The sequence below is a fragment of the Mustela nivalis genome (assembly GCF_964662115.1).
Source record: "Mustela nivalis genome assembly, chromosome: 3".
Lineage (NCBI taxonomy): Eukaryota > Metazoa > Chordata > Mammalia > Carnivora > Mustelidae > Mustela > Mustela nivalis.
The window spans coordinates 118,768,652-118,912,830 of record NC_139022.1 but is presented as its reverse complement, the minus strand read 5'-3'; the positions used below and the strand labels follow the sequence as shown (position 1 = coordinate 118,912,830).

At 39.5% G+C, this 144,179-nt stretch overlaps 2 protein-coding genes and 2 long non-coding RNA genes across 10 annotated transcripts; 3 read left to right on the top strand and 1 right to left on the bottom strand.

Annotated features, from left to right (window-relative positions):
* The first annotated feature begins 37,219 nt into the window (after window positions 1–37,219).
* CPEB4 (cytoplasmic polyadenylation element binding protein 4) lies at window positions 37,220–100,634 on the top strand. 6 transcript variants are annotated; one of them, XM_082726078.1, is made up of 10 exons: window positions 37,220–39,761; window positions 56,282–56,363; window positions 75,453–75,503; window positions 84,601–84,624; window positions 86,359–86,532; window positions 89,827–89,916; window positions 90,282–90,400; window positions 92,201–92,315; window positions 93,573–93,754; window positions 96,175–100,634. In XM_082726078.1, the coding sequence occupies exons 1-10, from the start codon at window positions 38,637–38,639 to the stop codon at window positions 96,400–96,402; spliced, it is 2,190 nt and encodes a 729-aa protein (XP_082582204.1). In that variant the 5' UTR covers window positions 37,220–38,636; the 3' UTR covers window positions 96,403–100,634. The 6 variants fall into 6 exon arrangements, with proteins under 6 accessions (XP_082582204.1, XP_082582206.1, XP_082582205.1 ...); XM_082726080.1 differs by lacking the exon at window positions 75,453–75,503; XM_082726079.1 differs by lacking the exon at window positions 84,601–84,624.
* On the bottom strand, window positions 39,784–63,338 carry LOC309862339. 2 transcript variants are annotated; one of them, XR_014310473.1, is made up of 4 exons: window positions 62,910–63,338; window positions 60,880–61,030; window positions 46,480–46,564; window positions 39,784–40,642 (listed from the first exon to the last, which is right to left on the bottom strand). It is a non-coding gene; the product is annotated as an uncharacterized lncRNA (long non-coding RNA). The 2 variants fall into 2 exon arrangements; XR_014310474.1 differs by having other exon boundaries at window positions 60,880–61,128; window positions 62,926–63,336.
* Window positions 63,995–71,859, top strand: LOC309862341. The gene is made up of 2 exons (XR_014310476.1): window positions 63,995–64,055; window positions 64,216–71,859. It is a non-coding gene; the product is annotated as an uncharacterized lncRNA (long non-coding RNA).
* A 17,891-nt stretch (window positions 100,635–118,525) lies between the features above and the next one.
* Window positions 118,526–133,373, top strand: LOC309862327 (uncharacterized protein C5orf47). Its single transcript, XM_082726074.1, has 5 exons — window positions 118,526–118,869; window positions 127,042–127,127; window positions 128,497–128,596; window positions 130,013–130,046; window positions 132,888–133,373. The coding sequence occupies exons 1-4, from the start codon at window positions 118,593–118,595 to the stop codon at window positions 130,030–130,032; spliced, it is 483 nt and encodes a 160-aa protein (XP_082582200.1). The 5' UTR covers window positions 118,526–118,592; the 3' UTR covers window positions 130,033–130,046; window positions 132,888–133,373.
* Window positions 133,374–144,179: the final 10,806 nt, after the last annotated feature.

Sequence of the window (144,179 nt, the reverse complement as noted above, 5' to 3'; positions counted from 1 at the left end):
AGAAAGAGAGAGAGCGTGCATGCAGGGGGAGGGGCAGAGGGAGGGAGAGAAAGAGAATCTCAACCAGACTCCCCACTAAGTGTGGAGCCAGACAGGACATGAGGCTTGATCCCAGGACACTGAGATCATGACCTTAGCCAAAGTCAAGAGTCAGACACTTAACCAACTGAGCCACCCAGGTGCCCCTGTGCAAGGAAATTCTGGATCACAAGCCCTTACACTGCAAAATCAGGGCTATGTCTCAACAGGTTAAATTTGCCAATGGTTTGAATTGACATTTTGTCCTGAAGGTAGAAGCCAGTCCCATCATGTACTTTTCATGGAGGTTTCTCAAACGTGCTGGAGGTGAGAGGTTCCATTAGAAGCTACGTAGTAGAAATGTAATTGTCTTTGCTTTTAGCATAATGGATATTTTTTTTGGAGAAATGCATCCTTGGTGCATTTTCAGAGTGCTAGTTCAAGCTGGACCTGTATCAGGTTGGTGTGGGAGGAGAACCCGTGGAATGAAAATGAAAGACAATGAAAGAAACGAAAGTCTACCAGCACTATGGCTTTGCTGGCCACATATGGGGTCCCCATGAATGGCCAAATGCTTCTCTCAAGTAAGTGTCATTTTACTTGTTGGGGGTTTTCATAGCAAGTAATAGGATATGCAGTTGATAGTGGCTTTAAGAGTTGCTCTCAAGATGTGGTTCACCAGCATCATCAGTGTCACAGGAACTTGCCAGAAATGCACATTCTTGGGCCCACTGCAGACCTACTGAATCAGAAACTCAGGGATAAGGCCAGCAATCTGTGTTTTAATATGGCCTCCAGGTGATTCCAATGCATGCTCAATTTTGAAAAAAAAAAAAAAATAGCTTAAGCCATAAGGACATTTATTATTTCTTAATAAAATGTCTGGAAGCAGATGCCACACTGCCAGGACTATGGAGCAGCATTTCTGGGATTCTCTTAACCTTTCCCCTCATGGTCACAAAATGGCTGCCATAGTTTTAAGCATCACGTACTGTACTCACCTTGCAGTGTCCCAAACAAGGACAAGGTGATGGCAGAAAGGGGGCTCCTCTTCCTTAACATCTTCTCTTTATCAGGGAGAGAAACACATCTCAGGAACCTCCTTAGCAGACTTCCTTTCTCAATTTGTTGCCCAGACCTGGGTCTCATGCCTGTCCCTAGGCAAATCATTGGCAAAGTGGGATAGAGTCTGACAAAGACTTAAACTAGCACAGCTCATCCCTTGAGTTTACTTCTGCTCCTCCAGTGCCTGAATAAAATCATTCTCTATTTTCAAGAATGAATCAGGGGTTGGGGGTAGGGGAATACTGCATGCAGGTAACAGTGTCTGTCACAATTATTGTCCCCATTTTATAGATGTGGAAAGTAAAAGCTCAGAGAATACCACAAACCTAGGAAATAGTGGAGCTGAGATTCAAACTCACTTTTTTCTGACTCCCCAGGTGTTTCCATTGCCTCATTCCACGTATGGATTTACGATTACCCAGAACTGGTGAGGCAGAAAAGATTGATTCTGTGATTTTCTGCAGTGGCAAACGTTCAGATATGGATTATCACAGGATGTTAGTAGATGAGGTTACCAGCTGGACACCTGTGGGCCTGTGTGTCATTTGACAAGAAATTTTTTTAAATTTTAGAAATTCACATTTAATATTTGACACTGGGAAAATTCACGTTCAAATTCCAGCTCCTAGGAAGCTCTTGCCACTGACCCAACATCCTCTCGTGGCAAGAATCGGTAGGAGCTGAATGGCCTAGATTATCTCATCCTTCACTATTCTCTACCACCTTGTCCTTGACACAGTTCACCTATTTGTATCACTGAACGACTTGTCCCACTTGGCATTTTGTACACTGTCCACCCAGGCCTGCCCCCACAGAGCAATGCCTACAACACTGATGGTAAGATCCGACAACATCTCTTTTTCAACAAAGCCCCCCAAATCTGCAGCCAAGAGTCCTTGGGGAAGGGTAGGGATGGGATGCTGGAAGCACTTGGAGGGAAATCTGAGTATTTCCATGGGACCGTCATCATTGGAACTCCATAGGACTTTTCTGTGGTTCCTGCTCTTCTGGCTGTGACATGACCCTGGAAGGGAGACTCCCCCCACCCCCAGGTGTATGGCATGAAAGTAGACCCCCTAGGCTGCAAGCAGTTTGGGTAAGGGGTCTGAAATCAAAGCAATAGGGACTAGCTGGACTGCTTTTCCTCCCAGAAGCTGGTTTCCACTAAAGCTCCCCAATGTTCCTGTACAATGTCCTACTCCTCAGGGTCACCGATATGTCCTCTAGGACTTGTTTTGGTTGTAAACATTACCTGGGGACTAATTGTTCTCTCGCTTAAAACACTACCAGAAGAGATTGTACATAAACTTTGGGCCTATTACTTTATTTTGTTTTTCAATTCTGAAATACTCTTTGTTTGCTTTTTCTTCAGTACACTTAGGGCTTTTTTTGGACAGTGTTGTCCCAGGAGCACTCTGTTACAAAAGGAGAAGCCACAGCAATAATAAAAATGCTGATGATAATAGTGTAGCTAAGAAATGAGGTAATGCATGGGGAAAGCCCTAGCTCAGCTCTGTTCCAGCCCTGAGGACACAAATACTCAGGGAATTCTCCGTCTGTCCAGTGGGAGAGCCAGACGCATAAACAGGCCATTACAATGGAATCTGATCAGGGCGGCTCCAAGAGTAAACAGAGGGTGTTCTCAGATCTGGGAGGATCAGCACCTGCGCTGAGATGGGAAAGCTTCTGGAGGGGACAACTGAATCTTAACATAAGAATCAGCCAAGGGAAGAAGAGGAGAAGGATGATCAGGCAAAAGGAAATGCGGGAGAAAAGGCCTAGAAATAGGTAAGAACGTGGCATATGGTGGCACCTGCATCTTCCTAGAACTTACAGGGAAATGTTAGGAGAGAAGGCAGGGGAGGAGGCTAGTAGAGTCATGAGCAAGTCATGAGGTCCGTGGATTTCTCCCAGGAGACTGGAGATGCCATGAAGGGTCTTAAGTAGAGACGTAACTAATCATGCTTGTTGGAATGGACGCCCAGATTTCCTGAGAGTAGATTTCCTGAGAGTAGAAGGCAGAGGGCAGTGGATGTGAACCCAGCAAAAGAGGGAGTTGGTATTTGCCCTCTATCTCCAAGGTTCTCCATCTCTGTATTCCAGAGGTGTGAAAGTGGAAGTTGCAGTGGAACCCAGCCTTGGGTTCCACAGCTCACCTCTGCTGGTTCTATTCATCAAAGTGAAACACAGACCAACCCAGATCCTAAATAGACTCCACCTCTTCATGGGAGCAGAGGCAAACATTAGCAGCCATCTTCGTATGCACCATCCCTTACTTGCTTATCCTTTGAAATCATCTGCTACGGAATAGGATGCGAAATAACTGTTAGGGATTGATTGATCAACTAGTCAAGTCATTTACTTATTAATTTAGGTGGGAATCACTGACCATAAAATAGATCAGTAGTCTTGGAATAAGGGAGAAGGCAGATGTACGAAGAGAGCAGCCAGACCCATGGTCAGACCTTGTTTGTTCCATGACCTCAGGGAAAGTCACTTGTCTTTCTGGAACTCAGTTTGCTCATCAGTGAAATGAGGATAAGTATACCTACAGAGGATTGTTGCAGCACCCATCTCACAAGGTATGTCTGGGTATCATTGGTCGTGCATCTTAGCCCTCCCGGTTAGCCTTAAGGTAGTAGGACTGAGTAGAAGAGAAGAGTAGTTGGTCCCTAGAATAACAAGTTTTATTTTGAGGAGGAAAATAATTTCTTGAATTTCTTTAGAGCACTTTCATTTGGACTAAATAGTTAGAACACTACCAGCAAAGAAGACATTGACCTTTTGATTTACAAAGATAATTGAAAAAAACCCATAACAGAGGTTGCCTCTGGGGGGACCAAGAATTAGAAATGGAAGGGAAATACATGTTTTACTGTTTACTTTTTGGCATCGTCTGAATATTTTTCTCCCATACATGTATTCTTTTTTTTCTAGTAAAGTAACTCAAATATGAGAAATTCAAACACCATTGAAACAATGTCTTCCCATCACAAGGACTTTGGCGAGCACAGAGTTGGTCATTAATGTAATTCACAGCTTTAGAAAGTGTCAATTCCATTTTTCCTATAACAGGAAGTCTGGACAAGAACAGGGAAACACTCCCAGGATCTTTCTTCTTGCTCCCCTGACTCAGTTTCCTTCTGGATGCTCTACTCTTGGAATACTCCTGCATTTGTTCATTAAATGCCTGATCAGGTTGGAGATGGCTCAGGCGATGTCCTGTCTTCACCACACATGACACGCTACACACTCACGGCCTCTTCCTTGCCACATACCTGCCTCAGCCACCCCTGCTGCTACTTGGCTTAATCGTTTGATTTGTGATTTCCAGGCGGCCTCATGTCTGTGCTTCTTTTTAAAGCAAGATCATGATATGGGAGCCAGTCAAGGAGGAGAGAGGAAGCCTGAAAGAGGAAGAGACAGAAGAAAGGGAGGAAGGATGGACAAAAGGAAGGGAGGGAGGGAGAAGTGCTGATTCTTGCAGCTGTGTATAATGCCTCTCCAAAGCCTTTCTTCCTCCTGACCCTTCCCTACTTGCCTCAAGTTTCTCTTATTCTTCTACTCTGGCCATCTCCTGCTCTTGTATATTGCAGTAGACTAGCACAGATCAATAAATATTACTGTGAAAGACAAAAATAAGGGGTTTTAAGTCTTCCACAACCTCCAGTCACTGCACATGTATGGACATGCTAAATGCACCTGTGGGAGCTGTGAGCTCTGAGAATGGTGATGAGTCCCACCATCCACTTCTCTAAGTCCCTACCATGACCGTCCTTGTCAATCTAAACGGGACTATGAATTGATGTGAGCTGCTGTGTGAAGATATCACCAGTGGTCATTTAAGAAGAAAGAAGGAAGGAAAGAAGGGAGGGAGCGGGGCAGGAAGACCTGCCCTTCAGGGTCTGCCGTAGTTCTCTATCTTTTCCTTTTCTTAGATGTTTTTGCCAAGCCTGTCTCCAAGTGGGATCCCTACCAGATGGATCCCCAGACTTCAGTGAGAGCTCTGCTCTCGGTTAACCTGTGTCCCTCAAAAAGATATGTTGAAGTCCTGAACCCCAGTACCTTGGAAAATGACCTTATTTGGAAATAGGGCTGTTGACAGTGTAATCAGCTGAGGCCAGACTGGAGGTGGGTGGCCCTTGCTCCACTAGGGCTCGGTGCCTTACAAGGAGAGAAGACACACAGACACATGGGGTGAATGCCAGGTGCGTACAGAGGCACCTGGAGCCATGGAGCAATGGAGCGGCAAGCCAAGGAAGTAGAGAGTACCGCCGGCCCCCAAAGCTGGGAAGAGGCACCAACGGATCCAACCCAGAGTCTCAGAGGGAACACAGCCTTGCACACCCTGTGACTTCGGACTTGTGGCTTCCAGAACTGGGGGAGAACCCCAATCTGCTGTTTTAAGTACCCAGGGGGAAGGGCAGGCTTGGGCTCCCCACAGCTGTCTTTGAATCTTCCGTAGGACAAGGTCTCAAAAGAAATCAGGTGATGGATTTCAACTGGGTCAACTGGAATGGAATTTTGGAAGTGAAACACACACACACTCATTGGGTTCTAAAAAAGGCCCACTCCCTTCTGCTAAAAATGCAGAGACATTTGAAGATACAATGTGGCTCCCTTTTTCTTTTCCCAAACAAACAAACAAACAAACAAACAATAAACAAAGGAACAAGTTCTCAGGATAACAGGGGCTGGAAGGACAGAATGACAGAGTAGACAGAGAATGTGGTCTCTCAGAGCTGCCACTTCATTATCAGCTGGAGGCCACTTCCCAGGTGGGTCCATTAGAGTCCCGGGGGAAGGCCACGCCCTGCACGTGGTTCCGATGAGGACATCTGCAGGAAAGGGTACAAAGAGAGCGAAGGGACAAACCAGAGGGGAGCTGGGACCCGCCATCAGGCCCAGGGGACAGAGGGAGGAAACCGTGTTATTGGGAACCGCAGTCATGGAGGGTAGACATGTATCCAAGCAGGTAGGGGTGAGGATAAAAGACATCAGCCTTTGTTTTTTCTGTTTTTGTTTTTGGTTTTTTTCCCCATCCTTCTCTTCTTTCTGAATTTAGTTTCTTGTTTTGTTTTTTTTTTTCTCTACCAAATGGCAACAAGACCACTGACCTGATAGGCTTGCGAGAAGTTAACCTGAATTATAAGGGACCCAGTGCAATGCTTTGGCACAGAGGTGTGTCCTCAATAAACATCTTGTGAGTAAACAATGGCGGGCTGAATGAATACTTTTATAAGGCATACACAATAATTTTCTTTTTGCAAAAAAAAAAAAAAAAAGCCTCAAATGATAGACTTGGATAAATTATGCCTCCACTCCATGTCATAAAAGGTACAGAGGGAATTGTAGAGCATATTAGAGATAATTAACTCCAAGTTGAATCAGGGCTGCCTGAATTCAGGAAGGATTCCTCTAGTCAATCTTGCCCTAAAAAGGCACCGAGGCACATGCACAGGAAGGAAAATAGAAGCCAATTAATTCAAAACATTTGGTACCTTGTAGCCTCAAGAGGTTTAGTTGGGAGCACTTAGTGACCGTGACTGAAAGAGCAAAGTGCTTGGGCCACATGGCAGGGTGGACCGAGCTGACTCAGCCACCATCTGGACCAGTCCACTTCTAGGGACGGTTGACTCGAAGGCAAAAGGCAAGATGGGCTTTCCTTAGGGTCATTGGGTTGGAAAGAGGATTTGAAACCAAAGGAAGCTATGTTCAAGTTTTTCCCCAGTTGCCAGAGAGAAACAAGGGCACTGCTGGGCCCCTCCAGACGTGCTAAGTGGTGGGCTAGAAGGTTCCTGCCCATGGCCTCTGCGGATCCTCCCGGCACCCAGCACAACAGAAGAGGAAGCAGACGCAGGGAGGGCAGGGGTCTCATCCAAGGTCCCATCGCCGCTGAGTGGCCCAAAACATACGCGAACTTAGGTTGTTTTCACTCTATACCGAATGTTTCAAACATGTCCGCTCTGCTTTTAAGGACTGACAGAGCAGTGACCCATGAAAGGACCCTGGGCCCTGATGACACGGTTGAGCCCTGCCTTGTCCTCCCCCACATGAGAGTCCCTTCTATTTGAGAACTCCCAGCTCAGGGAGGACTGAAGTGTTCTTATCATCTTAGCCACCTTGCATCTGGGTTTTCGGTTACTTTTAGCTGAAGTCATCCCACCGTACGCACACAACCTTTTATTCTTGCTGACCTTCTCTTCCCAGCTCATTCCATCTCATCCTCAGGTCCTGCTCTGAAGTCACTCCCAGTCACCTCCCTGCTGGACATGCCTCCTGTCAGTCCCTCCATTCCACCCTGTTCAATTTCCCGCAGAACCCTGGGGACCCCTTAAACTGCTCTTTTTTAGGGATAGCATGTCCCTCCCCCACTAGGATGTAGACCTAGAGAGGGCCGTGTCTGTCTTGCTCATCTTGTGTTCCCAGGACCTCGCTCAGTGCCTGGCATATAGTAGGCATGCACTGAATCACTTCTGGACGAGTGGGAAGTGGAGCGCTGGCGTTCTAAAGTGAGCCACCTTCCACCTGGCTGGACCCCACCTTTCAGAACCCTTCCTTCACTCTTTTTGGATTCAAGTTCATGTTTCGTGTTCATGTTTCCCTAGCAGCACAGACCCATGGCCCACAGAGGCACCATCCAGACGATTGGCCTCCCAGGCATCTCCCCCTAACCATCAGCATTCTCTCTTTGCATTTGAACTCTTAAAAAACAGCCAAGAGGGGCACCTTGGAGGCTCAATCCCTTGAACGTCTGCCTTTGGCTCAGGTCATGATCCCAGGGTCCTGTGATAGAGTACCCCATCAGGTTCCTTGCTTCTCCCTCTGCCTGATGCTCCCCCTGCTTGTGCTCTCTCTCAAATAAATAAATAAAGTCTTTAAAAAGAAAAAAACAACAACAAAAATCCCACAAAAACAACCAAAACACAAGCAGCTTCCTGGTGGGCAGTTCATTTCTCTGCCCAAGACTGACGACCATGTCCTTTGATTGGGGATCTCGGGAACAGAATTAGAATGGCCTTTCCATCTCCTGGTTCCCTCCCTGCCTTCTCTGCCATACCTCCCACCTTACCTGCTGTTGGGGAAAAAGCCATGTTAGTGATGATATCACAGAGCCCAAGAATGCCTCGTTAGATGGAATTGCAGCTCACAGGGGGAAAGCAATCTGGTCATAGGCAAGTGTGTGGAAAACATGGCAACAGAACCTAGTTTCTTTTCTTTCTCCATATCCCAACACCTCTTCCACAATAAGTCACTTCTCTTAGATGGAGTCAGAGAGAACTGAGATCAGATCCCAGAGTTGCCATTACCTCCAGGATAACCCAGAGCATGTCATTTAAATTCTGAGAGCTGTGGTTTGCCCATCTGCATATTGGGGTGCTCAACCAGCCTTCTCTAGGGTGTGTGTGTTTCAGGGCTCATATAAGGGTTATAAAAAATGTTAAAGCAGCTTGTCCTTTAAGTCCTGGATTGAGGGACTCCCTAAATCAAGTATTTAAAAATTTGACCTCTTACAAACTTGCAGCCCTCTGCTTAGCAAGATGCTTAACTCGAAGCATCACTGTTTGGTTGCCTTCTCTGATGCGCCATCTATCCTTGCCCCTGGACATCTGGGGCCTGTGGCTGATCCATTAGCCACCTCACCTGCCCCCAGAGCTGAGCGATCTGTCCTCTACCACCACCCAGGCAGCCATGAAATATTCAAGCATCCCTGAGAGCAGAGAACTTACTTTGGGTCGCAGGTTGAGTTACAGATGAGAAGTCTCACCAACTACAAGAAGTCAGAGGTCTGGAGCTGGGCTGTTTGCCAAATGAGGAATAAACCCTCATACATAAATCACAAGTCAGGATGCCCCTTTTTGAACCATGCAAACTTGGCGAGCTAAAACTTGCTGCAGGCTCCTAAAGAAGTAGCCGGGGCCTGAGAACTGATTCCAGAGAGTGGAGGACAGCAGTCTTCAGAGTCATAAAGATCTAGGTTCAAATCCAACATGGCTGCTTTCTAGCTCTATTCCTTTGGTAAGTTCCTGAATTGTATTTTGACTTGGTTTTTCTATACCTTAGTAGGGGAAAAATAAGTCCTGCTTGCCTTGAATATGACAAGGTATTTGGAGGGACCTGGTAGATATCTACATTATGCCAGTTTCCTCCTCTTTTCCAAGCAGGGGCTTCTTTTTTATCTAGGTCAGCTTTGGGAGTGAGAGACAGTCAGGCATCCTTTGATGGTGCTAAGGTGACTGCATTAAGGGTCATCCAACACCAGAACAAAATTCATTCTATCCTGGACCTTAGAACATACTCCCTGTTCCCAGAATTTCTTCGCCCTTCACACCATTCTCCCAAAAAAGGATCTGAGGTTGTTGACTATGAAGTGTGTTTATATGTTCTCCCGCTAATAAAACGGGTAGGAATGATAACAGCCAATGTTTACAGAGTGTGTGCTGTATACCAGGTGCGGAATTCAGTGACTTACCCACGTTAATGTTTTTTCAAAGATAAGGAAAAGAAAGCAACACCCCGGCAAACAGGTGGGAGCAAATCTGCTAAGCCTTGATGGCCCTTTCTGGCTTTAACACCAGCACAACCCCAAGTTCTGGGTCATAATTGTGAAAGAAATGGTTTCAGTGGGAGCCAAAACAAAAAAAGGAGGGGGGCTTTGGACTAGAGATCTTTAGAGTCACAATAATAAAAATCTTTTCTCCTACAGGAGTTCCAGTAGTCAAGCTGTTCTATAGCTGGAGTTCATGCTGTAAAATTTAAATGTCAGTCACTCTAGGCCCGTTGGAGGAAGGGCCATCCCCCTTATGCCAGCAGCGCTCACTTCAGTGCAAAGCATCTTACATTTTTTTTTTTTTTTTTACCTTGTCGATCCTTTTTTCCAGCCAGTGATAAAATCTCAAAGCAAATGTGAACCCTTCAGAGCCGTTCACCTATGTCGGTTCCCCTGGGGACCCTGTGAAGCTGGTAAATAATCTTCTGGGTTAAAGCCGATTTGCATCATGGACACTCACAGTGCAGGAGAACAGCCTGTGGCTGAGGGTCTGAGGTGTCTCTGAGCCCCCTGGCAGCCCCTTCCCAAAGGGAAACTTAGGAAGCAGACATTGCGGGGCGGGGGGGGGGCTGTTGTTTTGGCTTGGTTCCTTGCAAGTGGGATGCCATCTGAGAGGATTCAGGCTGTAAGGTTGCCTCTTGCTTCTCCAGCTGTAGCTTCTGTAGGGTAAATGCAAGATCTGTCTTCCCGCTCAGTGCAGGATCCGGCAGGCCCGAGGTTCCCCCCCACCTCACCCACAGAACATCCCAGACTCTGTCTCCATGCATGGATTCCATACACCCCATCTCCACACCCTCCATTCACACATTCCACTGACAACCTTCCTGTGAGGTACACAGTACCACCCTCATTTGACAGCAGAGGAAACGGAGGCCCTGGGGGATAAGGGGAGCTGCCTGAGCTCACACAGTCCTCAAGCGGCAGAGCCCTGGCTAGACCCCAGGGCTCCTGACTCCAGCTGCAGCTAAGGATATGCTTGATCACACATGGTGAGCAGGTCACAGAGCTGGGACTCAAACTCAGAACTCTAGACTCCAAGTTCAGTGCTCCCTCTGCAACTCTCCACTGACCTCCCAGCTTCCAGCCATCCATTTAATAAATAGTTACTGCCCACCTCCCAGGCATCAGGAGCTATTGGATACAGCTGTGAGAAAGACAGACAGGATCTGTGTCCACATGGGCTCCCCTTGTGGTGGGGGAGACAGACTACTAAGAAGGAAGCCAACAGGTTGACAGAATCATTCTGGTTGAGATGAGTCTCATGGTAGAAATGTTCAGGGGCTGAAGAGGGGAGAAGGGTGTGGGGTCACTTGACTTAGACAAGGAGGTCAGGAGAGGCTTTTCTGAGGAGGTGACGTTATCTGAGGGCTAAGTAGGAGGCAGTCACAGAAGAAGAACAGACGGGTGAGGGCCTGGAGCCGTGAAGTCTCTGCAACAGGGACAGATATGGGGGTGTAGTGGGAAGGTCATGGAGGAAGACGTGAAGAGCTTCTGGTGAAGCTGGACAGAGGCTCGCCAAAGGCCTTGAGGACATGTGGAGGGTTGATATTTTCCTAAGAGCATCACAGAAGCACTGAAAGTTTTAGGTATGGAAGTGACAGGACCCGAATTTGCATTTTAAAAAGATTACTCTTAGCTGTCGTGTGCACGCATGCGTGCACGTCTCTGTGTGTGTTTGTGTGTGTGCGTGCCTCTGTGTGTGTGCCTGTGCATGTGTGTGCACAAGCTCGCATGCACCCTGGGGGTGGGGGTGGGGTTGCAAGTGTGAGTCAGATAAGCTGGAAAGAAGCTGCTGTGGGGTCCCCAGCAGGCCTGGACCAGGGTAGTGGTGATGAGAGTGGAGGAAGGGAGCCGATTTGGGTCCTGTTTAAAAACAAAGTCATCAGGGCCTGTGGATGGTTTGGAAGTGAGCAGCGGTGGGGGTTGGTGTTCAGAATGACTTCCAGGTCCCAGGATCCCTTGAGCATACCAGGTGAAGACTAGGACCATCTCTTTGAGGCTGCTGGAACAGGACTGTGAGAGCAAGGCCTGGGGGCAAATGGAGGGACCTGCGATGAGCCCTGAATCTCAAGCCCCATCCTGTAGCAGGAGCCCTTCCAGCAGCAAGCAGACCCCTCTGCCTGCAAAGCAGGCAGATAACAATCTCCACTGTGCCCAGAACTTTCTGGGGGCCCCAGCCAGCCAGTCCCCGCTGCAGCCAGGGCACTGCACTCTCTAGATTGGGTTCCTGGAAAAACTGTTCAATTATTGATAAGGAGCCCTCCTGACATCACTAAAGACGATGAGGCTCCCTCCTCGCTTAAGCAATGGCTCTCTGCCCTTCAGATCTGGTCCTCCAGCTCAGCGGCAGGGATATAGGGGAGGTGAAGAAGAGGATGCAACAGTTGGAATGCAGCCATAAGGAAAACACTCAGCACATAATAATGAAGATGCTAATACTATAATAATGAACGTTTTCTGAACACTTGCTCTGTGCCGGGCAAGGTTCCCAGGGACCATACCCTTCTTGAAATGTCTAAGAAGGAAGTCCTATAATTATGCCCACTTTACAGGTGAGAAAACTGAGGCAAAAGGAGGTTAAGTTAGTTGCCCCAGGTCATCCAGCTTAGGCATGGCAAAGCCAGGTTTAAATGCCAACAGCCTGGCCTCAGACTCCATGGAAACCTAGGCTACTCTAAACTGTCTCCACATGCAATCGCAGGCAGGGGTGTTGGAGCTGGTAGCAAAGGAGGCTGCTTTCCTTTTCCTCATTTGAAGTGAATCAATTATATAGAACAATGCAGGAAACACTTCACTAAATCCCTGTTAGGGGATTCTATGTACTACTTCACTTAGATTTACTAACCCCTTGTGAAATGAAGACTCTGGTCAAGCGTATTTCCCAGACGAGAAAACCAAGGTTAAGAGAGAGAAGACGTTTTTACCTAAGGCTGGGCGGCTAGGGAAAAGACAGACTTAGAATGGGGACTTTGGTCAAGGGCAATGACCTCTCTAACTGCACTGTGTGTATTCATATATGTAAACCATATGTATGAATTGCTCAAGTTTGCTGAAAAAATATTGCCGATTCAACATGGGGTGCACGTGCGATGCTGTTCCTCCTGATGTGACAGAGCGCTGCCACAGCCCTAGAACGCCTGGTGAAAGATCCATCTGAAGCCAAAATTCCAGCTTCTTCTGTGTTTCTTTCTCTGATCTTGGCCGTGTGCCTTTTTCTCTTCTTTTTTTCATGACCTCATAAGAAAGGAAGTTAGACCTAGGCCCGTTTCTTTAATCTTCCACCAATTTACCGCTTTGAGACAGTCTCTTGTTTCTCTTTTATTTTGCTGTCTTTGAATTTTTTTCAATATTCCTCCTTCTTCTCCTCCCTCCCTTCCTTCTTTTGTCACTCAGGCAACATCTATTGAGCACTTGCTGTCTGCGATGCTGTGGGAAGATCACCGGTAGTGGGGCAAAACTGGCCAGTGCCCACTGCCCCTGACTGACTAGCTCTGGCTTTGGATTAGTTCTTTCGCCCCTCCAGCCTCAGTATCCCCATCTGTAAAATGGGCTAATCCTGCAATGTACTCCACATGGGTGGTCACTCGAAAGAAGCCATCGCAGCTATGGAAGTGTCTGATAGGGAACTTGGCATGGGATGGGTGCTTGGTACGTGTTGATGGACGCTGTGAGAGGAGCGGGTGTGAGAGGAGGCTGAGGATGGGTTGCAGACCTTACCTTTGGAGAGGCCCCTGCCTAGAGAGGGAGATAGAGCAGAGACAACGCAGGCTGTGACAGGGCCAGAGGAAGGGGAAGATAAAGTGTCCTGAGGATTAGCAGGAAGGAGAAAGGCTTGTCATGAAAATGCCTTCGGTCCTACAGAACAGCCTAGAAACACATTCCTCTCTCTTTCTCTATCTCTTTCTGTCTTTCTCTGAGGAGTCAGAATGATGTTTTTCTAGGCCAGATCTGAATCTGCCCTGAATCCTCAGTAAAATAGGGCAGAAGGTAATGAGAAGGAATTGAGGTGATCCTACCTGTGATTGAGGCCAGCGGGCTTAGACACTTGAGAAAGCTCCCTCAGGCTGCTCACATCCACAGCCAAGAGCCAGAAGTCCAAGTCTGCCCTGCGCCTGGCTCTGCCATTCCTAACTGTGTGACTTTGGACAAATACCCCATCATCCTAAAGCCTCAGACCCATCACCTACAAAATATGAAAAACAACAATTCCTATATTTAGGGATGTTATGAAGACAGAGAGAACTACATGCCAATTCAGGGCATATGGAATTTGTATAAGAATCAGCTTTTAACTTTCTTTCTCTTCCTGGTAAGTGTTGGGGGCTCTTCTGAGACAGGTGGGTTTTACTGGTCGATTGGAATTGTGGCAGCTTGGGGCACCTGGGTGGTTCAGTGGGTTAAAGCCTCTGCCTTCGGCTCAGGTCATGATCCCAGGGTCCTGGGATTGAGCCCCACATCGGGCTCTCTGCTCAGCAGGGAGCCTGTTTCCCAACCCCCCCCCCCGCCTGCTTGTCATCTCTGTCTGCCAAATAAGTAAATAAAATCTTAAAAAAAAAAAAAAATTGTGACAGCTCTACAACACCTAAAGGGTAAGCACTTGGTAATGTTATGTTTTCCATGTTCAGCAGAGGAACTCTCAGAAATAGGTGACTTTTGAATCAACGGGAGCAAGCTACTTAGGAGAGGGTCAGGATCCTGACTCCAAAAGCCAAGTTTAAGGGTAGCACCCATCTGACTTGCTCTTGAGTTCACCTTGCATGGTGGGTTTGCTCTGGACTTCACCTTGCATGGTGGGTTTAAGGTAGACGTGAAGGGGATGATATCCAGGGGCATTTTTTTGGGCTGCAACCATCAAAATGGGGCGAACCCTGCGTGAAGGTCAGCACCATCAATGATGTTCAGAGCTTCACAAAGCACGCGCGTGTGCACGTGCACACACACACACACACACAAACACACACACAGGCTCCACTGGACTATTCATGCAGTCAGCTCATGCATATGCATGAAGTAACTGTCCAATGACCAATTGGGGAACATCTTCCGATCAGGAAAGGAAAGGGTGTTCAATCAGGGAAGCCAAACTCTGTTCAAATCCAGGCTCTACCTCTTTCATCTCTTTGAGCCTCAGTTTCCTCATTTGTAAAGATGGGGATAATAGCAAGGGCTGTTCAGGTCTATTACGTTAGAGAATTGAGATGAAAATGACCTGACACAGTGCTTGGAAAATAGGGGCTTAATAAATGCTGGTTAAATTGGAATCTGTTGAGGACTACAGGGACAATCAGACTGAATCAATATTTTTTAGGATTCTAAGGTAGCCTTGTGTCAGGTTCTGGGCATACAGAGATGACTAAAACATGCCATCGTGGGGTTTTTATTTTAGACAATGGGAGGGACATACACAAACATCAGGAAAGAAGTCACAGAAGTAGTCAGATTTATGCCAGTTTTAAAGGACATGAATGGGTTTGCAGTCAGAGATGGTCCTGAACTTGCAAAGTCCTCTTTGGCCATTTCTGACTTGGAAGAGCATAACCATAAAGAAAAATGAAACTCAATATTCTGTTCAGTTTGAATTGGTAGAGATCCCATCCAGGGTGTAAGGGACTGAGGGGGATGTCAGGCTAATGGCTCAGCCTGCACAAGTCTGCCAAGGATATGAGTGCACCAGCCTATACTATTATCCCAGAAACAGGCCACCACCATTGCGATCCCAAACTTCCTCTTTGCCCGCAAATCTCCAGTCCCAGGGAAGCAATGGCCTCTCTACAGCTCCATTTGAGAAGCAGTGTTTCAGAAATCTTCCCTTTGTCCATGCAGTCCCACACTCCATCCTCTTCTACCACGCTCTGTGCCCTGGGGAGGCTGATCTGGGTGGATTGAATCAATGGAGCCCCTGCCCTCTGGTTCCTGTTTGGGCTCAAACAATGGGAAGCCTCAAACAGAGGGAGCCAGCAATGGGAAGGAGGGAGGAGACCAAGGTTTTTATTTATTTAGTCCCCTGCCTCTGCCTTGCTGGGCCACTGTAGGTTGGCTGGGTCCCTCTACCAAAAGCCACAGCTCCTGCCAGGTGGGCCTCTCCATATAGTACTGCCTCAGGGTTCAGGTCACTGCTCTGTCCCCTCTCTCTTCAGGCCTGGGGGAGGTGACAGCACTCAGTTATTACCGGCCCCAGCAAACTGCACTATCCCTGTGGTCTCCCCACATCTTTGTAAATAGCTCCTTTATGAAACTCTTCTCGAATCACTAATTTCAGTGTGGCATCTGTTTCCTGCCAGCCGCTGACTGACCCCTCCTGCTTCTCAGCCTGGATAGTGCTTTGCTCTGTGCATATATTTTTCCGGACCAGTGGAAAATAAGGCTGGAAATTTGGCCACGACAAGGTTGTCCTTCCAAATCTTTGCCCATCCTGTTTGCTGCTCCGCTTGGGCCAGTCGCAAGAGTCATTTTCCCTCCCAGTTGTAAGAAAAAGTGGTTCTTCAGGCCTAATCAGAGATCAGGAATCTCAGATGTATACGGGGACAGAATTCACATGAACCACTGAGGCACACTCCCCTACCATACAGGAAACTTCTCAGGATTAATATTCAATTACACACACCAAGCCCTCACAAAGCCATCCCGACACAAAGGATGCATACCCTTAACCTTAGTTGGTTTTATGTCATTGGCTTGATTTTATTCCCTAATGATTCGCATAGACAGTGTCCCTAACATCCTCTGTTCTGTAGTCTTGTCATTTATAGATCTGCAGCGTGGAGAAAGGTAGTTCACGTTTTTTTGAACTCCTACTGGCTTCCAGGCACTTTGGGGCCTGTGGTAGGAAGTGGGACTGACACAGCGAACCGACATAATTCCCTACCCATTTGCTGCCTTAACCACTGACCAGCTTCTAACCCTGAGCCAGCTACTTAAGGCCCCCATTAATGCTTCAGCCTCCCCATGTGTAAAACCCATGTAATAATTGTCCCTATCTCCTGGAGTTGCTGTGAGGATTAAAATAATACGATGTATAAAGCACTCACACATGTTTATTATGGTTATGGTCATGAGCTCCTCTAATCTTCACGACAACCCTAGAGTGTATGTGATTGTCTCAATTTTGCAGGTCTGTCTGACCTTCTTCTAGCACACTCTGTCTGTGGAGATGAGGTGTGGGAACAGAGATGGGGAGGAGATGTAAAGAATACATTAACAATGGCCGCCAGTGTGTTGGGTCATTACTATGTGCCAGGAACCCTGCTAAGCTCACGACAGACACTATCCCAATTCAAACTTAAAATTATGCAAGGAGGAAGCTATTACCAACCTTATTCTACACAAGGAAACCGGGGCATCAAGGGTTAAGTCATACTCGTGACTCTGGCTGGATGGAATTCTGGTGCCCCCCACCTAGACATTCAAGTCCATAACCATGAGGAGAAGACAAAGTGCCACACTTTTCAACCGACAAAACTTGGAGATCCCACAGAAACCCGTCTGGGTCAGGGGATCTGCGCTGTGAGCTCCATCCCAGTATAAACCAGGTCGGTGTCCTGGGCTGCAGCAGTGAGAAGCCAGCTTAGCGCTGAGGCTGGCAAACGCAGGATCTGATGTAATCTATTCCATTACTGAGTGCGCAGTAGCTCATGTTTGAAAAAAAAAAAAAAAAAAAAAAAAAGGCAAAGTAAAGAAAGAAGGAAAATGGCTGTAGAAATGGTCGGAAGGGGGGGGGGCAGAAGCCGGCCAATTGAAAAGCAGCAGCTGGCAGTACCGAAGCCCATCCCAGCGGCCATCAAACAGGAAGCAGGGGAGGACCCTAACCGTCCAAGTCATCATAATCCCCCACCTGCAGGACAATGAAAGAGATGAGGCCACTTTGACAAGGTCCCGTTCAGACAGGCTCCCACACAGCTAAGCTCAGTTGTACAAAGCAGTGTCACTGCTTCAGAGAAGACAGTGTGGGGGCACGAGAGCCCCAGGATAGAGTTCCTCCTCGGGGTGTGCTGTCTTCTCCAGCTCTGCCTCTGCCTGCCACCTGCATGAGCGCAGGGGGAGACTGCCCAGTTTCCCCACGACAGGCATTCACTCAGACAGGAGAAAGAAGAACAAAAAGCAACGGATAAGATCCGGATAAGATCCGGCTTCATCCACCACAAAAAGGGGTGGGATGAGGGACAATATGTGTCAAACCTGCCATGACAGAGATTGGGGACGAGGCTGATGAGGTGGGGACTCTCCTGAGAGAGACGGTCAGTGGTACCTAACAGTCAGCAGTTGTCACTATGTAGGGCTGAAACCTTGCTAGATAGAACTAGCTCAACCGTAGGTTGAAATCTGGCTCAGCTCAGATGGCTTCCCAGACAGGGAGCCCTGGATTCCACACCTAGCTCCGTCTCCTCTCTGGGCTTCCAGCCACCAGCCTGTACTCTGTGGCCCCGCCTCCGGACACGTTTGATTGGGCCAAGGGAAGAGGTCAGCTGACCCCCCCAGATAGACCAATCAGAATCTCACAAGAAGGGGACCCCTCCTCCTTCCCCTCTCTCCTTTCTACTCCCGCCACCGCCCCCCCCCCCCAGGTTTGTTTTGATGTGTTCTGTTTCTTTTTTCCCCTTATTTTGTGCACTGTTATATCCCAAATGCCTACGATAATGCCTGGCAATGTAGTAGGTACTGCGTGTATATTTAACCGAAACTGCCTCCTCACTTCGAATCAGGATTCTGCTGACTGGTCTCTGCAGAGCTGGCACTGAGGTGCCTGTCCTAACTTGGGATCTGAGGCAGCCACATTCTGCAAAATGGATTGAAGAATGTGCAGAGGGAAAAGGAGGAGTAAGAAACAGAAACCAAGGGGATGGAGGCAGGGAAAGTCCAGGCAGGCGACAGGAACATGTGCCTGTATCTTCTTGATGTCTCCTTTTCGCCCTAAGCTAACTTGAGTGGGTCTTGATATTTAAAACCAAATCATTCTAACCAAAACAGCATGTCTCCTTGGAGTCCCTCCCTAAAGGAATTGCTGAGAATTCCTATGCACTCTTGAAGTATTTTTAGCCGAGTGCACTTGGAGGCACGAAGGACAACTCTCACCCTTCACCAAATACCTTGTCTGATCTGCCTACTGAGACAGTGAGGTGGGAAGGTGGGAGGGTAATTCTAGAGCACGACTACCTGGCTCCCAGTCTGGCTCCCTCCCAGTGTCCTGCAACCCGTCGCAGGTGAACTAACTTTTCTGAGCCTTGGTTTCCTCCTTTGCAAAATGGACATGTTAATAGAATTTACCTCCATGGGTTATTTAAAAAAAAAAAAAAATCTAAAGTGCTTTGTATGATGTTTAGCACATGGTTAGTGCTAGATAATAATAATAATACATCCAAGACATTGACCAAGCAGGATTCCTATAAAAGCAATTTTATTTTGGCCTACCATTTCCCTTTATACCTATTCATTGTGTGCAATCTGTTCCTTGCTCTGGAATGAGAATATGGTCAATCCCATGAGTTTCCTAACCACTGTTAGGTAATAAAAGGTCCTGTAATCACTTTAACTCATGGACACTGCTCGAGATCAGTACTTACATCTTCTCCCCTCTTCCCCATAGGGCCTGCTGCCAGCATTTCTGCTCCCCCACTAGCTTGCTAACCTATTTTCTGGATCCTCCAAGGATCCTGTGGGCCTAGAGAAGAAAGGTAATGGGGATAGAAAGTTCTCAATTGCTTGTATACTGTCAAAGACAGCCTTTGCCCTTTCTAAGCGTGACAAATGTTTTATGTTGACAGTTTCACACAGATTTTCTGGAGATGTCCCTGCCTGACCATCTATGATGACAGCCTGTCACCTGCCCATCACAGGGTCATGTCACTACCTTCCCTCCTCTGCTGCCATCAGCCACTGTGGCTTCCCCGAGCATGCATCCCACCCAGGCCCACCGCATCCCCCACTGCAAAACAAGCTCTCTGGGAGTCCCTGAATGACGAAGGAGGAAGACTGAAGCACAAACTCTTTTTCCAAAGAAATTTTCACAAAACCTTCCCTAAATCTCAACCACCCAACCCCATTCTATCCTCCAAAGTGGTGAAGAGCTTCGAGAAGTGCAGCACTGGTTTGGGGATTTTTCTTTTATAAAGTCTTTACTTGGCAGTCCCTGCCCTGCCTACAGAATGCAGCAGCGTTGTACCTCGGTGCTTCTGTTAAAGGTCCCATTTTGATCTCCTGTGAATAATAAACCCGCGTGTGCATTTAACCTGTCCGTTCACAAAATGTGATGGGGCATTGTCTCAATAAATTCCTTACAGCAACTCTGTCAGGGTGACAATTCTGCTATCCCCATTTTATGGATAAGGCCCTGGGAGGTACGGAGAGGTGGAAAAGCCTAACCGAGATCACACAGCAGAAGATCTGGAAGCAGATGTGCGCCGTCTGCCTGACTCCTTTCCATAGCAGCATGTAGCTTCCCGAATGAGGAAGGCACGGAAGGGCTCTGTGCCCTTGCTCTGGGCGGCCTGGCGCTTGAGCTGTGAGCCTTCCATGGCCCAAGACACTCCTGACTCACACACGGGATGCCCTAGAGGCCAACTCGGCTAGGCAGCAGCCTCCTCAGTATAGAGCTCAAACACAGGCCGAGACTTCCTTGATGCGGATGGACACGGCCAGCCCTGTGACTGGCAGCTGGGTTCAGAGAACCAGCCAAAGAAAAGCCTTGCTTCCTTTGCACATAAAGCGCCCATTCTCAGCCACACACACTGGCACAGGCACTCACAGACCAGAGCCTCAAAGGGCTGGACAATAAAACAGACACAGGCGAGAGCAAGAGATTTTTTTTTTTTTTTCCTTTCCAAATGCAAAACCCAGATAATACTCAACACTTATATACAATTTGCATATGAGCTGAAATTTTTATAGGAAAGGCAGAGATTTCTTGTGCCAGAGTTTTGGGGGCAGATGGCTGGGGGAGGTGTCTATAAAGACAGCTTTATAGCCTGTGGCCACTTCCTCATGGTGATCAGCACATGGGCCCAAAATATACCAGCTCCCCCCCCACTCCCTATTGCTTGTCTTCTACCCATCTTCCTTTCTCCTAGGCCCTCTCTCTCTCTCCATTATTGATACCTTCTTTATGGGAGCCCTGGGCTAGCTACAAAGATGAGTGATATTCCACCTGGCCCTCTAGGGCCTTGCACTCAGATAGGGAGGCAGGAAAGGAAAAACCAACAATGAAAATCCAGGATAATAAAGACAGAGATACATGCAGAGTGCTGTGGGACCATAGAGTACGGAGGAAGGAGGAGGGATCCAGGGGATTTTCGAGACATTTTATGGCTGGTACAGACAGACAAGGCTGAGTGGTTGCCTAATGTGTCAGAACACATCCCAGCCTTTACACAGGATTGAGCGAATGTCAGCCTGTGGTGGACTGAGAGAGAGCTTCTTGGAGGAGGAGATGCTTGAGCTGAGTTGTGAGAGCACGTTGGTTAGGCCGACTGCGAGAGGGGGAACTCTAGGCCCAAGAAACATTCAAGGCAGAGAGGCAGAAGAGAGAGAGAGTCTAGTGTGTGATTTCAACACAACAAAGTTTCTAAACCCAAGCCTCTATTTCGTTGGAGGCTCAGTCAAAGAAATAGTGATCTGGTCCAACAATGGAAACTGTATGACACACATCGGATGGCCAAGTCAAGGAATTTTCAAGGGGCGGGGGTTTACAATATGCAATGCATGAGAAGTTGTGTGGGGTTTTGCTGGGTACAGTCTTCCAGGCTAGAAATGGTTCAGGTGATCTTCAGGTTAAAGACCTGTAGCCTGGTGGTCATCCTTATGCCCCTTTGTCCTTGGAGTGTTTGGAACCTTCTGATTCTCAGTGGCCCAAATACCTAGATTTTGTCCAAAACCCAGTACTTGTTTTCCCAGATGGAGGAACACAATGAAAATCTAATAGACCCCACTGCGGTCTTGGGATGCTAGCTTCTGGTTCTCAACTGTCCCAGTCTTTGTGTAATGAACCTCTTGACCCCAGAAAGGAAGGCTCTATAACAGAATGGAAAAGGTCTTCTCTAGGACAAGAAGGAACTTCAGAGCTGAGACCTTTTCTCTTTACTATCCGAATGTCAAGACTCTGTCGAATATACCAGCCATTGCTTGGATCCATAATTCTGAAGTGACCAGCCTGCCAGGCAGCAAATAACATCCAAATTTTCCACTAGGCAGTGAGAAAGAAAGAAAAATAAAATCAGGCTACTTCATCATTTTTCTCTCATGAAGGCATCTTATGAATATTTTGCTTTAAAAGACTAATGTGCTGAGGACTCGGGAAAAACGTATTTGTGTGCATTCATTAAGTCTCCCAACTCAGAAACACATTCTGGGACTAATTATTTTTTAACTAACTAATCAGCATGTTTCATTCATAAATTGGGATTTATCAGCATAGCACATGAAAGGAGAGAACATATTATTATTTTAATTTGGTTAATATGCAAAAACGCACTGTGTTTGTAATGACCTGCTTTCACTGAATAGAAGCAGCCTGGAAACAGTAGTGGCTTCCTCTAATGAGGGTGCTGGCTCCCGGCCCCCGCTGCTCGCCACTAGACATTCTGTTTGCTCCCTGACCTATCGTGCTTCTGTCTCTCCTGCCAAGAGGCAGGAGCGATTTCCTCGCAAGGGAAAATACTGAACACTGGTGTGTTTGCTCTGCTGATAGAACCAGTTACACCCGCTTTGTTAGTGGGAAGAGAAAAGCCTGGAGCACGAGGGTGGAGGGTGGTGGGAAAGAGTGTTCACTTTTGTTGGCTATAAAACACACACACACACACACACGCACACACACACACACACACACACACACACACGCACGCACCCCGTGAACCTGACAAGAATAGGGCCCAAACCCACTAATAAGAGATTCCTCTGTAATCTAGTGATTCTCATCTCCTCTCACCCTATTGTGCCTGCCCTTTCGCGTGCTGTTTGTCTGTCATGCAAATAAATCCTGTTCTGAAGTTCCCTGATAAAGGGATTTATTATCAGCCTGACCTGAGTATCCCATTTGTTCCTGCAAATGAGCGGCTCCTCCTTGCTCCCACGCACCCTGATTTAGAGCCACAGAACCAGGGCTGCAGGATCACCCAGTTTATCAGGAGCCTGGATTAACTCCCTGCCCCCTGCAACTGTCAGGTCCTGCTTTGAAGCAGAATCATCTAGGCCCTCTGGCCTGCAGAGTCACCCTGGCCTCACACAGAAGCGCAGTGTGGGGATGGGTCGGGGCAGAAGTCATCGCTGGCCTTTCTGGGACATACTGGAGCAAGGTCCAGCTGCATTCTTTCTGGCCAGCCCTGGTGCCAGTCTGCCTCGGTCTCCGCCCGGACATCCTGATGTGGCACATTCTAGAGCCGGGCGTTGCTTTTCTGTTTTAAAGGACATTTCCTCTTCCATTTTTGTTTTTGTTTTTGGTTGTTGGTTTTTTTGTTTGTTTGTTTGTTTAATTTTTACTCTAGGATCTATTTTTAAATTAAGAAAGAAATACACGTGTTCGTTGTCGAAAATTTAGGTAAAGCAGAAAATGTTCCATTAAAAAAGTCTATAATCCCACTACCAACAGACAACCAGCACGTACACTCCCACTTTCCTTGTGCCCCTTTGTGCCTGTGGCAGACCAGGCTCTCTCGGTGACTGAGAGCAGTCTGGGCTTCCTCTATTTGTGAGGCAATACTGTAAAGCAGGATGGGAGAAAAAAAAAGTGCTGTATTTTAAATGTTTACATGTGACAATCAGAGTCACATGATTGTTAAATGGCAAGAGTATGTCAGTGACTATGTGTAACTATTCAGAGTACCCCTGCGATTATTTATAAAACTGCATTTAGAGATGCCAAGAGGGTAAATTTGAGACCTCAAGGAAACACGAGACCCCAACCAATTGCTCTCCTGGGTCCCCCATCCCACCCCACTGGGTTTTGTATATGCGTGTTTGTGCTTGTAGTATATTAGCAATCATACTATTTTCACATTTTTCTATTCTGACTTAATCATACTTTGTGAACACTTTTACAAGTTAAAGTAAAATTCTTCTGCAAGCAAGTTTTGATGGCTTCCCAACAGTCCATATACAAACTTACCACCTAAGCTTTTACCCATTATTGAACAGTTCAGAGGATTCCTCACCTCCCCCAGCCATGATAATTAATAATGCATTGAACATCTTTATAGGAAAGCCTCTGTGACTCCCTCGGATGACTTCCTCTGGATGGATTTCTGAAAGGAAAATGACTGAGTCACAGAGTAGGAACATTGTAGTGTCTTGTTTCGTGTTGCTTAGTTTTTTCCCAAATCGGTGGTACTGATTAACTGTAAAAGTTAGAATATTTTCATTGTTTTAATTAATCTGTTGCAGAAGTAATTCACAGAATGCAGGCTCCCTGTAAAGGAATTTAAAAGTTAAAGCCATATTCTCTTCCAACTACCTCCTCTGATCTCTGAAGCCCTCAGTTAGCCACGATTTGCAGTTGGCAAATGTCCTCTGGTAATGCATTTAATTGATTATCTGAGTACTTATATGAAATGTGTACCTATGAACTAATAAAACCTGGTATATCTCTGTAACTATAGAAGACATGATATTTTTTGTGTCCACAACATGTAAAAATCTCCTTTTACACAAACGATATCATATTTTATGTGGGTTACTTGATTTCCTCCCCCACTTTGGCTGTCTTGAAATCTTTACTGGATACATATAAATCTATCTCATTCTAACTTTCCATATAGTTTTGGCAACCATTCATCTATGCACAAATATTTCAGGGGATTCCATTTTTTTCCATTTTTACAACTAGTGCTGCCCTTTTACATAAGCAAGTTATATTTGAACAAGTTATTTTTCTCTACAGCAGAAACAAAGAACTGGAATTCCTGGGTCATGGTCCAAGCAATTTTGGATAGACGCTGCCAAATGATAGAGGACATTTTAAATTACTTTTCTTATGGATTTCTAGAACACCTTGGACTTGGGCTTTATTATCGGTATATAGATCTGAAATGTTCCATTAGGTGGGGTATCACCCAAGGTCTGTTTGTGTATTCATTCATTAGCCCACCCATCTCTAGCTTGAGTACCCAGCATGGCCCTTTAATACAGAGTACACAGTCATCAATGAATGTGGGTTAGGTGTTCTCCTCTTCACCAGCCACACCCTTGAGGGGCCCCAACCTGACACCCAATTCCTTTCCACACCTGCCAACTCCTAGCTCATCTTTCCAGACAGTGCTCAAATTTCCCCTCTTCTTGGAAGCCCTCCCTGGAGCCCAGGCTGAGTAAGGCAACCTCTCTAACCATGTCCCCACGGCACCCTTATTTACTGACTTGTCATGCTTACTGCAGTTTGGTATATGTGCTGCCGAAGCAAGCACTTTACTGCAGTTTGGAATTTAGTCATCTCTCCCCTGTTGCACTGGAGAGTCTCAGGATCTCGATGGTGCCTGGCTTTGGGGCATCACCTGATACATGTGTGTGGACTAAAGGCTGAACCACAAGCATGTATTCATGGCAGTTTGTCAGCTTCCAAAGGGAATGGACCAAGTGTATGCAGCATTTTTCATATAGACCTTCACAGGAAAAGGTTGTAAACAATTAGATGGTTAATAGTTGACCCTTGATGGTGATCATGATGTTGATAAAAATGATGAACGATTGGTAAGTACAGTATATCATGAACTCTCTCACACACACAAATTTCGAACCGTGTCATTCACCTCTCTGGAAAGTGTTCATAACACTCCTCACTTCAATATTTCTCCACGAAATCGAGAAGTTTCTTAGGCAATTTATCTTTTAAAATGCATCGCAGGGATGACAAATGGCAGCAGAAAACCTGCTTAGATAGTTGGAGTGTGGCAGCTTCCTGTCATCAATCTCTGGGTAGGGTCTCCACTATGAAAAGAAATGGATGAAAAAAGACTGGAAATAAAGATATCAAAATGTGAATAATGGTGGCATTAGAGGAGTTAGGGCAACGTGTGAGGTTCTTTTTGCCTTTTAAAACCTTTTGGATTATTTTGCCACATACAAAAATTCATTTTGAATCAGAAAAATAGAAATCAGCAAAAAAAAAAAAAAGAAGTCTAGCAATTAATGGCATTTTATTTTATTTTTTGAAGATTTTATTTATTTATTTGACAGAGAGAGGGAGTGCACAAGCAGGGATAGCAGCAGAGGGAGAAGCAGGCTCCTCATTGAATAGGGAGTGCAATGTGGGGCTCCATCCCAGGACTCTGAGATCATGACCTGAGCCTAAGGCACACACTTAACCAACTGAGCCACGCAGGTGCCCCAATTAATGGCATTTAAAGAGAAAATTTTATATAATTGGGATGTGTATACATCCATGACAGAAGAAAATAATTCCAGCAGGACTAACCTGAGTTATAAGCTCTCAGCTTACCTAGTCATTCATTCAAAATTCACTGGGTATGGGGAGGACTGTGCTAGGGGCAGAGTGGAAATGCCACCCTCGCAACGCTCACATCTAGTGGGAGCCACAAACTCAAGTACTAATGGGGATCAGACAGCAAAGAGAAAGAAGTGAAATCCACCCACTGACCCACTCCTAAGATTTGCTAACATTTGCAGGCATAGGGAAAGAGTGTAAATGGACATCCATCTCCCATATGTCTAAATACTTATGTTATAAATAGAATTAACAAACTGAAGTATGGTCTAGTCTACTTGGATGGATACAACTTTACAATGACCTGGAAGGCCAAGTTCAAAGTTAGATTTCTCAGACTCTCAGACTTCCTTACCTGAAGATGATAATAGAGTCCCTGGCCCATGGTGCTCCCCTGCATCATACCATCCAGTCTTCTTTTCCTCCTTTGCTGGACTCCAGCTCACACAGCAAGTGGATGGGTACCTTGGCCTGCACATTCAAGCTTCATTCCCTTCCTTCCTCATGAGAACACCCCAGCTTTCTCTTGGCCACCCTTAAGGCCCAGAGTATGTATCCTAGCAGTGCTAGTCACGTTGGGAAGAGCTGAGAAAGAGGTCTCTACAGGCTCTGGAAGCAGGCAAGGGTCTCATGGGCAGAGATCTCCAGGGTCCCTTGGCACTAGCGGTATTGTCTAATAGAGGCAGCACAGGCATCCCTTGGCTCCTTGAACTCCTGGGGAAGGGCATCTTTGGAGAAGGGGCAGAGAAATGCCTCTAAGGCATGGAGCCAAAGGAAGGGCCCCACTTGCCTGGTTCCTAAGGCAGCACCATCAGCTGGATGGGTAGGGACTATGGTGAACTCAATGATGAACACCCCATCTTATGAGATCAGCAACTATTTAATTCCAGCCCCAAATCACCATATGTGGGAATCCAGATGGCCACATCTTCCATTTTTTTAAAAAAGATACAAATCTGGGTTTTCTTATAAAATTGCATAATTTCTACATGTTAGCAAGTAACAACTCGAAAAAAAAGTAAATTTTCCTGTAGGCCCAATCTAAAATATCTGTGAACCCCCTACCTGTGACCTCGACGGAAGGAAAGAAAACTAGATAGAATTCCATTTACATGTTGCTTTACCACTTATTTGGCTTTGACAATGATACTCACCAATTCATTAGTGTCACTTAAGCCCATAAGTAAATGATGATATGTCTCCATTGCTGTATATGTGTCTGGATGTCAGGCATCTTCTGTTCTCCAGCAGAAATCCAATTTACTTGGTACCTTTCAGTACAGATGAAGGCTCCCGTAACCCCGCAGGAAAGGCCTGATGCATGGATTTGCACCTTTTGCTTTCGTGATGCTGGCTTTCCTCATGTTCTCCTCTGGCCTGCCATAATAACGTGAGCACCTTCCTCTCGCTGCATTTCCCATACACTGCTGTCATTAGCTCATTATGGCTATCCCTTCGAGAATTATCTCCATGCCTGCAGGGCCTACCATGAAGCCTGTCACATGGTAGACACTTAATCTATTTTGTTTGTTCTGAACTGAATTTGTTGGTGGTTGGTGCTCTGTAATCACCCACATCTCCTCAGTCACAAATTAATAATAATCATAGCTGACATTTCTTGGACATCTGCTATTGTTTAGGTGCTGTGCCAAGACATTTACCTGCACTGCCTCATAGTATCCTCTCAACTAACTGCTTAATAATTTTTATTCCCATTTTCCAGATGCAGAAACTGAGGCTCAGAGAGACAAAGAGACCTGCTCATGAGTCCCTTGGCAAACGGCAAATGGCACTCTGGTAAATGGCAAAGATGGGATTTGAACCAATCCTGCCTGATTTAGAACATGTGTGTTCTTAACCAGTAAGCGAGCATTTCCCTAAAGGGGCCACTGACAGTCCTGGAAACTCTTCCAGGTGGCACACAGAGGAGCTCTGAATCACTAGGCATTTGTTTTGCGTATGTATTTACTTCGGTGTGTGTTAGGAAAAAAATGGCAGCATCTGTTTATGACATGACATTGATTTTTCTGCTCATATTAGTGGTATAAAATTTTCCTTGTAAACTTATTTAGTTAAGTTCTAAAAAATTCAGTCCATTTACAAATAACATTGGGTGAAAAGTAAGATAGGTAATTTAATAACACAGCAAAAAACATGTGCGTGGGCATATAAAAAAGACTAAAAAAAACTCTGAACTAGAAAACTAGAAAAACTCAGCTCCATAAACCATCACATACGGATTCAAAAGAAACACAGACACATGCACACGTGCACACACACACACAGACACACACACACACCGAAACAAATGTTTAAACTCTCACCATGCACTTACAAGTTTGTAGAACGTTGCTTAGAAAATGCATCCCAGGCCTTGCGTAACGAGGGATCCAAACCAGCCTCTAAACTTCTAAATTTGAAGCATGTTTATTTCTTTTTCCTTTTTCTATTTTTGGAACTTAAATGGCCGAATGGATTAAAAAAATTGCCTCTAAATAAAAAATGAGCTAGGGGCCTGGAGCTCTCCTCTGCCTCATTTCGACTCCAAGCAAATGGTGAATTACAACACCCCTGGACATAGTGGTTTCTAACTGCCAAGCTGCCAGGCTTTTAAATAACAGCCGCCCAGAAGTGTGGCCATAATGCTACCTATTTCCCTTGCTACATTATTTATGCATTTATTTTATTTTACATGGGCTGTTGAACCTGAAGGTACTTCTGTGGGGGCCAGGTCATTTCAAGAAACCCATTATTGAGAATCAACTCAGCTACATTAGAAACCGGCACTTGCAAGTGTATATGATACTGTTCATCAATATTATATAATTACAGCCCCTGCAGTTGTTTTGGGTGGTGATAACTTTACGTGTATGCATGTGTGTGTGTGTATGCTTGCACTCTCCAGTGGCTTCAAGGCAGTCTACTTCCTTAGGAAGCTATTTAACATTGAGGGTATATCAATATAGACCAGCTTAATGCAATCGTGGAACTGTACCTAAACGGACTCGACCAAAATGAAGCTATTACTGTGTATAATGTGTTTTACACAAGACTGAAGTGGTTTACTAAGTTTATAAACCACTCTCCAAGATTTGCAGTGACTGATTTGCCAGAAGATCAGCAGTGTGGTAGAAGTGTTATGCCGATAGTAATTTGATGTTACTAATAGGAGATTGCTGTATTTTTCATAGAACACAAAAGACCAACAGCAAGATCTAGAGTATTCTTTGTAAGATTTTCCAAAGTACGCTTATTGTTAAATTCAACCTAACATTTCTCACTTCGGATTTGCTTGTGACTTGTATATGTGAAGGGAAAGAAAATGGGTTAATTCAACCTTAATTCAACACGCACTCAGTAAAAGCCTACTGTGTGCTGGCATAATGCAGGGCCCAGAGGATATAAAGAAAAAAGAGTATCGGACCCAGAAGAACAGGTCTAGTGAGCGGGATCTAAATGGTCATTTATGTAAAAGTCAGTTATATGGTTTAGTGTCTCTGCCAACTTAGGAGAAGACCACCTGCCTTTGCTGGAAGGTCAAAGAAGACCAGTAAGGGTGCTTGAGTAGGAGCCCCCATGGTAAACAAAGTAGGTGTTCTTGGCAAACAGACCTGTATGAAAAGGCCTAAGGAAGTTGTGTGGTGAGCAAAGGACACACTCTTTGCCTTCTCTAAAGACTCTCCCTTTACCCTTGCTAACAGAATCCTGATTCCGGGTTATGTTTCATGTTGAGGGTTCTTTAGTCTCAAGGAAGGCGGAACCAGGTCTGGTCTAGAATGTGGCATGACCCAGTTCTGACCCAAAAGATGTAACAGGAAGTGTGCTGAAGGGCCCTTGGGAAAAAGCTACTCTTGATCCGAAGAAAGCTCGTGACTAGAAAGAAACTGAACTCTTTGAAGCCCTTGGTTTTTTGCCTCTGAAAGCCACAGTGTGATGACCAGATCTGTGGCAGACATCTTAAGTTGCTGAAGGGAAGGCCAAGAACATCTAGAGATTCCAACCCAGAGTCCTGACATTATTGACCAGCCAACATGAGCAGCCACCCACCTCGAGACTCCTTGATGTATAAGAAAAATAACCTCTTATTGGCTAGGTCATTCTTACTCTTGCCTTCTATTACTTGTAGCAAATGGTATTCATGACTGATGGCAAGTTCATGGAATCTCAAGTTTTTCAGGATGCTTGAAACAATGCTCTGGGAGAGTTGCACAAAATGATGCTGAAATGTCATCCAGTTTGTCAGGTGCATGGGATGACATGTTAAGGATTCTGGCAGTGTTTTTCAGACAGTAGGTCCTTTTCCAGTGGGGTACACGAGATGGGTGAAGGTGGCACCCAGAGAAGGCAGTGCATACTCTTTAATCGCTCAAAGAAAAACTTAGTTCCCTTTCCATTCTCTATCAGTCCCTCTAATTATGTAAATAAGACCTTTCAAGATTGGGCTAGTAAGTCTTTAGAACCTTCCTAACCTTATTAGTCTTCCTTTTTGGCAAAAAGGAAGAAGCCCTCAACATCAGAGCCTTTGAAAGGCATACAGGAGCTAGAGGAAATTCATACCATTGTTTTGTTTTCAATATTTAAACATGATAATTACTTCTTGGTTATAGTAAGTGATAACTGTTTTTCATTTCAAGCGGTAAATCACGTTACCTTAAACAAGCTTTTAAGTTCTGTTAGAAGTTAAGCCAATTTACAGAAACATTAAATGTGTGACAGTGCAGGAATTATACCCAGTATGGCAAAAATTGTGGTGCTGGAACGAAAATCACTGAAGTTTGAAAAATATAGTTGAAGGGCTCCTGGGTGCCACAGTAAGTTAAGAGTCTAACTCTTGGTTTGGCTCAGGTAGTGACCTCAGGGTCCTGAGATCAAGCCCCATGTTGGGCCCACCATCGTGTCTGCTTGAGTTTCTCTCTCCCTCTCTCTCTGCCCCTCCCCTCTCAATAAATTAATAAATCTTAAAAAAAAAAAGTCCAATTGAATATACCAGGAAGCCACTGAAGATGTTTGAACAATGGAGTAATTGTTAAGTAGACTCCCCATTTAGAAAGCTTCAGTGAGCAAGGCCAGGTATTAAGCCTGAAGATAGCACCTGCAAAAAAACCCAGGCAAGAAATGACCAGACTTGAACCAAAGCAGGAGATGGAGAGGAGGAGGAAGAGAGAAATGAAGAAAACCTGGGGACCAAAATATAAGAGAATGGAGGAGGAAAAGGAGGAATTAAGGATGACTCTTACATTTGGCTTAGCCAACTGCGATGAATCATGGCACCATTGAGTAAACCAGAGAAAAGGGAAGGAGGACTAAGGTTGGCCACAGTCAACTGAAGGCCCTTCTTAATCCCAGGTGGGGATGTTCTGTGGATCACAGGTTCTCAAAGCATATTCATCAAACCAGCGGCATTAGCATCTGAAAATTTGTTGGAAAACAGATTCTGGCTCTACCCCATATGTATTCAATCAGAAATTCTAGTTTGTTTTAACTCGTCCTCCAGGTAATTCTGAAGCATGTTAAAATTTGAGGACCACTGGGTAGAGGAAGAGTTCTGAGTCAAGATACCTGGGCAAAATAACTGAATTATTTTAGACAAGGTCCCTCCCTGGACCTGTTTCTTTAACTGCAAAATGAGGGCATTGACTTGGCTATAAGACTCAGGTCAGTCGCTAAACTTCTCTAGGCCAAAGTGTCTCGCCCATCAGTATCCATCTCCCCTTTTCTTCATTGGTAATAGAATGTCACTTTTTAACTATGTACATGAGTATGAAATAAAGGCCATACTTCCCAACCTCTTTTGGGAAGTATGTTGTACCCATATGGCCAAATTCCTGCCAGTGGGAGGAGAATGGAAGGATGTGTATGTCTTCTGAAAAGTTTCCTCTAAGAGAAGAGTCGTGTCCTTCTTCATCTTTCTCCTTCTTTCAATCTAAAACACACGTATGATGGCTGGAGCTCGACCAACTATCTTGGATCACAGGCAGAAGTTCCATTTTGAGGAGGGAAGCAATGGGAGAGAAGGAACCTGGCTTCTGGTGACTTCTTGAAACCACCCCACAAGCCCTATATTGACTCTCCCAAACCCTTTTTATGTAAGAAAGGAACTTTTCATTTTAGCCATTCTCATTTTGGTTTTTCTATGCTATTATATTATTTTGAGAGACTCTCTTGAAGTTTAGAATTTTATGAGAGGGGAGCCTAGGTGACTCAGTTGGTTAAGCATCTGCCTTCAGGTCAGATCATGATCCTGGGGTCCTGGGATCAAGCCGCATGTTGGGCTCCCTTCTCAGCCAGGAGCCTGTTCTTTCCTCTCCTTCTCCCCCTGCTTGTGCTCTCCTGCTCTCTCTCTCTCTTTGTCAAATAAATAATCTTCAAAAAAAAAAAAACGTATGAGAAAACTTAATCAGAATATCTTGGGGGCGGGGAAGGTCTGGATATGTGCATTTGATGGGCTCCTATGGGGACGGATGCACACTGAAGTGTGCGGTTGGATACTTATGAATCAACTCTTACAACTGTTCTTTTGGAATATATATACTCCAAGAATTGGGGACCAGGAAATTTGGACATAAAAGAAGAGGAGCATTTTTAGTAATTTTCTTAAATAGATGCCTTCCTTTGAACGTTTATTGCTTATGGGTTTCAAAGTGAAATTGTTTAGGTAGTAAAAACTCTGGCTGAAAGGAAATCATCAGACAAATTGAACTAGTCTCTAAGAGTTTATGTCTCTGTTGGGGCTAGAATTTTGGTCTCTGTCTCCTAGCTCTCTGAGCTCTGCCCCCTGAAGCTTTCCTGCAAACTCTGAAAAGCTATTCCTTTTTCCAGTATCACAGGTGAAAATCCTCTAGCCTATCCACAGGGTGTGAGATGGCAGCTGTTCAACAGCACGGCTGGCTGGGGGTGGGTTCAGGGAAGCGAAGTGTGTCCAATCAAAACAGCAAGGGGTAATCTAGGTCAGCAGCCCATCCACATAGGTGGCTGAGGCCACGAAAGAATCCAAGTCATCCCATGTGATGCATGTCACAGTCTGGAAGGTCAACCCCCTGTTCCTGCTCACCTAAATCTTTGCCAGGATAAGGCAATTTCAAGTGAAGCATGTCTGTGTCTTGGACCTTTCCAAGCCATTTATTCAGTAACAATGCATTGGAGGAACTGGTTTCACCACCCCCACCAAAATGGCTTGTTAACTATGGACTCTACGTGAATGATAATACCTTAAATGGGAAAGCAGGAGGAAAACAGTGTTTAAAATGCAGAGGGTTTGTGCAGATTATAAAACAACAAACAAGAAGGGAAAATATAACCCAGCAATTAACTGTAAAAGAAAACACAAAACACAGTGGTGTTTTCTAAGTAAATGTGCACACTTTTCAATAATAAAACAGGGTGAAGACCAGAGGTGGGGTTTAATAAAACCTGCTTTCAGGACTTGGCTTTGTTTCTGTCCAGCTTGCCTTTTGGGAGTGAGCATCCAGATACTTTTGGAAAAGAAGATATTCTGAAGGTAATTCCACTCTATTCTCTTCCTCTACCTTCATAGGACCAGCCTTTAAATATTATTGTTATTTTTTTTTTAATTTCAGTAAAATATATAGTCCACTACTACATGAGAAGGCTTATTAACAAAGCTAAGCAGAGTAACTGCTGGGTATTAATCTCTTAGGGGACAGGACCATGGACCTGCCCAGACTTGTCTTCTTGCTACAGCTTACTACTCAACACCACCAAGGACAGTGTGTCCTTCAATTCCATCACAGAAAGCTCCTGGGCCAACAACTCTAAAATAAAAATGGATGAACTGTTTTAAATATTTCTGCATGCAATGAGCATGTACTCATGTAATTTATGCTAGTATCTAGTTGCTTTCTTGTACAGGTGTCATATTTCCATAAGGTGCCTTTGTTTCACTCCGATGAACTGAAGCAGGGCTGCCACATTGTACAACTCTAGGGGGTGGCATTCACATAATAGTCTAAGGTGCCCTATGGAGTTGTACAGTGCACAACATGAGCGGCCTGGGGTGGCAACCCTGGTTACTAAAGTCACCAGGCAGGCCCCTGGGGAGCTGAGTGTGTGCTCTTGGGAGAAGGCTGACAGATGCTTCAAGGACAGAGGTAAAGGACCTCAGAATTGGAAAGGGGCAGAGTTCATCTTGTGTGATTATAAGGGGAGATTCATATCATCTCCCAGACTTTAAAAAGAGGCTGGTGAAGGAGATATTAGGACCATGTTTCCTAGGAGACTTGGGTTTGGGGGTGTGGTGGACTTCAAACCCCAGAGGGGGCTGGGCAGTGTCCAACAGGGTACATGCATTCACTAGGTGAATGTGTGTCATGAAGGTGTGTCAACCTTTTGCTGGACAGGGAGGGAAGTTTTGTTTTGTTTTGTTTTTAGCTGTTGTTTTTATCTGGTAGCAACTTAATGTTTGGACAGAGCTTGTTTTCTCTTAAAGGTCTTAGTGAACATGCTTCTTGGAGGAGCTCTCTTTTGCCAGCAGAGTGTTCCAGCCAGCACTTATCTGCAACTGCAGATCCCTTTGGAGATCCTAAATGGAGCTGCTGAATTGTTGTCATGGTTACCTCGGCCAGTTTCTGAGGCCAGAATATTTTTAAGGAGGGCAGCCCTGAGTTGGGTATCCTGGGTTTCTGAGCAGACAGTTGACCCAAGAGAATTGTTTCCCCTTTCCCTCTCCCATGCTCCTAACCAGGAGCCTGACGTCTATGGTGATCATCTTAGTTTCAGTCCAGCCCAAACCTACTGCTCCCGTTTGATTTTTTAAAAGATCAGGCTGACCTAGTAGCATGCTGACTGTGGCTCGGGTGTGCCTCCTTGTCTACAAATCAACACAAGTTTCATGGATTCAGTCATGCACCACAGCTGCTTCTAGACAAAAGACACCTGTGAAGTAAAAGTTCTCTATACTTCATGTGTTAAGGAACTAATTTTTTTTTTTTTTTAAAACCTCGGCCCAGCACTTCACATATAGCTCATGTCACTCAGCAACTTGGTGAGAGAGGAAATATCATTCACATTTTTCCCATGAGGAACTAGGGCCTGGTTGAGGTAAAGCCCAGGGCAGTACAAGTAGGAAGTAGCAGAGGTAGGATTCAAATTACAATGTTGGGTTCCAAAGATAGTCCTTTTTCTTTCAAGTCCTGGCTGCCATTTTAGCCACTGAGAACTGGTAGCTGCAAAGGACTGACCCATCTACTGGATATTGAGCTTTCATTCATTCATTCACTCAATGATTTTCTGAGTCCGCTTTGTGCCAGACACTATGCCGGCCACTAGGGATACAAAGTTCAGTCAGATAAAAACCTCTGCCCTTTGGAAACCAGCCCACTGACAATTAGCAGTAATTTAAAGAGAGGAATCTGCAAGATTTTAGAGAGAGGGGTGGTGAGGGAAATCATTCTGGAGGAAATGACACCTAACCGAACCAGCAAGTCTCGAGGTATGTCCAGTTGTGGGGAATAGACAGCAGAGTAAGACCCAGTCCCTATGCTCAAAGAACTCGGAGTAGAGTTGTAGAAGGAAGACTCATGGTCATGATATAAGGAAGGACAGTAAAAATCACTTCTTAAGGCTCTAAACAGGTATTCTACATGGAAGTGTTGGCAGATTGAGAAACTGAGGCAGCAGAAACTAGGGCCAATCATGGAGGGCCATAGAAATGAAATGGAAGCCACCTTTGTTCATAAGATTCTTTTTAAAAGTCTTTGATCTTTCTTTGTTTTCCTACTTTTCTGGCTCTATTGTGATTCCTTCTCTTCATTTTTCACTTCTCATTTCCTACTAAAGGAAAACACTTATTCAAAGTCTTTAGAGCATATGCTGAGAGCAAGGCATTACCCTAGTCCTTGATGGTCGTGGTAAGTGGGAATGCACAGAGCAGCTAATGAAAACCCTGAAGGATGAAAGTTTGAGAGAGGTGAACTCCAAATCAAACAGCAGAAGAAATGAAATAATTCATAAACTTGGAAAAGGGACTGTCATTCACCGTAGATGGTTTGTTGACTCGTTTTTTCCAGCATTCATTCAGCAATGCTTTCAATCCACAAGATCCTCTCCTCAATGAGCCCATCGTGGAGCCCAGGTATGGCAGACATAAGCGGCCATAACGACAGTGTGATAAATGAGCATGAGAGACATACACAGGACTTACGAGCCATGTATGCTCGCAGGAGAGAATTCAGAAGGCAGAGCTGGTAGCTTTCGAACGGATTGCTAAAATGAAACAGGAGTCTACCAAGTGGAGAAGAAGGAAAGGACATGTTAAAAGGCACCGATAGCAGCTTGGTATGTTTGGAGCAGGTTGATGTGGGGCACTTGTTTGGAGATGAGGCGTTAAGGTGCACTGTCCACAGAGCGGAAAGGCCTTGAATACCAGACTAACGAGTTTGGCCTTTTTCATGGAAAGCGATCTGAACAGGTGAGGACCACGATTTTCGTGTTGGAAATGTCCCTCTAGTACAGCCTGTTCGGCAGACTAGAATAGGATGGAGAAGAGGGCTCAACTACGTACGCTTACAGCAACTGTATCTTTGTGCCTGAGAAACTGCACCAGACGGGTAACTAAGCCAAGCTGGGGAGTGGGGGTGGGGGAGTGGAAGGTGAAGGGAGAGTCCCGCGTGAAGGCTACAGGCAGGATAAGGACATACGCAGTTCTAGGCACGGCCCAGCGGCCGGGGGAGACCCGCCTCCCCTTCCAGATCCCTCTGGGGCGGAGCTCGGGCCAAAGCACGTGACGCCTGGGGACCCACCTTTACTGTGGGCAGATCTCCCGGTCATCCGCGTCGTCCCTTGGATCCCCAAGACTCTGACTCTTTTTCTTAGTGCTAGAGGGATCCGTTCTCTTCCGTGCATCCCTATATGCAACTCCTGCAAAGCGTGGTGAGGGGAGAGAAACAGCGAAGGAGACCTTTGCCCACACTAAAGATGGCAACCTGCTGCGTTCTCTCTGGGTAGGGGAGCGGGTTCCAGGCTCCAGGCCTCACTGGGCGAGGCTCAGACGGAAGAGGCGTCTCTCGAGGTATGCTTTCGACCTTCCTAGGAGGGGACCAGAGCCGGGGGCGTGGCCTCCTCTAAATTCTAACAGCTGATTGGTATTTCGACAGGTGGGCGGAGTGCCCTCGGTACCCCACCCCTCCCTCTTCGAACCGGAAGTGTCTCTCGGTCTTTCCAGCTGGTTGTCATTTCACTCGGCTCGGTCCTGAGGAGAAGGACTCAGCCGCGGCTGCGGGACCCGGGCACCGGGAGGCGGTGGCGGCGGCGGCGGCGGCGGCGGCATCGGCGACAGCAGAGGAGGAAGAGGAGGAAGAAGGAGAGAAGCAGCAGAGCCAGGCGGAGTCCGCAACAACGACCCCGGGGACTGCGGGACTGGGGTAAAGCGACGGCGGCGGCGGCGACGACGACGGCCCAGCAACCGTGAGGAGAAACAAAAGCCTTCTAAATTATAGATTTTTCTAAAATCTGGGGGAAAAAAGAGAGAGAGCACAAAGGGGGGAGGCCCTTCTCTTTTAGAATAACTACACTAGTGGGTTTTCCCTTTTTTTCCTCTTTTTTTCCCCCCTGCGGAGAATCGAACTGAGAGAACTGAACAAACCGCCCCTGGGTCCCATGAGGGAAAAAAACCCCGGAGCCGCAGAGAGGGGAAGAGGCCGAAACCGCAGGACCTTCCAGGTCGCCCCGTTGGTCCCTGCACCCCCGGGCCGCCAGCTCACCCTCCTCGAGTCTCGCTAATCCTTCCTGATCGCGATCCCCTCAAGAGGGAGAAACGGGTGTTTTCAACCCATTTCATGGGGGAGAGGAGGCCGGGGGGAGCCCAAGAACAGCGACCTCAGCAAGATCTGCACCCAAAGCCTCAGGAACAGCCCCAGAGGCCAAAACTGCACCCCGTGAAAGAGCAGAAACAGGACCAGGAACAGCAGAAACCTCCCTGCAATCATCTTTCCATTAGTCAATGCTGATTTCCTCTCCCGCAACCAGGAATTCACCTCCCACCCCAGATAACCTAATATAATCTATATATATAAATATATAATATATAATGTTCTTAAATTATTCCTGATTTTTTTTAACCAAGCTGCCAAGAAAAGAACGTATTCTCCTCTTAGCCCTATTCTAATTTTTATGTGAGTGAATCTAAACTGCTGAGGAAGATCATATGTGATTGTTAAATTATATATATATATATATTTTTACTCCGCGCAATGCTTATTCTTCTACATCCATAGATGCTTGAGAAGCTGTGTTTTTGTCATTCATGTACATTTTCCTTTGGAAAAAGAAAGCGCCTATTTTACTAACCAAAGACTTGATTTTTACCCTCTTCGTTTTTATTCCCTCCTAGAAATAAGCCCAGTTGGATTTATGTCAATGTTTTAAGAGATTTTTTTTTAGTTTTTTTTTTTTTCTTTCAGAGACCAGAATTCCAAATCAGAACTATTTCAAGTGATAAGCTGCGATCTTTGAGCTAGCTATAAATAAGACATTTCAAACAAACAACTTAAATTTTGGGTAGAGGCTACAAAGACGTGAGACATTAGGTTGTCATTTTTTATCGTAAGAATCTGATCCTAAAAATAATAAATGGGGGATTACGGGTTTGGAGTGCTAGTGCAAAGCAATACTGGGAATAAATCTGCTTTTCCAGTCAGATTCCATCCACATCTGCAGCCTCCACACCATCACCAAAATGCCACCCCCAGCCCTGCTGCTTTTATAAATAATAACACAGCTGCCAATGGCAGCAGTGCCGGGTCAGCTTGGCTCTTTCCTGCTCCCGCTACCCATAACATTCAGGATGAGATCTTGGGGTCGGAAAAAGCAAAAAGTCAGCAACAGGAACAGCAAGACCCTTTAGAAAAGCAGCAGCTCTCACCCAGTCCAGGTCAGGAAGCTGGAATACTGCCTGAACCTGAGAAGGCAAAATCAGAAGAAAATCAAGGGGACAATTCTTCAGAAAATGGCAATGGCAAGGAGAAAATAAGAATCGAGTCACCAGTGTTGACAGGGTTTGATTATCAAGAAGCCACGGGGCTAGGTACTTCGACCCAACCCTTGACGTCTAGTGCTTCGTCTCTTACTGGTTTCAGTAACTGGTCAGCAGCGATAGCACCTTCTTCCTCTACAATCATCAATGAAGATGCAAGTTTCTTTCACCAGGGAGGGGTCCCGGCTGCTTCGGCTAATAACGGTGCTCTGTTGTTTCAAAATTTTCCCCATCATGTCAGCCCTGGCTTTGGAGGCAGCTTCTCCCCTCAGATCGGGCCTCTCTCACAGCACCACCCTCATCACCCTCATTTCCAGCATCATCACAGCCAGCATCAGCAGCAGAGGAGGTCTCCTGCCAGTCCCCATCCCCCACCTTTCACACATAGAAATGCTGCTTTTAACCAGCTGCCTCATTTGGCAAATAATCTTAACAAACCCCCCTCTCCATGGAGCAGCTACCAGAGTCCCTCTCCTACACCATCTTCTTCGTGGAGCCCGGGAGGTGGTGGATATGGGGGCTGGGGAGGTTCCCAAGGCCGAGATCACCGCAGAGGGCTGAATGGAGGAATAACGCCCCTGAATTCTATCTCGCCTCTGAAGAAAAATTTTGCAAGCAATCATATTCAGCTGCAGAAGTACGCTCGCCCCAGCTCTGCCTTTGCTCCTAAATCCTGGATGGAAGATAGCTTGAACAGGGCTGACAACATTTTTCCTTTTCCGGTAAGATTATGTTCCATTAATAGATTAAGATGAACAAGGAAGTTCCATGGTTTAATATCTATTTAACTAAGAGAGTTTGACTGGTCCATGTATATAGCAGAACTCTTCTTAGAAAATGAATTAATTATCAGATGTTATTTTGCCAGGACAGGAGTATGATTTGGAATAAAATATTCAGCTGTTTCTTTGATAAATTTCTAATTGTAATCTTCCCCACAGATAATAGTGTGAATTGGCATAATTATGAATACCAGGTAGCTAGAGATGTTGTAATTATTAACTATAATAGCTTTCTAGCCGGACAGGATCATCAGGGTTGGTTTTTCCCTACTTTTTTAGGTGAGAATAAATAATATATAGATATAAGTATACTTCATTGTGGAAACTGATGATCATTTTCTGCCCAGATAAAGTAACCGTATAACCAAAAAATTCATTTTTTTCCCTCCACTGTAGGCTAGCAATTATTCACTGAAAGCCAACTATTGAATTATAGTTTTCTCACTGGTTGCACTTTAAACCTGGAACCTCTCTGAACCTTGCAGTCTGAACAGTCTAAATTCATCAATTCAGCAATTCCACTTAAACCTCTTTGCAAATTCCAGCCTGCCCTGTGTCAGAAAGGACTGGTACAGAAATGATCTAAATGTTTTCTTCATCTCCTTTTATTTTCAAATACCATGGAACTGTTGATCTCAGAGTGACTCTTTTATGATGCCTTTCATCCATTTGTTTATTTTCCAGTGTTAACACTAGGGGTGTAGATAAGCCATTCCTAAAAATAGATCCAGGCAAAGATCACTTGTCTTTCTTGCCACCAGTGTTTCCTTATTCTGTAAGAGTCACATGGTTTGATGTTTTTGAATTAATGAGCAGCCATTCTAGTTGATAGAAATGAGATAAAGAGAATTTCATAGTTAATTGAACATCAGATGCCCCACTGAGTTTGTATATTTGAGGGTATGATTGTTTATATGTGTTTGGAAAATTTATATGGGATAATAAGTTAACATTGAATCAGTCCTCACAGTGACCCTTCAAGGTAAGTTCTGTTATTATCCCCATTCTGTGGATGAGAAAATTGAGTATCAGAAAACTATAACTTGCCCAAAAGTGCACAACTAATAAGAGTACAAACCCTAGGTTGAAAAAACATGTATACATGTGTATACAAATATACATGTACCACAGATAGAGGGTTATTTTAGAGATGTTTCTGCAAGGGCTAAGACACATTACAAAACAGTTTCAATGTCCCCAGATATGATGTCAGCACAAAGCAGAACTATATGTTTTGATTAATAATTTGCTTAGTGGGAGGGCAAGTTTGCTAAGAGAATCCTGTGTCATTCCAAGGAATTAAATGTCCCTTCCTTCAAGGTTTCAGGTGGAATAGTTAGGATGTATCATAAAATATTTGATTAAGTTTAGTTTTAGATATTTAAAAATAATTTTTTGCCTGAGTATTAGAAAGCTGTTGACTTTTTGTTTTAGAAAGGCCTTTACTCAAACTGAAGAGCAATTATCTTGTGTTAGTGGCTAGGTAAAAGGCTTTTAGACATTGGTGATTTCATGAAGTCTATTTTTTAAAAAGTTGCTTTTAATATTCTTTGAACATAAATTTAAAGAAAATTTAGTGCAAAGGTGACTATTTTGAATTAGTCATATGTTGCTAATTTTTAAATCTAAGGTGGCATTCTGTACATTTTAACTGGATTAAGATTGGCTTGGAATTGAATACACTTTATTTTGTTAGAGTACACTGACAGAACGAACTTATAGGACTGAACTTATATGACCTCATGGTTTATTTTCTGTGGTCAGTTTACCAACGTTTGAAAGTTTGCTTTGGGAAAAATAAAAATTTCAGGAAATGAATAAACTATATACATGCATATTACCAATATTTTGGGGGACTAATGAAATCTTTTGGATCAGTTGGAGATTAAGCTGATTTATGAAATAATAAAGTTAACTAAGCTTGACACTAAAAAATAGTGTTAGAAACTAAACTCTTCCCTTAGAATTGTTGTCTATCATGCTGAGGATGGAAAAGGATGAGTCCATATACCTGGCTGAAATATGGTAGGATGAAAAAGTAAATGGTTGATTTCTGCTCATCACTCCCTACCATTTTTAGGAATGGGAGGAGGGTTCAGGGGGCCAGGAACAAATGTGGGGGTGATTTGAAAGTCACAGTAGCATTTTGGGTTTTGAAAAAAAATACACAAGAAGTTAGTAAACTGATTACTGTATGCTTACTTAAATGAATGTAGTTCTCTCTGTGTGTGTGTCTTTGTGCGTTTTAACAGTTCTCTTTTGAATTGGTTTTTGGCAAAAAGAAGAAATACAATTTTGGATTGGTATGAATTCCTTGGTTAGATTTGATATGAATAACTTGAAGGAATATTTATTTGACTGGGAGCCTGGAGACCTAGGTGGCTCTTGGCATTTGGGGACCTCAGTTTCTCCATAAAATGTGGGGGGTGTGGGGTGACAGAGGTGATGTCTAAGTTCCTTATGGTCCTGATGTGAGCTGTTGTGGAATTGAAATTGCTGCAACCACAACCATACTCTTTCCAAACCGCTGCCATCTTATTTAAATGTATTACCCTAAGCACTATTAATTTTAGGAAAGAAATTTTACAGATATTAGTAATTCAGTTTTAATGGCTATTGTTAAGAATTCCTTAGGTGTTATAGAGAGCTCTGGAAATATATCACAGAAATAACAGAATCCAGCTTATGTGATTATATTATAATCTTAGTATTATTGAAAGGAAAGAGTTTACCTGCTATGTAACTAATATTGGACAATGTTTGTTTTATTTTAAAATTAATCAGAATGGTTTTTACATTTGTTTAATGCAGATTTGGGTACATATAGTGAATTAAAATTAATGATAACATTTTTAGTTTGTTTTGTTGTCCAGTCTTAACATTCTCTTTTATCTAAGCTTGTGGAGCAAAAACAGATTTCAAATATGTGACTAGTCCCCTTAATATTTGATATGGCAAGGCAATGTATTTTGGAAATATTTTTTATATTGAAAAAGGGTATTTTTCTAGTTTTTTTTTCTTTTTTGCTTGTTTAAAGCTCTCATTATATGAACTCAAATGACATGCCTCAAATCCTGTTTTCAGATAAAACTAAATGAATATACATTGACTAATAACTAACATGCTTACAGTTTCTAAATGTTTTACATTTATTAACTCATTTAATTTATCCAACAATCCTATGAGGTAAAAGTTATTATTACTATTCATATACAAGTCTTGGCTTTCAACCAATATACTACAGTGCCTCTTCACATAAACATAGTACAGGTGTGTAGTGGGGAGGAGGTAACACCTCCCAGAAACAAAATGAGAGGAAAAATTTTATGGTTTGAATGATTGATGCATGATAATCAAAAGATGATTACAGATTTGAAAATGGAAAAGAATAGAAAATAATAGAATATACCTATCAACTTTAAAATGCTAAACTTAGATAATACTCAAGTCAAAAAAATTTTCTTGTGTAGTTTTAGTATATACTAGGCACTGAACTAGGTGCTTTCACATGTTTGATTTTATTGTCCCAGTTTCAAAATGAAGAAACAAGGTCAATATTCATGTGACTAAAGGCATGATTTGACCCTTATATTAAGGAGAAAAAAATCCTCCTTGTCCTGCCAAACACATCCTGGAATTCCAATGTCTAAACCAAATAATACATTGGAGCACTTGCCAGTAATTTTATTTGACTACAGCACCTCTTTGGAGGGGTGCCTAGATCTTCTGTCCTTACAGGAAAGTAAAGGAGAAATGTGTAGCATATATTCTGATAGTCTCTTATCTTCAGCTCAGTTATGCTCACACCTCCATTAGGTAAAAACCAGGAAGTAGGCAAAAAAATAAAAAACGAAAAATAAAAAGGAAGAGAGTGGACAGAATCTTTCACAAAGACCATCCTAAAACTTAATAGGGAGACATTTTAGGATTTAGAGCCCATTTGCTCTTACTTTAGACACAGTCACCATGGATTTGTTGAGTTGCCTTAACCAGGCAAATAATTCATGTCACTTTAATAACTCTGCTTATGTTGTCAGTTTATTGATCCTTCAAATTATATATAGCATCTTGTATTTGAAAACAGTTACTGCATTGCTTCAGTTCTGAAAGTCATGGTGAATTATTACAATTGTCTTAACTGTAACCTTGTTACACTTTTTGTTTTTTAATAATAGTCCCAGGAGGGATCTTTGTATGGGAAACGTTTTCTTTGACTTTGTATTTATTTATATTAGAAGAACGGAGATTAATTTCTTCACAATAAAGTATGGGTTGGATGGTTTTGGCTCCAGAAGAACTGAGATATTGGAAAAGCTTTGGGAAAGCATACCAGCTATATTATGCCTTTTTGTAGAAAGCCTTTGAACTAGGTTTAATTGCTTTTCTGATGGAATCAAAACTTGGGCGGGGTAGAGTTTTTTGATTACTTTTTGTTGTCTTCACAGAAGCCATGGAGTATGATCAACACATTGTTCCACATCTTTCAGGAAAAACCTATTTATAGCAAGCTTAGTGAGCATGGTTGTTGCTAGTTGCAACTAGAAGGATGCTCTTAGTTCATGGGTTTATGTTTTTGAGAATAATCCTTATTGTATTCATGAGAAAGAAGTGGAAAAGTAATCTTAAAGTTAATGTATGCCTAGTTTAAATTTTATAGCCTATATTTATTTTTTTATGACTTTATCTTGCTATAAGGAAAATTAGCTTGAAGATCCATTATCACATTTTTTCAGCACTACATTGTATCTCAGTTTTTGGTTCCATCACAAATAAGATAATGTGTATAATGCATTTCTCTTTAAGGCAGGGAGCCCATAACATGAGTATTTGTTTTAATATTTTCTTTTTAAAAAAAAATATTTATTTGTTTGACAGACAGAGATCACAAGTAGGAAGAGAAGCAGGCAGAGAGAGAGGAGGAAGCAAGCTCCCCACTGAGCAGAGATCTTGGTGCGGGGCTCCATTCCAGGACCCTGGGATCATGACCTGAGCTGAAGGCAGAGGCTTTAACCCACTGAGCCACCCAGGCGCCCCTGTTTTAATATTTTCTGACAAACTCATTTTATATTTAATTGTACAAAGAAAATTCCTCTTGCAGAAATTAAAGTGTATTTTTACCATGATAAATCTATGGCAATATGTAATTTTTTTACTTCAAATTTAGTATAGTTTCTCATCACATTTTATATTATTGAAACAAAAGGAGTTCTACTTTCAGGTTTTCAGAAAATTCTTAGTAGGTAGAATAATAAAAATGTTATTTTTAATTAGTTTCTGAAGGTGAGACTTAAATAATTACTGAGATAGGCTATTTTATGAGGCCAAACATGTAGTAGAATGAAGCATAACCTCTGGATCCAAGTAGACTTGAGTTTGACTCTGCACTCTAATTAGCTGTGTGACCTCAAACAAATTGCTTAAGTTCAGGAAGAAAACCTCATCAACGTTTTAATACCCAGTAGTGAAGGCTTTTGTGAGTACCTTAAGGGCCATAGTAGGTAGCTTAATTTTTTTTTAAATTTAAAATATGGCTCTCTAAAATTTGTAAAATAATGAAATTAATTACAAATACAGTATTTTTGAACAGTTCTTTGTATTGCTTATCTTATTATACATGCTTTACTTCTTAGAGTACTCCTTTTGAATAAACTAGATGCAGCTTAAGACAGATAAAACATTTAGCCAAATTATCAGTTTTCTTGAGAAGTTTTATAATTGTATATATCTAAACTTTCATTAGTATTGGCAGACCACATCATTCAATATTTTGAAAGATTTTGCCTATGGTTATTTTAAGAAATTTAGAACATTTAATTTAGAACATTTGATTGTTTTTGCATTCTCCTTACATTAAAGGAGACTATTTCAAAGGAGAATTTGTGATTTTTTTTTTTTTTTTTTGGATAAGAGATAGGAAAGGGTACCATATATTTGAATTGAGTATATTTTATCTTTTATCCTGGATTTCAGTTTTGTTTTTTATATTTTAGTTAACTTATTTAGTACATTATTTATTAAACACCTCCTATGTTATGGACTAGGGACAAGGCTAGATATCTCATAAAAGTTGTTTTGGTTTGATTTATAATGTATTTCTGACCTGTGCTAACCCCTGAATGATACTAAACATACTTTTTTCTCATTATAAACAAATTAGCAACTGATAGTTTCATGTCATTTTAATCCAGGAGCTGTTACAAACTTTAAGACAAATTAGCAGATCCCACTTAAGGTATAACAAAAACAATGTGGTATTTTCAAATATTTTATTAATGGTCACATTTATAAATGTATTACTTGTACACTTATATGCAGCATGTGCTTATTTAAGTTTTGTGGCAAAATGGTAATACAAAAGGCAAACTTTAACCTATGGGAGTGGAGTTCGGGTCTCATTACATGTCAAGGAAGAAACTCCATCAGCCACTCACAAGTCCTCTCTCATGTTTGCAAACTGAATTATTAAAGTTCAAAGTCTTAAGCTATTCAAGTACTTTTCATATTGTAGAATATTTAGGTTGGGCAATTTTTGTTTGCTGAGTATTTACCAGAAATATCCTAATCATTATTTTTTTATACATCTAAACTAAATTATAGTTAATCCTCCAGGATTATACATTCTAAAGCCATATTTATATTTAAATATTATATAACATACTTTTCATAGTAGTCCTTCCAGGTGTTTTTGAGGGATGCATATAGTGCTAGTCAGTGAAGTAGTTGTCATCTTAATCTGTAAGAACCTTAAAAAAAAAAAAGTCAGCATAAGAATATTGCTGTTCAGAAAAATCTCCTAATTGTAGTATGGAAGTCAGATCTGGGTTCCAAATATGGTCCTCCACTTACTAACTATAAGACCTGGGGCAAGCAACCTTCCTGATCCTTCATTTTCTCCTTTGTTTTGACTGGTTATCAAATAGAAATATTAATTAAAAATCTTGAAAATAGCACATATTCTTAAAATACGAAATGTGAAATATGGTATAATTTGTGTGTGTTAATTTGAGCTTAATTTTAAAGAAGAATTTCATAAATCAAACTATGATTCCTTAAAATAAAGTCATTGTATGTAAATAATAGCGGGAATCAAGCTAGATGATGTCCTTATTTTCTTGAACACTGCTAAAAAATTTAGTGACCAACCGTTTTTTTTTTTTTTCTTTATATTCCCTGTCTCTATTTTGGTAAAGTGTTTAACCTCATGTCTTTTACATTTTTTATTAGGGAAAAATTTAAGCATATTCAATAATAGACAAAATAGTATAAAACCCCCCCATGTGCATGTCATCTGGCTTCAGTAATGACCGACTCCTGGACCAACTCCTCTGTCTTCTTCCTAACCTTCTCCCCTTGCATGTTATTTTCAAGCAGTTCCCAGATACTGTATCATTCCAGTGTAAGTGCTTTAGTATGTGTCTCTAAAAGATTAGGAGTCTCCCCCCCCACCCCCCCACCCCCGTAAAAACAACTACAAAGAAATTTTCTAGTGGTTTTTAAGAAAAGATAGTGAGAAACTGAAGCAAGGCCCACATTTCTGTTGCACTTGCTCAGCTTGTTTCCCCATTCAAGCTGGTACTAATCTCTAAGGAAATCGCTGCTGGCCTCATCTCCTCCCTTCTGGGCAGAGAAGTATGCTGGTGGTCACATGGCCATAAAAAAAATAAGGGAGGGGTGAGAGATCCATCAAAAGCGACAAAGCATCAATTGGTGGCTGAAAATTTGGGAGGAGATTCTCCAGTTTTCCTTTCTCCAGCTTATTCTTACCTTTTTAGCCCCATTTGGACTCCCAGGGACTTATGGGAAGGTTCTCTGAAAGGAGAGTGATTAAGACAGGACTGGGAGCTCTTTGGTTGTGTTTTTGTTTGTTCGTCTGCTTTTATTTTTAAAGAGGAATTTCGAGGTTTGGGGCCTTTTGCTGGCCTTTGCACTGCATCAAATTTTTTCACCTCTTGCTCACTTTCAATCTACAAATGTTTGATACTTTCAGTGGACCATATGCATGACCAAGGCGAGCATGCTCCTTCTTGTGACGTGTATAGTCTGGTGACCTCTTTGTACCTGAGTGTTTAGAAGTGCCTTCTATTCGGGGAAACTCTGGAGAGCTAAGGATATGGGGGTGGGAATTGTGAGAGCCCAGAATGGCTCTTTTTTCCTATAGGCTGCTTTTTGACTTTGGTCTCGGGCTCGCAAGAGAGATTTCATTGATTACAGGACACAGGCAAGCCTCAGTTTAGAAATAAAGATTGTGCTTTTGGATGACCATTTTCTTTGCTGATTCTTGACCCTGATCAGGCCCAGCAGACATGGAGCAGAGGAACTCTAAAAGCCAGTAAGCAGCCAAAGATGGAGAAAGGGTCAGAAGGGTCTAAATGACTTCATTCTTTAGGGTTGAGTGTTAGTAATATTTCAGTATTTTCCTGAAACTAGTGACTTCTTGGCCCTGAGTAGCTTATTAATATTTTTTCTATTTCATTTTCCTATGAAAACAGGCTATAGGAAATAGCACAGAACAGCTGAATTATTCAGATATAACAATATCTAATTTAATATGTTAATTTCAGGCTCTTTTGCCATTTCACCAGAAAGAAGGGGCAGAAGGAATGTTTATTGAATGGGTCTGCTAACTGCTGCACATTTTGTGCAATCTGTCAGATACCTTATCTCATTACTCCTCACCAGCTTTATAAGGTCTCCTCATTTTGTTGATGAAACCAAGGTTCAGAGATGCTGTGGTGTCAAGATCACTTGTCTAGTAAGTGGTAATTTAAACTCAGGTCTTGGAATAGAGTAGTTTTTTATTGTTGTTTTGCTTTGTTTTGTTTTTTTTAGAGAGAGAGCATGAGAGTCCATGTTGGGGAGGACAGAGGGAGAGGGTTGTATTCATTTATTCTACTGGGTGTAAGAGCTTGATGTGGGGCTTGATCTCATGACTGTGAGATCATAACCTGAGCTGTTATCAAGAGTTGGATGCTTAACCAACTGAGCCACCCAGGTATCATTTAGAATAGAATAGATTTTAATTATTTCTTTCTGCCAGGCAAGGTGAGAATCTACACACAGTCAAGAGAAGAAGTAGTCTGTTGATCCAGGAATTGACTGATCAAGTCTGGAATGGCAGTTTGTTTTTTAAATTCAGTTAAGTGGTGATAAGAAATGTTTACCATTTTAAGGATTTCTCATGCTCAAAATGAGTATGGTTTATTTAATAAAGGTGGAATTAAAGAAAGTTTCCTCAGAGGCTTTCTGAAGAAATCTGATTCATCAGTTCACATGGGAGCAAATGGACTTGTTGCTTCAAACAGGGTAATACACCAAAGACATTAATTTTTTAGTTATAGTTTTTTAAGGGAGCATCTGGTAGCCTGTAAGATTCTGCCTTCACTATTAAGCCATCATAATGAGAAAGTACTGACTGAAGGTGATTAGTGTAGATGATTACCTCTTTGACTTTAACCTCTGACCTCGTTCTCAACATTCAGGTTCTCTGCATAGTGAAGGATGTCATACCTGCCAGGTGTTTGTTTATACATTGAAATTTCTAGGTCCTAATGAGGCTTATGAAATGAGCCACTTTTCTGAGCTTCTGCTCTGAGGTCAGACTCCTCCACTTACTATATGACTTTGAGAGTTATTAGTTAACTTCTCATAGCATTATTTGCCTAAAATGGGGATGATACTTATATACACTTTACGTGATGGTTGTGAGGAATGAATGTATGTAATTCGTATATAATTCATATAAGATGCCCAACATGGAACCAGGAAGAACATGTTAGCCACTCTTTAATAATGGTGGTGTTGATGATGATGGACTACAGCATGCTACACCTATGCTACAGTCTGTGGCTATGGAGAGATTATGTGAGTGGTGCTTACAGCCTGCCGGGGGGATAGCTATAAGGGAACTTGTCAACATCCTATGGAATGGCATTATGCTAGTGGGGTGGGGGAAAAGGGACTTGGGCCTGCACTGGGATGTAAGGGTCATCTGGAAGTGGAATCATGAAGGTTGACTATGTAGTCAGTTTTTGATGCCTGTGGGCTTAAATGTTTAATCCAAGAAGAACATTTATATTTTGGCAAATCTCAGATTAAAACTCCCATAGTACCTTTGATTAATTATGGGCTCACTGGCACTTCAAACTTCCTGTTTATTTTGGCAGCTGACATACTGGCATATACTTTCCTTTCAAACCAAAATATTTTCTTTTCCCTTCTTCATTAGGGAAACTTTAAGCCAAGAAGAGAAACCTCATCGGCTGATACAGATACATAGTTGTCTGGGAAGTGACAATCATAGTAGTGTCTGTCTATATTATAGGGAGAGAGTGAGTAAAGGGAGTAGCTGACTTTTGGCTTTGGTTCTTAATAACGTGGTTACATTCAGTTAAGTACTTTTTGTGTTTTAGACCCAGTCAAGTGATGCAAAAACATACTAACTCAAATATAAAAAGACAAGACCAGTAATAGAATGGTCATGGTGGTTGATCTGTTGAAATTGAACTTGATTGTAATCTTTTTCCAAGTTAGGCATCTCAGAGCTTGGAGAAGGCTTTTTTTGGGGGGGTCGTTTTTTGGGGGTCTGAGAGCAAAGGCTGCCTCTTCATGCAGATACCTTAAAATGGTTGATGTAGAATATTTAAACTTGACTGTATCATGGCCAGTCTGCTACAAGTCACAATGCAACGTATCTAAGGAAGTTAACCTGTTGAATATAATTGCTTAACTCAGTGCTTCTCAAAGTGTGGTCCCTGTCATCACTTAGAAACTTATTAGAAGTGTGAATTCTTGGACCCTACCCAGAACTACTGATTGAGACACTTTATGGGTAATCTGTGATTTGACAAGATCTCCAGATGATTCTGATATGCTCCCAAGTATGAGAAACACTGGCTTAGAGTAGCCATCTGAGTGTCTTAAAAAAAAAAAAAAAAGCCACGAATGATGATTTTGGTTTGTGGTATAATTGCAGTGTAGTTGTTCTTCCTGTTGGTAATAGACCAACAGGTTCACGTGTTTATTTTGGCTACTTCTAGAATGTTATGCAAAGTCATATCATCAGTTATTTGCTGATGCAAGTCTTCCTATTTTGCCATGGCAGTCAGGATTACTCAGGTGTAAATTAAAAGGATGGGTCCTGATTTTTGAAATACTTGTTTTATAAGAACATTATTTTTTTTCCAACTTAGATTTTTATATTGATTTGTATGGTTTTTCCTTTGGAAATTGTCCTGTAGAGATGACAGAAACCAAAGCCAACCAGTTACTAACATACAAGTCAATATATTAAATACAACAATTAAGATTACAAAATAAAATGAGGTCTAAGTATGGTAATCAAGTTTGTTTTGCTGAGCCTTGAAGATAATTGGTGCTCTTCTATTTTCATTCATGATTTATAATCTCACATGTTGTAGAGTCAGAAGGTCTAGGTTCAAATTCTGCCTCTCCACTTACTTTGCATTGATAGAGTTGTCTAATCACTCTCAACCTCCATTTCTTCATCTGTGAAATGGGATAACTGCTGAACATACCTAATTGTGTAGGATTTTTGTGAAGAATTAATAAGATCCCACATGGAAAGCATTAGATCTTGATAAGGGTCAGCTGCTGTTATTATGATGATTATTACTGTTTCTACCACTTCTACTTCTGTGGTTAGTAGTAGATAACCACGAGAGGCATCTGTGGTAGCTTTCTAATTTGCGTACCACGTCTCTTTGTCACCTCAGTGGGAAGAAGGAAGATAAGGCTTCTTATCTTTTTAGTACGTCTGATATTATTCCTGTATTATTCTTATACATACATTTTGTTCTTCTTTTGATTTATTGAGAAATACTTGAGTGCCTCCTGTTTGCTGGGCACTTGCCAGCATGTTCCTGCTCCCGGAACCTTTACAGAAGAATGTCTTATTCATTCAAATGTATGCCTTAATTAGTGTGGTCCTTTGACTCCCATGATCATTACGTTATCCAAGGAATTATCTCCTGCTTTGGAGGGAGACTTAGGCTTGAATCCTGACTAAGCTGCTGAACTATGCAGTAACCTGTCTGTGCAGTAATTACAGAATTTTTCTTGGTCTTAGTTTTAATCATTAAAACAGGAATAATGCCATCTAACTTATAAAGAGGTATTAAGACAGTATTAATAAAGTACCTAAAATAATGTCAGATTTCTTAGTAGATGCTCAATAAAAGGTAGTTCTCTTTTTCTACCTTTTCTCCCTTTACGTTGCCAAGAGAAACTGGCTGGTGGTGGGCTGAAGCAGATTTGGTTGCTGGTGTTTTTTGTTTCATGGTAGATTCTTTGCCCTATTATCTTAAATCAGGACATCCCACATCAATCAATTGTTCTAAGTAAATTTTTTTTATTAAAAATCTTGTTATTTTGCATTGTGTATAGCGTAAGAAGATGCAGCAAATGTCCTAAGTTGCTAAGGGTTCATTTTCTTATTAACATTATTGATCCTCACCTGTTTGTGGGCACAAAGGGCACAAAGTGATGAGTTTTCATTAGCCATTTTCCTTTATGCTTTGCTTCCTGCCATACTCATCACCATAATTTAAGCCAAATCTTGGGAGAGCACAAGTTAAGGATGTCGGAAAGCTAGAATACAAATATATTTTGGACTTAGGAAAAGGACATTAGAGGTCTAATAAAACTCTTTCCTTTTTCAGATCAGTAAAGAGGTCTAGAAGATGAAAGGGTCCAAGCTCACATGACACACCAGTGGTGGAGTTGGGGCTTCCTAGTGTCTAATGCTCATTCTTCTGATTGACGCTGATATTCATATTTTGGTTATCAGCTCATAGTCAATCAAGAAGAGTTTTCACTTAGCAGGGTTTCTATTTTATAGTTAGTTTACTTTCTGGAAATGGATCCAAGAAAATAGATAAGTGGTTATGATATTTGACCCAATTAGCAATCAAAAGGGTAAAATCAAAGAATGAAATATGGAAACCAAAGCCCTCTTGATTTGATACTTTATCGGGTAAGAAAACCAACATTGTTTGTGCTACTGTTCTTATTCCTTGGGTTTATTTGTTTGGATCTACTTCCTTGGGTTTATTTGTTTGGACCTACTTCCACCTACTTCCTGATGGCATACTTACATTCTAGATTTTTGTTTTTGTTTTTAATTCGGGGTTAAAAGTAGATGGAGAAGATCAGTGAGAGGATAGTGAGAAGGATAACTTTAGACCCTCTCTGAGAATAGAATGTTTACTTGACAAAATATGTAGCTTTTGAACTCTTTGAATTGCAAAAGAATCATAAGAAGTAAAATGTTATACAAATGTAGTCATTTATAATAATTATAATAAGATTGGACTGTGGGAAAGAATACAGATTAGGCAAGGGTTGGCAAGAATGTGGTAACTGTGCTATTGGGTCCTGTACCTTGCACTTAAATCATTAGCAATCTGTCCAGACACTGTTCCCTTCTGAATCCATACCGAGCCTAAAAATCCTTCCCAACACATTGCATCTGAGGGGCGATACCAGTTGATGAGAGTTTGTATATTGGTGTTTATTTGTCACCCTTGTATTAAATCATGACAAAGTGTAAAAAGGATAGAGGGTTTGTTTTTAATCCCATAAAGCATTACTTGAAAATTTAAAAATTTCATTAAGGATTTTAATTTTAATGTATTCCACCAATTAGAAGTGAGGGGTTATCTTACAAAAAATCTTCTGTTTCAGGCAGTATGTGATAGCTGGGCAGGAGGTAACGAAGTTGCTTTGCTAAAATTCCAGTACATTTAGAAATGTACAGGTAAAAAAGTAATTTCTTTCTTTAATGGACACAGCTGTCATAAACCAAAACATACTGTGGATGTGTATGTCTTTATCAGTTGCTTCTCTTCAGTGTTCTTGTTATTTAGTGATTGGCAAAATGTAAGTTCTGGAAATTCACAAGGTTGCTTAATGCTTTAGTTGCATTTAAAAAAAAAAATAGCTGAGTACCCCCTACCCCACTACCCATTATAGTTATTTTGGCAGAAGAAAACCTATAACTCTACAGCAGGAAAGGGAAAATGTAAAAACAAACCTTAAAGAAGCAGAAGGAAAGAAACGTTTTAAACATTTAAAAATTACTTGAAGGAATTCATTTATTCATTGCTTTAGCAAACACCCTTCTACCTGTCAGGTCCTGTGTGAGGCACAGTGTTACAGAAATGTAGGACAAGGCTTCTCAACCTGTGTCACCTCATGGCACACCTAGAAAACATAATACGGAAGCAGAAATCATCTGCTAGAGAGTTCCTGCCCTAGCTGTCAGTCCTGTGGGCTTAGGAAATGGATATCTTGGCATATTGTCACCCTTTGGATTTGTATACATTGAGAACATTTGATGTAAGACATAACTTCCTACTCTTGGGAAACTGGCTAAAGATATAAGCAAATTACTAGATACTGAGAATTATTGCCTCCAAGATAGGTTTTGTACTGGAGATAGTAGAGACAGTGGCTGGTGGGGTTATGGGTGTGGTTCATAGATTTCAGAACAGAGGACAAATCTAGTAACTGTAGAATGAGATAGTGGAATTTTAAATTAACTTCTTTCTCAGATTTTGCCTCAAATCCACTTTGCTTCCAAAAGAATATGCAATACAATTTTTGAGTTAATTCAGTGCATAAGATGAAGAAGGATAAGAAAAACAGAACAGTGTTTTCCTTTTTGTGAACACTAACCTTTAAAAATTCTGATTCTGACCACGTGTCCTCCGGCTTCTCTATTGACCATGTTGAGTAGATGAAGATGATGAGGAAAGAATCAAGAAAAAAAAATGGGAAAGATGTTCTGGAGGGAGTCATACCAGTTCAGAGCAGAATAGCATGTTAAGGCACCTGCACCCCATCCCCATCTTCATCCTCTCCATACCACCTCTGCCCCAGGAAAAATCCTGTAATACTCTCTTTTAATTATTGGATTATATCCAAATATAACTATCTTTGGACTCCTAAAGTTGCAGAGTTGAAAAAAAAAAAACTGGTATCCTATAACAATTCATTCAGTGAACACTCTGATTATCTACACGGTGTGGTGGGGTCAGGAGACGTGATCCCTGATTCATGGGATAAGACAAATAGTGTTATTGAAGGACAGAAAAGAAATGTCAGGTTGATCACAAAGTGCTCTCCAGTGGAGAGCGTGCTCTGTCAGTCTCAAGGCTCTAGAAATTAGCTAGGAAAGAGGGAATGTGAGATTCAACAAGTTTAAAAAAAGGGGTGGGGGATAAAATCAGGTGAACTTTTTTAAAAAGCTGGGGCTTTGAGTTAAAAAATAATATAAAAGAAAGCTGAAAAGGAGATTATAGAATTCTGCTTGTCTAGTTCCTGTGGAAGCCCCTTTTCTTTCATATTCTTGTAGTTGTATCCATGTGTGTACCAGTTTTATTCTTCAGGTGGGTCAGGAATCTGTATTACTGCTTCCTTTCAGAGTTTAATTTTAAAATGTTTTCATCTATTTCTCACTTATCAGGCCACACTTTAATTTTAGTTATTACTGGTACTTTTCCTCCGGAAGAATGCCAGAGCAGTTGGGTGGTTGTATATTTTAAGATTCCTCACCCACTCTTGAAATGCATTTTGTTAAGCCATGGTTTAGATCAACATGTTGACACTCTGTCTTCCCTTTAATTTTAATGGCCACAAAATCAAGACTGCTTTGCCACTTAGTGGTCTTACAGACCTTGGATAACTATTTTCACACTTTGGTTTATGAGAAAATACAGCTATTTTGAATAACTGTTCTGAATATTGCCATTCGGTAGCAGTATCTGCTGAATGTCAGCAAAGTTCATAACTGCTGTAACAAGTTTGGAAACTTTTGCCATGTTACTGCAATCTTAAGTGGCAGACAAAGGTTATAAATTTTATTTTACATTTGTTTCATGTTGTTGGCTATATGGAAATTGGTTTTAGTTGCTTCTGCTTTGTTAGTAAAAATAATGCTTTTATTGAAATAATTATTAGAAATAGGATCACTCTTTGCTGAGCCCTGGTTACTTTTGTGGTTTGTTTTTTTTTTAAGTGTTAAAAAATAAAATGCAAGAATAAATGAAACAAGACTGGATCAGAAGGGAGACAAACCATTAGAGACTCTTAATCTCATAAAACAAACTGAGGGTTCCCGGGGAGAGGTGGGTAGGGAGAGGGGGGTGGGGTTATGGACATTGGGGAAGGTATGTGCTATGGTGAGTGCTGTGAAGTGTGTAAACCTGGCAATTCACAGACCTGTACCCCTGGAGCTAATAATACATTACATATAATGTAATAAAATAAAAAAATAAAATATTTAAAAAAATAAAAATAAAATGCAGTAATAATGTACCTCATACACAGGGGGAGTAAAATTGCCCCTTTTGATCTGTGTCCCATCGAATGCAGCTTATTATTATCTCCTTTTGTAAATAAAAGCTATTGTAAAAGTGACTTGTGGCTGTTTGTGTTTACAGGATCGCCCCAGAACGTTTGATATGCACTCACTGGAGAGTTCACTCATTGACATTATGAGAGCTGAAAATGATTCCATTAAAGGTAATTTAAAAAATCGATTTGATTTTTAGTGAAGTAGATAAAATGTTGTATTATTTATATATTCTCATGAACAGTATGGCAAATATTATGGATTCATACTTTGTATGTAGTCAGTTCCATCAATTTCATACATGTACCTCTCATTAAAAACTCAGACATATTTGATGGGCATCACTGTATGCCCATCAAAATACCAATTAAGAGAACTACAAGAGTACTGATTGCTAAGGGTGGGCAGTTAATGGGAAAGACATGAACCATATACCTCATTTTTTCAATATCTGAGGCAAAAAAGAATGCTCAGTGCCTCAAACCTCTTATGTCTCTCCACCCATGACAGTGACTATACACCCATATGAGTTCAAATATTGATAGAGTTTTGGTCTCGTTTCACATTTTTAAAGAAATGGCCAGTAGTTTCAAAGTTGAGATGAAGTTGTGTGCTTGAAATATTTTCTGTGGATCCTGTTAAGAAAAAATAGTGCTATTTCTACTTGGATTCTGGTCTCAATTCTAATACTAACTAGCTGTGTTATCTTGAATAAGACATTCATTTTGACTAGGCCTCAATTTCTTTCCTCTTGTCTTTCTTTCTCTCTCTCTCTCTCTCTTTTTTTTTTTTTTTAAGATTTTACTTATTTATTTTGAGTGAGAGAGAGAGTACAGGTGAACACACGTGCAGGGAGGGGCAGACAGAGAGGGAAAAGCAGACTCCACGCTGAGATCCCAGGACCCTGAGGTCAAGACCTGGGTGGAAAGCAGATGCTTAACCTACTGAGCCACCCAGGCCCCAAGGCCTCAGTTTCTAATCTTTATAATTACTGTTGCAGTAAGGGACTTATAATGGGGAGCTTTCAAAATAAAATATGGAGGGGCACCTTGGTGGCTCAGTGTGTTAAGCCTCTGCCTTGGGCTCAGGTCATGATCTCGGTGTCCTAGGATTGAGCCCTGCATCGGGCTCTCTGCTCAGCGGGAAGTCTGTTTCACCCTCTCTCTCTGCCTGCCTCTCTGCCGACTTGTGATCTTTGTTTGTCAAATAAATAAATAAAATCTTCTAAAAAAAAAATATAGATGTGTAGGCCATATTCCAGGTGTGGGGTAGGGCTTGCATGTTTGTTTTTAATGTCTCATGTGCTTGGGTAACCAGGATTGAGAATTACCAGAGGAGGTATTCTTTAAGGGCCTTTCTGGCTCTGATTTTGTGAAAACTACCGCACAGAATAAAATATTTTTCTGCACAAAAATCTTTCAATTAGAAAGGAGATTTCTTTTTTCTTTGCTTGTTTTTGTAAAGAAATTTGGAATGTTTGATGTATTTGGTCATCCCACTTGTTTATTTGTTCATTCATTTGTTCATTCATTCATTTGGTGTTTATGATCCTGCTTTGTGCCAGACATAGCTTTGCACTGGGGTCAAAGGTAGCAAAACAGCCTGTACTTTAAATGGTGACTAGCCTGGCCTGGTTTTCCTTTGAGTTTGGTTTATTACATTACTAATGGAGTGAAACTTTTAAGTGTTTTTCAACGGACCAACAATAGTAAATTTTTTAATGAGGGGAGCTGTTTGAAGTTTGGAGAGATGAAAAATAACATATGATAAAAGTATGCATCTAGCTGTTGAGATAACTTTGAAATAAAAATATTTTGAAGATCCTTACTGAATTCCTCATGGAATTCTGATGGGTGACTTTAATCCGAATACACAATCTGGTTCTGAGGAAAGATGATCTCTCATTCAGAGTGGGCTTTATTTTTGCCATTTCTTAGTACTCTGACTTTGAGTGGTATCTCAGCCTCTTTCACCCTTCTTTTCGTATTTTCATCAGAAAAGTGAGGAGAATGTAAGGCCCTTTCTAGCACCAGAAAAACTGTACACTCTTAAAAAGTAGCTAAAGGAGAAATTTGAATATGGTCTGTGCATTGATTGTACCAGTGTCAGTTTCCTGGTTTGTACTATAGTTATGTAAGATGTCACCACTTGAAGACACGGGGGTAAGGGGTATATAGGATCTCTCTGTACTGTTTTTTTGCAACTTGCTTTGAACCTGCAATTATTTCAAAATTAAAAGCTAAGTACTGAAAAAATAGTTAAAGGTAAAGGACATTTGTTTATTAATGTATTAGATGCCTTCAGCAACTAACTTTCTTTTCTTTTTTTTCCCTTTTCTTTTCTTTTCTTTCTTTCTTTCTTGGAGAGCCTCTTATGTACTTGATACTACAGATAATAAATAATTAGAACTCATTTTCATGATAAGTGCCTATTTCTTTTTATTTTATGATATTTTATTTTATTTCATGATAAGGGCCTTTCAGAGAAAACAGTTTACAAGCTGTAGCAGATATAAACTATCTATTATGTATTGCTTCTAAGAAGCAAGCCTCTACCTAGTACTTAGGTTAGATGTAAGAGTTGCACACATTATTCTAATAAAATTAACAGTAGCATTTCCTTGATTTATCAGATATAGCCAGGACATATCACAGGTTTATTTCTGTTTCTTCTTGTAGCTTGCTAAATCATTATGTAAAGTTCTGCTTTTATTCTGTATTCCCTTTTTAATTTCTTCTATCAACTTTTACTTAAATTAAGTTTCTTTAAGCTGATTCAGTAAGGATAATGAAAAGTTAAGTCTGATGACAGAAAACATTAAATCTGATTGGCCTAGTCTGGGAACATAAAAGTTTTGTAAAATACTTATTTATAAAAGGAAGTGTGGCAGAGTGAAAAGGCCATGGGTTTTGGAGTCAGATAGATCTGGTTTTAAATTGCCATTCTGCCACTACAGTTTGTGGTGGTTGTGAGGATTAATTGGTACGATGTATTTGTGAAATGCAGCATACCGCATTTCATAGAAAACACTCAGTAAATGGTATGGATTATTACTAAGTATCTATTAAGTCTATTTTTATGCTTATCAAATGAGAAAGTCAGTTTCCAGGTAAGTTTAAGTGCCAGAGTGACTTAAGTATATTAACCGACTGAGCCTCTCAGGCGCCCGAAAGTAACTTAAATGTATTAAATGAACTCTGTCCCTTTTTTCTTCAAAGAGCAGTAAAGAATTCATAGGTGAGTTCATGATCCTAAAATGCCAAATTATAGTTATGCGTATTTTTTTTGTAAACCACAGTGATGAACTTTATCACTGTAGGCTGTCACTACCAAAATGTAGTTTGGCATAAGGGAATACTTCATTTCTGGTCAAATTCTTCTTTTGATTGAGATAGCTATAGAAAGGCTGTGCTTGGTTTTAACAGTGATTCTATTGTGAGATTTTGTTTAAAGGTGATAACAAAAGTTGAATATCTTAAAAACAACAACTTGTTATCCTTTTAAAATAAGTATATAAAACTTGCCAATCCATTTTGAAAATAAAAACCCCTCCATATGCTCTGCTACCTTAGAAATGGAGGAAATAGAAAACGGACATATTTTCTGTGAGACTAGTAGAATATAATATGCCTCTCACACAAAAAAAAAACTATAAGAATTCAATTAAAAGAATTAATTTTAGAACTGTTTTTTAAAAAGGCCCATCACTGGGAGGCAAATTTTATATTTGGGTTTATTTTATATTAAAAAAATTTCATAAAGTATATTACAAATGACCTCTTACTTTTATCCTTCTTTTGCAGTTCCTCATAGAAATGTGATTTGTCATATGTGTTCAAATAATAAAGCCAAGAGTTGATACAGGAACTACATGTCGTATCAATTCTGATACAGCTGTATTATTTATTTAAGTTTAAAATACAAACCGAAAACTGAATTTTGTTCTTCCTTATGGGCAAAAAACAAAAACAAAAACAAAAACAATTAAAAAACACTGCCTTCCTGTAGTGCAGTTTAAAATTATATTTTTGCAGTCAACAGACAAAATGCTTAATATACCTAGGGACCCTCAAATATAGCTTTTGAGTTTCTTTATGAATGTGTTATTGATTCCAACTGGCTTTGAAAACCTTTCTTTTTTTTTATCATTTTAATCAATGTGAAAAAGGAGTATCTGGGTTTCATTTCATGATTTATATTACTATTGCTTCCTGTTTAAATAGTTTCTTGAAGAATTTTAAGGTTGCTATAATTTTCTCCATATACAGCTCTTTGGGATGAAAAGTATCCTCCCCCTACCTTATCTCCATGTTTTTTCTCTGATCAGCTGGCATGTCTGTATGTTATTTTTATCCCCGAAATTGTATATTGCCTTCTCCATAACCAATGCCGGTAACAGTCCACAGAAGCTCTTCCCCCGAGACTGATTTTATTTCTTTACTGCACACCCAATCTCATAAGCTAAGAGCCTAAGCTATAGACAGAGTTGGAATTTTGATATCCCAGGTGGCAGCTTGTTCATTGCTGCAAAATTATTAGGCTTATCAAGTATTTTCTTCACCTGGACAGAAGAATCTTCTACTATTATAGGTATACCTACTATTATAGGTAGTCAGCTGATCATTTGGGGAATATTGTATCTTACAGTTATTTGTGCCTTTGCTTACCTGTGAAATTGGTACTTACTGTTTAGAAATGGAGCAGCTGGAAATAACGTGAAAACCACATGCAAATACATCTGTTTTAAGCCTTCTGAAGTATAGGTTGGACACAGTGTAATAATGAAATGGTATTATATTCAGTGTATAGGAGGAAAGACCTTGGAAAATTAAGGAGCCTTTTTTTTTCTTTCTTTTCTGTGTGGGAAGGAAATAAAAGACTACAGACATAAACCAAGAAGTAGCACTTACGGAGTTGAAGCAGCGGGAGACCACACTGGAATAAAGAGAGGGAAAAAAAAAACAGCTCTTGAAAATTATCAGATGTCCGATGGAGTAGAATAATCTGGGATTTCATCCTGGTTGGGTTGGGTATTTTAAATCCAATATATGAAAACAATTTCGTATCTAGTTTGCTTCATTTCACTAGAACGCCAAATGAGACAGCAAAATTGAGAGAAAAAAGGCCATTTGTAAGTTGTCAAAACATTATAATTGTTCTTCAGATATTAATTAACTAAATTATGAGTCAGAATGTCATTTTTCCTCAGAATATTGTGAAATTGGAATCTTTTTCTCTTCATATTGTAATAGGATGTATCTTGCTTTCATCTTTTGGAAGAGGGAACTCAACATATCTACCCCATCCCCCTGAGTTTCAGGCATTTAAATACTTGATTTGAATGTAAGCAATAATGGTTGCATTCAGAAATGCAAGTAGTTTCGAGTGCCAGTCTTTTGCATATCCCATGGTGCCCAAGAAACCTATTGCATATGGAGAGTAAGTAGTGGGAGTATGTTGTACAGTTAGACATTACTGCCACACTTGTTTCATGCATTCATTTAATACAAATTTATTTTAAGAGCTGGATCTACTCCAAAGATACTATGTATTTAATTTCTGACTGCTGAAGGTATTGTGACCTTGCGTTATAATATTTTTGATATATACGTTTTTCCTTTTTTACTCACATTAAATTTGGGGGCCCTTCCCCCACTAGTTTTCATTGCTGTGGATTTGTTTGAAACAAATGCTTAAATGAGTAGGCAAGTGATGATTCCATCTGTGCCTCTTTTCTTTGTTGCTAAGCAAAAGAATTTATAATGATCTCTCTAGAAGAAAATCATGAAACTCTGTTGAAAGTTTAGTACACAAAGCCTGTTTCATTTATTTTGTATAAGATTTTTTTTTTTAATGTCACTATAAGAGAATGACCATTGGGATAATTTAAATTCTTTATCTTTACAGTAGGGTGAGGAGAAAGTTCTACTTAAAAAAAGATAAGGTAAAAAATAACCAGGAAACCTTAAATTTTCCTTTAAAAGAATTTTTAAAATATTTCTATATTCCAGATTGCAGGCACGCAATTCTCTGTTTAAGGAGCAGATGTTGCAGACTGATACAGATGTTTTAGAACATTTATCGCATACCGACTTTATGTAGACCAAGATAGCTCCAAAAACTTTGGATGAGAGTTGCTGAAAATAGGACTAACTTTAATACCATTGTCATAGATTTGAATTTTGGAGTAAATAAAAATATAAAAACAAAAGCTCTTACTAAAAGAAGTTTCATTGCTATAATATTAAAATGATTTATTTCAATTGGTGGTGAGGGTTATTATTTCTTAAAGTATTTAACCTTTTCCTAGTTGAATCAGTTTGCTTCTGGCAATTTGAGAAAAGACTGCTATGCATTACTCTGCACCCCAGTCCTCCATCACCTTTATACAGGACCAGATGGCCATTTTCCTTTAAGGGACATGTAATGGAGCAGGATACAAAGTATCATAAAGAAGAAATGGGTAATGGAAAACAGCTAATTTAACTTGTGATTCTCTCTCTCTCTCTCCTTTTTTTTTTTTTTTAAGATTTTATTTATTTATTTGACAGAGAGAGAGATCACAAATAGGCAGAGAAGCAGGCAGAGAGGGGGAAGCAAGCTTTCTGCTGGGCTTGATCCTATGACCTCGAGATCATGACCTGAGCGGAAGGCAGAGGCTTAACCCACTGAGCCACCCAGGCATCCCTTACTTGTGATTCTTAATCAAATTCCACCTTCCAAGTAAATTACCATTACTTGAAGTCAGATGTCTTCTGGTGAATTGGGGGATCTTTAAATATTACCCTTCCTGAGAATCCGCCAGGCTCTGAAAGCCCTGCTGGAGCCTTCCTGAACTCGGCTGGTTCCTTCTAGCTCTGTTTGGATGATACCAAGTAACTCAAAGCAGCATAGCAGGGGAGTGGGAGAGGCCTCCGTAGAGTAGACAGTTTCCTTATTTCTAGAAGCTTCATGAGTAATAGAGTAAGGTACATAACAAAGAAGACAGTTAAAACTCGGCTACTGTGAACTTCTTGTGTGGCTATTTAGAAACGAAGCGGTTTCTACTCCTTTAGCACTCTCCCTTTTATGACTGCTGAAATGGAACATCCTAAACAGTCTTTCTCTTTTGCTTGGCTTAGTTGTGCGGCAGGATGGGACCTGGGCTTCTGTGTTGAGGTAATTCTTTTGTGAGCAAGGAGAGGACAAAGTAGTGGGGCATGGTTTTCTTTGTATTACGGATGCAGGGTGTATTCTTAATTTTGAATCACCGTCTCCTTTCTGGTTTCCTGCTGGTCAGGATTTGTTGGATTCCTCACAGCTCTGCGTAGGCATAGCTTACAAAGGTGCGGATTTTGAACAGTGTGATTACACTTTTTTGGATTGGGGATTGCGGTTGTTTTTGGTTTTGTTGTTTTGTTTTAAGTGGGGGAGGGGAGTGCCTGGGAGAACAAAATGTGATATGTGTGTGAACACTGATGGGCTCGTAGCATTGGACTGAAGTCCTCACTGTGGCCTCCGAACTGAAAACAGCTCATTTTATACTAAACACTCCTTGTGTGGTGTCCAGGTCCTTCTCTGCCCAAGTTACTGACTTAACATGTACTGGTAAGTAGAAAGTAGTGATCCTTTGCTCTCTCTCCTCCCCACATTTCTGACAGAATATTGACCCTTGTTTTTATTTGTTCTGAAAGTTATATAAGCAGTTGTCACAAAGGGAGAGTTTGTCTTATGTCATCCATGATGTGGGTCCATAATTACTAAAGCAGTCCTCTTAATCCTGAACATGGGGCACAAAGAATCTCGTTTTGAGTCCATGAAATTTGAGTCCATGAAAATTGAGTGGTCCTCTTAAAACATTGTTAATCTCTGATTTTACCTGGGTGAGAGGTGAGGGTAAAGGGGGTGTGGGGGGGTGGGAGAGGGTGGGGTGGTAAGTGAGAGTGAACTTTTTGTGATACTAGAAGGTTCAGGATCCTAAACATTTCTTAAAAGAGGCTTTTAACTTAGTAACTTGTTTTTTCCTTTACAAATTGTGTTAAGGCCCGCATGTTTTAAGGCTGTTGTGACTTCATTTTGTTGGATACACATTCAGGACAGGGACTGGTAAAGGAATCAACTACATGTGATAACGCTTAGAAATAAGAAGAAAATAATAACTTAGAAAGCAAGCAGTAGTCGGGTAACAAATTGACAAATGCTTTTCCATAATGTTTTACCCTTTCACAGTGTTGTGTACAACTTAATAAGTAAACGTTTTACGATATAGATAGAAATTAATACTATTTTCTATTCAGAAATGAAATCAGGATGACATTTCAGTAGTAAGGTTTTCAGACTTTGTTAGGAGTTTGTCAGTGTTAAATATTTGTGCCCTCCCTACACCATAAAATTCGTAGAAAGAGGCCCAGAATATTTACAGAGGTCTCTTTTGCTTCTGCTCTGCATCCAATTTAATAATAGTATATGTGCACCTTTTGGTACCGTCACTTATTTTTCTGTTTTCCCCTTCTGTATTATAAAATTCTGTGGAGTGGTAACTTGCTCTCTCATTTTGTGACAGGTACTAAACCAGACCTGTATACTCTTATCTACATAAGGGAAGCTCTTTTGATAATGGAGTAATATAATAGTGGCTTCACAACAATAGTGAAGGTCTTAAGACTTCCCTTGATACTGTTATATAATCTTTGATTGTTATTTGCTGACTTTGAGGGAGGGAAGCAGTGCCACCTTTATGACATAGCTGTCATAAAAATATCCAAGATTCTCTCTGCATTCAGTTTAATAACAGGAAGGACAGAACCATTGCTCAATTGTGGCACAAAATTATTTCTTCCTTTATATGCCTGGAATTTCTACCTGAATATTCTATTTATCACCTGTGTATGCTTCATACAGTGACTTTCTCTACCCCAGCATTCCTTATTTTCTCCCCCCTCATGTTACCACTGTCCTTGCTACTAAAGTTAAAAGATGGAAAAGAGCTAAAACTCAGTGAATTTGTTGTTATTCAGCAGTAAAAATTATGCAAAAGGAATACTTTTTAACTAATTTGAACTAGTTACTACTTTTTCAATCAGGTATTGAGATGGCCAGGCTGCCTCTGGGCTTCGTTATTTTGTCTAATTGGCTGATTCTGAATTCAGTCCCATGCCAGTGCACTCTGTTCTAAAAGCAAGGCTTTGTTTTATTCCGGGTATTACCTGGTAACCAGTCAATTAAGAACATTAGTAGAACTCTGAAGGGAAAGCAGTTCTATAATCTCTTTGGAATCTAGTTGGGCTGGTGCCAGTTGCTATACATTGGGAAAGGGGAGGAATCAACCAATTAGAGGACCCTTTTTTAATTCTCAAGAAACCAACAATAAGTGCAAATCTGAATTCTGAAGAGCAGCCATGATTAATTGAAGTATAAAGAACTTAAAAAAAAAAAATCTAACTTCTACTGGCTCTAATATTCCAAATAATAAATGCCTGGTATGGTTAATTAAATACAGATATTTAAATTAGCCACGCAGCCTCTTTGTTGTAAGTGATCAGTAGTTGTTAGCTTATAACAGACTTTCCCAAATTGTAAGAGGTGAAAAGAAGCATTTAGGATTGTGTTTGAACCTGGCTCTGCCATTAGCGGTTAAATGGTCTTGGGTCCATCACTTCTCTCTAGATCTTGGTTTCCTCACCTAGAAATGGAAGGATTGAACTTATAAATTACTATTAGCAATTCTATACAGTCTCTTGACATGGTACTCCTGAGTGACAAAATTGAAGGTTTTTGTAGTTTAATGACAAAAAGTAGTGTATGAACTTCATTTGAGTTTGGGTGTGGCAGTATTTAATATTGAGTAGTTATAGAAAGGGTATATCAGGAATCAGTCAATGTAGTCAGTTGAATGAAGGCTTTGTTTTTAGATAGCATCTTTTCTTTTTGAGATACGCCTAAAAATATGTTTAAGAAGCAGTTGTTTAAACTTGGCCTCACGAAATGTTTTTGCTCTCAGTCTGTGGACCACAGGCCTCTTCATCCATGGGAATGATTTGATGGGGTCTGTGAATCCATTCTGAGGAAGCATTCCAGTTAGGTGATAGGTATGTCATTTACATATACAGGATTATTTTTCAAAAACATGTGGATGCTGACATAATGCAATTAAAATACATTTAACGGTGTTGCTAAATTCACAGAAGGCTTGTATTAAGGTTGTTTGTCGTTTTACTTGTAGTATTCACTGGAGTGGGGGTTGGGGACCTCAGTTTTAGCATGGTGGGGAGGCTGTCTGAAATATGTCGATTCAAGTCAATCTTAGTAATTACAGAAGTTTATGAAACTGCCCTAGAGATCTTATCTAATTGTTCTGCTTTAAACTGCCATTACAATGTAACCCCCCATTACCATCAAGAACATAGCGTAAGAAGGAATTTAGTAGAGGAAATGGTGAGGATGAAGACAGGGGAGAGGGGGTCACTTACCCTATCTCCACCAAACAGTGTTTTGGAACTTTGTCTCTGACATCTGGAACAGTCTATTTGCCCTATGAGGCAGGGCTAGGAGTGTGGGCTGTTTAGGCTGTATCTGGCACGATGCTGGGGCGCAGGGAGAGCCATATGACCAGAGGAATGCACCTTGGAGTTGGCTGTTAGGGACAGACAGTGTTCTTGAAGTCACATGGTTTGGAAGTATGTTACGTTTTAGCTTCTGCTTATATTCCAGTTCCACAAATATTTGAGCACGCTCTGCGTGCCAGGTAGTAGTAGATCAAAGGACACGTTTGGTGCCAGTCTACATTTTTCTTTCTTGAGATAGACCTGGACATTGTGAATAGGAAGCAGTGTTAACAACCACTTCCAAGTGAAAGAGCACTTACTTCTGATACTATTTCTCTGACTTTTACTTTGCACCCCTTCTAAGATTTATATAACTTAAATCCACAATAATCTTTTATGTGAGTTTTTAGATCTCCATCCTACAGCTGGAGAAATTGAAGTTCAGAGAGACACAACAGCTTCTGTAGTCAGTCAACTAACGGGTAGCTAGAGTATCAAGATAGGAACACACAGCTTCTGACTCCTGGTTCATTTACTTGGGTGTTTATTGGGTAGGGTTAAAGAACTAAAAGATTTTTTTTTTTTTTTTTTTTTTTTTGCTAGTATGCTTTAGACAGAGAGTAAGCATTCAAGTTTCCTAATTTCTACTTAGGAGACTGGGTGTAGAATTTAAGATCTGTGTATTATCATAGTCTGTAAAAGATTCAGCTCTCTCTTACATCTGCTGGCTTATTGAAGGGTACATTATTGGGGGTGGAGGTCAAAAGAGAATCACTGAAGGAACGGCTTATTCTTTTCCCTGATTCTGATTCACCAGGTCTGTCATGAGACTTAAGCATGGGTATTCTCCAAGTGACTCAAATATACTGTTCTTCTGCCCCACCCCCATCTTCACTCCCTTTGTGAACCACTTTGATATAAAGCCCTGGGAGGCCATTCATACAGCAAATACATATCAAGAATCAGGGGCGCCTGGGTGGCTCAGTGGGTTAAGCCGCTGCCTTCGGCTCAGGTCATGATCTCAGGGTCCTGGGATCGAGTCCCGCATCTGGCTCTCTGCTCAGCAGGGAGCCTGCTTCCTCCTCTCTCTCTCTCTGCTTGCCTCTCTGCCTACTTGTAATCTCTCTGTCAAATAAATAAATAAAATCTTAAAAAAAAAATTAAAAAAAAAAAAAAAAAGAATCAGCTGTGCCCGGCACTAGTTTAGACTGTTGGGATATATCAGGGAATAAAAACAAAGACTCCTGGCCTCATGCACCTTATCCTTCAAATAATTAGCAGGTATCTTTGAATGGCTTATTATTTAGTTTTGAAGGCTAATAAATAAGAGGAAAACTCTGTGCCTCGGATATAGACAGGAGAAAATAGAAACTAGGCCTTCTCAGAAATAACAAAAGGTGAAATTACAACAGGTATGAAATTCAAGCACATTCTTCATTAAGGTTCAGTAAAGTCACCAGAATTTATCTTAAATAAGTGATTAGAGTTGATGATAGGTATGTATGCAGAAAGCCAACTAGTGACTTTACTGATTGCTTTTTGGGGGTTGGACTTCAGTAACCAGTTTTAAGAGCAGTTTATCACTCTCTCTCAAGTTCTCAATCTTTTGCAAGTGTCTTGGCTTAGGTCCCTAGAGATTTTGTAACTTTGTCTTGATCTTTTATGTTCTGTCAGTACAGAGAGCCATTTCTCAAAATCATTTTTACCTTGAGGCCAGATCTACAACTCTTTCTTTATGTTTATTCACTGGTTCTTTTCAGATGTGTCTCTTGTAACACATGCCTTTTTTTATCAACCTTTTTTGCACAGTAGGAGAATTTTAACTTACTGCCTTGACTTTTTTCTAGATTACTTAAAAGTTTTCTACTACCTGTTGGTCTGTTTTCCCACTTTTCTTTCCATTATAGTACCTTTCTTTTTTAAACTGGCTTTTGTTAATTTAAATTTGGACAGAAAGTATGCCTCATTTTTTAAGCTTAAAAAATCGTCGTTAATCACTGGTATCATCACATCCTCTTAAGGCAAGTTATCTTGTTGCTCTGTCCTCTAAATGTAGCACCCAGAGTCAGAAGGCCTCTGGCAGGGATAAAAATAGCCTTCCTGCTTGCCGGCTTGTTGTTGGTTTACTGGCAGTAGGAAATCTTTTGAATTCCTTAACTGGGTCAGCTCTTTGCTGGTTTCTCTGTAGACATTCCCTTCTGCCTAAAATTCTTGGATGTTTTGAATCTTGCAACTTTGTACCTGCCCTGAGTTACAGTCAAAGCCATCCTTCTGTAATCTATAGAAATTTACCCATTGACTTTCCTTGTCTTATGGATAAATGTTATTTATTTATTTCTTTTGCCACTATTATAGTTTCTTATTACAATTGAAAAAGTAAATTTGAGCCATTGGTACAAAAAGAAGACCTCCTTAATTGTTGTTTTTTTTTTTTTTTTAAAGGAACATTGTTCAGTTGAATTTTCAGTTTTCATTTCCTAAGTACTTTTGCTACTCTGCCAATTTGGCTATTATAAAAGTAAGGAGTTCGATTTTTTTTTTTTTCCTCTTGCTTCCCCCAAAGAAGAATTACACGCATTTGTAAAGAACAGTAGCAAACTCTGATTTTTCTGAAGCTGAAAAATCCCCCAGATGGCCACTCCCTTCTCCCAAGTTTTCAGTTTGGATCTTATTTGGCTAAAATGAATCCTTCCTCTTTCTTTCACAAGTGGAAAATCATTGGTTATCTCTGGATTATATTCTGAGAGGGGAAAAGTTTTAATATTAATAACACACCTCTTCTATGCCAGGGGAATTTTCTGAGCATTCTGCAAAAATGGTCTCATGAATTTCTCAACAGCCTTGGGAAGTAAATAGAAATACTTATTTTACTGAGGTTCATAGAAACTAAGTAATTTGACCTGGCTTACAAGATGGGATTGGTCTGACTCTACCCTTTCCATGGCAGAGAGACCACCAGTTGCTGGCTTTATTTAATTTATTCATTCTACAGCTATTTATTGAACATCTTTGCTCAAAACTCTGGAACGCAAAGCCCAAAATTTATCCTTAAAGATTTTGTTGCCTTAGAAAAAGAGAGTTTAGAAATAGATAATTTAAATATAGTGTAGTAGGTATAAAAGATGTTCTGTGGAATGTATGAGGTCATCTGAACCAGAGAATAGGTGGTTTGGGGCTGGGAGGACTTCCCATAGGATGTGAGGCGAGAGATAGATGGTACCTGGGCAAAAGGATGGTGGCCTGAGTGGTGAAACATTGGGAACAGAGAGAGGAGGGCATTCCAGACCGAGGGAGGAACCCAGAAGTAAAAATTAATGGACAAGTAGTTCTGAATGTCTGGAGTAACTAATGAGGGAAGGGAAATGGCGGTGTGGAGAGATGAACCTGGAGAGATAGGCAAGTGGAGCCAAGAATTTTTAATAAGCCCTGGCTTTTAAAAAACTGAAAGCCAAGCTTTCTGAGAGAGTGGTTTTATTTAGCTTAAAATGTATATATCTTTGTGATTTAAATGGCTCTTTGAGTGGGTGAGAGGCAAGATTCTTCAGCTGATGTCAGTCCCAGCCAGCTCCTCCTTTGTTTGTGATTTTGCATGGAAACATCTTTACTGGAAGTTGGTTGTATCATACATAAGTAAAGTAAGGTACTGATTTTGATTTGGGGAGTTATTTTTAGGTCAATAGAATAAATTATTAAAAAATAATTATCTTTATATCATTAAGTGATAGAATATATTGAATATATTTTATTAGTTCATATTGATATGTGTTCTGCATCTGGAGAAGTATAAACCTAGTGTTCAGAAACTGAATTTATTACACATTTCTTGAGCCTTGCTCTGCATCGTCCGGGTCCCCACAGCGCCATCTTGCTGCAAGTCTCAGGCAGTGTTGGTAAGAACAGCAGATGGAGAAAGGCAGGTGGAACAGCACCTCCTTTAAACAATTATTTGTGGCGGTATAGGTTCAACATACTTAAATGTGAACTAAGGAAAATAAGCAGGAACAGAAGCAGGAGGAACATTCTAGCTAAACAACAACAAATGTGTGTGTGTGCTACGTATATATTTGTGTGGTGTGTGTAAATCTTGGCTCTACCTTAAAAATGGGCCTAAGCCCATACTTACACTTTTCTGTTAGAAATTTTTAATGGTGTCCACTGAAAATCCTTCCCTTTTCTTTGGAGTATCCAGGTTTTTATAGTGTAAGTCAATCAAAAAAACTAACTTAGAATTTCACATTACTGTCACTTTATAGGACTGCATGCTGTATTTTGGGTAACTTTGCAGTTATTCTGTATTATTATTCCTTAGCCTACACATATCACCAACAATTCTAGTATGACAGAAAAAGAGAAGGTCATACCATGAAATCTAATAGCTCTGTAGAACATTTGATATTTTTTGGTTTTTGTATATTTGAAGTAGCATTTATTATATCAATTCCTGCTGAATCATCAGTAGCCATAATATCTGGATTACATTTTAGAAAGTAACTTTCTCTAATTTTGACAAGAATACATACATTTATTCTCATACTCTAATGTATGAGAATATTTCCTTCTGGTCCTTTCTTCTTTTATCTCATTGACTAAGTTACTTTAGTTTCAGTCTTTAGAGAATTAGGATAGTACATAGTGTTCTTTTGGGCACTTACTCACCTGAGCAGTTCTTAGTCTGGTTGGTAAATATTGGTTCTCCAACTTGCAGATGCCTGGCATAGAATTGCCTAGTTGAAGTGCAAATCTTTTCTGGGCTGTAGAACTACCCCAGAGTATAGTTCCCCAGAGTCCCAATGTATCAGTTGCCTATATTTGGCTAGGTTGAGTCATATCACCAAATATAGCCTATGCCTTCTGCATGATGTATGCCAGGCTTCTGGCTCCAAATGCCACCGCTGGCCTCCAGAGACTCCTGCTTTCCTGTCATAAGATTAGGACTGCTGACCAGGCAGTATTTCTTCATATTTATAACACAATCAATACCAAGAGCCTTCAAAGGTTGAATTTTATCCACCAAATAGGGTTCACTTGCCTGAAATCCCAAAGCCCTCCTTCTCCCTTGAGAAATTCAGTTCTAGATGTACCAAAACCCAGTTATATTTATAGATAGTTGAGTTATCAAAAAAAAACCAAAAACAAAACAAAACCCACAAACACTGGATTATATTCAGCTTCAGATAGTAGTTTATTTTTATTTTACTTCATTTTATTCATTTGTGAAATGCTGGCATTTTAAGTTCAGTGGAATGAACTCATTGGGTGCTTTCCTGGTACTTAAGCAGTAAACTCAAGGTACCTAGGTAAAGAAAGCTCTAATTCTTAAAGGGGGCTATTATGGTAGAAGAGAGAAAAAATTAATAGCTATAATGATTTACCTAAGAAGGTTGACTCTTGCAACATAGCTAGAAAGAAAAGTTGGTGAATTAATCTAAAAAGGGGGTTTCCTTTTTGGGAAAGTTACCCCAGAAAGAGGTGAATCTGAAGGGGGAAAGAAAAAAGATTTGAAAAATACCCTCCAATGGGAACAAAGGAAGAGCTCACTGTCTCAGACAAGAGAGGGGACCATAAGTGATCTAGTTGTGGGATAGAAGATGCAGAAATGCCTATTTAAACTGGCATCTGTAAAACAGAGAGGATCTTAGAGCAGAAATGAAGGGTGTACAAGCAGAATGAAAAGGTGTACAGGAGAATGAAAGGAAAGCTTGAAAGTCCCACTACGTTTATGAGAGTTTACGGAAGATTTCCAGAAAGGAAGTAATACGGGTTATCCATAATAGATGTTATGAATGGATGACTCGAGATATTTTAGTTGTAGATAAAAATTTACAGAAAGAACTGGCAGGTTAAGAAAGCATCATGAAGTTAAAAGGTTTTTTTTAAAAATGTCATTGCTTATATTTTAAAAATTGAAATAGAAAGTATTACTGATCGGTCAACAAAATGTCACAGGTGTATTTGTTACCCAGAAGCCAAAATTGATTCCAGCCTGACAAGACTCAAATAACAAGACCAGGGTAGAAAATTAAAAACAAGTATCACTTTCAGAGTTAAACTATGAACTTTGCCAGTGATTCTTCAGTGCCCTGTTGTCTTACCTGAAGGGTAGAATTACTGCATTCAGAAGCCTGAAGTATCAAAGGTCACCTACCTTGGCAATAGAGGGTGGGCTTTTAAGGAGCTGTGCATTGAGGAAAATTCTGAGAACTGAGTTAAGGGACATTTTTGTGCCTGTCAAGTTGAAATATTCTTCTTATCTCTCTCTCTCCTTAAAACAGATAACCCAAAAGGTGAGTTTCTGATAAGGTAGAACTTGGTTTGTTTAAACTGGGCCAGCCGGTTTGGTAATTTGTCTTTTGTATTCTCATTGTTGATTATCCCTTCTTGGCATCAAATGAGAAGCATTTAGTTCATATGGAACAGTTCTGGTTTCAGCTGAAATGTTAGCATTAAAGAAATTTGAATATCTTCTTCGAAATAAAATATTTCCTCTTGAACTTTGTTTAATATAGTTAAATATTTTGTTTGTGTGTTGACCTACATCAACTTAAAAAAATGTTTTATGGTAAATAAAAATGGTACATGTGATGCTTTTGTTAGTTTATTTACTAGAGGGTTTTTACAGCTATAAAATGTACACGTGTTCCATTCCAGAAAATCAGCTGCTGCTTTGAGTTAACTGATTCGGAAACACTACTCACCCCCTCCAAACTTTTGTTAACAGTTAAGGTCATGTTCTTTTTCCAGTATCTCCAGTCTGTTCTTTAAAAAAAAAAAAATGTGCTTGTGACAGGTCATATGCTCCAGATTTATAGTTAAAAGCAGTTTCAGATGGACTTCACTGGATTTGGATACTTGGCTTTGTATATTAATTAGCCTTCAGTAACTGAGCCAATTTTTAGGAAGGAATTAAAATATCAAAATTAATTTTTGCCACCTCCTTCCCCATCTCCACCCGATCTTCACTCTAAATAGGAACAAGCTGAAATGGAAGTAAACTGTTTAACAACTTAGTAACCCTTGTATTTGATTTTAAATTATAGGAAAATTATTAAGTTCAGATTTTATTTCATATTAGATTCCCAAGCTTTGGATATGGGTTAATTAAAGCTATTAGCAGGGTGCCTGGGTGGCTCGGTGAGTTGGGCCGCTCGCTGCCTTCGGCTCAGGTCATGATTTCAGGGTCCTGGGATTGAGCCCCGCATCGGACTCTCTGCTCAGCGGGGAGCCTGCTTCCTCCTCTCTCTCTCTCTCTGCCTGCCTCTCTGCCTGCTTGTGGTCTCTCTCTGTCAAATAAATAAATAAAATCTTAAAAAAAAAAAAGCTATTAGCAATAGAGGACAAGTTTTTTCCTTGATGATATAAGTTCATTCCTTTAGAGACCATTTCAAAGAAACATAATTTTGACAAGTTGAAGGATAGTTAAGGCCTAAAGTTCTTTCTAAAGGGTTGTTAATATATGGCTGATGGATTGATAGGACCACGTATTAGCTCTGCTTCCCATAGTGTTTTTCAGTGAAACTAGATAGAAGTTTCCTGGCCTCTTGGAAGGCTTGCCTCAGCCTTAAGGCTGCTTCCTCACTTTTTCCATAGCTTTGGAGAGTCTGTTGTGATTCTGTGGGATTAGAGTTCAGGCTCCTGTTTTCCTAGTGGAATGTTTGTAATTATGAACCAATTCTAAATTCTCATAATACCTGATTTATAGAGTGCTGTCTTTGGTAGATAATTAACAATCACATTCTTCTATTCATTCTCTAAATGAGCAAGACTTGTAGAGGATTTTCCATCATTTTTATGAAGGTGGATATAGATGTCGAATATGGAGACTCAAAAATGTTGCCCTAATGATTTTTTTATAACAGCATAGAACTAGGTATATGGTATGGTACTCAGAAGTAGGTATATGGTGTATGGTCTGGATACCTCAACTCAGTATGTAGAAACTCTTCCAGAACAGAAATGTAATTCCTGTTAAAGGGAGAGATCCCAGTGCAATTTCCCCCCTTTATTTGAGGCTACCAATTTGGAAAGATGTTGCATCTTCCAAAAATTTTAGTACTGTCACAGATTCTTTTTTGATGGACATCTTGGGTGTCCATTTTAGGTTCAAAACTAGATTTTGAACTACTTCAAAATTAGAAGGAAACTAACCCAGCATTTTGTGAGTACCTACTGTGCTCTGGGCGTTGTGCTATGTGCTTTGATATTTTCTGTCACATGTAAGTACAATAATATGTTTTTCTTTACTCTCTCTACTCTTCCTCCAAAGTGAGAATTTAAAACCATTAGTGTGTCTGTACATGTAGGCATAAGTCTGGCACTTTTGTTATGAATTATATAGAGAAATCTTCCTGCTAATTACGTACTTTTAAAAAACAAACTACACACATGAAAACATTTTTATATTTATGGGGAAAAAAAACCCTATTATTATGAGTTTCTATTAGAATATAATGTTATAAAGAAAATTACTTTGGAAATTAGAGACCAAATAGTTAAATATGAGGGATATTTTATTTTCCCACTTTCAAACTTACGCTTCTTTTTGGATGTTTGTTAACATGCTGATTGATATGTCCTCTGACTCATTGTGTTCATCAGCACAGCAAAGTTTTATCCCATAATAAAGCTTTTTAAAAATACCTTACCTTAATTAAAGCTATTAATTCAGCTTTGTTACTGAATACATTTAAACCATCTATGAAAAAAATAAATTTAGTAACGGCCTTCTTTTACCTTCAGGTCGTCTAAACTATTCATATCCAGGATCCGATAGCTCTCTGCTTATTAATGGTAAGTGATAATTGATTTACCCTAGTGAAGTGCACAGAAAAGAAACAAGTTAGTTCTAGATGAGAAAATATAATAGGTATGCTTTGACAAGTGGAAAAATGACATTAGTTTGTTCTGTAATGATAATTGTAAGTTGCTATTAATTTGTTAGCTGTATAATGAATAATTATTTTCCTCCAAATTGTGACATTAACTTTTTTAAACGTTGAGAACTAACTTGTTCTCTGTCTTGAAATTGGTGACAGAATAAATGAGAATCTCTAATGATACATAAAGAACGGTTTAATCTACCATTAGATTCTGTAGAGTGACCTTTGAAATGTCAACATGAAAACCATTTCCATGTAGTTAGAAAAATGTTCCAGGAGAAAGGGAGGGTAATCAGAGATCTGAAACCAGAAAATGCAGCCTGAGACCACAGGTCTTGACATTGTAGAGGACAAGGTCATTCACTATTTGCTGTCTAATGAGAACAAGAAAAATGAAGTTTTATTGACCTTCACAGTGCCCTTGGTAAATTCTCCTTTCTGGTTCTAAATATTGCCAGTGGGCTGTTGAGTTCTCTTTTATGTGCATATGCTGCAGCAGATTAAATTTAAAAAGGAAGGGGCATCTCCTCCTAGAAGGAATTGAGTCAAAAAATGTCTGTTTTGTACTACTATAGTTTAATTAGGTGAAATACCAAAGTCTTATTTACTTCTTTTCTACTCATTCACTATTGAATATGGATTTTTAATTGTGCTCACAGTGCCTTCCATCTGTCAAAGCTCATTGTAAGTCCCACCATCTCAAAGACATGTTCTTGGCTGAATAGCTGTATTCTCATTATTCCAAAGATAAAACAAAACAAAACAAAAAAACAACAAATTTTGTACTCCATGTCTATGGTATATTGTGAATGGAGGATTAAAAATTAGTTTTAGGAAAAAATTATTTTTATGACTGAATCTACTTTTGGTTAATATTTAGTATCAGTATTCTGTAGAACATAAGATTGTCGAGCCAGTAAAAGTTAAAAGGAAATTTGATTTATAAGAGTTGCCATGGATGCATTAGATCCTCTGAAGACTGTATGATTTATAAAAGTCTCATTTATTCATCAGACTTTGGCCTTTTCATGCTACAGCTACCAGAAATAATACCAAAATATAATATTTCAGTATAAGTGTGGGTAGACCAAAAACCAAACCCAGTGGTGATAATGGCATCAAGATAAGCGGGAATAATGTAAGGGTTGCCATTCTAGCAAGACTTTAGCTCCTGTGGAACAAGTTTCTGAGTCTGCATGCTGGAAATGGCAGTGAACCCAGGATTTGAGATGCTGATGTGCGATCATGGGCAAAGTGGTCAACTCTTCTTTGTCTCAATTTCCTCATGCAGTTGCTAAATTAGATCCATTCCCTCTGGAGTCCATCTTTGTTGAGGTGAGACTCTCTGAACTCTCTAATGGGTTTTCCTTAAAGCTAAATTCACTTCATTTTTTGAGAGTCTATTATTGTGAGATTGCCTCCTCTGCCCTTGCCGTTAATATCCTTTCTTTTATGAATAGATTATTTTTTGTGACCCTTTCTTGGCAAAGAAAAATAAAGGTAAAAAATAATTACTTTTTGAAATGTTATTAGTCCATAGACTCTAGAAAGGGACTGGGTGGTTTTTGCTGTTGCATACATGGAAACTGTGTTTATTAGAAAGGTATACAGGCTGAGTTTAAAAATTGTCTCAAACTGAAAGATAGGAAGATAAAGAACAAAGAGTTGTCAAAGAGGGAGAACTTGCTGGTTCCTTAAGTATAATCCTAGCGGGTTTATGACTGCCATGGTCTCAGATCTAGTGTTTACCTCAGAAGGTCGTAGAACTTGATTTTATCAGATTTGTTCAAGTGTTAGTTCTTAATAATCAACCAACTAGGACCAGATGCCAGTTTATACATTCTCAATAAGGAATAAAACTAGGTAGACCAGATGCTGTAGGTGACTGACAGAGTTGTTTCTCCAATAGCAAAGTGCAGATTATAGCAGATTACTTTAAAATCATAAAATTAAAGCAAGGTGGGGGTGGAGGAAGGTTGAGACAATTTTTAATCATTTTGGTGTAGGTGTAGGCATTGCCCATTCTCTTCAGTCGGATTTATGAAACCTCTTCTATGGTGGATTGCTTCTATAGATAAATTAATCTCATTTGTGTGTTGATGTTTTAGTGACTTTGCTGACAATTTAGTTCATGTTTTGGGGGTACCCATCTTATAAATCTAGTGTAAAGCGCTATTTGTATTTAACGAAGATAAACTTTGGACTCATAACTACTATCCATTTCACAGAATTGTGATGAAGATGAAATACATGTAAATCATTTAGTATAGAGCTGCTAGGTAGTTAAAATAATAGAATGGTTAGGAATATTTGTGGCTAGGAATATTAGTGCTAATATACACATACATATTTTGGTTAGGAATATTAGCGCTAAAAATTTATAAGGAAAAAACAAAATGGGATTAAGATAAGTGTAAAAATCATCTATTGTTTAACATGCTTTTTTTGGCTGATTATTAAAATAGATAACATAAAAATTACTGTATTCGTTTTTAAATGCAGTCCTTTTGTATCTCATATCCATGCAGTCTCTCCTTAAAGCTGAAAATAAAAGCCTAGTACATTGTGTTGATTTACATTCATTATTCAACTTTAAGACTTTAAGGAACTGTAAGGAGCTCTTCTTCCCTCTCCACCATAAATTATCTATTCAGGCTTAAGAACCTTTAGAAAGGTGATTATTTATATAGCTACTCTACTTTGTCTCAACTGTAACTTTCAGAGCTTTTTCTTCCAAGCCGCTGTTGAGTTGAAAGCCATTTCTTTTTTGTTTAGATAAAAAGTGTGTGAGAACTATTTACTCTCTTCACTTGAACATCTGAATTTTGACTATGATTTTCTTTTTTTTTTTTTTTGACTATGATTTTCATTGTATAACTTGTTTTGAATTTTTCAAGTAATCTCAATGCTTTTTGGAAAAGAAGTAGGGTTTAAATCCTGAATAAATAAAAAGACAAAAAGATTCAGAGTAGTCTACCAGCTTCAGCAGTTTATATTGAAGTAATGTTGGGATTTGCATGTACAAAGATAAAAAGAGCTTACTCATCGAGTGGATCAAATTACTTTTTTTCCCCTTTGGCCATGCTCAATCGTCAGTTTTTATACTATGCAGTGACCTTCATATACCACTCATGACTTTTAAAAGACCCTGCCACCATAATGCAACAAATAATAATTGATAACTGTACTAAGAATGTTGTGGTGCACATTGTGGAAAAATTATTCAATCAATCTCTGTTATTAGTTGTAGAGATTTTTTTTTTTTTTTAAGAGGACATTCTTGGGCAAAATCCTTGGATGCTAAGTATATTAAAAAACCAAATTTCGTAGCTACTTTCTGCATACTGTATTAGTTTGCTAGAGCTACCTTAACAAGTACCACAGACTGGTGGCTTAATCAGAAATTTATTTCCTCAGAGCTTCTGGTTCTAGAGGTTACAAGTTTAAAATCAAAGTGCCAGCAAGGTTGATTTCTTCTGAGGCCTCCTTGGTTTGTAGATGGCTGTCTTCTCTCTGTGTTCACATGATTTTCCCTCTGTGCATGAATGGTGTCCTAATCTCTTCTTTTAAGGACATAAGTCATACTGGATTAGGGCCTACCTCAGTGACCTCATTCAACCTTAATTACCTCTTTAAAGGCCCTGTTGTCAAATACAGACCTACTCTGAGTTTCTGGAGGTTAGGACTTTAGCATATGAATTTTGAGGAGGGAACACAATTTATCCCAGAACAGATACATTTTCGTAGTAAATTTTATGTAATAGGTATATAGTTAGAACATCCATTTTATGGTTATGAAAAGCAAGCCTGAAACTGACTCAGTTTCTCAGCCAAGTCAGAAAGGAGTTCTAAATTTGGGCCAGACTTAACCTCACATTCCTGTGGTCTATCTTGGTGTAGCTTTGATACAGACACCAGATTGGAAGGTTAATTTTCCTTTTACCCATCTTGAAAACTTTTTTGCCTTAGACAACAAACATGCATTTGCAACCACCTCTTTATGAAAGTGCTTGTGCTTGGTGCTTTTTTTCTCCAACCTTCCATTCCATTCCATTAGTTCATAGGATTAACTGCTTCAGAAATGAAATTCTGGCAGGGAAAGTTAAAGAACAACTGTAAAATATATTAGATTTTAATAAATTCATGTATGTATTTCCTTTTCTTTGTGGATTTCTTTCACTTGGCAGCATCCACTAAAATATTTGCTTGTCCCAGAGGAGATTAGTTAAGAGATCTTTTTAAAAAAGGTTAGCATAGAACAATTCTTAATTATAGTTCTTTGGAATGAAAGGAGAAAGATTGTTTGCTTAAGGGGGGTATAGTACACAGAAATCCATGAAAGTGGGGAGGGTATAATTTACCCACAAGAAATGTAGATTATAGTTACTTACTGAAAATGTATATAATGTGGTTCTAGTTGCTACAATAAGAAGAATGTTGAAAGGTGCCTTGGTGAAAAAATATATTGTAAATTCTAAAGTGCTCTGCAATTGTTAGCCTTAGAATAGTAATGAAAAGCTTAGAGTAATTATTGAAGACAACCTCAGAATATAGACACGGTTTATTTTTGCAGAAAGGAAGAAATTACTACTTACTGAGGATCACGACTGTGTGGTCATCATGTGTATATAGGGTATCTTTTGTTATTCTCTCTTCAGCTCTCCATTTTTGTAGAAAACTGAGGGTTAGGGATGTAGAGAAACTAGAGTGCCATTCTCTACCCTTTTCTAAAATAGCTCTTTACAAATAATATCTTTGTCTCTTCTTTATTGTATCGTATCAGCATTCTTTGACTATTGTACGAACAAGTTAGTATAAACACAAGCCAATGTGACATGTGAAATTCCAACTACTAGGCATATATTTAAAATAATTTTGTGACAGGGAGTTAGTCCATTACATTAGGGGTTGATTTATAAGATCATTTAAAATAATTCTTTGCATCTTTGTTGGATTGTATGCCCTGGTCTTTATGATGATTGTCTGCTTTTTGGTTCTATCAACTTTATTCTTTTGTTAACAGATTAATTCCTTTTAGCTTCAAGCCTTTGACTTTTATCTTTTTTTTTTTTTTTAAAGATTTTATGTATTTATTTGACAGAGAGAAATCACAAGTAGATGGAGAGGCAGGCAGAGAAAGAGAGGGAAGCAGCTCCCTGCTGAGCAGAGAGCCCGATGCGGGACTCGACCCCAGGACCCTGAGATCATGACCTGAACCGAAGGCAGCGGCTTAACCCATGAGCCACCCAGGCGCCCCGACTTTTATCTTTTTTAAATGATTTACTAACTTAACTAATTTCCCTACATACTTTTTTTTTTCAGTCCTACTAAAAAAATCAGTTATATAACATCTTTGAATCTGAGTCCTCTACGCCTGTTTTTTCTAAATAGAATTGCTATCTGTTTCTCACCTTGGGGGCAATGAGAGGTAGATGGTAGAGGTAGAAGGTGGGCCAGATTAGCCTGAGTATGAGCAGTCTTTCATTGCCTACTAAAATCTAGTAATATTTTATCCTTCATCTTCTTTATAAAAATGTTTAGGTCTTCTCATGGAGGAAAGGATGTTTTTCTTTAATATAGAATTTGTTTGTTTTTAACATAAGTACCAAGAAGAAAACAAAAAAGGGGTATGTCCACAAGCATAGTAACATAGTTAATAAATGTAAATAGTACAGAAAAGGATAAATCAAGAAGTGAAATCCTTCTTTCCTTCCCCATGCCAGTTTTTCTCTCTAAGGTTCTTGTGGTTGTTTTTAGAAAAAAGATTTCATCATATCTCCACATACCTGCTTATGTTTTCTTTATTTTTACACGTACACAATAAGAATCGTGCAGTACACACGGAAGTACAGTACTCATGGAAACTACGTCTTAGAGAGCTTTAGATATCAGCACATGACTATGTGCCAGTCTGAAAATGGCTGCATGCTAAAGTCTTTCTGTACCTTCTTTGCAAATCTAGTGTCCCAGAGTAGTAAAATGTTTTGCTTGAGGGAATTTAATGATGAATATAGGGCATTTGTAAGCAATCCTTTAAAGATATTTTGGAAATAAAGTGCTTTTCAATAGATCTAATAACAACATGCATCCAGAAATTATAAAATTTATAGCTAGAATGTTTCTAGCCCATTTAGAACCTTCTTGAATCATACTAGTACTAATCATGAAGTTATTCAGGACTTATAAGTAAAAACCAAGAAATAAAAATAAAAATAGATAAAGGTATAAATAGTCGTTTAAAACCCTATGGGTACCAGAAGATTTGTATTCAATAATAGCATGCATTTTTTGGAAATATTTTTAACAGTATACTCTTTGGTAATTAAAGGGAAAATATGGGCAGGGTTTATTTCAGCAACTTAGCTAGAAGTTTTCCAAAATGTGATTTCTTAAAACATATTTAAAGGGAATTATTTTTTTAACTTTCTACTTCTTTGGATGTTTGAGAACTATCAAATAATAATGTGACAGTTGATAATCATGAGATTGGAAATCTGTCTGACATTTTCCTCAGTAAAGTGGTAAAGATCTGTGTTACAGGTACGGCATCATAATAATCTTAAGCCAAATATAATTTGAAACAGTTGGGAAAAAGGTGGTTAGTACATTTTTCACGGGTAGGATGAAGGGGCACCATTTACTATTTTGTTACTGTCTGGGTTCTGGTTACATAGGCAGCTTCATGTTATCGGAAATTCATTGAATTCTATACTTATGGTTTGTGCACTTTTCTGTATGCATGTCATGTCAAAATCTATGTTAAAAATAATATATAATTATTAACAGCATTATAATAAGTAGAAGTAAAAAAAATTAAGCATTCTTTTCTGTGTTCCAGAATATTACTGTTTTTTTTTTTTTAAAGATTTTATTTATTTATTTGACAGGCAGAGATCACAAGTAGGCAGAGAGAGAGGAATGGAAGCAGGCTCCCTGCTGAGCAGAGAGCCTGATGTGGGGCTCAATCCCAGGACTCTGGGATCATAACCTGAGCCAAAGGCAGAGGCTTTAACCCACTGAGCCACCCCAGTGCCCCTAATTTCCCTTTCTGATTCGGCAATTTTTATGTTGTAAGCATTGTACACCTGTAACTTATTTTCTCTTAATGTGGGAAAACATTTCTAGGTAGTTTTCAGAATTTAACCATGAATTCTTTTATATTAACCAGCTTAATTTTGTGGTACAAGATCAAAGATTGAAAGTACACATTTAAAGATTTTGAGATTTATTTGATTTTTGCCTTTAATCTGTAGCACTTACCCTTCCTGAAACTATATTTATTTTTGATAAATGGAAGCTATGAGAATTTTATGTTAATTTTGTAGATTTTAGAAGTCTGCTCTCTTCAAATATCTCTTTTCTTGGAAATCTAAGCAGCATCAATCAACTTTTTAAGATTGACAGAACCAAGATTTTCAAATCATTAATTTTCCCAAACTCCATTATCATTGAAGCAGTCATAGTAATAGAATGTTCTTAAGCATCTGCTTTTATGATATCTTTGTCTTTTTAGCCTATGTCAGGTTGACTGAGAAAATACCTCCCCCCACCCCCAAATTTAAGACCTCTAGCAAAGTGAAATCCTAGCTGAAGGAAATTTTGTGTGGTTTTAATCCATTTGTTCAAGTACTTTGGTGAAATCCAATGTTTCTAGTAATGGGAGAAATGTATTTTGGTATGAGACAATTTCATTTTGGAAAATACCCATATGATATTTCTAAGTTATAAATTCAGTTGTAACTGAGTTGCACATATTGAGCATTTATCTAGTGGGCTAAGAATTAAAACCCTGAGCAATCTGTATAATGACTTCTTAAAGGTGCTACACCTTCTAACTCAGGAATCTATCCCAGCTTCCTGTTAGAACACACTGGCCAAGCCCTCACTTGTCCCATGTGCTTCTTTTCTAGGCATCTTTCCCTGAACATTACAGCACCCCAATTTGCTACATTGCCAGGCCTGCAATGCCCTTTCCTCTGGTTTTTCCTTAAAGTCTTAAATGCCATCTGATCTTCTCCTCAAATGCCACACCCCCCTCTCTGATTCTTTTATCTGAGCCAGTTTCTTCTCCTCTGTTCTTGTTGTACCTAACACCAATAGCAGTAGGTATGCTGCATTGTCATTGTTTGCTTATGTGGCTGTCTGGCGTTTCAGGTTGCTAGTTCCATGTAGTCAGGGCCCTGTACTGTTCATCCATAGTCCCTAGCAAGATCAGGCATTTAAGCAATGTTTATTGAATAGGGTCGAGGTAATTGGACAAGCTGGGCTTTTAAGTGCCAGTTTGTTTCGGGGAAGACATTTTCTCAAAAGTTTCTTGATTTCAAGTTTGTGCTGCCACTTGTCAAGTATCGAGGGAAATACATATAAGTACATTATATACTTCTCTTCTTAGCTGTAACCTACTTGGCAATAAAATGCCAAACTTTTACTTTTCAGCATTTGGGATGTGGTGGAAAATTTGGCAAGGAATAAGAAACTTTCTCTGGCTAAAAGGAAATTGATAAATTGCCTAAAGATTTCATTTGTTATGATTTCTTTTGTTAGGTATTAATCATAAAGCCATGGTATAAAATTGCTGTTTATCTTGTAGTGTTGAAAGAGTCATGAATTAAGTATTGAAATATTTACTGAAATGCTAGTTGGCAGGGAATTCTGGGAGCATTTAAGATCGGGATGATAGGAATTGGTTTAGATCATATTACATATTACCTTAGTATCATACTAGTCTGGATCCTGGGTGACAGTTACAGGCAACTACTTCTCTTACCACAAGTAAAATTCAGTACAGCTTTACAGTGTCCTCGAAGAACTTAAAAAAAAAAAAAAAGTGTGTTAAATTGACCTCTCACCATCCAAATTCCTTGTTTTTGAGACATTTACTAGGAAATGAGGAATATAGTCAATTATTTTTTTTCAGTTTCAAAAACTGGTAGATGAAAGATCACAGTTGATTCTTCTGACAATGTTTGAAAGGTTGTTTTTTTTTTTTTTTCTCATTTGACATGCAGCAAGGACATATGGGCGAAGGAGAGGTAACATTACTGTTTCTAACTTTTGAATGTACCAGTTGTATTTGGAGAGGACCCAAGATTGCTCAATTTCTTACCCTTGTGGGGAAGAAGGGGAGGGGGGAATGCAATGTAGCTTTGATCCATACATACTTTATATGTCATAGTTAAGATTATAGACTTTCTAAGTTGAAGGAGTAAGAATGGTAGGATTTGAATTTGAATTGATAATGTCCCTGTATTATAAACTCAAACTCAGCTTAATTATATCTGAAGATTTATTTTACCTTTTTCTTTCTGAAAGGAATTTCTTGGAAGAAAAAAAAATTAAGGATCTTTAAAAGGGAAAATACAGTGTGACTAGTCTCAAATACTTGATTATATTAGAAGCTCAATTATACTTGAATACCTTATGTCTATTTTTTTCTACTAAGTCAGCATAATACATTTGGTTTAAAATGAGATTAGCTAAACAAATGACTACTCCTATAAATTTCAAACACTGGCGGGGGGAGCTCTAGAAATTTTAGAGAATTTTAAAGAATCATTTCTTAGAGGTTCCTGAATAAACCTGATTTTTACCAACTGTGATAGCTTTGCCTTTTTACAGGCAAGTCAGCTAGATAGTCAAATAGCTTAACTTTCAAATGCAAGTGATTTTTAAACATTATTTCGGGAATAACTTCTAATTTTGTAGGTATTTTTTATCTTCATTTTATAACTCTTGAGTGTAGTTTTGTAGGGTAAATTCATAACAAATATATTGTTATTATTTGTGTTTAGTTCGGAAAGTTGAAAGGAAAACAAGTGTGGCACCAAAGGATATTGGAGTATTTCAGTAAAGGAAGAGCACTGAAGCTCTATTTCTATAGGAGCCATTAACAAACTCCTTATGTAGTACCTAGAAGTAAATTGGCCGTCTGAAAAGTGACAAAACAGTGCTTGAGAAATTCTAGTTATTTGTAGCTCAGTGTTTTGCTTATGATTTCCAAAGTTCATGTTTTGTTGTTAGGTAAATACAGGAATAATATGAACCACATTGGCATCTCTGGTCTTTTTCGCTTATATATTTTGTATGATAGGATTTTCAGACAGCAAACTTAATGTCTCATTTTTAGAATTAGATAGCACCAGTGGCAGCTGTTAATTACTCAACTAAAAGAAAATATATCTTTGCCATGCCTAAAAATCTTAAATTCTGTTAAGACTAGATTGTGAAGTTGGATAACAGCATTAAATGGGTTTTGATTATATTCCATTAAGGTAGACCAAGATGAGTGCTCACTTTAAAAATTGACTTGTTTATTTTAAGGACAGTCTTAGAGTAAATTGGGTAGACTATATTATTTTGTGTTTTAAAAAAAATTAAGTGATCTAACATCTGATCGCCGAATTTAATGCTTAGTGTACATGTCTAGGTTGCCCCTTGGCCAGGGGGCCCTGCCAAGGCAATGGAGTCTCCTGCCAGCTGCTTTCCAGAGAATGCTCCCTCCTCCTATACTTCCATTTCACCTCACTGAAGTGTCTGGATCCCAGGGGGATAGTTGAGCAGCCTTCTATTTAACCATGCACTTTCTCTCTGACTCCACGGAGACTTTAAAGTGATGGGAATTCAAGAGCATATCTAAGTGATTTGTTATTCAGTGAGAAAAATAAAAGCAGTCTTATTGAACCTGCCGTTTTCCTTGTTTCTTGTGTCTGCTCAGCAGTGGCAAGGAACATTTGCTGTTAGCTTTTTTTTTCTGCTTTCTATTCCAGGTCAGTCTTCACTGTTTCCAATGGAAGATGGATTCTTGGATGATGGCCGTGGGGATCAACCTCTTCATAGTGGCCTGGGTTCACCTCACTGCTTCACTCACCAGAATGGAGAAAGAGTGGAACGATATTCTCGAAAGGTGTTTGTGGGCGGATTACCTCCTGACATCGATGAAGGTATATTTACAAAGACCTAATAATTACATAACGCCTGGACTATGGCGCACAGTCCTAACTCATAGATGGTGGTTGCTGTTAAAATAACAATCTGATCTGACTCCAAGTATCCAGTTTTGATGGCATTGTTAGCTTGTCTTATCTTTCTATTCCAGCAGGTAAGATTAGTTTACGATGGGGCGCAGGATTTTGGGATTTGGGGAACCTGCTGTAGCTAGTGATTAGACTAAATGAAAAGAGTAACTGTCCTTGGGAAACCGTCTCAAGGGACCTGTTGTGGGCAAACACGTAGTGCTTACTGTGGTTTTGTCTGTGGGTGCTGCCTTAGCCAGATTCAGTATGTTTTCTTGTTTCCTACCTGCTCCAGAAATGTAGTTAATTGAATTTTGAAATCTTAAAGATGAACTTTGGAAAAATAAACCCTTAAGTTGTACCACAAGAAAGGAAATCTTAAGAGTTTTATCATTTTCTGAGTATGTTTTCACTTGTCAAATATTTACAGGCTTTTAAAAAGTCACACACTGTTCTTAGGCTTGTTTACAGTATAACCAAGATAGAAAGTATTTGTGTGCATAGAGTTTCAATTCTAGTAGGGGAAGGCAGATAAAAAGTATGTAATCATGCAAGAAAATATCAGAGAGTAAGTATTGAAAAGAAAATAGTGTGATATTGCACTATTTTGTGATATAACAAATATAACGATTCAGGGTATCTTCTCAGATAAGGTGATTAAGGAAAGCCTCTTTTTTTTTTTTTTATAAAGTAGGCTTCATGCCAAGTATGGAGCCCAGTTTGGGGCTTGAGGTCATTACCCTGAAATCAGGACCTGAGCTGATACCAAGAGTTGGATGTCTAACTGAGCCACCCAGGTGTCCCAAGGATATCCTCTTTAAGGAAGTAGTATTTGAGCTGAGGCCTGCATTAGGAGCCAGCCAGAGATTTAGAGGATTAGTTGTTCAGCAATATTTTCTTCATCTGTGGGTCTAAGTGACCCCAGTTCAAGTTCAGACTAAAATTCAAGTAGCAGACCGTATAGGAACCATATATCCTTACTGTTGGTGGTAATGGTTGTTTTCCTAATCTCTTCTGCCTTGGTTTCCTAAATGGAAATGACAATAAACCAGTTAATGTTACGGAGAATAGAATAGTTTTCTCTAAAAATCTATAAGGTCTAATAATAATGTTTAATAAGCTCCAATTTAGATTAAATGTATTGAGTCACTTCATTTTCCTTAAAAGGGTCAATCTTTTGGAAGGTTAATTCAAAAAAAGGTTTCAAAAATCAAAGATTGAACTAAACACAGCTCTCTTTTGTCTAATCTATGAAAAATTGTCTTGGGTGGAAGTTGTATTGGGATTTCAGGCTAGACTGAATCAGTCTTCATCCTGTTCTCAGAAGATCTAGCTTTCCAAAGTGTTCATGCTAGGCTGACCATGTGATCACAGTATTGGCCTCTCTAATAAGCTCCTGTGTCCGGCCTATTCTTTTCTTTGCCTGGAATCCTCATTTTCCTTAGTGCTATGGATTCTTGGGTCTTTGACCCTTGAAAGTCAAATCTTTAGCACAGATGGTGTTTAGTGAATGAATTATATGCTTACACACAAAAAGAGAGCAAAGACTGAATTTTATCTGACCTTGCCTGGAGTAAAGTCCTTCTCTGGCCCAGATAGTCTCTATCTTTTTGGAAAATTACTGAGCAATCTTAAATGTGCAATTTCTAAAATTTTTAGAGGCACAGGTAAATATGACTAGTCTGGCAAAGAAGATGGTTTAAACAGCAAAATTAATGGGAAAAATGATAATCATCAAGCATATTGATAAGTCAGTAGCAATTTAAGTAGACAGATCTTTCTACTATAATGTGCAAGATGTATTCCTGGAGAATGTTGTGTTCTGAAGAATTATACACTAAAGATTATAAGGTTTCTGGAGAAATAGGGTAGGAAGCAAATAATTCAGAACCCAATTACCTTTGTACTGGAAGCATTAACAAAAAGAATTAATACCTTGGAAATGACTTGGGCAATTTAAGCAAATGGCTCAGTGTGGTTAGAGGCTGCCTTAAGGAATACTGAAAATACACAAAACCAACAGATCAGAAATGCTGGCTTACAGGTTTGGAGGCAGTGCAGATATAACCGGACCTCGGAGCATGTGAGGAAGTGCACATTCCCAGGAGATGAGAGCCCTGCACAGGTGGGATTGTGCCTCTCTAGTGTGGGAGCCCTGGTTGTTGTGCTCATTTTTCATTTTCTTTTAAGAGAGTAGGAGCATGGCTGCCTGCATATCAGACAAGCCTAGGGGCTTTTTCTTTTCCTGATGAATGTTAAAATTCTACTCCCACTAGTTCACCTTCCCCAGGAACAGTGATTTGCAAACCAGTACAACTTCCAGATTATGGTGATTTCATTCCACTATTTACCAGTCTCTCTTACATGAGCCAGATGATATTACAGAAATGGGCAGCAGAGCAGAGCAGACTGTACTGTTTCACAATCTGGAGGAGAGACAAACAGTTCTACCAGCTTGGGACTTGAACACATTACGATCTCTTCTTTTCCTCTGTCCTTCCCTCCTCCCAGGTCCTATCTATACATGCTTACCTACTCCTTCCAGAAGTTCTTCGGAAATTTATTTTTCCTATAGCCTACTCATGAATCTGGTCATGAGGAAATGGTACAGGCTGGGAGTTGTCCTACGGAATGAATGGTCTCTATACTTTTAGGACTGTCAAAGATACAAAAGATAGGAAAAAATGAGAGGCTGTTCCAAAACTGAAGAATACGGATACCTTAGGGACAGAACATCTAAGTGTATCATGTGTTCTGGATAGGATTCTGATTGAGAAAGGAGAAAGAGATACTGTTGGGATAGTTTGAAATTTGGATAGAGTCTGTGAATTGGGGGGTAATAGTGTATGAATACTGGTTTCCTGATTGGGAGGGTTACATGATAGTGTATGAGGAAGTGATCTTGCTTTGAGCAGGTGCCAGTGGTTGTATTTCTGGATTATAGAGTGTCATGTAAGAAAAAAAAATGATAGGTAGATAGGTAGGTTGATTCATGCATGCATAGAGATAGAAAGAAAGGCAAGAAAGAAGGAAGAAGGGGAAGGCCGGCCAGTGTGTAAAATAGTAATAGTTGGGGGATCTCGGTGAAAGGGATTTAGGAGTTCTTTATATTACTCTTGTAAATAGTGGTTTTGAAACTGTTTTTTCTAAACTACTTTACAAAATGATTATAAAAATATTTAAATTTATTTATTTTTTTTGCTTTGCTTTGTTGTTCGTTAGATGAGATCACAGCTAGTTTTCGTCGCTTTGGCCCTTTGATTGTGGATTGGCCTCATAAAGCAGAGAGCAAATCCTATTTTCCTCCTAAAGGTAATCCTCATGATTCAATATACATGTACAGTGTATCCTGATATTGTTTAGTGTTTAGCCTTTTCATAAATGTTTACTTTTGCTGTAAGATTTTCCATAGTTAAACTTATATTTTCCCAAATGTGCCCTTGAAATTTATACCTAATACATACTTTCGGTTCAAATTTAATTTGACTTTAAAAGATGTTCCAAGATACCAAACTGAACTTAATGTTGATCCTATCAGACTTCGGGTAGGAAGATGTAAGTTTTCTTAACTTTTTTTTACTCTTTCCCTTAGTTTCAGCTTATATACTTCCTTTCTGTTGAAGAATTAAAAAAAAAAATTAGGGAACAAATAAGCCTTTTTTTCTCCTTTTTATCAGGCTATGCATTCCTGCTCTTTCAAGATGAAAGCTCTGTTCAGGCTCTGATTGATGCATGTATTGAAGAAGATGGAAAACTCTACCTGTGTGTGTCAAGTCCCACTATCAAAGATAAGCCAGTGAGTGCTGTCTAACATGAAAATAGCTTTTTGTTTTTTGCTGTCATCTCTGCTTTGTTTGAAAACCCACAGACATCTTGATGTATCTTTTAATTGACATGTTCGTAACCTACTTACAAACTGCTATTGTTGTCAACCTAACATTGACATTCTATGTTATTTACACACATTATCTTACATTGAATTTTTTGGTTAATTAAGATATTGGTAAGTCTTTACCATTAAAAAATTTAACTTGATAACGCATTTGATAAAGTAGCTGAATTTCCTTGAATAATAGAACCCCCAAATCACAAATAGATATTTGTCTGTCTTCTTCTTCTCTTTGATCAAGATCTTACCCAATAACTATCCTTAACTTTTTGCACTTGGTACTCTCCCAAAATAAAATGAACTATGCATATACAGAAATGTACATGGCATACTCTTTTTTATTCTTGAAAAAGTTTTTTTTTTTTAAAGATTTTATTTATTTGACAGAGATCACAAGTAGGCAGAGAGGCAAGCAGAGAGAGAGAGGAGGAAGCAGGCTCCCTGCTGAACAGTGAGCCCAGTGCGGGGCTCGATCCCAGGACCCTGGGATCATGACCTGAGCCAAAGGCTACTGAGCCACCCAGGCGCCCCAAAAATGTTTTTCTTTATCATAAAATTTAGTCTTTAGGAATAGTAGCAACCAGCCTGTTTTTTCAAATCTGACAAATCAACAATTTATTATCACTCAGCCAGATCTAGTAATGGGGTACAGTTCAGAATGGAGGTGCCTGTGGGTTCAGCTCACACAATAATTAATGGAGTTCCTCTTGGTGTTTTGGGATTGTCTAAGTCTGGAATGCTTTTCCCAGAGTTCCCATGGCCTAGATGGTAATTATATTTGACCTGTTTATGTTCCCTTGCAGTCGCCATAGGTATTTGAGTGTGGGACCTCTGGCTTAGGATTTTGTTGTTGTGCATATTGAGAATATCCTACTACGAGCCCATCTGTAGCCTTCGGTTTGGGCATTTGTAATAGTAAATGCAAACAATTAAAATAAGGTACACGATTCTTGGTTGACTAAAGCAGTGGACACATTGAAGTGTTTTATCATAAGTTTAGTGTAGATATCAAAATTTTTACTTTGAAATGCTTTTTGAAATAATGCAGCAGATTTATTAGTATCAGGAGTAGTTTGCACTTGTAGGATTGGGCACATAATCCTAGCACTGTATTCTGATCAGCATTAAATACGGTGATATCTTAAATTCTGTGGATATTGGAGGATTGAGTAGGATAGAAGCCCAAATAATTTGAGAAACAGCTAATTAACTTATTAGTAATTAAGGACATATTAGTGATTTAGCTTATAATAGATAATAAAAATTGAATTTTCAACTTTCATTCACTTAAAAATGGTTCATTTAAAAAAATCACTTGCTCTTAAAAATGAGATGAAGGGGGACGCCTGGGTGGCTCAGTTGGTTGGACGACTGCCTTTGGCTCAGGTCATGGTCCCAGAGTCCTGGGATCGAGTCCTACATCGGGCTCCCAGCTCCATGGGGAGTCTGCTTCTCCCTCTGACCTTCTCCTTGCTCCTCGCTCATGCTATCACTGTCTCTCTCTCAAATAAATAAATAAAATCTTTAAAATAAAAAATGAGATGAAGGGTTAGGCTATGCTATATGTAAGTCTTCTAATTTTATTGATTTATAATGGTGTGGATTATTGTTGCTCTTAAAATAAAATACTCTGCAATAATTTTTAACTTATTTCCTCATAAACTGTCTGCATTAAGAATGAGACATTCAGGTTTATCTGCTCCCTAGGTACAGATTCGGCCTTGGAATCTCAGTGACAGTGACTTCGTGATGGATGGTTCACAGCCTCTTGACCCACGAAAAACTATATTTGTCGGTGGTGTTCCTCGACCATTACGAGCTGGTAAGAAACAAACAGAACTACCCTCTTCACCTTTTAGCATAAGAAATACCTTATAAAGGTTTTTAAGAAAAATTCTCCACAAGCATTTGAGTTAATGTCCAAGAGCGAGAGTTCTAGAATCAAAGTATCTGGGTTTGAATTCATGTGCTCTGCTCCCAGTTAAAAGTTGAGTGATGTTGGACAAATTATTTCCTCTAATTTTCAATTTCCTCATCAGTCAAATGGAGTAGTAAGTGTATCTGCTTCATATAGAGTTGTTCTGAGGATTAAGTGGGAAAAAGTGGTGCCAAGTGCTTTGTGTGGTGTTAGAGAGCACCACTCTCATCATCGTCTGGAAAAACCCTTCAAGAATAGATTTTATGTCAAGAATTTTAGGGTTTGTTTCCCATGGCCTCATTTGCTTACCAGTTCTTTACTGAGCTCTGGAATATAGTAGGATTTTCTAGCAGCAGTATATCGTGTTTTTTAGAGTAGTATTTACAGGTGAAATTTCATCCCAAACTTAAAGTAAAATGAGGCTTATTGGTTGGTATAAGTGAGAAAAAGAACATAAAATGAACAAGAATGCAGTTTAAAATTGTAACATTTCTGGAGAACATGATACATTCATTATTTCAGGTTTTAACATAAAAAATTGGTGAATAGCTAGACTCTAGGGAAAGGTAACAAAGGTTTGAAGGAAATCAACTAGAAGGACCTCCAGACAAGGTCTGTAAATCCATTTTCTAGCGTTCACATGATTGTTTATATTAAGTAATATATTATTAACCATAAATATATGGTGGCAACATGGTATAAAGCAGACAGACCAGGGTGCCAAGCCCAGCGCTATCACTTAACCATCTGTGGCTCGATTTCCCCAGGAAATTACTACCTACTTCCTAGGGTTGTTGTGAAAATTAAAAGAGAACATATGTGAGGGTTGCTGGAGGGGCGTGGTGGGACGGATGGGGTGGGTGGGTGATGGACACTGGGGAGGGTATGTGCTATGGGGAGTGCTGGGAGTTGTGTAAGACTGTTGAATCAGAGACCTATACCCTGGAAACAAATAATACATCATATGTTAATAAAAAAAAAAAGAACATATGTGAAACATCCAGTAGAGCTCCTGTCCTTACTTAAAAGATTAATGATTGATTTATTAATTATTATAAGGTCGTGAGTTCAGAATACAGATGAACTGCTTTAGATGAAACCTTTGGTGAACTAGATGGATTTTCCTGATTTCAGTAACCTCTTTGCTCCTATCTCATTTAGTGGAGCTTGCCATGATAATGGATCGTCTGTATGGAGGTGTGTGCTATGCTGGGATTGATACCGACCCTGAGTTGAAATACCCAAAAGGAGCTGGGCGAGTCGCATTCTCTAATCAACAGAGTTACATAGCTGCTATCAGTGCCCGCTTTGTTCAGCTGCAGCATGGAGAGATAGATAAACGGGTAAGTCCTAGATTATATTTTGGAGAGTTCTAGGAATGGCCCTCAGTGTGTCATTACCAAGATTGGAATGGGGGGGATTTTATATGACAGTAAAATTAGCAGCTGACAGTATGTCTCTATGACCAATTAGGTGTGTGCTTTGTAATACATCTAAGGATTCCTACAAATTTTTTCTATCCCTTAGTGTTTTGTGTAGCCTAACACAACACTGTATCAGTTTACTCGGGGCAATTTAATCTCCTAAACTAGCACCTCTATTCATTAATTTATTCGGTTAGTCAATCATTCAGTAAATATCATCATATCAAGTACAAACATCAATGCCCTTGAGATCTCCTGACTTTTTTTTTAAAAATCATGAATACCTCAATAAGCCCTATTTTTCCAGTGCACTAGGTAACAAATCACTGAATGAATTCACTTGTAGGGCTGCATATCTTTGAAATATTTCATTATAACAGTTTAAATAGAAGAAATCATCTTTTTATTTGTAGTGTATTCTACCACCTGAAATTAGGTAGTAATTAGCATTATTTTTAGCACTTTAAATTCCTCTTTGTTGGTTAAGCTTCTGAATTAAAAAGCTGGAGAAAACCTCAGAGATAGTATCCTCCTCTGTTTTCTAAGGTACTGTTTTTGAAACTCTGTATTCATCTTATTTCTTTGCATTCATAGATTATTTCTTATCTTCGCGTTTCATGCATTCAGCAAATGTTTTAGCCCCTAGGACAAGAAGTCTCTGTCCTCAGTTTATGTTCTGATAGATAGAACTGTATCCTATACCAAAACTACTCAAAGTGTGCCAGCAGCAAATGGTTACTAGCTTGTGGTAAGATAGGAATTTACACCAGAATGTGAATCAGCTACATTAGTAAGCATAATGTTTAGTTCAGCTGACTTTTTTTTTTCCCTCCCCGTAGAAAGACCCTCTTGATGAAAGAAGCAATACATTGATTTATATTCTGGTGTCATCTTCCTATTTCATGGGAGACTGGCACTTTCATTAGGACTGACTGATATCAACACTCTGAGGCATTGTGCTCAAAAAAGTCTTTTTTGATTGATTTTACTGTGCTTTTCTCAATTCATTATGTAGAAACTATCAAGTCAATAGTGGTTTACATTTATTGCTTATGTTTCATTTCATGTATATTCTACTTCAGTGTCAGTGTAAAATATAAGATGATAGTGGATATCATAGTATATTGTGAATCTTTAAACAGAAAGGTCTAGATTCTATTATAAACACAGGAAGAGGGCGAGACAAGTTGCAGAATACATTAGCAAGCCCACTTGTTTTTTGTTCACACTAAAAAATATCTACATCCACGTGTGCAGTGTCTTCTGCCTTGCTGCTTCATCCCAACAAAGGTGTCAGAAGTGTAAGGTTAGTTATTGGAAATGCAGACTTCATTTGTATTCCTCTGCGATCAGATCTTTGACCAGTGTTCTTGCCACTCCTTCCATGTTAGAAAATGGCCTCGGGGCCAGAAGGCTGATGCTCTAGTTTCCTCTGCTCTTCCTGTCTTCATGTCACTCATCTTCTTTAGTTCACGGCTAACCTTTGTCAGGATTCCTTGACAAGAGCTGGATGGCACCAGAGGTAGTGATGACCTGGTATAAGGGAATTTAACCATGAGCCTCTCCAAGACTAAAAATAGCCAACTCTTTTCTCACTGGTGAATTAATAGCCAGGTTATTTTTAATGCTTGAGAGACTCCATTGACAGGTTGGCCTACTGAACACTGGAACAGACCCAGTTTTATAAATCCACTTCTCACTTTTAGATAAAAGTCAACCATTCTCACTGACAAACAACTGAACAGGGTTTTATATTGTGAATACTATGGCTGCATCTTGTTTTCTCAGAGTTTTGAGTTTGTGATTATAACCCAAGATATGTACACTGTAAATAGAAACCCTGACCCAGGCTTTATTACAACTTAGAAGTTTCTGACGCAGAAGCCGGAGATCTTCCCTCTGATGTGAATATTGAAGTGCTGTTTTGTGGAACTGGGAAGCTCTTAGTTGGTTTGTTTAAATTATATTTCCACGTATGACAAAAATCCAGATCCACTAGTTAAAGTGACAGTTTGTGTCTATAAATAATCACATGTGGGTTTAATCTCATAATGTTCTAAACAGTTGGCTTCTCTTTTTTATTTCTGGTAGAATCCCACTGTCCTTTGAAAAGTGGCTGTTTAATTAGACAGAAATGTAAAATGATGGGCATGAAAGCCTTGCCAGGTTCGTAGAAGATGGATTATCTTAATTTCAATAAAAGAATTATTGACTCTTGTTTTGCAGCACCCTGGCATACATTCACTCAGACAGTAGATGGAAATGTACACACCATAGTCAGAGTTGCCTGGGCCATTCACTAAAAAATGTAAACTTGTTTCTTTTCTTTTTGATTGCAGGTGGAAGTTAAGCCATATGTCTTGGATGATCAGCTGTGTGATGAATGTCAGGGGGCCCGTTGTGGGGGAAAATTTGCTCCATTTTTCTGTGCTAATGTTACCTGTCTGCAGTATTACTGTGAATATTGCTGGGCTGCTATTCATTCTCGTGCTGGCAGGGAATTCCACAAGCCCCTGGTGAAGGAAGGCGGTGACCGTCCGCGACATATTTCATTCCGCTGGAACTAAAGGGTAACTACAGTGCTCATTTTCAGGCCTCAGAATAAGTGCACTCTTCTGTTAATTCTGACCCCTTCCTCAACCTCTTCATGCTGGCATGTCCTTTTGTAGCAGCCCGTAACTTAACAATAGTATAATGAAAAGAATGACCTATAATATAGGTGTTTTGTAGATTCTTGTGTCACTGAAAACAATATGTAAGAACTCCTTTTTCATATTGCCATCGTGTTGCATGGAAGTTTTGTTCTCTTGTTTTGCTGGAGACCAAGAGGATCCAAACTTCCTGTAACATTTTCTTAGAGGAGAAAGAGAAATATTAAAAGAGAAATGAAACAATAGAGTATTTTGGGTTTTTAATTAAATTATTGTTAATAATATAACATATAAGAATACTTTTATTAAAATTAACCATGCACCAATAACACTATCAGTCTGTCCTGACAGTTTTTCCCCCAGAGAAGTGCTTTTGCCCCTCCCTCCCTCCCTTCCTTCCTTCCTTCCTTCCTTCCTTCTTTCCTTCCTTTCCTCTCTTTTTTCCATCCCCCTTTTTTATTCATTTAACAGCAGTGGAGGAAGTTAACAATTATTAACAGGAAAGAGCATGTTAAAGCAAACACAAATGCATGAGCAAGATTGAAGCAGCATTAGAACAAATTGTAAGGGTTTAGAGGCTGAATAGAATTTCATGACGCCTCAGAGTTACTACCGCATCAGAAAAAAAATAGTAAAGTAGGCAGAGCTAGGTTTATTTTCTTTTCAACCATTTTAAAAACTTTAGAATGTAAAAATTGAGTAAATTTACTACTGAGGGGAGTGCACTTACTTATTTTTAAACTTCTTTATCTGGTCACAGCCCCAGGAAACCTACCAAAGCTAGAATTAACGACAACTGGTGGGAAAACTAGCATTTCCTCTCCTGAAGAACAAATGTATAAATTTTATTTTTGATGTTATATATGAACTCTATATCCTAATTTACTAACACTCATCAGGTGTCAGCCTTTGCTCTCCATTTTGACGTTAAAAAACGAGACAAAACAGAACAGATCTAGAGATACCTCAAGGATATCATTTTTGATTTTGTGTTAGAGTACAATTGTAGCCAAAACTGGAAAATGAAAACCAATATTACAAATTGGCTGCTGATTGGCTTACTTTTCGATTTAAAGTTACTTTGGGTATCCTGTAATTTAGTTGTAACATAGAAAATGAAAAAAAAAAGTTAAAAAAAAGTTAAGTAGTTGCAAAGTGTTTTGCACTGTTGAACTAAGTAACTGTGTAAATCTGTGCAAAGGTACGTATGTTTATCTTACTCTTCCTATAAAATAAAATAACATTACCGTTTCAGAACTTAGCATGGGACATAGTCAGTGTTTGAAGTGCCAACTTCATCAAGTAATGCATGCTTTATTATAAATAAAATTCTAGCTTTGAAAGGCGTTATTATGTGTTGAACAGTATGCTTCAGGGGTAAATTTAAAATAGTCTCTTGAAGCCCTGGTCATGGAAGTAACTTTTATTTTAATCGACATTCTCTTATCAAATGCCCTACCCACCATTAAAAGGATTATTACCAGTGTGCAAAACGTTAAAAACACAAAAATCAAAATCTAATGTCAGTCTTGCTAGTTGTGCTACCTAACAGTACCATCTTGGATCCTTCAAAACCAAAGACTTGCCCCAGCACTACGGTGGAACCACCTGGCTGATGACCCCTACCGATTATCGTTAGGAAAAGCAGTCCTTTATTTTTAATACAGGCTTTAATGAAGTATATACCTGTTAAGTTCCAAAGGTCAAAATGGAGGCATATGCTGTCTAATGGTCAAACATAGAAAGGGAGCTGCTTTTAAAGAATTCCCTGCAAATATTGAAAGCAGTCATGCGAATGGAGGGTGCTCTTGTGTAGCTGGTCAGGGACTTTTTTTTCTTTTCTCCTGAACTACATAATTCTAATTGAAATGTTCATTTGCCTCTTTTTATTCTTTTAAATGCTTGTAGGTGGCTTGGGGTGTGCTATTGTGCTGTTCCTACTCAGTAAACAGGTGTGATGAGTTAACAAGAAATAACACTGTTTGAGAACTAGCTTTGAATAATAATTTTTCCCTTTGTACATGACCTGCTGAATTTCGGTACAGTGTTTTTGTAGCTAACTTATTTTGTCATGCACATAATGTATATTTGTTATGCACTACTTTTGTATATCTTGTTTTTCCAACAGTGAACATTTTTAGGCACACTTTTCACTGACGGGATATCTCTTTATGCAATACCTCAATTTTTCATATTGCAAAGAGTAGCTTTTTGTACTTTTATTACTGAGAGATCTTCATATACTTCATTTTTTAATATAAATAATTTTAATAAATTTTATTTTCTTATATTCTGCTTTTTATACATTTCAGTGCTCTGCATACATTTTAAATTATGAATGTTGTGCACTGGCAATGCTATTTTAGAGTCTGCAGAGAAGAGAAAGCATGTTGCTTAAACATCCTTCCCCAGCACCAGCTATTGGTGTACCTATAATTTAAGAAATAGTTTATGTAAAGTCACAAATTAATGAAAAAAATTCGCATGAAAATGACAGATAACACTGTAGTTCCTAAAAAGAAAAAAAAAATTAAATGCATAAGCATAGGGTAGAAATTTAAAATAACAAAATTGTCTACAGCTTCTTACTGAGTTTTTCAAATTATTCATAATGCAGACATTCTTGGTGAATGTTTAGCCATTTTTAATATTAATAAATTGATGTTAAGTGTTTGATTCAGAGATGTCTGCTCTTTTAATTATATATAAAGAAAAAAAATAGCCTGCCGTGGGACAGGTGTGTAATGTTAGTATGCATGACTAATGTAAGAAATTGTTATTCTACTAATATTTACTTGTGATTGTGTGACAAGCGTGTTTACAGATTATTTGGTTACACTTCAATTTACAGGGCATAAACAATTATTATCTATTACTCTGAACTTTATTGATTACATGTCCTTCAGATTACATGGGATTGTAGTTGGGAGTTACCATGTAACTCAAAACATAATTAACATGTAATTAGTTTACAGACTTTAGAGTATCACTGCAATTTACCAAGCATGTAGTTCTAGCGCACTAGCATGGCACCAGCCATGTACTTACAATGTAGTTACAGAGTAATTACATGGTTATTTTTGCAATGTAAAATAAAGTGTTTCTGATTATTTTCTATGTAAAGGAACCCTCTCCCTTCCCCTTCTGGTCCCCACGCTTTGGTATAATATATATACTTCTCCATACACAGACCTCTGCAGAATGCAAAATAAAACTTGCAGTGAATGAATTTAGCATTTTATGAGAGTGCTGTTGGAAAGACTTGATAATTCACCCCTTTTGTTTTGAAGAGTTGAATCTTCTGTTAAAAGGTGATTTAAAACTTGAATGTGATGAATTGTGGCAAGTTAACTTCAAGTTATGTGCAATACTTATTTCAAACTTTTGAAAGATCTTTGCAGTGTAATTCTTTGTTTTTAATTGCAGACATTTAAAAATGTCATTTTCTACTGTTAAGAGTAATCCTCTTTCTTGCTGGTGTTTCTAAAGAAAAGAATCAGAAATCAATCTTTCTACTAATGTAAATTTGAGATTATTTTTAAAAATGGAATAAAAGAGGTTTTGGTCATTTGCTTTATTTTATTATCTTATTTTAAAGCTACTGTGATTGATAGCATTGTAAGAATTGGGACAATATTGTATTCAACTGTTTTATTTTTTATATTTTTAAAATTTAAAGTATAATTAGTTTTTATAATTTTCATCAGATTTTTGTTATATTTTTTGGAAGTGAAACTTTTAGCAAGTGGGTGTCTAGTTTTTACTAATCCCTAATGTTTTTTTTCCCAGTGTATTGCTCATATTATCAGAAGGAAAAGTTATTTAAGTATGTCAGTTAATTGTACTACTTGGCTGAATTTCCATATAGTTTTTACTGTGTATGGGGAGGTTGTAGTATTTATTATAGCATTTTAAATAAGGGTAATTCATTTTTTATTAAAGTCATTTTCACGTTAAGTTCCTATTTTTGTATGTTCTACTCTTAAGTTATATAACACAGTTCCTTTTTTAAAAGAGTTCATTTGTTGAAGTGCTAGTGGAAAATTAATGTTATTAAATAGTTTGCAAATGACTATTTATACCAGTATGCATATAATTTTTAAATATTTGTAATGTGAGATGTTGAATGAATAAAACTTTTAACTCAGCTTTCTTTTAATATACTTCTTTATTGTGAACATAAATAGATTATGCTTCCATGATTAGGAATGTATCATTTAAAAAGTACTAGGTGTATACTCTTGGGCCAAGGCAGAACGAATTGACATGAAAAGGTGTCCAGTCATTTAAGTACTAGTGGCAAGTGTGCATTGCTTACGTAAGTTTGTAAGTATTGGTGGGTTGTTGTCTTTGATCTGCACTATTCAGTCACATACTGCCCTGCAGAATCTTTTTTCTTTCTTTTTCTTTTTTATCTTTTCTTTTCTTTCTTTCTTTCTTTCTTTTTTTTTTTTTTTTGTAGCCTTCAGTACATGTGTGTGAGGCCTCAGTCAGGATCTAAGCTAAAGGCCAAGTCACCTGCTTAAGTCCAGATGTCCAGCAAAAGTAAGGGAACATGCATCTTCATAGAGAAGGTCACTATCTGGAGGTTTAGTTTGTGGTCTTTGCTAATGAAGAGCCTTGATTTTGGGCCATTGTATAAGAGGATCACGGTTAGCAAGTCTTGACTTTCAACCCTTGATTTTTGGCCATCGTATAAGAGGATCATGGTTAGCAAGCCTTGATTTTCAACCCATTGACTTTCAGTGCTTAACTGACTTGAGCCAGTTGCTAACATAGGGTATGGCCTCTGGGATAATAATCTCTATAGCCCAAGAATTGAAAGTGTTTTCTTTGATTTGGTCCATTTATTATGTGGACTACCGGGTCTGTGATGTATTATTATTTACATTTTAAACTGCATTTTCAAACTTTAACTTAATGATTTATTATGACATAAAGTATGACATGGAGGATATTCTGTTTTGTCAGATTTGATTTCTGTTCTTTCATACCTTGAGTATAGTATTCTTAAGCCTGGAAGAAGCAGTTCTCCTGAGACCAATGGAGAACCAATGGTCTTTTGCTTCTAAATTGTTTTTTCCTTAATATAGCTCTGTAAACTGTAGGGAGTACCTGAGGGCTGAACCAGCAGCCCATGAATTCAGTGGAGGGACCCTAAGGAAGCCCCGGGGACATTGGACATGTGGGTGCCATTTGGTTGCTACCTTCTATAACATCTCTTGGCATTCTGGGTTCGTTTAAGCATTTGAGGAGAAAACACACACACACACACACACACACACACACACACACACGAGTAGATTGTGTTTCTTTATTTTAGAAGTATTTATTTTAAGCAAGTGCTTATCAGCTGTAAATGATGCAACAACTGAATCTTGAAATAATATGTAGATACACTACTTTGGTATTTTAAATCACAGAACAGTGAATCTGAAAAGGGTGTGAGAGGCCATCTAGGCTGTGTTTCCTTATTCCCTGGTAGTTCACCCAAACTTGCCTAAAAAGGAAAGTTCTCCACCCCACTCTTAGCCATTCATAACAATCGAGTTATTTCATAACCTCTTTTGGTAATGGCTTTGTATTAACATTCAGTTCAAAAGGAAAATAATTTTTTAGGAGTTTTTTTTTTAAGTTTGATAAATATTCCCTTAATGTGTGGTCAGAAGTCGTGGGGGAAAGTAAACTCCTGATTTTAAAATTTAAGAACTGTGAAGATGTTAATGAATTAAAAACATTTAAAGGGTAATTCTTTTTTTTTTTTTTTGAAGTATGTAATGATGGAATGAGAAACAAGAAACTCTTAATATTTCACAGATTGTGATCTTCAGAGAACTAAGGTGGTCCTCTATAAGAAACAGAGAAAAAAAATTAAAGTTCTGTCATTAAGTAAGCTTAGAAAATAAGGTACCCTGTTTCATAGAAAATCAAAATATGCAACTAGCTCGTTAAGGCTTTTAAAGGTTGTACAGTGAAGAAATCTGTTTTTCTTTGTTTGAAGTGTTTCCCCTACCACCACCAAATTACTTTGCCCATAGTCTCTGATTGCAGATAATGTGGGTCCCCTGAGACATACTTGGGATACATTGCTCTACATTTTGGTATGTTTACTGGTGTCAGGAAGTCAGAGAATCTCTCTCTGTTTTTTTGTTCTGCAAGGGCTCTTGATCCTGTCCCTCCCTAGTCATACCCAAGGCTGTTGTCATTGTCCACATTTAACTTTACAGGGTTTCGACATAGTTGCTTTGCTTCTAACCCCTGCACCATTTCCAGCTCAGCTCCATAATTCCCCTCCCTCTGCTCCCAGCTCTAGAAGGGAGACATTGCTTTACGGAATGAACCATCACCTTGCAAAGCTGTTTGGATTGTGCCATTCCGTGGCTCAGATCAGCCTTTATTTCTCATGAGGGCCAATCCAGGTACACCTTCAGACAAACTACTTGTTTGAATTTGCCCTTCAATGACATGCTATCTTTCTGATCACACATATCATTTCCCTCCTTGGAAAATTTTCCCTTGCAAATTGTCCCCCTGTACCCCTGCTGATGCTCTGAGAACAGGGACTGCCGGCTTTGAATAAATCTAAGAATTCAGAAAATGAACATTTGTGCCCTACTGTGAATTCTTCAGCAGCACCAATGCAGCCTCTCTTATTAAAGAACATTTTGCTTTGGCATCCCTGAATCTTGTTGGGATATTTTAAGTTCGAGTCTGTTTCTAGTCAGTTTGGGTGTCATTGTTGACTGGCTGGGACAAGTATCATATTGTGATTCAGTGTGGTGACCAGAGGTGGAAAAGTACAGTTTGTCTGAAGGAAGTTAAAAATGAACAGTGGCGTTCAAATCCAGTGCATGCGCCAGCCACCAGTGCGTTCTATTAGGTATAGTGTGATTAAGTGTCAGAGAAACACTGCTGGTGGGTAGATGGGGGCCTGGAAAGTGGTGAATCAGTGAATACAAATGGCAAAAGCCAAGCTTGAGCTTTCTTTATCCTCTTCACTGGAGTTCTGTTTCAGTAAGCGGGACTTTGATACCATAAAAAAATGTCAATGTGATTAAGCAAATGTCACCATTCTAAAGCGATTATTTTCAGCTCCTCTCTCATCCTGCCTCCAACACCAAAAGAGAGAGAAAAGAACCAAACACACCCAGTGGAAGGGGATGACCCTTCCATCCCCCACCCTGCTGCAAACCTTTACTAAGGGCAACACAGGGCATTTAAAATTTGTTCTGAAATGAGTTACCCAAGATGAGAACTGGGGGTATTAAAAATCTGTGAAGCCGGGGCACCTGGGTGGCTCAGTGGTTAAAGCCTCTGCCTTCGGCTGGGGTCATGATCCCAGGGTCCTGGGATCGAGCCCCGCGTCGGGGTCTCTGCTTGGCAGGGAGTCTGCCTCCTCCTCCTCCTCTCTCTCTCTCTCTCTCTGCCTGCCTCTCTGCCTACTTGTGATCTGTCAAATAAATAAATAAATAAAAATCTAAAAAAAAACTTAAAAAAAAAGAAATCTGTGAACCGCACGAAGGTTCTAGGCAGGGTCCAGTACGGACCTGAGCCTCCTTAGTTGAATGCATGGAGGTGTCCTTCACCTCTCACAGTTGAGGGAAAAGGGAAGCAGCTGCTGTGTGTTTAACCACTGGTTGAGGATGGGATTCTGAAGACCTGCCCGCGGTGGGGGTGGCGTTATGGAATGGCTTCATCTATCAGGTGACTCTCAGCTCTCCTGAGAGTTTGGTTTGGTTCTGGAAGAGGAAACCAGTCATTGGTGACCACCTTGGTTGGGCAGGCAGTTACATACATTAGCATAGTTAGCACCTGCGTGAGGTACTGAACAGAATACAGATCTCTGGGAAAAGTTGGGTGACTTGCAAGGTTACACAGCTAGTAAGTGGTAAAGGCTGGATTTAGTCCTCACCCATCAAACCCCACATTTTTTTTTCTATAAACCTCACTGCCAGGGGAATAGCAATGGACAGATTTTTTTTTCAGTTGGTATTTGCTTTTTTTGTTTTTTTTTTTTTTAAGAGCTTTTTTATTTGAGAAAGAGAGTGCTCCGGAGCAGAGGGAGGGGGAGTGGCAGAAGGAGAGGCAGGCTCCCTGGGAGGCCAACTCAGTCTCAGGACCCTGGGATAATGACCTGAGCCAAAGGCAGATGCTTAACTGACTTGAGCCACCTAGGTGCCCCCTTCTATTTACTTTTTTTTTTAATTAATTTATTTTTTTCAGCATAACAGTTTTCATTGTTTTTGCACCACACCCAGTGCTCCAGGCAATACATGCCCTCTCTAATATTAACAAAACAGGAAACAACATGTGTTGGAGAGGATGTGGAGAAAGGGGAACCCTTCTATTTACTTTTAAAACAGAAGCTTCATTCTTAAAACGAATCTGGGTGCTAGGTATCACGTTTGAAAGTATAGAGACAGGAAGATGAAACAAAAGTTGCAGGAGAGAATGGGAGTTTGGATTGTGAGTGCTAACATGAGGCTACTTGCTTCCAAAGAACTGACTCTTGCTTGAGGGATTCACTCAAAGTCATGGAGTTGGGTAGTGGAGACCAGGTAGAAAGGCCAGATGGAAGCTCTTCTTCCATCATCAAGACTGGATGGCTTTGCCTACCTCTGGATCTTGTCTGCCTGCTGGCTTGGCTTATGTGCGTGTCTGTGTTTCAGCGGCCAGACTTGGTGTACCAATCATTCCAGGAGTAGGGGCAAGGGAGTGGAAGTGTCATTTCTTTAAACTTTGAGGAACTTCTTAATGCATATCTTTTCTCTTTGACCACCAGTGAAAGACAAATCAGTCTAAAGCAGGAAACAAATAAAAAGGACGATTTTCTCTAGTACTATGAACCATCAAATCCCAGAACCACAAGCAGTTCTGGGAGGGAGAAGAACAATGACAAAACAGCTGGCATGGATACCATGTTTACCAAGTGCCAGCCATTTTGCTCACTAGAGGTGTTTCGTTTCTCTCTCCAACATCCCACTACTTCATGTGATAGGTGCCTTTAGCGTGGTCACTTTCAGGTGGCTAAACTTCAGAAAGTTTAACCCGCAAATCCAGGATTGAAGCCTAGGCACACAGATATTAGGTCCTATTTTACCTTGGCCCGTTTGAATTTCCACCCAACCAAAGAAGAATTTCATTAAAATTTTACCAAGACATTATACTGAAAGGATACCATTTTACAAGTTGAAAAATCATTTGTCTTTATTTTGTCTGACGAGGATGGCTTCAACAATAACATGATAGCTTTTCTTTGTTTTTTGTGTGGTAGTTATGTCATCTCCTAAATTGAGAGAACCAAGGAGTGGCGCGACCAACCGAATCACATGGGTGCCAAGAAAGGATATCTAGCGAGATGGATGGACGAATGAGTGGGTGGATCAGTAGGTAGGTAGGCAGATAGACTGACAGATTGAGATACATATTAATATATCTATACATCCCATTTTTTGCAGGGGGGGGCTGGAATTCAAGGAAAATCCCAGCCGGGAGAAAGGGTTTTATTTCTTCCTATAGAGCTATAAATGAACACGTTCTTTGTATAGAAATCAAGCCTTCCCTCACGCATCTCATTCTTTGAGATGCTACAAAGTCGCTGTCATCTTGCAAAGGCAGTTTCTGAAATCTAAAAGAGCAGGGAGAGACTTTCTTACTGCTGAACTTTCCTGGTGAATTTTTAAACAGCACTTGAATATTTTGCTTTTGGACTGAGATGTCAGAATCATTAAAACAGATTTCTGCAGAGAATATATATTTATACATATTTCCTGATTTTATATAAATATATATGTATTTACATACATATGTGTGTGTGTGTGTGTGTGTGTGTGTGTGTGTGTGTGTGTGTGTGTGTTTAAAAAGAGAAAGAGAAGTGTTTGCCATTTTTAGAGTTCTGGAGCTCCAGAGTGCAGAGCTTTGATCATTGCTGCAGCCCAGACTGCTGCTCCTGATCAGATGTGATGCTATAGAGCCTAGAAGAACCAACTTAGAATGTTTGAACATAGATTTGCAGCAAAATGCCCTTCTGAGGGAAATAGTAAAGCCACAGTCAAATACAGTCGTCAGCAACTTCCTTTTTCTTTGCCACCCAAAGAATTCAAGTCTAACAAAGACCAAACACGACATTCTAAAATTGGAAGACATACAATGGGGGACTCAAATTTGGTCCCCTAAGGTGTCCTACTTAAGTCAGAATCAGTAGCCCTCCCTGAGGGGTGTCCCAGGGTCCAGGGAATGAGGGCGGGTGAAGGTGGACAGTAGGGGGAATGGGAAGGACAGGAGAAGGGGAGTGGGACTCAGTTATCAAATACAGTTCTGTGCCAGAAATCTGTAGCTCTACCTCCATACACAGAGCCAGCAGCTGGGGCCACAACCTTCCACACTGTCTCCTGTCTTTCCCAGAATGAGGAAATTTTCCCATGATGGCAGTAGTCACCCACGATGGCAGAAAATTGGAATCTTTTTTTTTTGGCTTTCATTATGCTTATTTTATAGTACTTTCCCCTCTGAGTAAATAGGGAGGGCGCAGCTCCATGACCTTCAGAAGTGGGGTCTATGCATGTCTTAATCTGTTTCTGATAGCAGTTAGTGCCCTTGGCATATGTTAACTATTACTATGAGCATCCTAACGATTCTTGTTGCTGTTATCTGACACAAAGTGCCGGTCCCTGCGCTGGGTTGGAGGCAGGAGCAGGTTTCAGGGTGACCATGCGTGTGGCTGGCAGAAGTCCTCTGCTGCTGCCATCCTACGTCATTTCCCCTCCATGTCTTCTCTGGGTTCTGCCCCATCCAGCCTGTAAGAGTTGCCATGGTGACGGTGGAAGTGTGGAGGCTTCAGGCCAAGTGCCTGCCTGGGCTGCGCCCTGTTCTTGCTGTCTCCCTTGCTCTTTGGGGATGGGATTCCTCCCACAGTGGGAGACCATACACCGCAGCAGAGGGTCAGGTGTCTGGGCTATTGATCTGAACACTAACTCCCAGGGACTGTGCCCTGGAACCCTGGTCAGTTTCAGCTCTGCAGAGTTTCAGATGAGCAGAGAATCTCTTTAGGCAAAAAAGCAGGAAGAGAGAGGTAAGAGCTAGAGATTCAGCCTGGAGGTTGTCAGCTGACAGTTCAATTATACTGCCTTCGAGGAAATTTGATTTTTTAGTTTCTCGGTTATTTCCCCTCTGCCTTTATAAACGGCAAAATGCAGGCAAAGGTGGACCCAGGCATGGCAAGAGAGAGAAGAGGTGACTTGGATTTTGAAATCAGGGGTCTCTGGGGCTAGGGACATAGTTCTAGGGCGAGCCCCCAGGATTTATGTCCCATTGTCACCCCTGAGCAAGTGAATTTGGCTACATTAGGTAACCTCTGAATATTGTTGTCTCACTAGTCAGAAGGGGCAGAAAATAATATCTCCATCATCAGGTTGCCATAAGGTTTCAATGAGGCCATTGTGGAGACTGTCATCATCACCATTGTTGTCCCAGATCCAGACACTGCAGGCCACAGCATCCCTGGGAATGTCCCTTCCCTTCTCTTCCTGAGATGCCACACTCACTGTCTCTGTACAGAGGAGTCAGTGATACCCATCTCCCAGAAGTGGGATGAGAACCGAGTCAGGGGAGTGCCCCTGGCCTGCCCAGACTCCGCAGAGCCTCCCTGCTGTCACCCCAGCCGCCCCCACGCTGTGCCATGCGCTCTCCGCTTACCAGTCCTTAGCTGGAGTGGAACATAAATGTGGCTTTGCCAAACCCTTACCTTGCCAAACTCTCCAACACCCTCCCATGGCCCTGGAGAGAAATCTCCATCCGTTTTCTCAAGTCCGCAGGCCCTGCAGTATCTGCCCTGGCCTCCATCCCCCCTCCCCCCGCCCTCCTCCCCACTGTGCCCTCCAGCCACACTGTGGCCCTCTCTGTCCTCTGACACAAGGCCGCTCTCCTAGGGCAGCGTCTTTATCCCCCTCCCCAGATTGTTTCCTCAGTGAGAAATTCTCAGCCCTGTTTCCCCGACTTCAGGCTTCAGCTCAACTCCCCTTTTGCCCTGTAGGACTTAGCTTAGACATCACGTCTGAGAACTTCCTGGGTCATTCTTTCTAAAACACCCCCTCCCACCCCACCCCCGCATCACACTTTGTTATCAGAAGCAGTCCTTCTGACTAGTACTTCTTACAATGTGTAATTAGCATTATATATAATTTGTTTACCTGGTTTTCCTGGGTATAGGAGATAAATATTGTCTTAGGCATATTTGGGTCCTCAGGACCAGTCATGCGTGGTGCACATCATAAGTGTTTAATAAATGTTTACTGAACAAGTGACTCATAGGATCCAGACGTTAGTTCTCTTTCCTAGACCTGTTCTCAAAACAGCCACTAAAGGATCTGTGCCTCAGAAAGGGAAGGGGGGAGGCTGACAGCTAATGGGGCCCCAAGGCTCAGGTATTTCACAAGGAGAATAGAGATCGGAATGCCAGATAAAAGTAGCTGGGAGCCCTGCTGTGCTCCTGGACACCAAGTTCATCTGGGGATACTGTTCCAATGCAGGGTCTGATTCTGCGCATCTGGGGTCCTGAGACTCTACCTTTCTAACAAGCTCTCAGGGGAACCCCATGCTGCTGCTTCTCAGACCATAAGGAGAAGCAAGAACTTAGTCCCCATGAAAACCTGGGATTTTTAAACCTTGGAGTACCGAGGGCAGGGGCAGCGTAGTGGCTGGGAAAGCAGAACTGGACTGGGTTGAGGGTGCATCTCCGGAACTGGAAGCTGCTGGGACCCAGGACCCAGGGCCAGGAGGGGAAGAGTATCCTCCCAATGCCAGAGCAGACCAGCAAGATGGGGTTGAGAGACTGGAATCTTGTTATTTAGGATGTGCCTTTAGTCCCAGAGAGATATTTCTATCCCAGAATTTGCTCATTCATTTATCCACTCATTTCTTCAGCAAATATCTGCACATTATTTATCCTGAGGATACTGTGGGGACAGGACAGGTAAAGTCTCTGTCCTCTTGTCATGAACATCCTGGAAAGGACCTGGATTTGAGACTGTGTGTGTGTGTGTGTGTGTGTGTGAGAGAGAGAGAGAGAGAGAGAAATTTGGGTAAGTCCTTTGGACTTTCAAGCCCTGGTAAAATATGATGCCAGTTCCCAACATAAGGAGTTGCTGGGAGATAGCCTCTGACAAAGATCATGCATTCTTATTATGTACAGAACCACTCATGTGAATTGTGAACTTGCTCTCTGCTAACCAAAGGTAGAAATCAGCAAAAGAGAATTACATTGAAGGGTTTTCTTGTTCATTCAATCATTCATCCAAGTGTTTGTATTGTTCTGGGCTCTGGGCATATTGTGGGGGCAAAGCCAGCGAAGTCTCTGTCCTGTTGGCATTCACATTTGGAGGGAGAAATCACATAATCAACAAGAAAACACATATATAAACAACAAAGTGTTCTGAGAGTTATGAGGAAAATAAAACAGGATAATTTGGTGAGACTAGAAGTGCGGCTACTTTAATTGGGAGGTTAGAAAAGACATATCTGACAGTTGAGATTTAAGTCGAGACCCGAGGAATGAGGGAAAAAAAGCCATGGTGAAATCTGAGGGAAAAGTACTTTGGGCAGGGGCGCCTGGGTGGCTCAGTGGGTTAAACCGCTGCCTTCAGCTCAGGTCATGATCTCAGGGTCCTGGGATCGAGTCCCGCATCAGGCTCTCTGCTCGGTGGGGAGCCTGCTTCCCTCTCTCTCTCTGTCTGCCTCTATGTCTACTCGTGATCTCTCTCTGTCAAATAAATAAATAAAATCTTTAAAAAAAAAAAAGTACTTTGGGCAGAAAAAATAGCCCATGCAGGAGTCCTGAGGCAGGTCCAAGCTTGGCGTATTTAGGAAAGGAAGAGCAGGGCAGCTAGACAGTGACAAGAGGAAGAGGTCATGACATGAGCTCAGAGAGGCCAAAGGGCCAGAGAAGGCAGAGGTCTGTTAGCCACAGTAGAGGCTCTGGGTTTTAAAGTAGATGGAGAGCTGCTGAAGATTCAGCAGCCACAGGGGGAGGACGGGAACTGATTTAGGATCGCCATGATGGCGTGGAAAAGAGCTTATGGGGAGCAAGAGTGGGAACAGAAGAACACTTCAGAAGTGATGGCCACGTGTTTGGGAGTGAGGACGGTGGATGTTGGTAGATGCCGATGGCATGGGCCAAGATGATGGCAGAACAGAGAGAGGTAAGCACGTTAGGGCTACAGGTTGGAGGCACAGATACAGGAGAATGACCTGGGTTTTGGCAAAATCCCACATGCTGTGCTGTTATTGGAGGAAACACAATTTACCAGGCCATACTAATCCTACTCCCTTGGAACACTGGGGCAAAAGCAAAACCTCCGTGGAACCACAGGAGGAAACAAGGCAGTTCCAATCCTACCTAGACACACAGACGCTTCAAAAGGAGGATATCGATTGATTAGAAGGGGAAATTTTTACCACATTCCCCTCCCTGTCTTTGGACATCTCATTGAAATTTGTTGCTTGTTTGAAAGAGCACGAGAGATCCATCTTTAACAAGAGCAAGTGGCACTTAGATGCCTTGAGCAGGCGCTAATTCTGATTAAGCATTATTTTAATTTGGAGGGGTTGTATGGAAGGACGATGAGATAGATGGCTGACACAGACAATGGACGATGAGATAGATGGCTGACACAGACAATGTAATTAATCTTAGAGATGGGCTTAATAACCAGGGGACGACGCATGTGTGCACGCGTGTGTACATGTGAGAATGTGTGTTTTGGTGGTGGAGAGGCAGCAATAGAGGGAGGGAATGCTCAATTTTCCTGTGACCAAGTCTAGAGAAATTCCTCTACCTTCCCCACAGGGCAGGGTCCTCCCATCCATTCATTCCCCTGGGGCCCTAAATTCTCTCATTCACAAAGGGTCTGTAAAATGGAGTCAGTTGACATTATCTTGAGATTAAACGATGGCCATAGAGATCCGCTGATGGGTGTGAGAATAGAACCATCATACCCATTTAAGCTTGGGCACCATTATCACAACCTCCGTCTGTAACGCATAAAGAATCCAGTCTTTAAAAAGAACACCTATAATTTCTTGAGAAACACATAATTCTGTTATGTTGTATTTTGGGAGTTAAAGCTCTATTTCTTTACTGCAAGCATTTTTAAATATATCATAATTTCTTCATGTGAAAAAAATGTACCTTCCCTCATGCTTCTTTCCCCCTGAAATGAAATTGGCCTGGGCCCCTTTCTTTCTCAAGAAGCCCTGGGGTTAGCTTTTTGAAAGCTGGGGCTGGCTTAGCAGCAGGGTTGGTTCCAGATCCCCACACTTTATATTCCCGGGAACATTGTAGAAGCGGCAGGAAGGACTTGTCAGAGCCAGGGGAGAGTGAAGGAACAGCACTTCAGGCACAGATGAGGTGGGAAGGCCCTTTTCTGACAGTCATCTGCGGCTGTCTCCTTGGGGGACCATATGTCCCATGCCTACAGCTGGCCAAATGAAATTCATGACTAGGAATATGCATCCGTTGGTTTTTCTCTCAGTTCCTGCAGCTGTTTGATGAAGGGGTGAGGGAGGGAGGAGCAAATCATCTCTTTTGTGGGCTGAGATGACATCTTATACAACTGTTCTTGGTCTTTCTACGCAGCGCACCCCCCCGCCCCCCACCGTCCCACACCTGCTGCCAGGGCCACTCACCCCACAAGGGCAAAGGGACTGGAAATGCATTTTCTCCAAGTGTTATTTTCAAAAATCCCAAATGAATTCAGGCTACTAACTCTTGGTAAAAATAAAAATTGAGTCGTTTTTTGAAGGGTGTGGAAAAGAGATTCTTTTTTATAAGGGAGCTGTCACTGCCACCTGGTGGATGATGTTAGCTGAGCAACTTCCTTCTGTTCCTGGCCTTTTCTATTGTGTCTAATCATTCATTTACTTATTTCTTTACAGTTACAACACGAGTATGGAATGCCCTGTGTGTGTCAGACACTGTGTTAAGTGCCTGGGTACATGTTGCGGGAACAAAAAGGTCAAGGTCCCTGCGTTCATGTAGCAGCTGTAGGGTTTGTGGCGTGACAAGAAGTAAGCCACTAAATTAGATACTTTCAGATTGCAGTGAAGATAATGTGTAAGGAAGGGACTAGGGACAGGGAGTCAGGGACCCAGGGCTGCTCTCAGGAAGGTCCTTTGGGATGAGATATGAACTCTGAGAAGGTTCTGGCTTTGTGAACTCCTTGCACCTGCTAGGCTCTCCTGACATCCCCCTTGTTGTCCTGTCAGTGGCCATCCCCACTGACTGCTAGTGGAGCACTGGGTGGGCTTCAGGGGACAGGGGCAGCGAGAGTGAAATCCGTGTTTGTTGCATGTGAGTGGGCCAAAATACTCCCATGAAGTACAGCAGCCTTGGTCTCCTCTGTTCCCTGCATCTGCCCCATTCCTGCTGTCGCCAGAGGGCACTACTTTGTATCAGATCCATTGTTTCTCCTGCCAATAAAATCCTCAAACACTGGATTAAAGAGGAGAAATAAGCCTGTTCAAAAGGACTGGAGAGCTTGGGCTGAAGTGAGAGGACCTCAAGATTGTCAAGATTCCAGGGACAAGAAAAGCTCTAAGGTGGCTCTATAGTTTTCCTCCACCCACAGATGCCACCCAGTGTATGAGTGGTAGCCTAGTGTTCAGTGTTACCCAGAAGGCCCTCGTAAATGCCCTAGATGTTAAGCTGGGACACCTGAGGAAAGAGGATTAGATAGTACTGAAAAGAGGAGTAGTGGATTGGCTTACAGATGAGTAGAAAAGAACTGGACAGAAACATCTAGAGAAAAAAGAACAGAAACCACAGAAAAGAGCAAAAGAGATAAACGAAGCAGAGTAAAAAGATTTAACATGTAGTGGTCACAGGAAAAGGGAAAGAATGAAACAGAAGCAATACCAGAAGAAAGAATAGCCTAGAATTGATCAAATCTGATAAATGATATCAAAGCACACATTCAAGAAGCAGGATGGATGCAACGACCATCATACTGAGTCATTTCATGATAAAACTACTAAAAGCAAAGACAAAAAGAAAACCTGAAAAACAAGCAAAGGGAAAAGATGTGTTACTTTTAAAGGGGCAGTAATATGACTGACAGTTGACTTCTCAAAGGAGATAGAAATTGTGAAACAATGGAATTTCTTCGTAGTGCTGAAAGAAAATGGCTGGCAGCCTTGAATTTGATTCCCAGCAAAAGCGTTCTTTAAATATTGTTACAAAAAGACACATCAGAGAAACAAGTACTAAGTGAATTCATCACCACTACAACATACTGATGTAAAATGTAAAGGTTGTCCTCTAGGTAGGGGGAAGATAATCCCATTTGGAAAAATGGATACATAGGAATGAATAAAAACACAATGGAGATGGTAAATACATTCATAAACAGTAAATCCAAATGAATAGTGACTGTTTAAAACAGTAATAAAATTAATGTCTCACGATGCTTAAAATACATTGTAGAATTACCAAAATAATCTATATGCTGCTTACAACAGATATTATAAAACAGAAGAAGGAAGAATGGTTGAAAGTAAAATAATGAAAAAGACATACCATGAAACAAAAACCACCAGAATATATGCCAAGAAGTATCATTAGCAATAAAGAGAAACTCTTCATAAAACTCAAAGGGTCAAGTTCCCGGGAGATATAACAATTCTTAATGTGTAGTCACCTAATAGCAGTTAAAGATATACTAAGCAATATTGACAGAACTAAAAGAACAAATAAAAATTCAGAGCTATAGAGGATGATTGTCAGCACACCTCTGTCAGTAACTGATAGAACAGTCTGACCTAATTTAGTTGAAAATACAACCTAGATAAAAAGAAATCAACAAGATACATTAATTTAGAAACCTAGATAAGACACTTCACAAATCTGATCAAATTGGCATATATAGAACACTGGTCCCAACAATTACTGGTCCCAACATACTTTTCAATTGCACACAGTTAGTTCCCAAAAGTAGACCATATGCTGCATTCTAATACAAGTCTCAGAAAATTTCAAAGGACTGAAATTCATTCAGAGTGTGGTCACTGACCACTATGTAATTAAGCTAAAAATAAATAACAAAGTTGAAAAGCTCCCAAAAGTTTGGAAATGAAACAGTATACTTATACACAATCCACAGGCCTAAAAAATTACAATTAAAATATTTTGAATTGAATAATAAAAATTTCTCATATAAAACTTGTGGCATGCAGCTAAAGCTATGCTCAGAGGAAAATGTATAGCTTTACATACCTGCATTAGAAAAAAAGGTCTCAACATCAGTGATTTAAATATCTATCTTAGGATGTTATAAAGGGAATTAGTGAATAATGGAATTGACAAAGTCAAAAGTTGATTCTTTGAACAGATTAATAAAATTGGTAACCTACTGTTGAGAACAAATCAGATAAAAAGCGGTACATAAGTTATCAATATCAGGAATGAAAAAGGAGATATCCCAATGCTTTTAGAGACATTAAGGAGATAAATGAAGAAATATTTGAACAATTTTTGTTACTCAGTTTTAAATGATAGAAGGAATGAACAAATCATAGAAGAACACAGTTTACTAAACTGACCCAAAAAGAAACAGAAAATCTGAATAATCCTATAACAACTAAAGATGTTCTTACAAAGAAAACCCTATGCCCAGATGTCTTCATCAGTAAGTACTATCAAATACATAAGTTGTAAGCCATTCTCTCTCATAAACATAGAAGTGAAAAGTCTAAAGAAAACAATCTTGAAAAACCATATTTAGAGTTATAACAATCATATAGTATGATAGTATGTCACAAGTAAGTAGGATTTATCCCAGACAGAGGGTTGGTTTAACATTAGGATTTGATCAATGCAATTCATCACATTTACAGAATAAGGGAGTAAAATTATATAATCATCTCAATAGATTATAGCTAAAGTACTGGATAAAATTTAACACCAAACTAAACTCAAAATAGAAGGAAACTACCTTAATCTGATAAATATTATGATAAAAAACAAATTTAAAGAAAATATTATACTTAATAATAAAACACTAAAACTTCCCTTTGAGATAGGAAATAAGGATATTTACTATCATCATTTGTATTCACAAATTATATTGGAGATTTTAGCCAAAGTGGACTGGATATCCATATAAACAAATAATTAATCTTGACTCTCTACATCATACTATTCATAAAAATCAATTCCAGGTGAATTAAATATTTAAATGTGAAGATAAAACAATAAAGCTTCTAGAAAATAACAGGAGAATATCCACGAATACACAAAGATTTGTTAAACCAAATTCATAAAGTATAATTCTAAAGAAAAATATTGATATATTGGACTACTTTATAAGATTTTATTTATTTATTTGACAGAGTGACACACATTGAGAGAGGGAACACAAGCAGGGGAGTGGAAGAGGGAGAAGCAGGCTTGCCGCAGGGCAGGGAGCCTGATGTGGGGCTCCATCCCAGGACCCTGGGATCATGACCTGAGCCGAAGGCAAACACTTAACGACTGAGGCACCCAGGTGCCCCTGGACTACTTTAAAGTTAAAAAAAAACTTTTAAGAGTTCATAGAATAAAAGGTAAGTCACAGATTAGAAAAAAAAATTGTAATACATACAACTAACAAATAGTTAATATATAGAATATATTAAAAAACCTACTCTTAATGATTGAGAACAGAATGAAAACCCCATATAGAAATAGACAAGAGCTTTTAAAGTTTTTAAAAAGATTTCATTTATTTGAGAAAGAGAAAGAGAGAGAGAGACCAAGTGAGAAGGAGAGCAGAGTGGGGGAAAGGGGCTGAGGGAGAAGGAGAAGCAGACTTCCTACTGAGCAGGGAGCCCAATGTGGGGCTACATCCCAGAACCCCGGGACAATGACCTTAGCCAAGGTCAGATGCTTAACCAACCAAGCCACCCAGGTGCACCTAGACAAGAGATTTAAACACAAAGGATGATATCCAAATAGACAATAAGCCCAACTTCCTAAGTCATCAAGGAAATGCAAATTATAAGAAAGCAATACCACAGTGTATTGGTCAATTTTATATGTCAAATTGCCTTGGCCACAGTACCCAGATATTTGGTCAAACATCACTGTAGATGTTTCTGTGAAGGTATTTCTTGATGACATTAACATTTAGATGGGTAGACTCTGAATATAGCAGATTACCCTCTATAGTATGGTTGGACCTCATCCAATCACTTGAAGGACTTAACAGAAAAAGAATGACCTCTCGAAGAAGGGGGAATTCTTCCAGCAGATGGTCTGCAGACTTGAACTGCAACATCAACTTTTCCCTGGTTCTTCAACCTTCTGCCTTATCCTGAAGATTTTGGACTTGGCAACCTCCATATTTTTGTAAGCCAATTCTTTAAAACCTCTCCCTCTCTCTCCACACATAAATACACCCCCACCCACCCACACACCCACATCTTTATTGTCTCTCTTTCTCTGGAAAGCCCTAATACACATATCCATCACAAGGGCTAAAATGAAAACCACTGACAAGGCCAAGTGGTGTTGAACACATGGAGTAACTGGAATTCGCGTGCTTTGCTAGCAGAAGTGGAAATTTGTACGACCCCTTCAGGTACCTGTTTTTCAGTGGCTACCAAAGTTGAACCTGTGAATACCCTAAGCAATTCCACAATAAAGCACAAACCTGCTAATAAATGTTCATCAAAAGATATACATTAATATTCCTAGCAGCACTATTCATGATGGCCTTAGACTGGAGACAACCAAATGTCCATCAACAGCGGAATAGATGAATGAATGGCATTATAATCAAATGATGTAGAAACTCATATAATAACTTGTATCTCACAATCATAGCTTGAGTGAAGGAAGTCAAACCGTGGGCAAACCTCACTGATGCTGTTTGAATAGGAAGAAAGCACAGGGATTGAACTTGGGCGACGACATGAGGAGCTTCGGCAGTGCACCATTTCTTCACCTGGGTGGATCTTACATGGATATATTCAGGGTGTGAAAATTCATCCATCTGTATAGTGATGATCAGGGCACTTTCCTGCACATATTTATAATTCAATTAAAAAGATTCATTTTAAGAAAATATGTCTCTGTCACTGCCTGTTTGAGGGAAGTTATTCATTTTGGAGTCTCAGTTCCTCTGCTGTAAAATGCTGCATGGATTTAAAAGGATGGTCTATGGGAAAACCATCTGTAAAGTATAAATATAAAGATAGTGCCACATATACTTCATAGGGTATGTACTCAATAAAGGTGACATGAAAGTTAAGTCTAAGGGAACTCTCTCTGTGTGCCAGATGCCCGACATGCCTTATTTTGATTTAACAACCCAGTTACCCTGAATTTACTTCTGAGGAAACTGGAAGCTTAGGGAAGAAAAGTAGCTTGCCCAAATAATCCAGCTGGGAAACATGATGGGCCTCAAATAGGTGTGATTAAGAAGCTGGCCTCAGGCTGATGGCCCAGCACAACATATACCAGCGTCCCGCTGGAACGCTCTGGCAACAAAAGGTGCTGTCTCCTCTCCCCTCCCTCAGGCCCCCAACTTCATTGACTGACACTCCACGTTGGTCAAATCCAGGGTCAGCCGCTCACTCTGAAACCTTCCTCATACCCAGCCACGGGGAGGGGTGTCCCAATGGCCTGCTCCCTTTCCTCCCACCCCTTCTTGGTTCAGCTCGTTTCTTCAAAGGGCTGTGCCCCATAGTCTGCTCTCTATCCCCAGTGATCCGGTTCTCAAACCGCACGGCCACTTTCCAGCTGAGTGGTCCACCAAACCGCACGGCCACTTTCCAGCTGAGTGGTCCACCATCTCCCCAACCGAACGCTTCCCGCCCCCCGGTTGACTGCTGCGTGGTCAACCCCAGACGCTGTCTGTCCCCTGACCACAGGGCGTCCCTCCTGCCTCGCTTACCCCATTGCCCACGCCCCGCCCACCTACCGCTCAAGCCCCGCCCCACGGTCCCGCGGCAGCGCGCGCCCCTCCCCTCCGCACGTGCACCATGGCCCCGCCCCCGCCCTCGCTGGGCGGTCCCGGCTGTGCGCTTCGCGGGTCCTGAGGGAACTCCGCGGCGGTTCCGCTACCAGGGTGGCGATGGCGGCGGCTGGCCGGGAGCCCAAACGGGACGTGGCGCGCTTCGTTTACGTGACACGCTTCGGCTCGTACCGGTGCGGCGGCGTGTTGCAGCTGGGCAGCCGCCGGGCTCAGGGCCGCGGGAGCACCAGGCGCGGGGTGGGCTGCAGCCCTGAGGAGCCGTGGGCGGCGGCCCCAGCCGGCGCGGAGCTGGCCCCCGGCCTTAGGTCCCGGACCCCGGCTGCTTCCCCTCCGGCGTCGAGCGCGCGGAGCTGTCCCCAGCCGGCGGCGGGAGCAGGTGGCGCCTAGTGGGCGGCGGACGGGCGGGCGGGAGCGAGCCTCTTGTCTCAGAGCGGTGGGCGTCTCAGCCTCCCTTCCGCGTTCTGTCAGCCTTCCCAGCTTCGGTAATCCCGCGCCACCCGCGGCTTAGGGGCCGCGGGCGGCCACTCTCGGCTTCCCGTCAGCCCAGCGTGTGCAGGGCCAAACAGGAGCCTGGCTTTACACGGGTCCTGGAAAGGGCGCCGAAGGGCACGTGCCGCTCACGTAAGATCCGCCAGACTGACAGGAAGGGTCACTGCTTGGAGCCACTTGCATACCGCACAATGAGGGGGCCTGTGGCGTGCTTGTTGGTATTCTTAGTGGCCACTGAATTTATATATTAGCTTAAGGAGGACTGACGTCTTTACCAGGCACTTCCTCTCTAAAAATGGGAACGACTTTCCATTTGTTCAGACTGCTTTTGTGTCTTTTCGGAATGTTCTAGATTTGAAATTTTCCCATAGGGTTTGTGTATTTCTTTGTTAAATTTATTCCTAGGTGTTTGATTTTCTGTTGAAAATGGGGTCTCCTCCTCCGTAATCCCCTCTGTTTATTGTTTGTATATAGGAAGATCCTTGAGACAGAGGGGACAAGCAGACTCTGATGCGGTGAGGCTAGACCTCAGGAGCCCGACATCATGACCTGAGCTGAAATCAAGACTGAGAAGCTCAGTCAGCGTATCACCCGGGAGCCCCACTTCTTGATCTCTTAAAAAAAAAAAAAATCAACTGTATTTAGGATTGGTTTTATATACATTTTGAGGGGGTTCGATAAAGTTATATCTCTAGTAACACACCACCGCAATGAAGATGCAGAGCCTTTCTATTTCCTGGAAAAGCCCTTCCTCTTTTTTGAGAGCTTATCCCACCACCTGTGCTTTTTTTTTTTTTTTTTTTAAGATTTTATTTATTTATTTGACAGAGATCACAAGCAGGCAGAGAGGCAGGCAGAGAGAGAGGAGGAAGCAGGCTCCCCGCTGAGCAGAGAGCCGGATGCAGGGCTTGATCCCAGCACCCCGGGATCATGACCTAAGCTGAAGGCAGAGGCTTAGCCCACTGAGCCACCCAGGCGCCCCCCACCTGTGCTTTTTAAGAGTTCATTCAGCTCACCTATTAAAAGCGCCCAATTGTGCTTTTCGCAGAAATGTGCGACCATCACCATACTCGATTTTGGAACATTTCTAATACCCCAAAAGAGAAACCTGTAATTTGTACCATACCCTGTACCCATTAACGCTCAGGATTCCCTCTCACTGCTCACCCCTAACCCTAACCCTACTGCTAAGCAAATTCTAAACTTTCTGTCTCGATAGATTTGGACATCGCATATAAATTGCATCATACAATATGTGAGCTTTCCTGATTATCTTCTTTGGGTTAGCGTATTGGTTTTTGTGTGTTAACTTTAGATCCTAGCACTTCAGGGCATTCTTTTATTATTAGAGTTAGTTTTCTCATTGATACTGATTGTCCAGATATATGATGATGTTATTTGCAAATAGAGAAAATTTCATTTCTTTTTTTTACCCATTTCTATGCCTGAAGTAGATTTGTCTTACTGCATCCATTAGCTACTACCTCATGTACAGTGTTGAATAGTAGTGGAGATTGTGGGCATCCTTGCCTTATTCCTGACCTTAGAGGAAATGCCTCTAGTATTCATCACTAAATAAGGTACTGGTTTAGGACCAAGGCATACATATTTAAAATCTTAAAAAGTATTCCTCAATTTTTATTTTCTTCAGTTTTTTTTTTTCAAATCATAAATGGGTATCCAATTTTGTCAAAGGCTTTCTCAGACCTATGGAGATAAACACATTTTACTGTTAGATTTGTTAGTATGGTATATAATATAAATGGATTTTCAATATTGAACCAACCTTGCATTTTTGCAGTAAATCCTACTTGGTTATGATGTGTTATTTTCTTAAAGTAGCTTGAACTCTGCTAATAATTTGTTTAGAATTTTACATCGTGATCTATAGTTTTTCTTTCTTTGTACTCATCTGGTTTAGGTGTTAAAGTTATATTTACTTAATACAAGGAATTACAAAGTTTTTCTTCTTTTTCAATGCTCTGGAAAAATTTGTAGAACAGTGGGACTACCTGGTGTTTGAAGGTTTTGTAGAATTCTGTGAAATCATCTGGGTCTAGTGCTTTTTGTGGAATAATTCCTTAACAACTTTTTCTCTGTCTTCTATGAAATTGTTCTTTTTAAGCTTTCTAATTCTAATGGGTGAATTTTGGTAATCTATATTTCCCTAGGAAATTATCTGTTTCATGGGTGTTTCTAAATCTATTTGCGTAGAAGTACGCAAAGTAGTGTGTGTGAAGTAGTGTCTTATAATTTTAAAAAAATTTGTTGTGTTTCAATAGTTATTTCCCAGTTGTCTTTTTTTTTTCTGTATATATGTGTATCCCCCCCCTTTTCTTGATCACGTTAGCTAGTGTTTTGTTTTAATTTTTTAGAAACAGGATTTCAATTTATTAATGAGACATCTTGTTTTTCTAGTCTCTTTCTCATTAAAAAATAAAAAAGAAACTTTATTATCTCCTTGCATGTACTTTCTTTTGGTTTACTTTGTTCTTTTTATACTTTTTTTCAGCAGGACATTTCATTCATTTATTTTTATTCTTCCTTTTTCTTGGTAAGTGTTTAGTGTGATGCATTTTCTTCTAACTACTACTTTAAGTCCCATAGATTCTAATACACAGTGTTTCCATTGTCACTATTCTTTAAAAGTATAATTTCAGTTTGTATTACCCTTCTCATTCTAGAGTTACTTAATAGAGTCAAGGTTTTTTTTTTTTTTTAATGTCTGGGAATTTTCTGTTTTGTTTTCGTTAGTACACTGTTTTATTGCATTATTTTTTTAAAAAATATTTTATTTATTTATTTGTCAGAGAGCACAAGCAGGGGGAGTGGCAGACAAAGGGAAATGCAGGCTCTTGCTCAGCAAGGGAGCCCGATGTGGTACTCGATCCCAGGACCCTGAGATCATGGCCTGAGCCGAAGGCAGACACAACCTACTGAGCCACCCAGCTGCCCCTATTTTGTTGCATTTCGATCTGAGTGTTTGTAAGGTCTCCATTTTTACGGATGCTACTGATGTTTTCTTTGTGACCTAATTTATGATCCTTCCATTTTGTTCTTTTTCTCCCCTGGAACCCATGCAATTGGAAGACTGTCCCTTTAAATCAGCTTGCCCTTTAAACTCAGTCAGTTCCATTAAATGGCATGCTTCGTACTTTATGTGATGTCTGGCCTTTTAAATTGCACATTGAAATCCCTTCTCTGTCATTTGTGCTCTAATCTGTCTGGTGTTATTTTAGTATTTTCATATTTAGGGTGGATTTAATCTTTCTGTTGGTTGCTACAGCTCTCCTGCAGGTACTTTTTCTGATGTCCCTCTTCTCTTCCCTGGTGGCCACAAAGCCCTGCTTGGGTGGAGCTGGAGCATATAGGATCATAGCTCTGTAATTGAATGATTTTTCTTATTTTACTTCAATGTTATTTTGCAGTTTCAGTGTTTTCTGTCCTTAAGTAATGCTGAGGGTGTGGTTTTGTGTAGAATTTTCAAAATGTGAAGTTGTTTGGTGTGAAATTTTGGGAATGCAGTTACTCTACATCTCCCATGGTCTTCAGTGACTCAGAAAGTCCAAAACTGAAGGTTTCTGAACAAGAGAAGTAAGGGGCACTTTGGTGCCTCAGTTGGTTAATGGACCGACTCTTGGTTTCAGCTCAAGTCATGACTTTAAGGTTGTGAGATTGAGCCCCACATCGGGTCTGTGCTCTGCAGAATCTGCATGCCCCTCTCCCTCTGTTTCTCCTCTTCCTCTCTCTCTCTCTCTCTCTCTCTCTCAAGTAAATAAATTTTAAAAAGAGAGAAGTGATAGGGTTAGATTTACTTGGTTCATGCTATATAAGGGAGATTGAATTGGCGGCAGGCAAGACTGAAGCCCAAGTTGAGGAATATATAAATATTTTGTTTGTTAGCCTTCCAGACTAAATTCACTTTGATAATTTAGATGTATAAGATGGTACTCTGTCTGACATGATTGATTCCTGAGAATGAGCTGTGGCAGGAAGCCTTCAGATATACTAAGCAGGGCCATGATTTTGGACTCCAAGCCCCTCTAATGGCCTTAGTGTTAAAAGGCCCTCAGGTTTTTGGTTTGTTTTGTTTTATTCTGGCCCCTCTGCCAGGGATCAGAAAATCCAGGGTTAGTATAAGACTCTTTAGCCCTGGGTTTCCAGCTTCTCTGAATAGTCGAAACAGGATAAAAGGTTTACTCTAGGAAAAGGAGAGAGTGTGATGATGGTGGTGGTGGTAGTGGTGGTGAGGAGCTCTACAGCTTAGGCAAGAAACCAGGAAAAAATACAGTGGATTTGATTGAGAGCCTATATTGCTTTAGTGCCACAAATCAAAGGACAAATAATAGTCCATCAGCAAGATAGCAGATTAAAAGTGAAGAACACTGAAAGTGGATGAAGAAGCTTCTGGAAGAAAGAGGGGTGGAATGGAAGGGGTGCATGAATTCGTGCTTGAGATCACCACCTACGCCAGTTAGGAGTAACTGGGTAGCTGAGATTATAAAACTAGTGTTGTGTTGTTGTAACTTTATGCGGTACAGACCTAGGATCACTTTCTTATGCTTGGTTTCTCTGCTGGGGTGGGAAAAGAAAATAGGGCAGTTTGCCCTGAATTTTGGTTTTGAAATTTTGGGATTTTTGCTGCTCCTTTGTAGTAGGGGTAACATGATCTGATATGGAGGACGGAGTTGGGCTGGGAGAGATTGGAGGCCAGAGTCCTGTTAGAGGATAGTCACAGTAGTCCAATGCAAAGATAAAAGGTCTCACCTAAGGTAACGACCATATAGAATGCACAGGATCAATGACTGACTAAAATATGGAGAAGGAAGTTTTGATGCCAACTCTGAAGTTTATGCACTAGGCGGCTGGGCAGATGATGGAGCCATTAACTTCAGAGCCCCCTTGCTGTGCTTGTGAGACCAGGAATAGGGTCATAGATTTATATTTAAACCAAGCCAGAAGTGCTTAAGTTTTGCTCTGTTTTTGGTATATTTAATATTAATATTAAGGGGATGTTTATTAAATACTTATGCTTGGTACTCTATGGGGAGTAGGCAAATTATGTATCCATTCAACAACATTGAACACTCAGCACTGTGGGAACTAGATTTGGTGCTAGTGACATAGATGAATCAGAATATTCTGCTGTCAGGGAACTTCTAAATGAATAATATGAATACAAGCTAGTAGATAGGAATGCTGTAAGAGAGAGATCTTACAAAGGCTTTAATAGTTTAGGGAAAGGAAAGACATAAAGGTAGGAAATAAAGGGACACAAATGGAGAAATTGCTAGTGGAAGGTTGAGATTATCAAGAGCATTGGCTTTGAAATCAGAAAGATATAATCTTGGCTCTGTCATTTACTAGTAGTGTAATATTGGCCAACTTAACTATTCTGATTCTCTGTTTCCTTATATGTAAAATGGGAATAATAGTTCTTACCATAACAGGTTACTGCAAAGACTAGGAGAAGTACAGAATGCATGCAGAGTACCCAGCACAGTGTTTGATACAGAATAAATGTACAGAGATAGTTTGGAGGAAAGGGGGGATTATCCCAGTGAGTAGTATATAGTAAGCCTGAATAATATTGAATGAATGAAAACGAAGTTTTGGATCAGATTGTAGAATGCCTTGGAGACTGTAATTTCATAGTCACTGAAAATTTTTGAATGGTGGAGTAAAGTGATCAGAGACAGGTACACTTCTGTAAGATATACTTGAAGTTGTTTTTGTAAAGTGTAGTGGAGTTTAGAAATCCAGGAGCAGGAAAATCAGGAAACTCTTCTAACATTTCAAGCAAGACTAATAAATCAATTCTCACAGAACTTGGGAATATATTCATAATTTATATACAATAGAGGATGACAAGTGCTCTTGTGGAAGTACAAAAAATTGCTTTGGAAGTGGTGAATAATTTGAGGGTGAGGGAATCAGGGAAGGTTTTATGGTATTTGAAGCTCCCTGAGAGTCTCACATGTTGCTAAGCCAGGAGGGAATTACTGGTGGGAAAAATTGTGTGAGCATAGCCCTGTGTATAGATCTGTAACAGAGAGTGATTAGGGAAGAAGTAGGAGTGTATTTTGAGTGTGTAGAAAGAAGGCTAGAGAAAGACTGGAAACATTAAGTTGGGACAAAGTCTTTGGTGTAGACTGGAGCTCCCCTTAGTGAAGTTTGCAAAACAAGTAGGAGAAATGATTTTGTCTTTTTTCTTTCTTATATCCTTTCTACTCCTTGACATATTTTAGATCCTCAGTAATTACAGGTAGACTTGATGGCTCCTATCCTGACCTTAAGGAGTAATGTCTAGGTTAGGCAAGACTTATAAATGGAAAGCATTTGAGAATGATGCAAGTACAGTATTCCAAAGGTGTTGGCATTTAGAGAAAGAGGTACATCTGGGTATATGAAGAACAGAGATTCTTAGACTTGAGTTGTTTTCCTACCCTATATCTGCATATCATATGCACTATCATTTACTTAATATATTTATTTAAATATTTGCATTTTTTCCTCTCAACTCATTTTCTTTTGAGAACACTTTACATCATTATCTCAGTGACAAACCTGTACAGCTTGCCACAAATAGAAATTAATTAAAAGCAATCTAATAAAGACAAAGCAATATTATTAAATTCTAGCCAAATAGCTTGTCTAACAAATGTTGTCTGTAGTCATAAAGAGAGAGAAGCAAATTTCAGAGAAATCATAATGACATACTAGTTCCAAACTCAGACTTTCTCCCTGATGTAATCAGATTAAAAAATAATGGGACAGATAATGAGTTTCTCACTGTATGATTTAAGTTCTTTAGTGCCAGGTCTGTGCCCCACCTAGAATCAGTGGCATGCTTCTCACAAATTGGGAAATGCCATTTTAGAACATAGTCTAATTCACTAGCAAAAGTAGTACTTATTGCCTATCTAATATTTATGGTATTAGATACTGGATCTCTAATAAAGAATAAAACACACTTCCCAAGTTAACAACATGAAAAATCTCATGGTAATTGAGCATAGGGTGCTTTCTGAAATCAGAGAAAGTTCCTGGAAAGCTAAATATTGAATGGGGGGAAGAAAGCCAGGTATAGAGTGGTAGTGGTAGGGCAGGGATAAGGTGGGTAAGGGTTTGGGTGGGCAGATTACAGACAAATATAAAGGCTTTCAGGGAGCACATGCTCATTGTTTTATGCCTTTGTTTTTGGACACACAAGCCCTTGTGTTTTTTTCTAACAGTTAATATTTGGGAAGGCAGCATAGTTTAGTGAGTAGAGGAAGGAAACTTACTCACTCTGACAAACCTTTATTAGTACCTACTATGTGTTTGGTAGTGTGGGTAGAAAAATGACAAATATACACATAGCTTTGCCCTTAGGGAGGTCACAGCCTAGTGGAGGAAACACATTATAAATATGTGATATAAAAGTGTGCTAAGTGATGTGGCTTTGGTGTTCCTGGAGCTAGTGCTGTGCAAGGCACTGTAGAGAGGTGATGGTATGAGCTGAGTCTTGAATAGCACGTAGAAATTTGCCTGGCCGGAGTGTGTGTGTGTGTGTGTGTGTGTGTGTGTGTGTGTGTACACGCATGCATGTACACAGAGTGTTTTAGCCACATAGAACAGCATGTGCGAAGGCTGGGAAGTATAAGAACAAGGCATTTGAGGAACCAAAGGTATTTGGGTCAGTTGAAATCATAATGTGTGTCTGGAGTTTAATGGAGAAGAAAGGAGAATATAGAGATGCACTGGGTCAAGATGTGGCTTCTGGTATTTGTTTGGTGTTGCTGAATTTTTGGGACTCATCTGTGAAATCAGTATAGAAAGGAGATTTTCTAGGCATTTCCAAGGTAGTTTCTTGGTTTTCTCCTCCAGCATATTACTAGCTTATTTGTAACCTGGTATTATCTAGTGAATAGAAATATACTAACAAGTGTAAAAATCCTCAAAGACAGCTCAAGAGACATGTATAATTGTGCCTGTTATCAGGATAGTGAATCCTGTAAAATATGTGCCAGCCTTGATCTCTTACCTTTTCACTCTCTCTCTCTTTTTTTAAAATTAGCTTTAACGCAGAAGAATTTAGCTAAAAAGTTTGATTTCCCCATCCCTTTGAAAGAAGCTTCCAAAGTAGCGAAGAAAAAGAAAAAGGTATATTATAAAGGAGAATGAGCAGTGTTTGAATTCTAGATTAACCTTTCTAAATACAAATGTGTGAAGATACTCAACCGTAAAAATAGTTCCATCTTTTGAAAGTTTAATTTACTGAAGTGAGAAAATAGAATTAATTTAGCAGAAATGGAATTGGGTTTAGAAATATTTATTAACTTTAGAGAACAGTCCTTCCAGTGTTTGGAGATATAAACACATTTTAATCAAAATGTAATGGGAGATTTTTGAAAGCATGAAAATGTATCTCTCATAGAATATAGCAAACTTCAATAGTTAGTATAATATAAAGAGAAAATCATGGATTTAACAGAAAAGAATAACATCTGTATTGGTGTCATATTGTTCTTTTAAAGACAAGGGATATACATTTAGTTTGTAGAAGAAAAGCTAACAGTGATGACCCTTTACTACTGAACCATTTTCACCTCTAGTTGTCCACATATCATGGTAATTAGAGTGTTTTAAACATATTCAAGATCACTAGCTCTACAAATCTTTGTTTTCTACCATATATTTTACACTTTGGTTTAAAGAAACTATTAGTGATAATGGCATATAAAATCGTATTATTTCTGCACTTTGACTCTGTATGAGTTACAACCCATGCATTGTATAAAATAACGTTCAAGGAGATTCACCCTAAATGTATTTTGAGTGTACATCTCATCTTCCCACTATACTAAGAACTATTTCTTCCAAGAACCAATTCCCCTTGGGTGAGGAGAACAGAGCGGTAGCCAATGTTTACTTATAACTACTATATGTCACACACTGGGGTATGTGCTTTATATATATTTCATATGTTTATATATGTTTTTAATTAATTCTAATAATTCAATATATGAAGTTATTATTAGATGAGATGTAAAATACTTCCTAACGTCAAGCAGCTGTTAAGTGACAAAGCCAGAATCTGAGCCTAGATTTGTTTGCTTCCATAGTTCTCATTGGAGAACTGTCTGGTATTTTTGCTTTGGTGTGTCCTAAGAGAAATGTTTAATTCTTAACTAGAATAAAATACATTAAAAACTGCAAGAAAATAAAAAAAATACCATTAAAAACAAAATTGGATGTGTTGGAACAACTTAGGTAGGATTTTATAGATCTTGCCTTCATCCAGGAGAGTTAATGTAAATACTACAGAGAGGAAATGCTAGGAAGTTAGCAGAAGAGATGACTGATTGTAGGAAAGCAATTACATTTAAGTTTTAGGTCTCTAAGTGCTGTTACTGTTTTTCAATGATACCCGTTGACAAGGCAACACGGTTGAGTCACTGCCAGTTGCCTTTGTCAAAATGTATTCCTGCTTCTCTGCTAAGTGTTCCTTAACTCTGCTTACTTTTTAAAGGTTTCAGTATGGAATAGAGTGTACAAAGTCATTTCTAGAATGCTTGAAGAAAATGAAAAATATAGACTCAGGCTGAAATACCAACAACTATCCTGTGAAAGTAAGTTAACACAGTTTTTGATTGTATTAAAGAAGACTGGCTTCCCTAACTATTTAGTCACCCTTGGGTCACATTAGTCTAGTACTTCTCCTAATTGTCACATTCAGGGTACAGGACTACAGAAATGTGGCTACCATATTATCACTGTTCATCATAATTAAAAGTACAAAACATTTTAAGCTGAGCTATAGACTAGACCACAGGCGTAGGTGTGTGTGGAAGGGCGTAGAAGGTAAATGTTGACTAAATATACTGAGCAAAAGGAACACACTTATCTGTTAAATCTGTATTTTAATGTCAGCTTTTTAATACGATTATAAAACTCATCCATATTGATGAAGAAAAACATTTTAACTGCAATATAAAATGATATATTCTGTGTCACTTTGTTACTTCCTTCCATGGATGCTGCAGTCTAATGCATTTGACAAAACTGCCCTTGAATTATGGCCTTGATGTCATTAATTCATTCCTGGAAAACAACTCATAAATTAAACCAGGTTCTAAAGCTGCATCAATATTGAATTGATATTGTGGGCAGAGCAAAATTACATGTAATCTTGTATACTTACTGAAGTAATAGGAAGTTCTGGATTCTCAACTTGGATTAAATTTATGTAACTAATAATGCCACATGAATTGATAGATCATAATAGTTACTTCCTTTCCTTCACATACTTGTTCTAATATTCATGTCACCATGCTGAACACTTATAGGTTTTTAGTACTGTCACTCAATGACAGCTACTATTTTGACAGTAAATCTGCAGAATTGAGTTTTGTGAAGATCATTTTCATAAGATGATAATTAGAATAGAATGCCATTTTGTACGCAGTGTTACACTGGAAAATCATTACTGTTTGTGTAATACTGCATTAGTAATGGCATAAATTGTTTGCAATGATGACATATAAACCAATGTTCAGATTAGTGATACTCTATTTATTCAGTTAAGAAGGAGAATGAGGCAGGATTAGGAAGAAAACAATAGTCTGTGGTTTTTTAGGTGAAAAGGATGTTTGAATAGATAGAGCAATGCACACAAACCCTGGACATTGTTCTAAGTGTTAATCCAGATCCAGTTACTTTAATAGACAGATTACATCTAATTCTGCTCTGGCCATACCTCGAACTTGTCAGTTCTATTGTGACGTTTACTACTAACCATCAAGTAATCTTATAAGGCTTATTTGGCAAATTAAAATAATATTCTGTGTTTTCCAGAAATAGCTTGTTATAAACAAGTACCCTTGTAATTTATTATTTTGCATTACAATTTTCAACCAGATTACAAAAACTGATAATATTGTTTTAGAAATGTATTATAATTCTTATTTCTTAATATGTATTTATTAATGGTAATACCAGTGTTAAAGGCCAACTTGAATTTTCTGTATATTTTATGTTGTTCCTAGACTCAAATTACACAAGATGAAATCTTATCTTCTGGTAAGAATCCATTTATATAACAGTTATAAAATATAGGTTTTATTTACTTCCCCTTTACACTTACCTTTTGCAAACTTTAGTGTATGCCATTGCTGATTCCAGCCTGTTTCCTTCCTTTAACCCAGTGTTTGGCACATAGTAAGCACTCATTAAATATTTGTTGAAACTTGATAAACTTCATTTGAGCCCTATATTCATAGTGCTATTGAAACTACTCTTTCCATGATCCATGGTTTTTGTTTTTGTGGGTTTGTTTGTTTATATTTCCTGGTTCACTTTTCTTTCTGAACTTGTCACATTTAATATTATCTTACTACTACTTTCAATTTTTCTTCTTTCTTAGTGTCCTGAAGGATATGACATGGTTTTCTTCCTGCTTTTCTGACCATATTTTTTGTGTCTTTTTTAATTGTCCCTTTTGCTACCACTGAATAACAAATGCTGCCCTGAGAGTAATTTTTGGTTCTGCTCTCTCTTTACATATTTATTCTGAGTTAACATACACATCTAAAAAAAAAAAAAATTATTTATTTATTTATTTATTTTTTTACTTACTTACTTACTTACTTATTTGGCAGAAAGAGAGAAAGCACAGGCAGGGGGAGTGGAAGGCAGAGGAAGAGAGAGAAGCAGGCTCCCCACAGAGCAGGCAGCCAGACCTGGGGCTCTAGCCCAGGATCCTGGGATCCTGACCTAAGCCAAAGGCAGAGGCTTAACCAATTGAGCCACCCAGGTGCCTCAATATACCATTTTTATAGCTTCAGTTACTCTGTGTGTATGACCCTTAAATCTTTCTTCTACCTTTGACCTCTGAATGTCTTTAGGCGATTCTACAGTTATTTTTTTAAAAATTACATGTTTTGAATCAGTGAATCCTCTCTCTTTTCATTTCAATTGTGCCTTGGTTTGCTAATTTCCTGGATTCATTGAATCTCTAGGGAGAGATTATATCCAGTTTGGTGGGGTTTGGGAAATACTAGAAAAATAAGCTGGGTGTTGAGAAAGAGAAATCAGAATTTTCTACATGGGAATGTGGGGGAGGGGGTATATATTTTAGATATGGCCATGAGCAAGTTCATGGAGTCTAAGAAAATGTTCAGGAATGTAGTTTGATCAAGACTTGTTTATGGTATTCATTGTGAAGAAAGGTATAAAAGTATACTGAGACTGTATTTCAGAGGGTCTCATGTGAGTAATATTTGTATTCCATTAAATAGGCAATAAAAAAACATGAAACATCTTCTTAACCCTTTATTCTAAATGAGCGGAAAAGTTGCAAGAATAATACAAAGAACTCCAGCACACCCTTTACCTAGTTTCACTGATTTTTAACATCTTGTCACATTTGTTTTTTCATTCTTAGACACTTTCTAAGAAAAAATACACTGTCTTTCTCTGTGTATATATATATGTGTGTATAAAATATTACTCCTTAAGGAGTGCCTAGGCAGCTTAGTAAAGCATCTGAGGTTTAATTTTGGCTTAGGTCATGGTCTCAGGGTGGTGAGATCAAGCCCTGTGTCTGTATTTATGTTGAGCATGGAGTCTGCTTGAAATTTCTTCCCTCCCTCCCTCTCCCTTTGCCCCTCCCTGCAAGCTCTTTATCTTTAAAAAAAAAAAAAAAAAAAAAAAGAATATATATATATATATGTAAATCCCTTAATACTTTAGTGTCTATATCCTAAGGACAAAGGTATCTTTTATATAACCACACAACAATCAAATTCAGAAAATTTATTTTTCCTTTGTAATTAATAAGTATTTTATAGAAACATAATAAAAGATTATGCAAATACCTTGTACATCATCAGTATGGAACATTTTAAAGCAGTGGATTGATTATATCTGCATTTTAGAAAGAATCTGATGTTATTTTGTAGAAAGGTTTGGAATGGAGGCAAGACAGGAAGTGAAAAAACTGGGAATTCTGATAAGGTCCAAGTGAAAGTGAAATGCACTTAAATAGGAGTAGCAGAGTGGGTGGAGAGGAGACCAAGGATTTGCTGTGGGGGATAAGAGAGAGGATCCCAAGTTCTGCAAATGAGTAGATAAGAAAGAGGGAAGTCAGGAGAAGAACAGGTTTTGTGAAGCTACTGAATTTTATTTTATTTTGGTGTGTTGAATTCTAGCTGTAGTGATATATTCAGGTGAAAATTCCAGGTGCACAGCTGGAAGTGCCCTTTTGGAGCTACTGTACAATCTATGTGCATGGAAACCTCAATGTGAGAATGCTGGGGGAGGAGAGGATTGAGAACGCAATGTTGGTGATGTCCAAGATAAAAAGGAATTCTTAGTTTCAAAGAGTGATTGTAGGAGCTTAATCAGAAGTCATGATAGGGATACAAACAAAGCTTACAGAAGAAGGGGCTTGGCAGTTTAAAGGGTTGCAAAGTACTTGTTCAGTGAGAGTGTAGGGATACAAAAAGTGGGAGTATAGAAATACTTCAGCTAGGAACAATTTAAGAGTCTGCACCTAGAAGTTAAGCAAAAGTGCCAACGGATGACATTGTGCAAAACAATAACCCACTTGTGAGTGGCTTGAAGTGACCTGGAGATAGAGGACTATGATACAGTGTTTTTGTGACAGTTTCTGTAAATGGAGCTATTGAAGTCATCAAGGTTTTTGGCAGGAGCTGGAATGGAGAAGAAAATTATGAGTTATACACTGAGTGCATTAGAAGCTTTTTATGGTCAACTAGAGAAAGTAAAATTTATCAAAACAGTAAATACAGGATGTGGCTACTTGTTGCTTAGTAGTCTTAGAAATGTTAAAATATTTCAGTGACTATTGGCCATGACATTTTATCTTAATGAGATTCAATTTTGTCATCTTTTATTTAGGATTAACCTATCTTTGGATCTGTTTACCTAAGAAGACTGTGAAGAGTTTAAAGATGGAACTTTAAATTGAATCATAATTATATGTTAATTTTGGCATGTTTTGTTGGAATTGGGACTTTCATAGTTGAATAGGAAAACTACCTTCATTATAAATTCATAATTGAATAGAAAAATTACCTTCATTATAAGTAAATTATGTATTTCCTTGCAAGTTAATACAAATTTTTGTTAAATATTATTATCATATGCACACAAGTGTTACGCAGATCTTATTCAAGTGTGAATTAATACTTATTCCATATCTTTTAAAATTAATTTTATACATTAAATTTAAATTTTACTATAAATTTAAATTTAAATAGTAGTATAATTGCAGGCATTTACAGTTGCCAACTTTTCCCTTTTATTAATGAGTCTGCAACCACCACTTTATTCATTCTTCATTTAGATGTAAATGATTTAAATTAAACTTGGATTCCATTTAAATTGTTTTTGGCTTCCTTTTTCTAAATTTCTCAGTTGTTTTATCATAAAAATCTACAATTTACATAGTGATGATTATTTTGGGTGTTAAAACTAATGGTTATTTAAACCATCTTTTCATCCTAAGGAAAATAGAAAATTTGTGCAAATTCTCAATTGTAATATGGAGTATTTTAGGAAAATTTGGAGGCAAAGATCAGAGGAAACATTCTTTTCCTTTCCAAGCCCCTAATTATTAGACACATTATTTTTTTTCAGTCAATAAATGAGAGATTTAATATTTTGAAAATAATTTAGAAATGTTTCTTAGTGGAGTCCCATTATTTTCTACTCAGTATTAAGTAGTAGTCAACTATTGCCTAGACCATTTTTTTCTGCTTTTTGTTGATGCAGTCTCTCTCCGTAAATTGTATTAAAGGCTTAAGTAGAACTGAAAACTTAGGAAGAGAAGTCAAAAAGAGGTTTGCCCATGAAAAAGGCAAATAAAACAAAACAAAAAGAAACCTCACATGCATACTGAATTCTTTTACCACAAAAATTGAAGCACATGTATAGTAGATCTCTTTGGTTCTAGAGGCAATAGATTCCTCACCTAGAAATATTGGCCAGGTCCTTATGTTAGGTGACACAGAACGTTGCCAACTTTGAGTGGGATGCAGTGCAGGAAAGGGCTCTGCAGTAGGTTCATCCTGGGGTATAAGTCCTGCTGCTTGAGTCATATGAATTGGGAAGACCCTATGGTGTTGGAGATACCATTAAGAGGAACAGATGTAGTATGAAGCTTATATAAAGAAAGCCAACCACAGACCCCATAATGGAATTACAAATCAAGGCTATGCTGTTCACAACATAAAATTAAATGCCGTTAGAGAGACAGTTTTGACATGTTTTGGGGCTCTGGTGGAGAGAAATTTACTTGGCCATGAGGCAAACAAACAACAAAATAATCAGCAGCAGACTGCCATAAAGTGAAAATAGTACATCTGGGAAGGAAACCTTCCCAGCAAGAGGTTCCTAAGTAGGACCAGAGAACACAAGTAGGCTATGTGATGTGATAGTCCAATCCTCAGGTTACCCACATCCGCTATACTAGCTCGCCTCCCCTTGCTTGCACCTATGGCCAATATGAGAAGTCCCATGTAATCGGATGAAAGAGGAGGAAAAGTCCGAGCTTTGGTTTATGAATGGATTGGCTCAATTGTGCATACAAAGCAATAGAGATGGTGGCAATACTATGACCATGTTCCAGAGTGGCCCTCAAAGACATTGGAAAGGGACACGTGTGGTGTTGCAAGCCACACACCTAGTCATCCACTTTTGTAGTATAGGGGGAGTGTCTCAAGGTGAAAATCCTTGTGAATTTCAGTGGCCTGGCCATTTTATCTAGAGCTTGGTAAGAAAGATGAATATTGGAGACAAGAAGGTAAGGTATAGATTAGAGGTATATGGATGGACATACGGGGAGGGACAAAGTGTGAAGATTTTTGTTTCACATGCTAACACTCATGAGAAGAGACACTGAACAACTAAGAATAATGACCAGTTGATGTTAGCTACCTGTCATCATTGGCTACCCAGGAACTTGATTGTCTTTCTGTTTTCAGTTTTTAAATTTCAGTTATTATTTTTTTCCTTATGCCTGCTTTGTGTTTGCTTGTTTATTTATTGATTGATTTCTTGATTCTTAAACTGGAGACTTAGATTATTGATTTGAGACTTTTCCTCTTTTCTTATGTATGCATTTAGTGCCATAATTTTTCCTCTCAGCACTGTTTTAACTACCCCACGGATTTTGATATGTTGCATTTTTTTTAATTTAATTGTAAATTTGTCTGTTCTTTAAGTTCTATCAGCTTTATCTTCACATATCTTGTATATTATTTGGTGCACACATATTTAGTTTTGCTATGTGTTCTTGGTAGATTGACCCCTTATAATTATATAATGTTCCTCTTTGTCTCTGGTTATTTTCTTTGCTCTTAATTCTACTTGATAGGATCTTTATATAACTATTTCTGCTTTGTTTTAATATATTTTTTCCACCCTCTCACTTTCAATTTGTCTGTATCATTCATTATATTTGATATTGATATATAAGGCTTTAACTCTTCCATTTCATTTTATGTTTTCTAATTTTTCTTCATTTCTCTGTTTTCTTTTTCCTGCCGTCCTGCTTCTCATGTGATCTCCATCGACACTTGAGTCAGTAATGGTAGGGGTGGTCAGGGAGTGGGGGAAGAAAGATAAGGCTCATTACTTGCCAATAGGGTGGAGAATTCTGGCTCCCTATTTGGCCTTTTCTCACATAATCTCATTGGGTTATGGGGGCACTTTGATTTGGGGGAAAGTGGAAGTCTGGGTTCCCCACTCAGCCTTTGCTGCTATGGGTGTTGTTTAGGATCCAGTTTTTTTCTGTGGTGTTTGGCTGGTGAAGAGAAGTTAGTAAAATTTTCTGTCTTTCTAGGCTATCCTTTTCCAGATGGAGCAGGTGTTTATTGGGACTTTTTTGTTTGTTCCCATTGGCATTTCCAGTCTGCTGCAAGTCCGGGATATATAGTTGAGACCAAAAAACAAAGTAAAACTCCAGAAACTTACCACTGTGTTGTTATTTGGGCCTTGAGGTCCTTAGCTGATTTTTCTTCTTCTTTACATATTTGTATTCTGTTTGTTTTATATATAATATCCAAGGTTTTTAGTTTTTAATACTTAGTGGGAGGAATAGGGAAAAGTATATCTATTTTATTTTCCTAGAAACATAAGTCTCAATTCAAATTTTACAAAGGAAATTTACAGACAGTTCTATGAAGACAAGTAGTCATTTCATTAAACAGTGCTGAAACAACTGGATATCCATGTGAAAAACATGAACCTCTATCTAAACCTTATACCTTATATAAAAGAATAACTCAAAATGGATCATGCATGTAAATGCAAAGTATAAAACCAAAAAACGTTTAGAAGAAAATATAGGAGAAATTCTTAATGACCTAGAATTAAGGAAAGAGTTCAAAGTGGGTAAGTTTTATTTCATCAAATAAGGTACATAAATACTTAAAATATCTTTAAAAAAAAATTTTATTTTATTTATTTGACAGAGAGGGAACACAAGCAGGGGGAGTGGGAGAGGGAGAAGCAGGCTCCCCCAGAGCAGGGAGCCCAAATCAGGACTCGATCCCAGGACCCTGGGATCATGACCTGAGCAGAAGGCAGATGCTTAACGACTGAGCTACAGAGGCATCCCTCATTTTTATTCGTAATAGCCAAAAATTGAAAACAACTCAGGTGTCTTTCAGTGGATGAATAATTAAACCATGGTCACGAAACCATGGCATACTACTCAGCAATAAAAAGAAGCAAACTACTGATACACACAAAAACCTAAATGAATCTCCAGAGAATTGTGCTGAATGAAAAAAGCCAATCACAAAATACTGTATTCCATTTATGTAGCATTCTTGAAATGGAAAAATTATAGAAATAAAGAACAAATTAGTGGGTTCTAGGTTTTAAGGAGTGGATGAGGCTTGAAAGAAGTGCATGAAGCTATAATAAGGTGAATGATATTGATTGATTATAAAACTTTAAGTAAGCCTTGCATTCCTGAAGTAAACCCTGCTTGGTTGTGACTGTGTGTGTGTGTGTGTGTGTGTGTGTGTATAAAATATATTCTGATCATATATATGTATGATCAGAATTGATTTGTTATTCTGTTGAGGATTTTTTATATTCATATTTTATATTCATGAAGGATATTGGTTTATAGTTTTATTGTAATTTTTGTTTGGTTTTAGTATCAAGGTAATGATATTTTCATGCAGTGTTATTAGGTGCATACACATATAGACATAAATCATTGTTGTGACCTATGATAAAGGTCAAATTGGCAACTTTATCATTACATAATGTCTTTCTGTATTCTTGGTAATATTCCTTGTTCTGAGGTCTACTTTGATGTTAACATAGGTATTGTCAGCCATTTGATTAGCACTGCATGGTGTATCCTTTTCCATCCTATTACTTTTAATATGTCTGTGTTTATATTCAAGGTCCATTTATTGTAGAAAGCCTATCATTTTAAAAATCCCATTTGGCAAGTTTTGTTTTTTAATTGGTATGGTTAGATTATTTACAGTATATGCAGTTATTGATACAGTTGGATTAAATTCTGACACCTAGATATCTATATTATGTTGATTCTGTCTCTTTTGGTTCTTTTTTTCTGTTTTCTTTTGGATTGGGTATTTTTTATTACTCCTTTTTATCTAAACTCTTAGCTTAAGTATTATTTATCTACTGCTGCATACCCAAATCTTAGTAATTTAAAACCACATACATTTATTTTCACAATTTCTACAAGTCAAATATAGACACAACTGAACTGAATCCTCTGCTTCATGGGCTTTTCCAAGTGTTCCAAGTATCAGCTTAGTATCTCTTGTCTAGTATGAAGTCTCAACTGGAGAAAGATCTACTTTCAAGTTTATTTATTGGTTATGGACAACATTAAGTTTCTTGCTAGCTGTTGGCTTATGTCCACCCTCTGTTTCTTGCCATTTGGGCTTCTCCAAAATAGAGTCTGTAGCAATGTGGAAGTTATGGTCTTTTATAAACAAATCACACAAGTGATATTACATTACTTTTATAAAATTATATTTTGAGAAATTTGTTTGAAACATGTCATTAGTTTCCTCCCATATTCAAGGGGAAGCAATTACATGAAGAAGTGATTACAGAAGAGGAGATCATTAGGGGCTTGTCTTAGAAGTCTGCCTACCATAGCTTATTTTGTATTACCTCTTTAAAAGAATTTAGTGGTTAAAATGTCCATACTACCCAAAGCAATCTACACATTTAATACAATCTCTATCAAAATACTAACAGTTTTTCACTAGGACAAACAATCCTAAATTTTGTATGGAATCACAAAAGATCCCAGATAGCCAAAGCAATCCTGAAAAAGCAAAGCAAAACTGGAGGCATCACAATTCTGGACTTCAAGCTATATTGCAAAGCTACAGTCATCAAGACAGTATGGTATGGGCACAAACACATAGAGCAGTGGACATATAGATCAGTGGAACAGAAGAGAAAACCCAGAAATGGACCCATAACTATATGGTTAACTAATCTTCAACAAAGCAAAAAAGACTGTGCCACAGAGAAAAGACAGTCTGTTTAACAAATGGTGTTGAAAACTGGACAGCCACATGCAGAAGAATGAACCTGGACCACTTTCTTATACCATACACAAAAATAAATTCAAAGTAGATGAAAGACCTAATATGAGAAAGGAATCCATCAAAATCCTAGAGGAAAACACAAGCAGCAATCTCTTCAACCTTGACCACAGCAACTTCTGCCTAGATTACATCTCCAAAGGCAAGGGAAACAAAGGCAAAAATGAGCTATTGGGACTTCAAGATAAAAAGCTTTTGCACAGCAAAGGAAACAGTTGACAAAACTAAAAGGTAGCCTACTGAATGGAATTGCAAATGACATATTTGATAAAGAGTATCTAAAATCTAAAGACTTATCAAACTCAACACAAACACACACAAAAATAATCCAGTTAAGAAATGAGCAGAAGACATAAATAGACATTTTCCCAAAGAAGATAGCCAGAGAGCTAATAGACACATGAAGAGATGCTCAATGTCATTCATCATCAGGGAAATACATATTGAAACCACCTCACACCTGTCAGAATGATTAAAATTAGCAATATGAGAAACAACACGTGTTGGCAAGAATATGGAAAAAGGGAAACCCTCTTGCACTACTGGTGGGAATGCATACTGATGTAGCCACTCTGAAAAACAATAAAGTCCCTCAAAAAGTTAAAAATAGAACTACTCTCTGATCCAGTAATTACATTATGAGGTATTTACCCAAAGAATACCAAAATACAGACTTGAAGGGGCACATCCACCCCAATGTATATAACCATTCATAATAATCAAACTACGGAAAGAGATGAAAATATCCATCAACTGATGAATAGATAACACACGCACGCACACACACACACACACACAGGAATATAACAGCCATCAAAAAGAATGAAATTTTGCCATTTGCAATGACATGGATAGAGCTAGAGTATATCATACTAAGTGAAATGAGTAAGTCAGAGAGAGACAAATAATATATGATTTCAGTTATATTTGGAATTTAAGAAATCAAACAGATGAACAAATGGGGGTAGAAAGAGAGAGAGAGGGAAACAAACCATAAGAGACTCAACAATAGAGAATAAACTGAGGGTAGATGGAGGAAGAAAGGTGGAAGATGGCCTAGATTGGGTGGTAGGTAGTAAGGAGGGAACTTGTGATGAGTGCTGGGTGTTGTTTTGAATCGTAGTTCCCAAATGAATATTGCACTGTATGTTAACTAACTACTAGAATTTAAATAAAAATTAAAAAAAAATAGTGGTCTCTTTCATGTTTTCAGTATACATCTTAAATTATTTGGTCTGCCTTCAAATAATCTTTTAGAACAATTAAAAATAATTTTAAAATGAATTCTATATTTACCTTAATTTATGCCATATCCATTGATCATTTATTTGTGTAGACTCAAGTTTTTATCTGCTATCATCCTGATTGGAGAACTTCCTTTAGCATCTCTTACAGTGCATGTCTGCTGGTAATGATTACTCTTATTTTGTATCTCTGAAAAAAACTCTTTATTTTGTCTTTATTTTTGGAGAGTCTTTTCCCTGCATAGCACTTTTTCTTTTTAAGAATGGTAAGGACGACACTCCATTGTCTTCTAGCTTGCATAGTTTCTGATGAGAAGTCTGTTGTTATTTCTGACATGCTTCTTTGTCTGTGAAGTTTCTTTTGTCTCTGGATGCCTTTAAGAGTTTCCCTCTTTTTGGTCTTCAGCAGTTTGAATCTGACCTAAGTTGTTTCAGTTTGTTTGTTTTTGTTTTTATCCCTGGTGTCTTTTGAACTTTTTGGATATTTGGTTTGGTGTCTTTTATTACTTTTGAAAAAATTGCCATTATCTGTTCAAATATTTCTTCCATTTCATGTTTTCTTTCTTCTCCTTTTAGTATTCCAGTTACACATTTATTAGCTGTTTCATATTGTCCTACAGCTTATGAATGTTCTATTTTTTGCATTCTTCTGTATCTTTTGTTTCAGTTTGGGCAATTTTTGTTGATATATCTTCAAGTTCATTAATTCTTTCCACCATTGTTTCAAGTCTGCTGATGAGCCTTCAGAGGATATTCTTCATCTCTGTTTACTAGCATTAACATTTTCGTATTCTAACTTTTTTGTTCTTGTTGTTCCTAATATTTTCATTTGATTTTTTTTCTAAATGTTTAATTTTTCTGATGAAATTTCTCATTTGGTTATGCATGTTGTCAACCTTTCCTACTAGAGATAGGGAAAAGAGACATGAACAGAAGTTTGTGCCTTTTCTGTAGTGCTGTTATTTTCCTATCCAAGTTCTACACCATGAAGGAGGCTTTCTCTAGCTTTTTGCTCTTTCCACACTCTTTCTTGTGAGCACATGGTAAAACATGTGGAGAGTACCTGTGAGTGGGTGAAAATTCTCATGTCTGTTGTTCCTGGGGATTCCATACTTTCATACTGCCTCAAATTCAGCTTTTAGCAATCCATTTAAATTTTAATTATTCTTAGCAACTTGTGCAGTGTCTGGCATCTATCCCAGGTAAGCAAGTGCTCACATGCCTATCTTTCCTTAGCTTTCAGGTAAGTTGGTTGCACTGTAACCTCAGCACTCTGATGGGTTAAAGAAAAATTGTGATTTTTATAGATATTCAGCTTTTGTTTTGTTGTTGTGGTGGTTGGGATGGGAGTGATGCTCTTTCTAGTAAATACTAAGCTGAATCCAGAAATTTGGGTCATTGACTGTTTCTTGACTATATTTAATTTCATGTCATCATGAAATTTTGATCACCATGTCTGTCCCCTGTCAAATTTATGGATTTCAAGGATATACATTTCATTAATGACTAATCTTTGATTCATGACATTCTCATTGATCAGTGCATGGTCTGCTTTTAGTTATTTTAAATAGTACAATAAGCAACTGTGAACATACCCCCACAACAGTATCTTGAAATTTAGTTATATCTAATCACATTGTTCAATACTTTCAACCCATCCTCCCTATCTTTCCTATTCAAGATAACCATCTTACTGTTCCTATGTCTATGATCCTAGGACTACTTTCCTTTTTATAGTTTTATTATAATCATATCCCCTAAAACTTGTATTATAAATCTAATTATTTAATTTTCTAATGAGGACATGCTGCATATAATCTTTTTGGACTTTTAATATTATATTGATATTACTTTTTAACACATTGCTAACATTCATGTATATTGTTGACTTTCATTGTGGTTTGTTTTATTCTGTACTTTTTTAAAAGTTAAGTAAAGTGGGGAAAATATCCACATTTCTGGGAATAACACATTTTGAGCCTAGATTTTTTTATTTTGCCTTTTTATAAATACATTGGCCACTTGCTCAATCTGCTTAATTTTATTGATGATAAATTATAATCTAAGTGAGTTCTCTGGTTTCTATGCTTTCAGAAACCTGATTCTGTATATAAAAATACTTTATATTCCTAGAAAAGTTACAGAATAAAATCCAATTAATCAACCAGTTATCAAATTGAAGGACCTGATGCTGCCTCAGAAATATCATTTACCTTATTCTATACTTTCTAAGAATCTGAGTATGGGGAGGTTTTTTATATTTGTGAAAGTGCTCCAGTAGAATCTCAAATGACTCCATTTAAATGTCAGTTGTCATGTTGGCCTTTCTGTGACCCTAATGTGTCCTCATTGGACCCTATTATTTCAGGAATCTGGTGAAGTTCAGATATATTTTTCAAACAACCTGAAATAACCTAATTGACTTTGGGTGACTATTAGTCCCAATATTTTTTGGGGTGACTAGTAGTCCCAATATTTTATGCAATTTTTTGTTTTTGTTTTAAACAATCACCCTGAAATGGGATCTTCTGGATGTCAAGAGACAGAGACCAGATGAAAACTGGAATTATCCGAACAAAAGGTAGTGCAGTTAACAAATGTGTACTACCCACTCCTGTCTAAAGGTGGGAGTCTTCAATTATGTAACATTCCAGGGCAGAGGTTGTTGGAGGTGCAGTGACATCTAGTCAGAAGTCTTCTGCCTTTCTGAGTCAGGTTTTAGTGGGACATTCATTCATTTACTCTATTTATGTAATAGTTATTGAGTACCTATGTTCCAGATTCTGTTCCAGGCTCTGGAGGAACAGAAGTGAACAAAACATGCAAAAATCTCTGTCCTTGGGGTAAAACAGATAATAAAATAAATCAATGCTAAAAAATACAATGGAGAAAAATAAAGGAGATGAAGGTGTATCAAGGGATGCAGTCTTAAGTAGGGAGGTGAAGTGAAGGTCTCACGTAGAAGGTAATATATAATTACAAACCTGAAGTAAGGAAGTCAGACATGCAGATACATTAAAAAAACTGTAAGAACATTCTGCAGAGGTCAGTGTCCTAAGGCCAAAGAAGGAGGGAGGTACAGGATAGTACTATAAGTTTATTTTCTTTTTCTTATGATTTTCCTGAAATTTTCTCTAACATTCTCTAACATTTCTTTATTGTGAGAATACAGTATATAATACATATAGCATAAAAATATATGTTAATTAACTATTTATGTTACCCGTAAGCCTTCTGGTCAATAGTAGACTGTTAGTACAGTAATTAAGTTTTGGGGGAGTCAAAGTTATACATAGATTTTTGACTGTGTGGGAGATCAGTGCCCCTAATCCCTGAGTTGTCCAACGGTCAGCTGTATATATGCATACACATACATGGAATATTATTCAGTCTTAAGAAGGAAATCCTGGGGCGCCTCTGCCTTCAGCTCAGGTCATGATCCCAGGGTCTTGGGATCAAGGCCCGCATCGGACTTTCTGCTCAGTGGGGAGCCTGCTTCCCCTGCTCTCTCTGCCTACTTATGATCTCTCTCTGTCAAATAAATAAAAAATCTTAAAAAAAGAAGGAAATTCTGTTATTTATAGCAACATGATTAAACCTAGAGGACATTATGCTAAGTTATTAAGCCGGGCCCAGAAAAACAAATATACCTGATCTCATTTATATGTGAAATCTATAGGAGTTGAACTCATGGAAGCAGAGAGTAGAATGATACTGTCCAGGGGCAGGGGAGTGGGGGAAATGGAGAGATGCTGTTCAAAGGATACAAAGTTTGCAAAATGATGCAGTTTGCAGTTATGCAAAATAAATGTGTTTTGGAAATCTAATGTACAGTGTGCTGACTGTAGTTAATAATACCATACCATATATTTGAAATTTGGTGAGGGTAGATTTTTTTTTGAAGATTTCATTTATTCATTTGAGAGAGAGAGAGAGAAAGAAAGAGAGCACAAGTGGAGGAGAGAGGCAGAGTAAGAGGAGAAAGCAGGCTCCCTGCAGAGGAGCTCAACCCCAGGACTCTGGGATCATGACCTGAGCCAAAGACAGATGCTTAACTGACTGATCTACCCAGGTGCCCTGAAAATAGATCTTATATGTCTTCACCACACATAGAAAAAAGTGGTAACTATATGAGGTGATGGGTCTTTTAGTTTGATTGTGGTGATTATTTCACAGTGTATACCCATATTAACACAGTGTACACCTTAAATATTTATAATGCTTATTAATTATATTTCAATAAGGTTGGAAGACAAATAACAATAGATGTTTACAACCTGTTAATCCTTTCTGGTGTGTCAGAGAGGAATAAAAAGAATTTTCCAAAG

Bases quoted from the DNA above. Each gene is read 5' to 3' on its own strand.
- CPEB4 (XM_082726078.1), top strand. From the start codon at position 38,637: ATGGGGGATTACGGGTTTGGAGTGCTAGTGCAAAGCAATACTGGGAAT. The intron at 86,533-89,826 runs GTATATTTACAA...GTTGTTCGTTAG, and splicing joins ACCTCCTGACATCGATGAAG to ATGAGATCACAGCTAGTTTT. The intron at 93,755-96,174 runs GTAAGTCCTAGA...TTTTGATTGCAG, and splicing joins ATGGAGAGATAGATAAACGG to GTGGAAGTTAAGCCATATGT.
- LOC309862327 (XM_082726074.1), top strand. From the start codon at position 118,593: ATGGCGGCGGCTGGCCGGGAGCCCAAACGGGACGTGGCGCGCTTCGTT. The intron at 127,128-128,496 runs GTATATTATAAA...TACTTTTTAAAG, and splicing joins TAGCGAAGAAAAAGAAAAAG to GTTTCAGTATGGAATAGAGT. The intron at 128,597-130,012 runs GTAAGTTAACAC...TGTTGTTCCTAG, and splicing joins CCAACAACTATCCTGTGAAA to ACTCAAATTACACAAGATGA.